At 42.4% G+C, this 144,179-nt stretch overlaps 1 protein-coding gene across 1 annotated transcript; it reads left to right on the top strand.

Annotated features, from left to right (window-relative positions):
* The first annotated feature begins 52,590 nt into the window (after positions 1-52,590).
* TACR3 (tachykinin receptor 3) lies at positions 52,591-125,755 on the top strand. Its single transcript, XM_054030171.1, has 5 exons — positions 52,591-53,081; positions 82,644-82,832; positions 83,735-83,885; positions 123,900-124,096; positions 125,440-125,755. Exons 1-5 carry the CDS (start codon positions 52,606-52,608, stop codon positions 125,753-125,755), a joined length of 1,329 nt encoding a protein of 442 aa, XP_053886146.1. The 5' UTR covers positions 52,591-52,605.
* The last annotated feature ends 18,424 nt before the right edge of the window (positions 125,756-144,179 follow it).

Here is a 144,179-nt window from a genome sequence, read left to right as displayed (position 1 = left end):
GAAATCTTCCCACCAAGGCGATGGAGTCGGAACAGAGTCATGCTGCATATCCACTGCTGCTCTGCACCCCACAGAGAGATAAATGTGACCAGTGGAGTCTCATAGTTGTCAGTCCTTCAGCCACAGCCCTGTCCTCCTCAAGCACAGCACACTGGACAACAGGAATACCTGCAGAGTATAGCTGTGTTACATGCAGTAAGAGCATACCCTCTGTATCAGCTCCCCACATTGTCTCAGTGCCAGAGCTCATTTTGGGGGGCTAACAAAGACTAAATCTGCTTCCCTACCCCCACCCAACATCCTGATTGTTGGGACCTTATAAATATAAAGGCTAACCTCAGTTATCATTTCAAGCAAAATAAAAACTTCTGCTTGTAGTGGTCAGAATCTTGACTGACCAATCAAGCTGTATTTGTGTTCTGAACTTTAATGAGCTTATTATATCAAAGAGCATCTCATATGCTGGGGATAGGTGTATTAGGGGAGGATGTTCGTTCAGATGTACCAAAGGAGGGGGAGGGTTGGAGGACCTTTGAAAATTTCCAAGGTGTCAAAGGTAACTGTCATGGATTCCTTAATTGGTTTGAGGGCAAAATTTGGGAATTCAATTTCAAAGACCCCCTACGCAATTCAAAGACTTCTTTGAAATGGACACACCGGGTAGGAAATGGACTGTTGAAGTTTTAGGAGGAAGCTACAAAGGGTTAGTGAATTTAAGAATAGTTTAATTTGGAAATGCTATGTAGTTGTGCGCTGCAGGTTGTACTAAAATCTGAAGGTAATTTACATTGTCATAATGAACACCTTTGCCTCAGCAGTCTCAGAGAACAGCTACCAGAATCTCCAACTGTGCAGGCAATGAGATATACCTGGGTCATGTCTTTCAGTATCCCACAGAGAGGATGAGACCTTGAACCATAAAAAGCATGGTGCTGTTAAAAGAGAAAATTGTTTAACCAATAAGCTGTAATTAAGAGCTCTGACCTAGCTCATTATGCTTTCCACAGTGTTAAACTAGCTATGTCTCATTCTGCTATATCATTTTGTGATTTTCCCTTTTATTGTCACTCCCATGCCAACTTAAGTAAATCAATGCTTACGTATCTGGAAGTATCGACAGGAACCATTTAAGGACAAGATTTGTAAGATGCTCCTGAAGAAAAAAAAAAAAACATGATCTGATCTCAATGGAGGTTAAGTCTCTCTCCACAAAGAGAGAAGTATCTCAGTGTAGGAAAGGCAGTGTTGTCTAGTAGAATAATTATGGAACAGGAAAGAAATCTTGGAGTCATCATAGATAGTTCTCTGAAGACATCCACGCAGTGTGCAGTGGCAGTCAAAAAAGCAAACAGAATGTTAGGAATCATTTAAAAAGGGATAGAGAATAAGACGGAGAATATCTTATTGCCCTTATATAAATCCATGGTACATCCACATCTTGAATACTGTGTACGGATGTGGTCTCCTCATCTCAAAAAAGATGTACTGGCATTAGAAAAGGTTCAGAGAAGGGCAACTAAAATGATTAGGGGTTTGGAACGGGTCCCATATGAGGAGAGATTAAAGAGGCTAGGACTTTTCAGCTTGGAAAAGAGGAGACTAAGGGGGGATATGATAGAGGTATATAAAATCATGAGTGGTGTGGAGAAAGTGGATAAGGAAAAGTTATTTACTTGTTCCCATAATATAAGAACTAGGGGCAGCAGGTTTAAAACAAATAAAAGGACGTTCTTCACACAGTGCACAGTTAACCTGTAGAACTCCTTGCTTGAGGAGGTTGTGAAGGCTAGGACTATAACAGGGTTTAAAAGAGAACTAGATAAATTCATGGAGGTTAAGTCCATTAATGGCTATTAGCCAGGATGGATAAGGAATGGTGTCCCTAGCCTCTATTTGTCAGAGGGTGGAGATGGATGGCAGGAGAGAGATCACTTGATCATTACTTGTTAGGTTCGCTCCCTCTGGGGCACCTGGCATTGGCCCCTGTTGGAAGACAGGATACTGGGCTGGATGGACCTTTGGTCAGACCCAGTATGGCCATTCTTATGTTCTTAACAAAGATCTCCTGCATTCTAATCCCAGCTCTGCCAACAACTCCCTCTGTGACCATGACCAACACACTTAAGATTTCCCCCCAGCCATAATATGGAGTTAATTATCCTATAGGAGTAATGTGATGAATAATTTGTAAAGAATTATACTGGGTAGTATAAATATATTAATGTTTGTGGGGCAGACACGCTACTGATGGAGGCCACGATCAGTATCCAAAGAGACAGGAATGCCTAGGAAGAAGCATTACATATTATTCTAGAGAGAAAGTGTGACCGGGGTCCCAGTGGGGGCCAGCTGTGGTCACTCAATTAGGATGAACTGTGAATAATGGGTCAGACAAACCCCAAAAAGCTGGTGGATATTCCAATACTTAGATTTACCAAGCCAGCATAAAACAGCTTCTTTATTACATTACTGGTTACTCAGAAGTCCAAACAATACAGTTCCCTTAAAGTGACCAGCCTCAGGCCTCCATCCAGGTACTTCAGTCAAATATGATGATTTCTGGAAATCTTATTTCATCATATAAAAGAAAAGGTTCTACCAATCCCAAAGGATTGGACACATTAACTCCCAGGTTAATGAATGTTTCAGATCTTACCCAAATACACGCTACAGCCAATTCTTATTAACTAAACTAAAATTTATTTAAAAACAAAAGAGAGAGTGTATGGTTAAAAGATCAATATACATTCAGACATGAATTCAATTTTTAAGATTAAGATTCATAGCAGAGATGGTGAGCTTTGTAGTTGCAAAGAGTTCTTTCAGAAATGATGATCCAGTTAGAAGTAGGATCTCAATCCTTGTGACCTAAGCTTCCCCTGTAGGAAGCCTCAAGCAGACCTAAGATGAGCAAGGATCTTTTATACAATTTTATGTCCTCTTTGACAAGCTAGAGTTCCTTGGGGAACAAAAAGGATGACTTTGAAGGAGGTCCATCACCAGAACTTAGCTATACGAATTAACATAAGACAATTGGCTTGTCCTCCACCATTCATAGATGATTTGCTATACATTTCAAAGAGAGATGAATACAGAGATATCCCGTGTTTACAATTCATTTAAATGCTAGGATGTTCTTTTGATCTTTGAATTATCAGAATACAGCGTAGACAGGGATTGTTGATTACGTTGTTGACCATTATCTATATACAAAAACTTGCAAAAACACAAACATTATCTCCCCACGCGTCTTCAAGGGTTGAATTTGAGCCATTTATTTTGAAGGATGCTTAACCCTTTTTATCCAAGCGTCACAGAAGAGTAGGTGGACTTTGCTCCCATCATTGTCTGTCCAAGGGGGGGCAAGATCTGAATTCAGAGAGGAAGGCAGCAGAGAACAAAAAAGTGGTGCAAATGGGAAGATAGGGAACAGCAAGGATGACAGAGGATGGAGTAATATGGACCCAATCCTGTCATATGCTGATCACCTCCAATTTGCAATGAAGTCAACAGCGGTTGAGGGTGCATCACACCATAAGAATCAGGTGTGAAAGAGAAAGAATAGAGAAAATGATGTTTTTTTCTTGGAAAAGCAGTGAGAAAGAAGGTCAACAAGTCATATAGAACAATTGACAAAAAAGTAAAAAGGAAATGGAATTTGGGATTTAGGAAGCAAGAGACCCAGAACTATCAGGTTCATGAATTTGACTTGTGCTCTTTTATTTTATTGTACTTCAAAGAGGTGCTCTGCCTCTCTAACTATGAGGGGAAAGAGTGGAATGGTGATTTGGAAAACTTACGTTATTTGAATATTCCTAGTTATTCTGGATCCCATAGCATAACCAGAGGAAAAGTCAGAAAATGAAATTTGCAAGCAAAGACAATTTATAACCCCCCCCCCCCCAAAATCAAAGCAAGACTCCTGGTTTTATATGTGTTACCACTGGCTATTTATGTTAGATTAATATTGCTGACTAATCTGGATTTTATAGTTAAATATTAACCTAAAATTCACCAGAATATAGGCAAAAACCTCTATCAAATGGCTATTTGATAAGTAATCTGAAATTAATCAGTAGTCCGGCCACTTCCAAAGACTGAATCCATCACCACAGCTGAGAACAGCACCTTGATGGTAGCCGAAGTAGAGAGGTCAAGGCAATAAGAAAAGCAAACAAATTTCCCTCTGACCACTAGAAGTGATTCTTGCAGGGTTGAACAATGGTGGTGGCACAAGATGGGGAAGTTTATGTGGTTACTTCCCATGCTGCACATATTCTGTGACTAGAAAGAAAACGTAGGTTCTTACTTTCAAGCTGGAACCTTTCAAAATAATTAACATTTTTAGATGTGTAGAAAATGAGAATTTTTTTTTTAATTTATTAACGGAAAGAATTTTCCCTGGGTTGTACAGGGAAGCCAAATCATAGTCCAACTCACAAGCCAAAAGGAATTTATCATGTACATATAGCCTAGTCCAACTCCTGTTGAAGACAATGGGAGCCTTTAATGAGAGCTGGATTAGTCCCATAGCTGAGATGGCTGCTACTTGATCCATAATGTTCCTAATAGAAGGATTTATGGGTAGTAATAGTAGTAATGAGCATTTGTACAGCTCTTATTTATATTTTCAAAGAGCTGTACAAACATTAGCTAATTAATCCTCACAACAGCCCTGCTAGGTAGGAAAGTTATTATTAAGTAATTGCCTATAGCATACAACGTAGAGGTTTTCCCTTTAACCTTATCTCATGCTTTCAGTTTCCACAGATTTCTAAATTGCCTCTCTGCTGGAAAACCATTTTGGTCATGACTGAATTATAGATTTATTTTACTTCACGTATAAAGATGTATTGAAATAGTTAATTAAAGTATTAATTAATAGAAATCAAAAATAGTCTGTCCTTTTATTCTTGTGTGTATAGGTACTCTGAGTTCCATTGTAAACCAAGGACATTGCATTCTCAATGCATTTGAGCTAATGAGCACTCTGGTGACCTTGTGAAAGTTAGTCACTCTTTTCACTTCTTGCTGCCGTTGCTGTCCTAGCAATGAAACTGGGATACATATTTCTTTCAGTACAGACAATGGAGCCAGAGTAGATTAGCAGCTACCTGAACTGTTGTTTTTCTATTTGACGTCTAGTATCTGTCATTGTATTTGTGTAAAGACAATTCAGTTACCTCCACAGACGTAACTGGTTTCTAATCCGGAAGGAGAATTTCAATGAATAATTGATTACCTCTAGCTTTCTCTGAGTAGGAGTCTCATGCCTATTATGTTTTAGGTGCTTGGAAACAATGGTGATGGGCACAGTACAAAAACCTTGAGCCAAGTTCTCTGCTGATATAAATTGTTGCAGCTCCAATGAACTTTGGTAGGCTAGAATTCAATGAATTGGCTTCAATGGAGCTGTGTCAGTTTGCACCTGCAGAGAATTTGGCCCTGACATAAAATAGAATTGACACCATTTACTAGCTTGTGCAATTATTCATATTACTTTAGTGTGTAGGAATCCCACTCATGGACAAAGACCCCTTTGTGCTAGGTGCTGTACAAACAGAACAACGTCCCAACTTCAACAGGAGCACAGGAACTTGACTTGAATGTCAGGTCAGCACCTAGAGTGATGGCAGGGCATCCCTCCTCATTTCTCTTTAGATTTCAAATCAAATTAGCGCACACCACTAAGATTATACTTAATTTAGCATACAGAGCTTCAGTGAGGAAACCTCCTATTGTTTTGTACTGAATATTTGCAACTCCCGCTGTAACTCATGTGGGCTGAAGATTCTGATGTTGTCTCATCTGAAATTTTCATTTTAACTGCACATTTCTTCACTTTTGTCACATAAATGAAAATTTAATACAAAAGGCTTCCTCTGCCCTGCAGCCTCAGAGGTAGGGACCTGGACCAGCAGGGGGGAAGTAAACCTGTGACCCGCTTTGAAAGATGACTACCCCCTGTTTTCTCCCCTCTATGTGGGCACTGAGCTGCCTCATAGGCTTGAGGAGAGAGGCTGATTGGCTGGAAAAAAGGGTGTAGTGGAAGCCTATCAGCTCCGATAGGCAGGGTTTGGGGCGTTTCCACTTTCCTCTCAGAAGTCCCAGGGACCTGCTTAGCAGGTTAGGTTGCAACAACACAAGTTTTACAGATATTACAGTGCCGGTAATTGTTCAATAGAGGAGAAATTTGAATAGGAAGCTGATTATGAGAATGTATCTCTAAAGAAGGTGAGGATGGTGGTTAGGGCTCCTAATGTTTGGTACAGTGAGAAGACAACCCTTTCTTCTCTCTATCTCAACCCTCATACAGTGGGAAGGCACTGGGGCCTGAGCAGTGGTGCTGGGACTGGTTAAAGGGGTGTGTGTATGTCAAAGAAGGGGCAAGAGAAGCCCTCCAAGTGGTATGGATGAGAGAAGAATGACCAGCACTGGACATTGCTGGAGAGTTCCCAGACATGTTACTTAATAAAGCTGTCATCCTGTTAAACTGTATTTATGGTCTCTTGTCTTCCTACCTGCTGTGTCCAGGAAAATGAAACAGCTTCAGATAAGTGCATTAACAGCAATATTAGCTAATACAAAGTGTGACAGACCCAGACCAGTGGGGTACAGGAGTCTGGTAGAGGGCAAATATACTGGTCACTGGATGAGTAGTTTTCTGTTCCCTGAGTGACCAGAGCAGGGGCTGCACTAGAGTAATCAGGAATCTGCTAGAACCAGTTAAGGCAGGCAGGCTAATTAGGACACCTGAAGCTTCTAGAATCAATTAAGGTAGGCTAATCGGGGCACCTGGGTTTTAAAAGGAGCTCACTTCAGTTTGTGGTGTGAGTGTGAGGAACTGGGAGCAAGAGGTGCAAGGAGCTGAGATGGTGTGCTGCTGGAGGACTGAGGAGCACAAGCATTATCAGACACTAGGAGGAAGGTCCTGTGATGAGAATAAGGAAGATGTTTGGAGGAGGCTATGGGGAAGTAGCCCAGGGAATTGTAGCTGTCATGCAGCTGTTACAGGAGGCACTATAGACAGCTGTAGTCCACAGGGCCCTGGGCTGGAACCTGGAGTAGAGGGCGGGCCTGGGTTCCCCTCCAAACCTCCCAATTGACCTGAACTGTGGGTTCTTCCGGAGGGAAAGGTCTCTAGGTTGTTCCCCTCAACCCACATGGTGAATCTCTGAGGCAAGAAAATCTGCCAATAAGTGCAGGACCTACCAAGATAGAGGAGGAACTTTGTCACAAAAGTTATTACTCAAAGGTTTTTGCTAAATAGCTGTTCACTGAAGGTCAAATCCTACAACTCTTACTGTGCTCTAATTCAGGTCAGACTCCCATGGAAGTTTGCATCAGGTTTGCCTGAGACACTACAGGATTTAGGGTTACCATACGTCCGGTTTTTCCCGGACATGTCTGGCTTTTCGGCAATCAAACCCCCATCCAGGGGGAATTGCCAAAAAGCCGAACGTGTCCGGGAAAATGCCGGCCGGGCACTTCCCCTCCCGCGGCTGCTCTGCTCCTCCCCTGACTCTTCGGCTCTGTTTAAGAGCTGAGCTGCCCGAGCGCTATGGGCTTCAGGCAGCCCCCTCGCCTCCAGACCCCAGCTGCCAGCCGGGCACTTCCCCTCCTGGGCTCCGGTGGCGCAGGGTCCGGAGGCATGGGGGCTGCCCGAAGCCGGTAGCGCTCGGGCAGCTCGGCTCTTAAACAGAGCCGAAGAGTCAGGGGAGGAGCAGAGCCTCCGGCCGCAGCGGCTCTGCCCCTCCCCGACTCTTCGGCTCTGTTTAAGAGCCGAGCACTATGGGCTTTGGGCAGCCCCCATGCCTCCGGACCCTGCGCCGCTGGAGCCCGGGAGGGGAAGTGCCCAGCTGGGGGCGCAGGGTCTGCCCGAAGCCCAAGCGCTACCGGCTTCACGGTTTGCTGGGCAGCCTCCAGACCCTGCGCCCCCAGCTGGGCGCTTCCCCTCCCGGGCTCCAGCTGCGCTGGGGAAGCACCTGCCGGGCGCAGGGTCTGGGAGCTGCCCGGCAAACCGTGAAGCCAGTAGCGCTCGGGCAGCCCTTTTCACGTGGCTGGGAGTGGGAGGGAGGAGGGGGCGGAGTTGGGGCAGGGAAGGGGTGGAGTTGGGGCAGGGCTGGGGGTGGGAAATGGGCAGGGTCAGGGCCCCATGGAGGGTCCTCTTTTTTTACTTGTTAAATATGGTAACCCTACAGGATTTGAACCTTAAGATTAAGTCCACATTCCCTGCACAAAGCTCAAATAAAGAAGCTTTGCATGGGGAAAATTAAACTTAGGTTTAGGGGAATCTTTGCTCCCAATACATGGACTGCAGGGTGAGCACTTGAGTAGCTGCATCACAGCATTAGCCCACTCTTCCAACCCCTTACATGAGGGTTAATCAGTTAGTTCTAGCAGTGTATGGCGCCACTGACCACGACCCTATTATTCCCCAGTCCATCCCTGTGATCCCAGGGAAAGAGCTGCCCTATAGCTGTTCCCTTTATGGCCTCTCCACTTCACTCTCATACTGAGGTTCTACTGTGCTTTGTCTCTGCAGCAGGAGGCAGGACCAGAGGATTGTCTTCTAGGAAGGCAGGTAATATAAACAAGAGGATGAACTGGATCACTTGTTTCCTTCTGAACACCATGAACATAGATTTGTGTCAAATCCCTTATGGAGAAGTCCCAAAAGGAGTTAGTGGGGAACAACAATCTTTCTATTGAATGTTTAGACTCTTTAAATGACCCAGACATTTCTACAATAGTGATATAGTTTTCCCTTAAAGGCTTAAAATTCTGCAGGATCTTCTTGGCCTCATAGCTGTTAAATTCTAGAGGATTTTTTCCACAAAGGTATATCTAATTGAAGAAATAGCATTGCTTCAAGCACCCGGTGTGCCATATGCCATAACTGACGTTGTATTGCTGAACTACTAAAAGGCTTTATTTCAAAAATTTAAAGAAAAGAAATAAAAGTAAATCAGCCTTCATTATTATTTTCTTACCTATTTAGTTGCACTATCTGTCCTATGCCAGATTGTGATACCCTTACCCACACATTAAATAGAACCTTACATTACAAGAAGTCCTACTGAAGTTAATGGAAAAGGCAACTTACTCATGTTTTAAGTTACACCGAGTAACACAGAATAACTACTTGGCATGATCACAGCACCAACAGTTTAATGAAATATAAGTACTGTTGAGACTGATTGCTGAGAAAGTGGGGAAGAATAATTAATTGGGTTTTATTTTAATTTCACAGGTAGTGCAATTACCTGGTATTTGCAAGTGCCCATTCTACTTCTTCACTTACCTTATTGTTTCCTTTTCAGACAGCAAATAGCGTGGTAATCAGAAATGAAAAGGAAGAGATATTGTTACCTGCTGAGCTATTCAATTTGAGGCTGTTACTGAACAAAATCATAACAACTATAATGGCTTTGATTAAAATGAGAAAGAGACACCTTCTGTTCTGTTTATACTAGTGGAAGAGAGCAGAGTTAGTTCAAAATCCTGTTGCACACATGTGGCTGAAGTGGGGGTCACACCCTCAATGCAGAGGTCCAAGAACTGAAGGGATGGCCTTATTTCCTAATATCTGGGGTTTTGCCTGGTTTGGGGGTCATGTCACAGCTCTTTCTTAAAGACAGTAGCTTCCCCCCCTCCCATCTGCCCCCAACCAACATAGTTCCAGACATCCATGACTTGAAAGCCATCCATTTTAGTTTAATTTTTTTTCCATGGGAGAATATCCTGGGGCCTGCTCTGTTTACTTTGAGCAATGAAGTTCCCATTAGAAAGACCAGTTAAGCTAGAGGCTATACAGCTTTATCATGGAAGTTACAATATTTCATAGCAAAGCTGCACATTCCTAAGGCACTGTACTCTGTCAATGAGCAAGTAATACTTTTCCTGACAATTTGTCAAATGAGAAGAGGACAGTTATTTCCCCCCCTCCTCTGCTTAATGGGACTGAAAGCAAACAGCACCATGTTTGTTATGTCAGATTTTGTACCACCCCTCTACAGAGTTTAAAGCTCAACTTTCAGCTCTGACTTGTGTGTTAGAAAGTGGAGAACTATACCTCAGGAATAATCTGAAGTGAATACAACCCTGAAAATGGGCTTTGTTAGTGCTGCCAAGCCATCAAAGGGAGCATATGCATTACGTTTGAGTGTAAACACATTGTCAGAGCGCTGGTTGAGCTCCCCTCTTGAACACTCCCTAGGGTGATGTGTTTGGACCATATTCTGGCCTGGCCTATCTACTTTTAAGGCTCCTCTTGGTCACAGTCTCTGGCTTCAGCCTCACTAGCCCACTTAATTTGCACAGACTCTCTGATAACCCTACCCCAAATTGGGACCCTGCAGCCCAGCTGCCCTAGTCCCCCAGGACCAATGCTAATCCAACGATGAGACACTTAAGCACATCCTTTCCCAGAGCTTCACCTTGTGGGCAGTCTGATTTAAAGTTTAATGCTTGACAGACCTGTGAAGGATTGGATCACAGAAACCCCCTTGGGAGCTGCCACCCGATGTGCAAAGACTACCTCTGCTCCTGTTTTCCCTGCCAGCTCAGGACTCCAGCACCCTGTCTTACTGAGCCAGACACTCCCGTCTGCTCCAACACAGACCCAGGGTCTGAATCACTTGCCCCAGAGCTGCAAGTTTACCTGAAAACAGCTCTCAGAAGTGTGCTTGTCTTCAGCATTCAGATGCCCAACTCCCAATGGGGTCTAAACCCAAATAAATCCGTTTTACCCTGCATAAAGCTTATGCAGGGCAAACTCATAAATTGTTCACCCTCTATAACACTGATAGAGAGATATGCACAGTTGTTTGCTCCCCCAGGTATTAATACATACTCTGAGTAAATTACTAAATAAAAAGTGATTTTATTAAATACAGACAGTAGGATTTAAGTGGTTCCAAGTAGTAACAGACAGAACAAAGTAAGTCACCAAGCAAAATAAAATAAAATGCGCAAATCTATGTCTAATCAAACTGAATACAGATAATCTCACCCTCAGAGAAGCTTCAGGAAGTTCTCTCAGGCTGGACACCTTCCAGGCCTGGGCACAATTCTTTCCCCTGGTACAGCTCTTGTTCCAGCTCAGGTGATAGCTAGGGGATTCTTCATGATGGCTCCTCTTTCCCCCCTTTATATATCTTTTGCATAAGGTGGGAACTCTTTGTCCCTCTGGGTTTCCAACCTCCCCCCACACACACTGGAAAAGCACCAGGTTAAAGATGGATTCCAGTTTAGGTGACATGATCACATGTCACTGCAAGACTTCATTGCCCACTTGCCAGCACACACATATACAGGAAGACTCACAGATAAACACAGCCATCTGCGGATAATGGTCCTTGTTAATGGGAGTCAAGATTCCAAACCATCCTTAATGGCCCACACTTTACATAATTACAATAAGCCCTCAGTTATATTTTATATTTCTAGTTTTAGATACTAGAGTGGTACATTTATACAAATCGGATGATCATACTCATGAGATTATAAGCTTTGTAATGATACCTTACAAGAGACCTTTTGCATGAAGCATATCCCAGTTACATTATATTCACTTATTATCATGTTTTTATAAAACCATATAGACTGCACAACATCACAAGACCCTTGGACAAAGGCTTTGCAGGAGAATTTCTAAATAGCATTCTTTAGACAGCACAAGAGAGACACAGATCCAGATAAAGTAATAAACACCTCATTTCCAGCCTCAGTTGCCTCACCACTCAAGCGGGCTTTGGAATTTAGGTCAGTGTCCTTTCAGGGGTGCATGACCTCTCTGCTGGACCACACTTCTCTAGCTTAGGGCTTTTCCTCCAAAATATATAGTCACTCTAACTTGGAAAGTCACCTTCGACCAGCTTTGGGTGGTCCTGAAATCATCAGTCCTTTCTCCCTCCTAAAATCTTCCCTTCTGTGCTTCTCTCGTCCTCTGTGAGCCCTGGTCTGCATTACAAACTTATGTCATAACTATGTTGCTCACCCTTGAGCAACGCACTTATGCCAACTGAACTCCTGGTGTAGACAGTGCTATGTCAATGGGAGGACTTCTTCCATTGCCATAGGTACTGCCTCTCTGGGAAGTGGAGTACCTACGCCAACAGGAGAGGCCTTCTTCACTAAGCACTACAGTGATATAGTGCACTACGATATGGGTAGACAAGCCCTGAGTCTTTCCCCAACTTCTCATCCTATGTGTTTTAGGCACCTCCGTTGACACCTGTCTTTGTTCCCTTCTGGGATTTTTCATTCCTTACAGCCCTAGCTCTCTGTAGAAAAGTTGGAGGAAACTGGTTTCACTTAGGACGCAGCCATCTCACTGTCATGTCTGGGCAAGATCTATTTAGGTGCTGGTCTTAGGTGCCCCTCTCCATCTTCTTATCACAAGAACTAAAAGCAAAGATACAGTAAAGATAATAGGGATTTAAACATACAGAGGTCAATCTCAAACAGAATTCATAAACTGAATCTAAAGAGATTTCACCAAGTCATCACATAGACATGGCATTCAAAAAAATAAATAAATAAACAAACAGAGCTTAGGTTTTTTTCGCTTGGGTTTGGTCTTATCAGATTTCCCAGACTAAGCATTACATCCCAGTTCTCCCTGTCCAGGAAGGAGAATCATTTTTCCATTCTGTTTCACCATAAACCCCTCAAAACAGTTTTTATTCAGTGGAGTTTGAAAGCATTTTTCTTCTCCAAAGATGTTTCTATTTAAAGAGTTCTAATATGCTGTCTAGTATCTTGACATAACTTGAATGGGAGACCCCTAAAATTAGTTTTGCTAAAGAAAAGATAAAGGAAGGCTTTGCAAAACCTATTTAAAAAACAACAATGTGAAAACACTATTTGTTCTCTTTTAAGCACTCAAGCAGTACTTTTGACAACTCTTGTGCTGTGTTCAAGAATCCCATTATAAATTAGAGCATAAACATAATGAAATTTGTTAGTTCATTCATTGGCCAAGCTGAGCAAAATGCACAAAGGAAACAGTGAAAAGAAATTTTAAACATTTATTTTAGTTTGAAATATAAAAGTGTTATTAGTAACATGGGTGAGAATTTTTTAAAGGTGAAATTTTAAAATATCATCCAAGTGTCTCTTTAGGGGACTATATCCTGCCAGCTTCTCAGCCCTGGACTCCCATTAAAATTAAAGGAGGCAGCATACGCTGGGATTGAATGAAGCTCCCCAAGTTTTCCCTCAGCTCTTGTTGCTATATATTGTACATATTCCACTGGACTCCTTTTAACTGTCTCCATACATTAGCCATATACGTTGCCATTCACTGATTCTGTGGGCTGTTTATGACTGCAAACATCCAATCGCTGATTTAGACACTGTACCCTGGAGCATGCCACAACATTTGCATTCCCAAGTGCCCAGCTCAGACTATGAATTTGATCAGATGGAAGGTACGGTATGAAAACTCACAAGCGATATCCTTATTCAGAGAATGCGCAACCATGTTTCAGGCATTGTTGTCTTGTCTTTCAGGTGATAATGTTAATAACTTGTGTCAGAAGACAAGGAATATAAAGTCACAAGAAGAAACTGTATAATTCAGAGAGCTCTTGGAATTCTAAAACTGTATTAGATACCTTGATAAATCTGATGGCATGTTATATGTTAATGAAAAGGAGAATGGAATAGATATAAGGCTAATAGAAACAGGGTGCTGGTTGCAGCCTACTTTTTCTAGTGATAATCTGTAAAGAAGACACAGAAAATGACCTTTCCCTTCTCAGACACTAGCCAAACGAGCAACATTTACAGGGCTAGATCCTCAGCTAGTGCAAGTTAGCATAGCTAGCTCCACTGACTTCAAAAGAGCTATACCAATTTACACCAGCTGAGGATTTGGCCCAGGGCTTTTCCACAGCCCGTAAGTGCTCGCCAAAGATTTCAGAATATTGACCAAGCTTGGAGTGCATGTCTACAGACTTGATATCTTTCTGCACAATCTAACTATTGAGGATAATATATGGTCCCAATTCATATGTCCAACTTTTGTTGACAGTCGAAATCTGTGTGCAGAGGACTGTATCCTCCTGCATATCAATTACACACCGAAAATTTTCCCCCTCTCTTCTCCCATAAGGAACTAGAAATGCTCATTCAGAATGTCTCAGAGATTCCCCCAAGTCTTTTCCTAACTCCTAGCTCCTGACAGTCTTCACCAGCCTACCCTTATACTAATCCAAGACCAAGAAAGTCTTCCTGATGGTTTCCCATGATTGAGCTAAAAGCACCCCTTTATCATCTTCAACAGATAGTCACTTGACTCAAGCACCTGGTGCCCATTCTTGATTTGGTCTGTTCAACCTTTGCAGAATTACCTTTCTTAAAGGGATCATGCCTTGGTACAGAGTTATCTGTCCCCAGGCCACACTGCCCATAAACGGGACAGACCACTGATGACATACACAGCTTCCATGAAGAACTGCCCCCAAGAGAAGAGTTAAACAGAATTCATAAGACAATTAGAAAGCAAATGAGTAAAAACACAAATATGAGCCATAAAGAGCTGGCATTAACACTAAACCAGGTGTACTGCTGCTCAGGAGATAGAAAATATCTCCAGACCTCAGTCAGGTCAGAAGCCTGTAAAAGAGTTGCAGATCACTAAGCAGACAGTGGCTGTGGTTCCAATCTCTCATTAAGAATAAAATTAAAATTACCACCCTCCCCCAAAATTAGAATATCACATGTCAAACAATTTATCAAAAGAGCACCCAAGCTCTAAAAATCCCACACACGCTGTCTTTCGCTACAGTAGGAACACAGATATCAATCAAAAAAGATATTGTGCAAAAGTAGCTCAAACCATCAATAAATGGCCTGGAACAGCTTCCTGTACAACCATTGAATCGGGCCTCACCCTGTATGCAAAGATGGCTACCCCTGTGCTTGTAGTGGAACCATGATTCAGAAAAACCTCCCCTCTCCAATCAGCAAGCCAGTCAGCTTGGTTGCCTGGATCTGTGTGCGTCTCTTACAAAAATGTTGACACTTCGTTTTTCTGGGACAGGTACTCAAAAAGAGCCATACATTTTTTAATGTCCCTACACCCATTCACATTCGTTCAGAGAACCACATATAAAATTATTCATTAGACCAGTACTCTCTTACTAAGGGGAAAAACCCCAAAGCCTCAAAAACACCAAATTCTCCTATATCCATTAATCCCCAACTTTGGTGGTTTTTTTTTTTTTCCAATCTGTGCTATTTCTGTTTGATAAATTTAGAGACATCTCATAGTATACTGAGCAGACTACAACAGGTTAAGGTCAGGAAACCCGTCTCCCATCTGTTGGTGGGGGAGTGGGGAGAGGGAACCTCAGAGAAACTGGAGGGAGGGGGCTGCTGGGACCAAGAGGGGCAGAACTACAACCAGAGAATTGTCCATGCCCCTGACAAAATAAAAAGGGGGAAAAAAAATAAAAGGACATCTTAAGCACCCCCAATAGTCTGCTTCCCAATTTTGCTGACCTAACTAGCCCTCTTCGCAGTGCCCTTGGCAACTGGAGCCCCTTCCTCTAATGGCCAGTTGCTGCTTTGGGGCTTTGCCAGCAACCCAGAATCCACAGCTAAGGCTGCAGATATCATAGCAACAGGCTCAGGCTGCGTTTTGCAGTCAGGCTCAGGCCAAGAGGCCTCTGAGTCAGGAGCCACAGAACCAGTCATACTGCCTCCCCCAGATTATAAAGGGGGTTGCCCAGAACCAACAACCCCAGAGACATCTGGGTCCTGTTGGGACACAGTCTCTGCCAGAGCCATCCCACTTAGGGCTTTTCTCTCAGAAACCTGCACATTCCTAGGAACAGGATCATCGTAGGGCACTGATTAACCAAGTGTGTCAGCCTCTCACAATGAAAAGAGTCCATGTCCTCAGCTGCCAGCAACTTAGTCACACTCCCCAATTCTATACTTCATGGAAATGTTTAGAACTTTGGAAGCATTGTTTAATATATAATCCTGCCTATGAAGGGACAAGATATGCAGGACCTCTGGTGCACTACAAGGACAAAAAAAAAAAAAAAAAAAACCCACACACCCCCACACAACAATCCCCTCCACAGCCACCTGTTCAACAAGGCTAAGTGGGGCAACACAAGAGCCTTGCTCATGGGGGAGGCATACCTCACCTTTTTACACCCAGTCATCTTCCCCACAGTCAGAACACATTCCTCCACAGAGGCAGAGTCTGCAGGCAAAATCTGCAACCCATGGCCATGGGTTAAACCCTCAGAATCCACAACCAACTGAGGTGTCTCCCCTTGACTGGCAGACAAAATCCTGCTAAAGTAAGAGAAATCCTGAAATTAATTCCACAATCACCAAACAGAGCCCCATTTCCCCAACAGAAAGAAACACAACCAAAGCGCACCCACTCTCAGTCTCACTCCCAAACATCCCCATAGTCCTCTTAGAGAGAGTTATGAACAGAGAAATGCTCACTAGATTTTCACGAATGTTTTGCCAGTTTTTTCTTGCTTGATGCTGTCTGCCAATTTCCACTCAATGTATTGCTCTAGTTGAAGGAAAACATTGACACATTGAGTGTGAGAAAACATACTTCAATGTCTTGGGGGTCAATGAAATGATTTTCCAATCTAGTATTTTCTAGAAAAGAAATTTGCCTGGGAATTAAACAGATTAGCACAAGCAGAAGTATCAGACTCTTGCACCCAGAGGCAAATATACCTTCTTTCCTGCCAGTAACATTTTCTTTAATTACAATACAATACTTTGATGAACCTTCTTTTTGTTTTGTTTGATCCTCAGAGAAATGGTATTCAATTATGCAGTCAAAGTGTTTTTGGCATTGAGTTTGTTTGTCAGACACAAGGCAACGTAGAAGATCAAATTAATCAACAAGCTCAGCTTGATTATGGTAATGATGAATTAAACGTGCTGTCAGAAGCTAATTTTGTCAGATACATTTATGATTTTACTAATTCATCATGCTACCTATTTCTTGTTTGCTTTATTCTAACCCCCTAAAAAGTGTGTTGATTATAATGGCTGTAGCTTCTAATACTTGTTTCCATCTTGCTGATCTTTCCATCATGACTTACATCCTTTTTGAAAAAGCCTAAAAAATTTAACACAGGCTAAGAATCGACCTATGTACATTTTTAAACCCACAAGTTTTATTCTAAAGCAGGGATGTAATTCTCTATTAAATTCTGTAGGATTATCATTTCCATAGAACCCTATTGCATTTCTGTAAAACACTAGTTTCAATCTACTACATTCTATAGGCATTTTCTATAATATATCATGATCTAAATTCCAGAAGACTTTTCCAGAAGGAAAAAGGGATGAACCCCCTAGATTTCTAAAAACCCACAGAATTTAATAGAGAATGATATTTTTCTATAGTTTTTTTTAAAAACTGTTCTATTAGAATTATACAGCAGAATATTCTCTACTATTGTTCTATATTAAATTTATAAAATTGGCAAGATCACTTTCTGTTATACTCTATAGGACTAAGCTGGTAGAGGCCCCTGCCGCATCATGTAAAAGCCACCCACTCATTATATAGAGTCAGAAGGACCCAGATCCTCAAGAAGCATTTAGGCAGCTAACTCCCATTGAAATCAATCGGAGTTGGTGCCCAAATATCAATGAATAGTAACTGCTCCTAGAGTCTGGTTCATTGACAAGAAGATAACTCCAAAACACCACATGAACCAACCCTTCAGCCTTTTCCCCAGATCAGGTAGCTCCTAGGGCTTCTTTACTCCAGCCTAAGCCTTCTCTGCAGGATTGGCTGCTGAGGGGCTGTTTGTTCCAGACTCTAGCTCTCTATTGTAGAAGGGTACCTGTCCCCTTCCCCCAGATGTTCAAAACTCACAAGCCAGATCTCAGAAAAAATAATGAGACTTTAAAAATATTATTTTAAATCAACAAGCCCACCCCCGTTTCTTATTTTTTTAAATTTGCCTTATGGTTTCCAGGTCCATATGCTATACTCAGATCATATTTTCCAGCTTTTCTCTGGAAGTATGAGGATTAGAAATTTTCTTTTTATAATGCAAGCTGAGATTCTCACATAATCACTTGATTTCAGGAGCTGGGATTTGAGTGCCACGTACATTGAGACTTGGGATAAAATCCTGAGAGTTGGCAACATTGCATTCTAAATATAGGTAATCTACCCCAAAGAGTCAGTAGTAATTAACCTGCATTCCAGATCCTGCTGTCTGGATAGGGAAATAGGAGAACCTTGCTACCCAGTTACAAGGACTTTCCCCGTACAGGAAAATCACAAATGTGTGAGAGACTGCAGGCTTTTTTGACATTGTAGGCCTGGCTTGACATGAGTAAGTGGATATGGAAGGGGCCTCATTTCTCCTCTAAGAACCACAAGCAGACTTCTTAAAAGGCTGCAAACTAAAAACAATTGTACATTCCTTTCTTTTGAAAAATGAATATACTTTAAAGACTTTTTGAATCAATAGACTTTTTGAATCTTTTCAGTCTGAAAATGCAACATAAGGGTGTCACTTGACTTCTAGATAACTGTGAAATTCTAAATTTAATTTGAAATTAAGAAAACCATTATTAATTCAAACAATTCTGGCTGAGAGAAACATAATTTTGTTGGAAGTTATAAGTAGGTGAAATTGTACTTGATCGGTAGGAAATTTGTAAATCAAGAGATGTATCAAATAATGCAACTGTAGCTTAAGTTTGTATTGTTAGGTACCTTCCTTAATATCAAAATCAATTATAATTTTCAAAGTGAGAAAAATCTAGGTTGGGATGAAATAAGATTGGATTCCTCTTTGCCTTATTGATTGTCTCACAGCAACTTAATAAAACATCTGTGACATACTGTGACTGAGCCAGGAATTTCACCCAAGCCTCTTGATACCCAGTCCACCAGACCATCTTTCCACTAGATATCGCGTCCCTTAGAGATGAAAGACCTACTGGTCTCTTGTCCATACCCCTGCTAACATCTTTATTCCATTGGACCTACATAGATGCAATAATGGCATTGAAATTAGGAGATAATTTCCCCATGATCTTCTCAAGAAGGGAAATTTTATGCACAGATTCCCACTTGCTAGTTCTAGGTGGTGGTGTGCTACTGCTTCCACTGAAACATCCCCTTCTACCCCAGGCTGAGGAGGACCCTCAGGAGTCTGCATTTGAGGATAAAGAGAGGGTAAGAAGGATCCATATTGTCCTCTTCTCCCACCCCTAATGCTTTAGAGACCTCTCTATGCCCCCATTGGTGAAAGGGTTCCAGGAGCAGGTGGTAGGTAGAGAAGGATGGGTAGTCTTGTGATCTAAAGCAGAAGGTCTGGCAGTCAGTGGAGAGGCTTCTCTGTTGGTGTCCTTGGCATTCAGAATATCCCTGAAGAACCTTTTCACTGGGATCAAGCCTGGCCCTCACTCCAAATAGAATGACTGAAAGGAAAACTCCATGAAGTTCTGGCACTTTTCTTCCTCCCTTTCCTTGGTAGCTACCCACCACTGACATTCTATTTGTCTCCTGTAAAATACACATTACTTAGAACTCCAATTAATTAAGTCAGAAAATATTAACATTTAAACAAAAGCCATGGTGGTGTGTGAAATCACTTGAGAAATAAAGTCTTTTAAAAGTGGCTAAATATGAGCCTCACTGAGATGACAAGGTAGGGCAATAAAAATGGAGAGCACTTATAAGCCCCTGGATCAAAGGGACCTGATTCATACAACACTGGAGAATGAAATGCTATATTGCTGGGCAAAAAACTTGCAATAAAATATAATCTATTGGTGCCTTCCAAGCTGTTGTGGGATCATTGACAATGCATCATAAGACAGACCATAATGTGTTAGACTCTAAGTAAGCCAAGAAGCCATTAGTGACCATAGAGTAGTTTACAATATTTTAAAAAGAAATCCAGCTATGCTATTGTCAATGCATTGAATAAATAAGGTGTTTTTCAAAGTAATTATAAGAGCCCAGGAGCTGTTATGGAACATTCATTAACTGCTTTATTTTTTAAATACCAAATGACATAATTAGAGATTGCTTTTGAGGTTTATGATGGATTATCAAAATATATGTAATTGAAAGTCCTTAAAAACCTCTTGGAAGTAGGGAAATCAAAACCAAAAATAAGTATTTTTAAAATATTCAGAGATTTCAAGTTCAGTGGACCATTATGATCATCTATTATGAGCTCCTGTACAGCACAGACTGTACAACTATTATATTACAGTTTTAACACTCAACAAGTGAAATAGGTGATGCACATCTCTTGAATAACCCCAGATAAGATCTTCAAAGAACTCCACCATTGCTCAGTGGAATAACCAGTCCTGCAAACGGAGGCGTTCCATATGGGGATGGGATACACCTCTGTTGCATTACAGATTCAGGGTGAGACGCATAGCATATAATTAGAAGTCCCAGGTGAGTGAGGGATATTGTGGCTTTAAGCTACCTCTGCAACCCCCCAATTCTGGGCTGCTTCAGGGATCACAGCCACCCACAGGGGCGGCTGTAGCTTTTTTGCCGTCCCAAGAACGGCAGGCAGGCACACCATTGGAGCGCTGGTGCCTGGAGCAGCCGCTGGCCACTCATAGTATAATTAATGCAGCACCAAAGGACTAAGTTACAACAGCCTGTTCCTGTCTTCGTATGGGCAACAGTAAAAGCCAGAACTCCATAATGCTATGAGCCCCCCCAACATGCCACTTCTGCCTCACCCACACTCCTTGCATGCTCCCTAGGCAAGGGCTTGATGTGGATCCTCTGAAGACAGCCTACTGCTGTCTGCCTTAGTTCCTGTGCTGAGAAATTTGCTCTGCTTGATCCAGGGCTTTTAGGGTATCTGCACTGCAGCTGGAAACATGCATCCCAGCACAGTTAGACAGATTTGCACTAGCTCCAATAGCTGTCTGGACATTGTAGCGGCTCTAACTAGCCACCTGAGGCCAAGCCCACCAGCCGATTGGATTGGAGCTTGACTGGCTAGCCCAAGCGTTGCTGTGCTGCAACATTCAGACCACTACTAGCAGCACAGGCAAAGGCTTAGTCACACAAGCTCCAACCCAGGGGATTGGGTAAGCTCAGAATTGGGCAGCTAGTCTGAACCACCACCAGGGCACAACATCTACCGCTAATGTTAACGTGCTAATTTGAATGGCGCTATCATGAGTTTTTGTACCTGGCCTGGGTGGCATGCCCCAAGCTGCATGTAGACACATTCTTAGGTCTCTCTTATACAATTCCAGCTCTTGCCTCACCCCCCTGCCCAGTGTAAAGGAATTGCAGTGGGGGTGATAATCTCCCCTGCAAAGTCCAGTCCTGATCCTACTGTAGTCAATGGGAGTTTTGCCATTGACTCTCCAGTTCCCAGTGTAGTGTCCCTTCAGTGAGAAAAATGTACTTGCCATAAATTTATCATTACAGGAGAGATTATGTCCTACAGAGCAGGGGCTCTCACCATGATGGGTCTGATACTATAGTTCAGAACGAGAGACTGATTTGTTCTCTAATCACCACCTGTTTTCAGATATTTATCTGACAGAAGATACTGTTTTTAGGTTATTCTTTGTTATAAAGAAAAAATGCTCTTCAAAAATAAAGACTGAAAGAAAATAAAAACAGTGTTAAAAGTCATTTAAAGAGGGTAAAAATCAAATTGGACAAGATAACCAAAAGTAGGGGAACAGCAAACATTTGTATTATAAAATAGGCATTGAAAATGCACCTTAAAAAAACCAAAACAATCTACTGCTGGTAAAGACTGAAAATCCATCGGCACTCTTACCTGAAACTATTGTTGTTTCATTCATGTGACCAAATGTAGCATTGTCTTCACTCTTTTTATGAAACAACAGATGCTCAAATAGAAACTATTTCACTGCAACAACAAGAAAACCATGATTGAGGGATTAATAAAGTTTAATTGGGTGGGGAGAGTATTTACTCCACATAACTTCACAGCATACATTCTTCTGCATCTTTGAAGAATGTCATCACAATTTTTTGTATTATACCTGTACCTGGAAAATAGCCTACGCATACTTCTGAGTTAACACTTTTGGAGCTATGTGTTTAAGGGTTGTTGTTACCATAGCGGATTGTTGTTTTTTTTTTAGCATTTCCATTGGCTTGATTTCTCAGTAAAGTCAGTGATAGATCTAGGTGGAGATTTTCAAAGGCACAAAGAGCAGCTTAATTGATTTTCAGTGGGAGTTGGACTAATAAGTTTGGGGAAAAAAACCTCCATAAACAAGATATAGATCAGAGAAAGCAAGCCACAGACAAAACTCTAAAATAGACCATTTCTTGGGGAGGGTACAGAGAATATTCAAGGATTAAATGATTCACTGCACATTTTTATACAAACTAGAAAAAAAACTGCAGGAAGAGGAACATTTTGGTTAATTCCATTTTACCTTTCATAATGACAACATTGACAAAATGAATCACTAAAGCCAAAATGAAACATCTTACCTTATTGAAACAACATGGTTTTGTCAAAATGGAATGATTCAAAGTTATCTAAACAATTTGTTTTGATAATCCCAAATCAGATTTTTTTTTGGAATTTTCACTTCATGGGAAATGTAAAGTTTCAGCTTTTTGTTCCAATTTAGAACAAACTTTTTTCCAGAATGTTGGAACGTCCCATGGAATGAAATTCTTATTCCCAATCCGCTCTAATAAATACATTTAAGATTGTGAGGTGCTCAAATACTATGGTACTGGGGACTAAATAAGTAACTCAGGGCTTGTCTACACTTTAAATGGTACAGTGGCACAGCTGCACTGCTGTAGAGCTTCAGCGTAGATACTACTTGTGCCAATGGGAGGGGTTGTCCCATCTGTCTAGGTAATCCACCTCCCCAAGCGGCTGTAGCTAGGTCAAAAGACGAATTCTTCTTGACCTAGCAGCTGTCTACACTGGAAGTTGTGTCAGTTTAACTATGCCGCTCAGAGGTGTGGATTTTTCACACCCCTGAGCAACACAGTTAAAGTGACAATTTTCTAGTGTAGACCAGGCCTTAGATACTCTAAGCACATGAGTAGTCCCATTGACTTTAAGGCCTATATAACTATCTGAAAAGGCCAGTAAAGGCTGGTGGATCTTTGAAGAGAAAAGGAATATTTGTCAGCATTTGAACAATAATGTATAAATAGGCAGAGTTGGAAAGAAAAATAGGAATGTCAGGTTAACATCTTTGAAATGCCTTAAAGTCAGATTATTTTTAGAGAATGATGTAATTGATCTATTTGCTTAAAAACAGGGATTGGCCTCACGGACAGTTGATGTATATTTAGAGGGGAAATGGATTATAAACCATCTGGAAATTTAAGAGATATCTATATGGACATTTTAAGTGTCTAAAAAGGGTGCACCAACAAAGCCATTTTGTACACTTTTGCATCATTGTAACTTTTCCTAGTTCTTTAAAATGAAATTTAGCAGACAATTCACAATATATACAGATCCCTTTTATATTTTTAAATGAGTAATAGTGGCACAAAATAGCTTTTTCATCTGCAGAATTCAAGGTGCTTTTTAAATGTGGTTGAGCACTAAAAGTCATAACGGAACCACTCTGCACTCACAGTAACTCCTGTCCATAGGAATTTTAACTATTCAGTCACAGTTATCGGCTGAGAACTATTAAGTGGAACAAAGGTTTAATTGTCCATATGTTCCGAGGGGAATTTTTCTAAGAGAAGACTGCCTAAGACCTATGGGGCAACAATTTCACCTTTGAAGTCAGGGGAGTTCTGTCATTGACTTCGATGGGGCCAGAATTTCACCCTAAGGCTACATCTACACTACGAGCTAAGAGTGTCATTTCCAGCTTGTGTATGCATACTCATGCTAGTCCTAGTATAAATAGCAGTGTAGGCACAGTAACATAGGACATGGCAGCAGAGGCATAGCAAAGCCAGAGACTGTACAAACCCACCTGAAACTGATGGATATGTATTTGGCATGTTATGGCACCTTTAAAGGGATGTTATGTCTTTTTAAACTTCGATATGTCCCCTCTTTTGCCAAGACAAGGTTTGGGAGGCAGGGGAAGACAAGCCTATATCCTACATTTGCAGTGGGATGCAGTTAATGGCATAGTAGGGTTTTCTCATCTCCAACATTTATGATCCAAGCCCCTACTGCCGTAGTTCCCCCAGTTAGCTGAGAAGAGCTAAAGCTCATACAGCAGGTTCCTGTGGAGTCTGGTGCTGTATTACAAATTGCCCAGAAGAAGTTTTCTATGTAACTATTCAGACCATGTATGACAGTGCCTGGTAGTTTTAGGTTAGGTAGGCTTTTATATAGACAGTGGAATTTTTTGGTATGGCTTCTGGGTAAATTCACAACCTGTAAAGAGTATTTCAGTTTCTTTGGATTACTAGCCTCTTAACAGGAAGATCAAATAACTCTCCTCAAAAGAGTTAGCCAGTATTCCCTCCTACCACCACCCCCAAGCAGTCTAGTTCAACTCAAATTAGACTTTATATATTTTCTCTGCTATGTCTAATATTAAGACTGTACAACAATGTACACATTTCAGACATCTTGCAGGAGAATTACACAAGGATTCTGTTGCCAGCTGTTCCATACACTTTTGCATGATTGCCATTAGTATTGGTCTAATTATTCATTGCCAATAATATTCAATTAACATTTAATTTTTTCTTTTATATTTGTTTGCGAGCAGATCCTGATTTCTGCAAGTATATTCATTATTTGCTAAATAGTTTGGATGAACAATTTTCAGATTATGATTGGGTTACAAGTAGAGCTGTCGATTAATCACAGTTAACTCACACGATTAACTAAAAAAATTAATCACAGTTTTAATCACACTGTTAAAGAAGAGAATACCAATTGAAATTTTTAAATATTTTGGATGTTTTTCTATATTGTATTCTGTGTTGTAACTAAAATCAAAATGTATATTATTTTTGATTAAATATTTGCACTGTAAAATTGATAAAAGAAATAGTATTTTTCAATTCACCTCATACAAGTACTGTAGTGCAATCTCTTTGTCGTGAAAGTGCAACTTACAAATGTAGATTTTTTTTTGCTACATAACTGCACTCAAAAACAAAACAATGTAAAACTTCAGAGCTTACATGACCCTTCAGTCTTCTTGTTCAGCCAATCGCTAAGACAAACAAGTTTGTTTACATTTACGGGAGATAATGCTGCCCTCTTATTTACAGTGTCACCAGAAAGTGAGAACAGGCATTTGCATGGCACTTTTGTAGCCAGCATTGAAGATATTTACATGCCAGATATGCTAAACATTCGTTTGCCCCTTTATACTTTGGCCACCATTCCAGAGGACATGCTTCCATGCTGATGACACTCATTAAAAAAATGTGTTAATTAAATTTGTGACTGAACTCCTTGGGCAAGAATTGTATGTCCCCTGCTCTGTTTTACCTGCATTCTGCCATATATTTCATGTTATAACAGTCTTGGATGATGACCCAGCACACGTTCATTTTAAGAACACTTTCACTGCAGATTTCACAAAACTCAAAGAAGGCACCAATGTGAGATTTCTAAAGATAGCTATAGCACTCACCCCAAGGTGTAAGAATCTGAAGGGCCTTCCACAATCTGAGAGGGACGAGGTGTGGAGCATGCTTTCAGAAGTCTTAAAAGAGCAACACTCCAATGCGGAAACTATAGAACCCGAACCACCAAAAAAGAAAAGAATCAACAATCGCTGGTGGAATCTGACTCAGGTAATGAAAATGAACGTGTGTCGGACCACACTGTTTTGGATTGTTATCGAGCAGAATCCATCATCAGCAAAGACACATGTCCCCTGGAATTGTGGTTGAAGCATGAAGGGACATATGAATCGTTAGCACATCTGGCACATAAAAAATATCTTGCGACGCCGGCTACAACAGTACCATGCGAACGCCTGTTCTCACTTTCAGGTGACATTGTAAATGAGAAGCAGGAAGCATTATCTCCTGCAAATGTAAACAAACTTGTTTGTCTGAACGATTGCCTGAACAAGAAGTAGGACAGAGTGGACTTGCAGTCTCTAAAATTTTACATTGTTTTATTTTTAATGCAGTTTTTTGTACATAATTCTATATTTGTAAGTTCAACTTTCATGATAAAGAGATTGCAATACAGTATTTGCATTAGGTGAATTGAAAAATACAATTTCTTCTGCTTTTTTACAGTGCAAATACTTATCAAAAATAAATATAAAGTGAGCACTGTACACTTTGTATTCTGTTTTGGAATTGAAATTAATATATTTGAAAATGTAGAAAACATCCAAAAATATTTAAATAAATGGTATTTTATTATTGTTTAACAGTGCAATTAATCTTGATTATTTTTTTTAATTGTGTGATTAATCGTGCTTAATTCTTTTTAATTGCTTGACATTCCTAGTTACAAGCTCTCTGCTTTGGGTATTCATTTGTGTGAATGGTTCTCTATGATAGGTTATTACTTTGGCTTCCTGATTGGAAGACTGAAATCTTTTAAAGAAAAATAATGACAAATAAATGAGTAATGAATAATCCACTTTGATACAAATCTTTGGAGGAATATTCATTTGTGGTAAAATTCTTTAAACTATCACAATTCAAATACATTTTCCACATACACACCTGTTTTCCAGTATCCACAAACTAATGATAGACACAAATAATATAAGCTTAAACAATAATGAAATTGTTTGTATTATGGCAGCACCCCCAGGCTCCAGACAGGATCAAAGCTCAATTCCTCATGTGCTGAATAAATACATTGTATGACACCATCCCTGACCCAGAAAGCTTACAATGTAATTTTAAAAAAGTCAAGTTATAAAGAGTGGATTTAAACAATGGGAGGGTGAAAGGGGAGAGGACTAGAATTACGGTGATGAAAACATGCGATTACACAGATTAGAGTACAACTTTATGAGTCCAATTCAGTTTTATTACTGCTGTTAGATATGCCCTCTGGCACTTCTATTTGTGACAGTGTTTGAAAACAAAACTTGTTTAACAGTTAGTATTTGGCCAATAGTGGCTGAAAGCTGCCTATGTCCCAATAGACAAAGCTATCCCTCTTTGACCACAAACCCACAGAGATATCATGGTATCATTCTTAGAGGGAATGGGTTTATTTTCCAAAGGTCTGCCCACAGTCAACCTATTGTGTGTGTGCACGCACACACACACACACACACACACCCAACAATACCATGATTCCTTAATCCTTAGTATTGTGTCAGAGGGTAAATCAACTTTTCATTAAAAAAAGCACCCTTCCATTTGAAGTTACAGAATGCCATCAACAGGGCCGGTGCAAGGAAGTTTCGCACCCTAGGCGAAACTTCCATTTTGCGTGCTCCCTCCCCCCAGCCTTGCGGCAGCTCCCTGCCCCACCTCCGCCCTGGGGCGCGCTCCCCCCCCCGCCCTGAGGCACCCCTCCGCGGCAGCTCCCCACCCCAGCTCACCTCTGCTCCGCCTCCTCCCCGAGCACACCGCCCCCCTCTAATTCTCCTCCCCTCCCAGGCTTGCAGTGCCAAACAGCTGATTGGCGCCGCAAGCCTGGGAGGCGGGAGAAGTGGAGCAGCGACGGCGTGCTCGGGGAGGGGGTGTAGCAGAGGCGAGCTGGGGTGGGGAGCCCTGCGGCAGCTCCCCCCCCTGCCCTGAGGCACCCCTGCGGCAACTTCCCCCCCCCCCCCGCCCTGAGGCACCCCCCCAGCCCAGGGAGCCGTGTGGCAGCTCCCCACCCCAGCTCACCTCTGCTCCGCCTCCTCCCCGAGCATGCCGCCCCCGCTCTAATTCTCCTCCCCTCCCAGGCTTGCGGCACCAAACAGCTGATTGGCGCTGCAAGCCTGGGAGACGGGAGAAGTGGAGTGGCTGCTGCGCTGAGAGAGGGAGTCTGAGCTGCACGTGTCAGCGCACCGCCGGCAGCTCAGCCCAGGAATGCTGTAAAAAAAAAAAAAAAAAAAAAAAAAAAAAATTGGGGGCATCACTTTTGGGCTCCCCCAAATCTTGGCGCCCTAGGCAACTGCCTAGTTTGCCTTAATGGTAGCACCGGCCCTGGCCATCAAACCACTTCCTACATCTTTAATTACATTAAAAGGTCTGTGTGAAGTCTTGTAACAAAATGAGTAATATTAGGGTGTATATGCATGGTAAACCAATGAGCAGTTTGAAAAGCTACTGCTTAGCACCAAGGAATGCTAGTTTGTCTTCTTGAAATAGTGTTGATTCATAGGGGCCTTGCTAGAATACATGCTAAGCACATATGCCAGCTCAGAATTTCCTTATTGTCACCAATAAAAGAAAGTGTGCATACTCATGCCAGAGAGATAAAAGGCTCTTTCTTCACCAGATTAATTTGGAAAGAATTCCTTAAATAACATTCTACATCCATGAAGACATGGAACAAGAAATGAGTTTCTCCAGTTCATAAGTGATGTCCCTGTATGTTATAGCCACCCAGAGTCCTACTTGACAAAATTAAGTTGTTAGAACAATTTTGTGAGACAAAAATACATTTTATCAATACATTACATCTGGGTCAACTTGGCAACAGTAAAAGATTAATAAGAGTTTTAATCCAGCGAATCTGCTACATCTAGAAAAAAATAAAGACCACTTTCAGAGAGCAACACAATGGGGATTTGAGAGATTTAATCAAAAGATCTAATATCTGATGCAGGAAAAAAGCCTATGGAAGCCTCACATTTTAATTAAAAATCCCAAACATCTAACACTCTTCTGTAAACTTGGTTAAAAGTATGTCTTTTATATAATCCATAAAACAACATAGTCATTCCCTCTGCTATATTACAGTAAGGTTTGGTTTGTTAAGTTCATAATGCTGTGTAACTCACTTTTATTTGTCACTAGTAATAGTGATGGTTCAACTCTCAGTTGCTTTCTAGAGCCCGGTTTTCATTTCCATTTGTGTGTTTTCCCATAAATCATAATCTACAGCAGGTTCTCAGTATAAGGATCAGCAGACTAAGCCATTTCTGATGAGGTTTTCAAAGAAGGAAATAGTTTTGTTCCCAGTTAAGCAGAATTCAACTGCAGGTAAAAGATGCCTCTGCTCTTGGAAGTGTTAAATGGAGCCAGTTATAAATTAATACGTGTCCCTTGGGAAAAAAGTTGGTGTTGCTGATTAGTGCATATGTCTTTGCAGGTTGGTGAGTTGTCCAGGAAATCCAACCGTCACTCATCTGAGTTTAGTACTAGATTATAAACTCAGAAAAATTTACCCCTCTGTGCTGGCTCTGGATCTGTGAAGCAGGAAAGAAGTGATGGTGCTTATCTTGGTGCTTATCTGGCATCATGGGATCAGAGCTGCATTAAATTAACAGGGTAAGTTATGGAGTTGTAGTAGCCACTTGATAAGGAAGGTTGCTACTGAGTTTTCATTATAATGCGGATTCCCTTCCCTCCTACCCTAAGACTCACTAGACAAAAAGATCCTGGCCATCATGTTGCCAGGTTAGGTATGAGACTTAGAATTTTTCTGCCAAATTTGAAGTTATTCAGACAAGGGGTTCTTGAATTATTACAACCTGCAACTACAGGAAAGGCTTGTGAAAGAGAAGCATCTTGCAGCCATTGATTGGGTGTTTTTCTAGAGATTTGTAGAAATGTTGCCCCTCACAAGTCAACTGAGCATAAAAAATTAAAAGGCATCTCTTCTCATTTTAGCACTAAAAAAGAAATTGTAATTGTGGTGCTTTTTGGGGTACCCAGGGCCGAGAGTCATATTGTTGCCCACATGCCTCCAGCGTGAGGGAATCTTGCCTGTGCCAACTGGGTGTTACTACCCAACACAACCAGCCTGTCAGCCACGTAAGCACTCTCCTTTGGGCTATACCAGCTCTCCTGGTTGACAGCAGATAAACCCCAGCCCCTCCAGGTCCCTTCAAAGTGTGATATCCAGCCACGATCACTGGATAACCACAGAAATCCAAGATCCTCAGTTCCCAAAGGAACAGTGTATTACAGTTTAGCAGTTTTACCTTAGACCACTTCTCCTGTATCACACACAGCACCTGAGTTCAATTATAAACAAAAGGAAGTTTACTTAAGAATAGAGACTGAAATAGAAACAAGTGAGCAATGGAGACAGACATAAAACAAAATCATAAGATATGAATTCAGGCCTACACTTAGTAGTTACCTTTCCCTAGCCAATAAAGAATATTCTCACTCCAAAGTTCAATCTTTTGCAGTGTTTGCTGGCCCCTAGGATCCAGAACCCAGTCTTCAAGGTGCTTTCTCAGTGAATGGATGCAGAGTGTCTTTCCCCACCCTATGATATACCATATCAGTCCTGTCTTCATATACAGACAGGGTGATCCCATGGCTGTCATATCATTCCTTTTCACTGCCATGTGGTTTCAATGTTTATAGCTTGTGTTTGGTGATTTTCCATTGACTTTTCTGGGTTGTTGCCACAGTGGACAATTGAGCAATATGTTCCATAATCAACTGGCCAGGGAGGGTGACAACTCCCCTACTGATTGAATGGAGCAGCACTGAGACATGATTCCCTGGTGACTTGCTTTCACACCAAGACCATAAGGCATAGTTTTCAGTATATTTACATTATTCCTTACATGTTATCCATGCATACAGCTCACAATGATTATGAGTATCAATAAGTTACAAATTTTCAGTAGAGAGCTCACATACTACCCTTTATGGATCAATACCATTTAAGTAGTGTAGGGGTGTAATGAGTTTGCCAGGTCTGAGACAGGAGTGGTTTGTGAAGAACAATGAACCTTTTGCCAACGAGCCTCCGTATCACAGTAATTGACAATGGGCCAGTTTGCCAGCTCCAAACTCTATGCTTTTGAAGACAGCATGAATTCAACCTTCTTCTTTCCACCTCTACCGCTCATTTGGAAGTGGCCTGCTGGAATGAGATGTGCAGTTTGTAGAGATAATATGGGATCTCTGTTGAAGAATTATATGCTTAGCTTTAGGGCAACTTGTACTTTATCCCCTGGAGTAAGATCAGCTCAACTGCTTATGGGTCAGATCAGAACATGTAAGTCTTTACCCTAAGAGGCCCTGCTTAAAGGATGTGAGGCTGAGAGATTCCAAATCTAAGAGGACACAGACTTTCTTCTTTAAATGTCATACTGCATCCCAAAGTTGCCCCAGTCCTAAAAAAAATTGGATAAAGAAAATATTGTACAACAGTAGCTGTTGTCTCCAGAAATTGCTGCACTATAAATTTGTACCTGTTTGAGCGTGCTCAAGTCATGCTATACAGAAGAGGTAAGTAGTTGGTTCCAATCCTAACTGAAGTGCCATGTGACCTTAGTTGCACTGGTACTCACACCACAGCCTTAGCAAAGATAAATCTGTTGGGAAGAGTCCTTAACCTGCTCTACAGGAGTCTATGCATTTAGAATTTGATAATCCAAGTAAATTCACATTAGTCTGTATCCACAAAAACAACAAGGAGTCCGGTGGCACCTTAAAGACTAAATCTGTTAGTCTTTAAGGTGCCACCGGACCTCTTGTTGTTCAAGTAAATTCACTTGGGCAGTCTTTCTCAGGGATGGAAGATGGCATGTTCTGAATGAGTGATAAACCAGTGCAGTACCTGGATTGATAACTGGTTGATAAATATTAATTCTGTTCAAAATTCTTTACACAGAAAAAGAGAAGAAGATGTCAGAATGTGTACTGCTGCATCAACTCTGTCACAGTAAGCCAGGCAAGAAGGGAGCTAGGGAAGGTTCCAGGCAGAAGCTATAAATGCAGTGATGGGAGGGGTGCTTGAGATCACAATATTTTCCTTATTCTAATAAAGTTTTGTTCAGAGTAAAAGAAAATGAGGCGACCTATTCTGGACACAGCACGGAGTTTTACATTGTTACAAGCCAAGTGACTCACCAGAGGCAAAAAATCTTGCAACAGCAGCATATGCAATTGATTGCACAGTCAGGAAAGCCTGACTGATACCTGAAATTCCAGAATTACCTTGTGTTCAGAAAGATATGCTGTAAGAAGCTTGACCTCAGCATGTCAAGAGGAGATTATTCCACCCCCCACATACACACACACCCTTTCTGATCTCAATGATTTTGAGAGAGAAAATTCCCCTAACCCCAAATTGAGCTCAACCAGAGCTCTTTAGATTCCTGATCAAAAGCCCTTTGAAGTCAATGGAAACATTCCTATAGGCTTCAGTGGGTCTTGGATAAGGCCCTAGGGGCTAGTTATTCAAAGGTATTTAGGTGCCCAGTGGAACTTTTATAAGTGCATAGGTATTGAAGTTAGGGGTTAGATCTACAATGGGATATGGACATTGCAACTTTTAACTTCTAAGCAACCTTCCACCTCGTGGAATCCTGAAAGCCTGAGCTGTTTTGTTTCTCCATGGCTGTTGAACAGAAGTATCCTGCTGCTGTGACTGCCAATTGGTAAAACTTTAGAATGTACATGGCATACACAACCCAGCATTTGAAACAAAGTATGCCTGGCTATCTGTTGTGTTTAGTGCACCTAGAGGGCATAAAAGAAAAGAAATTCTCTACTACTAAGAGATGGATTAGTATTCTATAATTGTTCCTGTTCACTGTCTGCCTTTCTAAATCTTGGCCATAACTGAGCATATGCATATATATATATATATATATATATTCTCTCTCTCTCTGTTTTGTTACAAGTCTCGATTGTAAAGGACAGATGCATGAGGATCCAGCTGCAATGATCAATCAGATGTTTGATCAAAAGTCATTTGTTATAACACTGTTGTACTTTAATTTTATATTTTATTTATTAATGGGATTCCTCTATAAGAAAGCAGCAGTATTTTGTAATGAAATGCAAACATACACCCATTTAAAATTCCACTATAATTTGACCCCAAAAAAAATCAGTTTTGAAAAAGGAAATTACGTAAAAAAAAAACATTTTACAAATCATGAATAGAGAACCAGTCTAACTTGTCATTCAAATTAAAGAAAACTGTTCACATAGTGCAAGTAAACAGTAGTGCCCTTGTAAATGCCAAGATACTCTTATTGAAAACTGAATCTTTCTTTGATCAAATATATTCATATGGATGAAAGTGTGGCTTTAACCTAGGTCAATGGCAAAACTCCCATTGACTTTAATGCAGCTAGGATCTCAGCCTGTGAGTAGAGGGCCAGATTCTCAAGTTGGGTAAATTGGAGATAGTTATGCTGATTTACTCCAGCTGAAGATCTGTCTCGTACTTTAACTTTATTCCACCCAAAGGCACCATATTCACTCTCTAGGCACTGCCATTCAGCCATCTCTGAGCCCCTTAATAAAAGGAAGCTAATAATATAATCTGCATTAAGTGGTCAATATGCCTGAATTAATTCCAGAGTGGGACTCAAGCCTAAAGCAAAGACATAAAAACACACAGCTCTCTAGACACATTAGAGTCTCTGGCAGGTGAGCAGGCAGCAAGAAGTTTGAGTGTTAGTCTCAAACCAACAGAAATGTAAATCCTTGGATCATGTGTCCTAATGGGGATAATCCTGTCCCCGCTCTGTCCTTCTGCCTACAGATTTCAAGTCCTCTGCTCTTCCAGTTTAAGAAGTAGTTGGTGATGATATCATTGGCTTTGACTGAATGGCTGACTGCTTTCGAGTCAGGCTAGTAGTCAACAGGGCCGGCTCCAGGAACCAGCCCACCAAGCTTGTGCTTGGGGCGGCACCTGGAGGGGGGCGGCGCGGCGCTCCGGCTCTGGCCGCTGGGGAGAGCGGGGCTGCGACTGGGCTCGCTGCCTTTCCCCCCGGCGCTCTGGCCGCCGGGGAGAGCGGAGCCCCGGCCGGGCTCGCCGTCCTCCTCCTGGGGCTCCAGCCACCAGCGGAGCTGCGGCGGGCTCGCCGCCCTCCCCACGGCGCTCCGGCTGGTTGGGGAGAGCGGGCCCACGGCCGAGCTCGGTGCCCTCCCCTGCTGTGCTGGGGGGGGGGGCACGGCGGGAGGCTTTTTTGCCTGGGGTGGCAAAAAAGCCAGAGCCGGCCCTGGTAGTCAAACCCCAACAAAGTCCTGAATTCACCCAGGGAAGCTGTGATGGTAAGCACCTCTGTATTCACACCCGGCCTACACACTACTGCAGTGGTGTTTGTACAAAATATGCCTTTTAAGGTATTTAAAAACTAACACCATACTGGTCACTAATATTGTAAAATGGATGTGCTAACCTCATATGTGAAGTTATAAATTCCCTCTGTATAATATTACTAGAACACATTTAAGACAAAGACAGCTTAACCTAGGTAAAGGCGATAAACAGGTTTCTCCACCTAGACAAAAGAATGTAGGTTTACTTCAATTTATATATTAGCCATAAAAACAAAGCTATCAAGTAAACAAGTGGGGGTTGTCTAGAGCCTCAACTCAAGAGACAGAATTAACATGGCTCCTGTACCCCAGGTCGTGATAACCCCTTACTGGTCTGGATTGTACCCCAAAGTTGACAGAAGGGCAGCAGCAAAAATAAAATAGGTAAAATATTCTAAACTATATTCTATAAACTGGTATGCATTATCTTTTCTATGAAAGAAATTGTATTTTTATGCATCTACTGGCTGTATATTTTATTCGAGCTTGAACAATCAGACGATAGAACGCACACACACTAATAACGGCAAAGTCAACACATCATTTGAAGGAAATGCAGCCTCATATTATTGCCATATAAAACTATGCATAGCAGGATCTGGGACATTTTGATATCCCACTTGTCTTGGATCTTGTTTTTGGCATAGCTAGACAAAACATCTGAGGGCCTGCATGGCATAACTTTACAAGCTTAAAAAAATAGTACAGTTCTTTTAGAAGCTCTAATTATTTTCTTATTAGCATATGCTCACAGTGTAATGTTTGATAACATTCTGAATTCCTTTGATTCCTTGGTGAAGAACATATTCTCAGGTACATTGAATTGCTCTTTTTATGGTGTGCCAGTTTTTTTTAAAGAGTGCTAGTATGTATTCTTAAAGAGTATCCTAAGAAAAGAAAATGTCTTTACTAAAAGTTTAATTGTATCATTTTTATTCAGATCAGACAATTTCAGTAAACAAAATTCAAAATAACTTGATCGCATAGGTGAAAAGAAAGCAGATCTTCAGCAAGAGTCACAATCTCAGTGGACCAGATTTTTAAGGTATTAGATGCCTAAAGATGCAGATAGGCACCTAGTGGAATTTTCACTAGTGCCTAGGGGCCAGAGCCTCAAAAGGTGTTTAGGGACAGAACTCCCAGAGAAATCTGAAAATTGGACTGTGGGATAGTTGTATGTGGGTCTGTCTCCCTTGCTGAAGTTGTTCAACTATAAATAATGGAATAATTAATATTAATTGGGTCAGACTAAGTGTAAGTGACTAGTCCAGAGATTAGGCACTCACCCAGGAGGTGAAGAGCCCCTGTTCAAATCCCTTCTCCTTATCAGGAAGAGGGGGGAAGTGAATCAATATCTCCTACATCCTGTTTGAGTATCCTAACCACTGGGCTAAAAGTTAAGGAAGGCTATCCCTTCCTTCCCCTCTCCCCCAAATCTCCTTGTGGATCCAGATCTAACATGTCTAAAATGCTCTGAAGGTTCAAACATTTCAAGGTCTCAGATGTAGCAGTGTCAGGTCCTATGACTATTTGACTACTAAGGACTTCAAGCTACAAATTTAACTCAGCCTCACTATGTTCTGGGAGGAATGTCCTCCAGATATTAAATAGTTGTCTCAGGATGAAAGATTCAGATCTTGATTAAAAACTTGATAAGCTTAGGGGTGTTTGGGTGCTGTGTTTTGGTTCAGGCTCATATCTAATTTTAAAGGGATGCACTTTCCACCAACAGAAGTAAGTCCAATAAAAGATACTATCTCACCTACCTTGTCTCTTGCATCTCCACTTAGAGCAAATGGAGGTATGCCAATTTATACCAGCCAAGGAAATAAACCAAAATATTTATTTTATTTTAAATACACTGGTTGTATTTCAAGGCTTGTTTTTTCAGTTGCCATTGGCTATATGCTATTTCTGTCACAAACCTCATTGCCACACTTGTGCTGAGAGGAGCAACAACTCCAATGATAAGAAAAAAGGGAGCTACATTGGGGGGAAAAGTTAGCTCATGCTCCCTAAAAAGAGGGGGAAGGGTGGGGAGAATGGAGGGGGCAGTAAGCTTCTATGCATCTATTACAAAGCAAAGGGTTAGAGTTAATAAATCGAACAAGTCCATAAAACTGCACTTGAGTGATGAAATGTTACTTAAAGACAATCTGCATGGATCTTTCTAGCTATGCCTTTTTATTAGCAAACAAACATGTCAGCAAATGGAACAAAAGACAGACTTTTGAAATTTTCAAAATCTCTCCTTCCAAAGTACTTTCTGAGTAGAGGAGTGTTGGAAGATTTGTCTTAGTTCAAAGCAAATGAAACTTTCCTTCGAAAGTAAATAGTCTCCAAACAACAACTCTTTGTCCTAAGAATAGCAGAGATTTATTTTTAAAGGTGATTCAAGAAAATTCCCATCTCTGTTCACCCGAGCATTTTTTACATATTACCCCTAACAGCACCATTTCTAAGATAGCTCAAACAATCAAAAAGCCGAAATAATCTACAGTTCAAAGCAAGGTTCACCCTACATATCAGAGAACTAAACTGTTTTGTAAATTGTTGGTTTATTTTGAAAATATACCAGAGTACTTAAGGGAGTTAGGAATCCAACTCATTTCAGGGTGCCTAAATCCCTTGGGCTCTTTTGAAATTCCTACCTTGTGTTACAAGTATCATTTGTCCTCTTAGGTCTTTAGCTTCTCTTCCTCTTCTTCTCTTGCCCTGGTCTTACATATATTTGCTGCTTTTTCTAGTTGCTTTGTACCTTTCTCCCACATTTTTGCTCATTTATTTTTTTATTAATTCCTTTTAAACAAATACTTGTACGAAGACAAGGAACAATACTTGTCCTGTGTGCACAGAATTCAAGATGAAGAATTAAGACATGCGCAATGTGGTGACAGCTACCTAGACCACTACAGGATGCTTTCTGATGGAAAGAAATTTCCATTTAAACACCCTGGGCAACTGTAGGAGCACACCCTTTCCTCTAGTCTAGAGTGCTGCATTTGGCATAGGACACTATCACAAAACAGGATACTGGGCTAGGTAGATCATTAGTCTGACCAAGTATGGCCATTCTTATGTTCTTAGTATATCCTCATTCAAAGTACACAGAAAAGTCCAAAAATAGGGAACTCACAGTTCAACAGCATCAGCCTCTGCCTAACACTCAGTCCTTTACCATTTTCCCTCTCCTTAATCTGGGGAAGAGGCAGCAGAACCCAGGTTCATCTGTCCACTGGGTTCCAGCTCAGGCCCCTGTTCAGAACAGCCAGAATTAGCCTCTCAATTCCCTTGCTGTTCCCTCAGCAGCTTACTACCTCTGTGGGCTTTCCAACTTCTTGTTGTCTCTCTCCTGTTGGCTTCTCTAGTAGTTCTCACCAGTTTCTTAGCAGAAGCTTCTTTCCAAAGTCCATCAGTCTCTCTGGACGCTACCTCCACCTACCTGCCTTACAGCCCTTTTATCCTCACACCTACTCTGGGGATGCCAATCAGCTCTGGTTGAGCAGATAGACAGGTTTTTGTGTTAACACTTTGGTTGTCAAGCCAGCATAGACTCTGACAGCAATACTGCAGCTTATGAACCAGGTTTATTGGTATGATTTGGCTTCTTTGTGCCACTCTGGTGAAGAAAACCAGCTGTAAACCTGCTTTAGCCAGCCACTAAAGCCAGCTTTATGGCTTCTTTATGTCACCAGAGTGGTACAATGTATCTTGAGCATGCCAGTTAATCTTGCCCTCTAGGCCCAATCCTACAATGCATTGAGTGGCCTCATCTTCCCGCACTTTGCACCTTGCAGGATTGTGTTGTATATTATCTCTTGCGATGTGTTAGTTCAATTAACCATGCAGTCTATACCAGAGAGGTGTCTGAATTCCTTGCTCACTGTTTATTCCTCTTTGTCACTCATTGTTAGAGAAACTACCAAGAGTTGGGCCAGATTCTGAATTCAGTTGTATTCATTGAAATCAGCAGGTTTCTATGACTGTAATTGAGGGCAGAATCTAGCACAGTATATCTGGGGAAGGAGTGCTGTGGAAAAGGAGAAAAATACACATTCAAAACTGCAGACAGATTTCTACAGTCGAGTATGTCAGACCAGAAAACTGTACTGCAGGATTCTCTGTGCAATAAACTGAGAAACACTCTGCCCAGTGTGGAGCACATCAGAAGCAGGCAAGCTCTGCATACCAACCTTCCAAGAGACTCAAGAAATGTGGGACACTGGGAGATGGGTCCTAGTGTAGGTGGGGATAGTGTTCTCCAAAAGTGCCCCTAAAGGACGGTGAAAATATAAAACTAAGACCTGGTTACAACCTCTCAAGAAACCAAGCATAACCACATGTGGCACTTCCCCTTCCCAAACAACAGTTATGGCTTTTAGAGCTATCCTTAGATAAAGGACCGCTCTTTACCAGCAGTGTGTTACTCCAGTTGTACACAAATGTAATTCTGTTGATTTCCAAGATATGGCACACTCTTTCAAGTGCAAAATAAATCACAGAAGCAATGCTAGAGACTGCCAGGTGAATTAGTACAACAGCAGAAAAAGCGGTGGATGCTCCATTGCTTTGAACATTTAAAACTAGACTGGGCAAAGCACCCTCCCAGGACACACCCTATAGACCTGCTAATACTGCCAGCAGCAGTAGTGGCTATCCCACCTTGGGGCCATTGCTAGTGTACGTAATTTACAGCACTGAAGCTGCCATAAACTATGACAGGGATAGCGTAGAACCAGCACAAGACTAGGGACAACCCCCCTTAACCCTCTCCTCCCCGAGATCGCTACTTTGCAGCTCCTCTTTCTCCTTACTGTGTGCAGCTGAGGACTGAGCCAATTATAACATTGTTAGAGGACCAGGTTTTAACCCTGGCAGATACATAGGCCAAACAGTTCCCTAACATGGTTCATATGTCATTCCATTGGGTTTATAACTGAACAAATCAGTCTAACACACTAAGATGTTATGACTATTCCTACTCTTGGAAAATTGCCAGAGGCCATAATTTAGGTGGCTAATTATACACAAGTGTCAAAATATTCCTAGCAGGTTGATTTCTATTCATTTACTCTGGTCATTTGAAAGTGATCAGACTTGACAGTACATAGTAGAAGATGGTTATCTTCTTTGGTTAAAGGAGACAATTAAAAGAGAAAGTTGGCAGTTTGGCATGATATGCTAAAACGATCAGCGGTGTCACCCCTGACACTTTCTCCAAAAAAAGGGCAGAAAAAGTGAAGTCTCACTAGTTCTTGAAATAGAGGTATTGATTGGTTTACTATCAGAATGAATGTTACAACTTATATTTGAGAATGTATGTTACAAGCACTATTAAGGATCCCTTTTACTTTTAAAGTGTCCTTTGCCAAATATGCCACTACACTGAAACTGTTCTACTTGGTTTTATGGAAGCTAAAAAGAAATCTGTGTTCTACAGCACTGCTGAATGCCACTGGACTCTTGCATGTCTGTTCAAGAAATACCAAATACTCTCACATTTGACTTGGTAGAATGATCTTTTAAGGGCAGTAAGGGAGACCTATAAGTACGGATTTGAGATTCTCCTTTTTCACCTGTTTCAAAACCAGAAGGGAAAATAGACCATAGGCAGGTGAATAAGAACTATCAGTGTGTTGTGAAAATATGTCAAAGTGTAGCCCTCTGGAGCAGAGATGGTCTATTCTATGTTCTTACAGCACCAAGCATAAAGGAGCCCCAACTCCAACATGGCCTTTGGGCACTAACAATAGTAAAAGATATTTACTACTATTAATAATGCACCCAGGAAGGGAGAGAGAGAAGTAACTTTTCCACTAATTGGTACTGTGATGCGGTGTATATACCCGGCCTCCCAATAAAGATAGGAAGGACTTACTGGCCTGCCATGGAGGAGAGGAAATATTGCTGGCTTCCTCCAAGGTTGGGATTAGAGCTCTCCCAAAAAGTGGATTCCCCAAAATGGGGAATATTCACTATTGCTCAAGTAAAGAAAGGGCTGATGCCCAATCCTCCTCATAGACTTTAATACCAGAAGGGACATCAAGATCATTTAGTCTGACCTCCTACATAGTGCAGGGCACAGAAGCTAGCCCAGCCACTCCTTTAATAGACCCCTAAACTCGGCAGAGTTACTGAATTCCTCACATCATGATGTAAAGACTTCAAACCCATATAGATAAGGCCTTAGCTAACAATGCAAACGCCTAGTGTAAACACAATGCACATTAGTGGAGAATAATTTGCACATGTGCAGATATTCCAGTGACTAAAATCCAAGCAGAGATAAGGCCTTTGTGTTTAGTCAACTTTGGACATACATAACCATTAGTCTGGTATCCTCTGATGAGCCAGGAGTGCTTGCGTCTATGTTAGAAAAAAAAATTTATTCCCACAAGAGTCTAGATTTGAATGATAGCTATAATCTCCCCACAAGGGAGCAACATCCTGTGGGAAATGTGGTGTTCTGCAGAGGAAAGAAAGCAAATAAACAGCAGGAAAAAGAAGAGACTTAGTTTGGAGAGATACAGCATTGTTACCCAATGAATTTTAAATAAGCATTCTCCTCTCACATCAGTACTGATCCAATGACTGTTGCTGCCAGCAGCAGGGAGCAGGATCCTTTTAATACATTCACTGGGGATTGATCTCTGTTGCTGGCTCTGCCTTTACTGGCTATCAGTGGTGTGGGGCTCCACATTAAAGTCAGGGGAAAGATTGCCACAGGGAAAGACTTCAACTGGCTTTGGATTAAGCTCATAATGCTGATCTATTTTTGAGACCTCTGAATGAAAATCCTAGTCATTTGAAATGTATTACGTTCAATAAATACTTAAGCTAGAAAAACAAAAACATTGTTCAAAGTCCACCTTTATCACTATGGATTTAGCAAAACATAGCCATTCCTAGTGTACGTCACGGTGCTTTCTCAAACTTTTTGCTGCATTTGTTCCTTTATCCGTGGCACCAATATTACCATATATATGATGAAGAGTTAGGGCAGAAGAATGCTACAGACAAGGCAATTACAAAAATTTATAGAGTATACAAAAGAATCTTATCACATATTCATATGAAAATCCCACTATATTAGGATTTCCTTCATCATATTAAGACTGTCAACTTTAGCCATATTTTGGTGGGCCTGGCAGCACACTGCCCCTTTGTGGCAGAGGTGGGATGGGGTGTTAGAACCTCGCCATTCTCAAGTTCACGTGCCCGTCTCTCTGTGGGCAGCCGGTTGCGACCTAATGGCCTCCTTCCACACAATCACTCCTTGGTCGGGGTAGTGGGCCTAGTGGCTAGAGTCCGGGTAACTCAGCCCAAATGTCTGGGCGGGGTGGCCCAATAGCCAGGGTCCATATAAATCACCTCCCATGTTGGAGCAGTGCAGCCTAATGGCCAGAGTCCATACAATCCCTGTGGTGTGTGTGGAGGGTGGTAGGGGGACCTGGGCAGGGCCAGTGCAACCACTAGGTGAACTAGGCAGTGGCCTAGGGTGGCAAATGGTTGGGGGCACCCAGGGCCGTCCTCAGGCATAGGCAGCTGGGGAGGGCACCTGAAAATTTGGGGCACCACTGGGGAGGGATAGCTCAGTGGTTTGAGCATTGGCCTGCTAAACCCAGGGTTGTGAGTTCAATCCTTGAGGGGGCCACTTGGGGATCTGGGGCAAAATCAAGACTGGGTCCTAGTGTCCACCCTACTTGTATTCCTATCCCTGTTCTGACCCTTCCTGCAGGCTCTGAGTCTTCCTGGGAAAGGGATCTAGTAGTTAAAAGAGAAACAGTCTCCAGCCTGCCAGACCTATTAGCACAACACTGAAACTGTTAAAGAACCATTCAAGGGGTAATGAAGACATTTAACAGGCATTTGCCAACCCCCAGGTATCTACTGTCAGTTTCTGAATGTACTGACAAAAACAGTTGTGCACTCTATATGCATCTAAAGAAGTGGGCTGTAGCCCATGAAAGCTTATGCTCTAATAAATTTGTTAGTCTCTAAGGTGCCACAAGTACTCCTGTTCTTTGTGCATGACTGTAATATTTACTCAGAACATGACAGTCTACAGGACCTTAGTTTAAAATTTGCTTTAAAAATATTTCATTAGTGAGTTGGTGAAGATTATAAAATCACATCTCTAAAAAATCGTTGCATAGATTTTTAGATGCACAATCATCTTTAGCCTTAAATGCTTGGATCTTCAGACATATGGTTTTTTAAATACATTCTTCAAAAGACCACCCTTATCTAAAATACACATTTTAATTACTATAGTAAAAAAAAAAAAAAAAAAAAAAAAAAACACCACTTACTTCTAAAGTCTTCCTGTCCTTTCTGTCCATCCATTTCTCCCTTCACCCCCTCCTCCTCCCCCCCCCCACCCCCAATTGAAGGAAGCAACAGCTCTTTGCTTCCAGATAGCTGGACAGAGTTTCCCTTTCTTTACTTCTGACTATCTGATGAACTAGTTTTAAGCAAAATCAGTACCTTAGTAAGATATAAAATCCTTTGTTATGCCTAAAATCTTTGGAAACATATTTTTTAAAGTTGGTGAAATTTCATAAACATGTGTATTGTTATGGAGATCACACACAGTAAATTAGTGTTCCCTTTTTCTAAAAGCAATGCACATTGTTATGAACACACTAAACCTCTGTAACTGATTAATTTAAAATAATGTCTCTTTTTCAGTGAGTTAAATATGTAGTAATCTAGAAATGATTACTTTATGAAGGCTTAAGAGTACATTTAAAATATAAAATCAGCTTAGAAATACTGATTAAGAAAATGTAAAACAGAGAAGAGCAGCATCATGTATTCCATAATATTTAATGTTGTCTTCAGCAGACAGCTGACTCACCCTTACTACAAAGTTTTAAATGTCTGACAAACTTCAGGGCATATCAAAAAACCTGTGACTGACATTTTTTATTCCCAAGTTTAGTGCTTTAATTAAGTACCTTCTGCATGTCCATTCTGCGTGAGGGAGAGGGTACAGGGGTCTCTGCGGGGAACTGTGACTCTCCGCCACCGTGAGGCAGGCTGGGCATCTTGTTGTTCTTTCTGCCTTGTCCCTCCTCCCCTGCCCCTGCTGGGCTGCAGGCTCAGGCTGCTGTAGGGCATAGGAGCACCCGTTTAATAATACTGCCTAGAGCTTGCGGGGGCAGTGAGCCCCAGCCATAGAGGAGCCGGCGCAGCGCAGGGGGGCAGGAGCCCTGCAAAGGCAGCGGCAGCGCTAGCAGGGAGCAGCTGCACCCCACGCCCATCCTGCCCAGGCTGTGGCCTGGCGCACCCAGACTGCAGCAGATGCATGCGGGCCCCATCCCCCGTACACCCCTCTAGGTCCCCCCTCGCCACATTCGGGCTCTGTGGCTCCCTGGCATGTGAGCCGCTGCCGGGGCGCAGGGCCCTGAGACTGCTCTGGGAGCGGGAGGGGCAGTGGTGGCTCACACTCCCGGGAGCCGCAGAGCCCGAGCGTGGCGAGAGGGGAGCCAGGAGCCCCCAGAAGGCAGCTCCTCCCTGCCGAGCTGCTCCAGCAGCCCAAGCCCGGCAAAGCCAGTGAGTGGACTCGGGGCGGGGGCCTCCAGAGTGGGGTAGGGAGGGTTCATGGGGGGGGAGGGGGAAGGGGCTGTGCACCGTCCAGGGGCATTCAGGGGGCAGGGAGGGGGGAACCTGGTCTGGGGAGCAGCCTCTGGGCACGGCTGGCCCCTAGGGTCTATAAAGGCTCATTGGGATTTGGCCCTCAATGAACCGATGTTACCGGGGGGAGGGGAAGGGCTCAAGGTGGAAGTTTCACCTAGGGTGCAAAATATCCTTGCCCCAGCCCTGGACCTGGGCCCCCCCCTCTCCACCAGGTCCTGACCCAGGGCCCTGGTAGTGGCAAGTTCCCCTTGCCACCAGCTCAGCGGGGATCCACCCCTAACACCCTGATCATCTGTGCAGCTCTAACACCGTTTGCCTCTAAAGTTCCCCTGGGTCACTTCCTACCATAAACTCCAGGTTCTCCACTTCAGGGGGTCCTCCAATCTGTTCCCCTCCTGTGATGTACTCCATCTGGGCATCAGGATGCATCCCAGCTTGGCTGGCCTCTGGATCCTGGTGCACAGGCTCTCCCTCTTCAGGAGCTGGCGGCATGCCTACTTCCCCTCTGGCAGTCCACCTAGACTGAGCAGCTCTGCAGGCTTTTATACCTGTTCTCCAGTTGGAGCATGCCCAGCAGAGCTTCCGGGGCGTGGCTTCCTCTGCTAGGAAGGAACGGTTAACCCCTGCGGTACTAGTACAGGGCCATTCTGCCCCGTCACACATATCCAAAAACTTTAACAACAGTTTTGATCTAATTTGTATAGAAATATTAGAAAACCAATAGAAATGGGTGTGGTTTCTAATAATTTTTACAGCGCTATACCCTTCCGTACTGGGCATTGAGCAAACATAACTGCTGTCTGACAGACAGTTTCTTTGATTCTGCAGTGAGGCACAAATCTTGTCTCCTCCTGTACCGGTGTGTGGGGACCCTTCCAGAACAGCCAGTGAGCTTCTGCTGCATAAGCTAGGAGGGAAATAGTAAGAGAGGGGGAGAGAGGGAGCACACAGGGAACCTGTACCCCCGTGAGACAAAGAAGTGGTGCTAGGGATAAGGTAGGGCTGGAACCAGATGATCGGTTGCTACATAGTCCCCTGGTCCACTCTCTACTGCGGAGCATGGGTACCAGGGCTGGTGAGGCTATTCTAGCCATTAGATAAAATATCATCTGCAGAGAAGCTCCGCAGTTGCTCTGTGGTTTAGACAGAATGTCACTTGTCACCTTCCCCTTCCCCCACCCCCACATGTACACATTCCCACACACTCCCTTGTGGAGTTCCCCCTGCATCCTGCCGACTTACTCAGGCTTGGCACAGAGAACAGGATTTTAACATATGTGAACAATATCCAGGAACAGATTTCCAGCTGTTTTATAAGAACAGCTCCATAAATAAAAGCAATAAAACTATTTGTTCATAACCCAGGTAGGCTGACAGGCTCGTGATAATAGTGTAGGGCAAACAAGCTGCCATAACAAATAGGACATTGCTAAGCATTTCTGAGTGATCGCAATTCTTCCACTGTAAAAATCTAAATGAAAGACTGATAAAGAGTGAATTTCAAAACAGTCAAGAAGAAACCCAACTGAGGAAGACTTTTGAAGTATCAAAGCATCTTCTGAAAAGTTAATTCCTTGAAGCCCTACCCCCTCCCTCATCCCACTCCACCCTACCGTACCCTGGAAGTTAGATGAAAGAGGCTGTGTCTACATTAGAGAATGGAATCACAGACAACTGATCAGGTGGGACAGCACCAATGTAAATAGCAATGGTGTAGTTTATCCACGGTACGTAGCAATGCTGTACTGGGTGCAGTTTTGCTATACATCCATACTGTTGCAGTCTAGGTATATAATCCCACATTTCCTCGTGCAGTTCCCTGAAGCAGTGACTTGGAAGAGATTTTGAAAAGACATTTGGTGCCTAGGGAATTGTGGAAGATGAAATCAAACTCCCAGAACTCCCAAAGAACCAGCATAATTTAGAAGACTTAAGCATTCATCCTGACTTCCATTTTGTGATAAAGTTTCCACTGCATGCTCAGTATAAAAGGTTTCTGCACTGGAACTTTTAAAAAGTAGCTCCAAGGTATATAGGGCAGCTATAATGAAATCCTGAAGGATGTTCCAGCAGCATATGCAGAGATTTAATCTTGATCCACCTGGTTTTTCTTTACCATTCACAAATACATAGGAATACTTGGGAATATGAAATGACAAATGGTTTTAATTTGGGGAAAACACAATAACCAAATGTTTGCATAAAATAAAAGTAACAAAATAAAGAGTGTATGAGGAGTACAGCTAACCCCAAACTCTTAGTTAAGGGCCAAGAACTCAGTCCTTACTCATTAACCTGATTAGATCTAGTGGTGGCTTAGTGGTGGCCAAGTGGCTCATAGGAGACAGCTTTACTCACCTGTCTGCTTCAGTCCATTGAAGGCAACAGCACTAGGTTCTGCTCCACTCCATTGCTAGTCCCATAGGGTCAAGTCCACTTCCTCAGTGTTCTAAATCTCTGGGTGTGGGAAACTCCAAACACAGAAGGATGCAACAAAGTACCCCTAGCATCTCAAGCAGACTCTCTCAGTAAATCTCCAAAGGGATCCTAAATCCCAAATCCATGCACACTTGATCTGGCTACCCAATCTCAGGCTGAAAGCACCACTGGACCTGTTGTCCAGATTAGAGTGGTCCAATTCCAGGGCCGGCCTTACCATGAGGCGAACTGAGGCTGCCGCCTCTGGTGCCAGACTGGGGTGAGGGGGCACTAGGACCCAGAGTGTAGAAAATTGTGTCTGCTGCAGGTGCATAAGTATTCTCTCTGCTCTAGATGCACAGAGATAGTGGAGTGAGTGCTGTGCGGGAGGAAGGAGGGCACAAGAGACATAGGCAGGCAGGCAGGCAGGAGAAAAGGTGAGAGGGAATAACAGAAAGCAGCAGAAGCTGCAGGGAAAGAGGAGGAGGAGCCTCTTATGTACCTCTCTAGCACCCCCAGGAGCCTGGACTGATTAACACCAGCTTCACAGGGAGCTTCCTGTTTCCTGCTACTTCCCTGAACCCACTTGAGGAGAAGAGGCCGTCAACTGAAGTAGTAGGAGCCAGTTAGTCCCTTAAGACACTGATATCGTCCCTCACTCAAGCCCTGCTACCAGTCTGCTTATTTGTCCCCTTCAATTGAGTGTTGAGAGCCAGTATAGCTGGCACAGAACAGCAGTCATGAGTGAAAAAAGAAAACACCCCTTTAGGGCACCATTCAGAAAAAAAAAGAAAGAAAAGGAAGCTTTTCTATCTAAGCAGGAAGGAGCTCTCCTGAGATACATAGATACAAATATTCACGGTGAGCCTTCCGGCCCCAGTGAGGATGTGAGTGGTGAGGAGATGCCTGATCTTCCAGTTAGTCAGAGTGCAGGTGACCTGGCAGCTACTGCAGCATCCATATCTCCATCTCAAATAGATGTAACCATGCACATTCCTGAAGAAAAGTGTAGATCAGAGAAGAGTGTGGTGGAGGCACAAGAAACAGCTGCTGCTGAGTTTAGTTCCTTAAGTCTAGATGATCCAGGACTGTGGACCCACTTGAGCAGTAGCCTGAGGGACTTCCTTCTACTTCATGGGCCACAGCAAGTGAAAAACTTCATGCTCCCCAAAGACAATGAAATAGAAGTTTCCATCCAACATATTACTGGCGTGAAATCTCCAATGGTGACAAAGTGGAGAAGCCATGGCTTATGTACTCAAAAACCCAGAATGCTGCATATTGTTTTTGTTGCAAACTCTTCCAGTCTAATGTTCCAGCCACATTGGGTTCTACAGGAACAAAGGACTGGAAAAATCTGGCTAGAAATCTGGGATGCCATGAGAAGGCAACAAATCACCAGAGAGCATTCCATAGGTGGAAAGAGCTTGAGATGAAACTAAGATTAAAGGCCACCATAGATGATCAGCATCAAGAGAAGATTGCATCAGAGTCTCTTTACTGGCAAAATCTGAAAAGGCTCATTGCCATTGTGAGAATGTTTGCTACTCAAAACCTAGCACTGTGTGGCACTTCACATCAGCTGCATGTGCCAAACAATGGAAACTTCCTAAAAATTGTGGAGCTGATGGCTGAGTTTGATGCTGTACTCCAGGAGCATCTAAGAAGAGTCACCACCCAAGAAATGTACACACACCACTACCTTGGAAAAACAATTCAAAATGAGATCATACAGTTACTGGCAACAAAAGTCAAACAGAAAATTGTGGCAGATCTGAAGTCAGCAAGATATTACTCTGTTATTCTGGATTGCACACCTGACATCAGCCAGACGGAACAAATGACTTTAATGGTGCGTTTTGTAACAACAACAGAACCTAGTGAAAATATCCCTGCTATGGTGACTGTCAGAGAGCATTTTCTAGAATTTATTGACATTGATACTACAGGAGCTGGTATGATAAATGTGCTTCTTAAAAAGCTGGAAGATACGGGAATTGCGATAGCTGACATGAGAAGTCAGGGCTATCATAATAGTGCCAACATGAGAGGAAAGTACAGAGGTGTGCAGACACGGATCCTAGAGTTAAACCCTCAATCTTTTTTTGTCCCATGCAGTTCTCATTCATTGAACTTGGTGGTCAGTGATGCAGCACCAGCTTCTAGTGAGGCTGCTGAATTTTTTAATGTAATTCAAAGCATCTACGTATTTTTCTCTGCATCAGCTCATCGATGGCAAATTTTGAAGCAACATCTGGGAACATCCTCTCTTACACTGAAACCACTGAGTGCCACACGATGGGAAAGTCAAGTGGAGGCAATAAAGTCTATCAAACATGAAATTGGGAAGATAGATGATGCCATAGTTGCCATTATGGAGGATAATCCTATGACAGGAACTGTTAGTGGGAGAACAGTGTCAGAGGGAAATGGAATCACCAGAAACATACATAACTTCATATTTCTGTGTGGCTTAGTGGTGGGGCATGACATACTGTTTGAAATAAATGTTGTAAGTAAGAAACTACAAGGTGTTGATCTTGATATATATATGGAGCAATGGAACAACTGGACAAAGTAAAGTCATATCTACAGTCTTACCAGTCAGATGAGGGATTTCAAAACGTTCTGAAGAGTGCACAGAAGTTGGCACAGGAACTTCACACTGAAGCTATTTTCCCACCCATTCAAGAATACAGAGTCACCGAAGAAGACATTTTGATTACGAGGCATGGGATAATCCCATAAGAGACCCCAAACAACAATTCAAAGTTGCATTCTTTAACCAAGTACTAGATTGTGCGTAATACACGTAAGTTGAAGAACATTTCATGCAGCTCAAGGAACATAGCAGTATATTTGGGATGTTGTATGATATTCCAAAACTCCTCACTATACCTGAAGAAGACCTACACCAGCAATGCAGGGCACTAGAGACAGTGTTGACACATGATGACATGCACGATATTGATGTGAGTGATTTAGGTGATGAACTGAAAGCCCTTTCAAGATACATTTCAGCAGGATCAACTCCAAAGGCTATTCTGGAATATATGTGCACAAATAAGATGACCACCCTCTTTCCAAAAGCTTTTGTTGCTCTGCGCATACATCTAACACTTCCTGTAACAGTTGCCAGTGGAGAACGCAGCTTCTCCAAACTGAAGTTAATAAAAACACATCTACGCTCCACAATGACACAGGAGAGGCTGGTGGGCCTTGCAACCATCTCAATAGAGCATGAGCTGGCTCAGACTGTGGACCTTCAGCAGGAAGCCGTTCAAATCTTTGCAACCAAGAAGGCACGGAAAGCACCACTTTGATCATTCAAACAGATAAAAATGCCAGTGCTTACTATGCAGACAAGAAAAAGTTACATTTGTTGTTCAGGCATTTGAAAGTTAAGTGTTACTTAAAATTTTTGAACAAGGCATTTTAAGTTGTTAGTTCTCCTTTATTAGGGTAGGTAGCAGAGCAGTACCATGAGAGGAGTAGAACAGGAAGAAGGCAGAATTGAGACTTTCAAAGCTTTGGCCCAAGCGAGGGGGTATGGGTGCGTCATTTGATCTCCCTGCCTCAGGTGCCAAAATGTTGTGGGCTGGCCCTGTCCAATTCCCTCAGTGGACAGGCATTCTCACACTCATCTCCCCTTTCAGGTATCTGCTGACACACAGCAAATATATCAGTTTTGGGATGTGGGGGTAAGAGGAAAGTCTATGGGTAGAAGCACGTTGAGGAGAGTAATATCCATAGGGCCACTACACTCCCTTCCACACTGGTGGCCAGGCAGCAAGCAGGCAGGAATGAAGGAGTGAATGGAGTCTGGCTCTGCCCCTGCCAAGCACCAGCACCAAGCACCTATATCTGCTCAGTATATAGGGATGGAGTTGATTGCTTCCCTACGAGAGCAAAGAGGGAACCAGGAACCAGATTGGTGCTCTGAGTCATAATCTGGTTCCTGATTTGCTCCTGAAACAGTGCCACTGCCCCTTAATTGGGGCTTGTAGCAAAGCCACCATTGAGTACTATTAGTATGTGTAAGGGTGACATAATTCGGTTATAAATAAGCGGAATGCAAGAGGCGTTGAAAAGGAAAGAATGAGTCTGTCCAAATTACAGATATACTATAGAATCACATAGACAGACTTAAAAAAATAAAGTCAGTGCACTTGAATTAGGCCTTTTTACCCAATCATTTGCACCATTATCTGTCAAAACAGTGAAGACTGCAATAATTGTTACAGCTGGCCAATCCTGCACTCCTTACTTGTTGAACTCAGCATTTCAACACTCCTGCAACAGACTCAGACTCTCACAGGGCTTGTCTTCACCGCAACATTATCTTGGACTTGCCTGGCTCCCATCCACAAACATAACTCTCCCCCATCAGTGCAGTGGTGCTTTCAACCGGAGATAGGCTTAAGTCTCTATGCAAGGATGGATGGACTGAGTAATAGTCACACACTGGCAATGTTCACACTCACAATGAGGACTCAGGCTGAATCGTTCCAGTGTTGATTGTCCTCCAATGCCTTCCCACAATTCCCACCAGGTGCCCAGAAGATCAAACAAGTTCTCCCCCATTTCACTGGCAAAGAATCAGAACAGCTCAATTAACTGCAGTGCTAAGAACCACTGGATATGACGCACACAAGTGAGTTCTGAATCAGTGTAGAAGTTACAACTCCAGTATGGCTTTGCAGTGTGGCTGCTTGCACCTAAATGCCAATCCCCCAAATTAACTCTACAGTGAAGGCATGCCCATAGTCAAGTATACACACCACATTCATTGAGTAAATACATCAGCCAAGAGAGAGCACAAAGTAATACTTCATCTCTGACATCCCAAAGAAAATATATTCTGATGCCAAGTATTAGTTCTAAATTGTTGAAGTATGGAGCAGAATGGCACTGAAATGCACTCATTGCTTGCACAGGGCAATGCCTCAGATAGTCGGTGTTTGACGGATTTGACAGTGCCTTCCAATCAACATCTGCACGAAGCAGAATCTCTATGCCAACTGCAGTTACAGAACTAAGAAATATGTGGCATTACATCAGGTTATAAACCCAGCCGCTTTACCTCGTCCCATTGAGAAATTGACATCAATCAATGAAGATAGCTATACTGGTTGCTCAAATTAAGAAAAGGTGCAAGAAGTTCAGGTAAACGAAGAATGTTTACAATTGCCCAATGAATTCAGAGCAGGTAGGGTTTGTACAATATAAACAATTATTATAAACCTGTACTACTGGATTTTTTTTTTTCAGTACAAAGAAAATAAAATCCTGCTGATTTCCCCAGGTTTAGGAAAATTTTATCTTACTGTCAATTCTACACAAAGGACTATATTATGCTATCAATTGAAATCAATAGTTGCTGAATAAACTAGTAGCTTTATAACATCCAAAGATTATTCTATGAGGAAAGATTCATTAATTTAAACTTTATAAATGTTTCCTGACAGAATTAACTATTACATGTAAAGAAGTGCAGTAGAAAGCAGCAAGATTTATCATTCATTTATCTCATGAAAAATGTCATTGCTTTAGATCTGTAACAGCAGGAATAAATAGCATGCGGTCAAATGAAAACTTGGTGAAGGAGGGGTGGGGGAAAAGATGAGCATCAAAAGAGGATCTTAATAAATTGTTCTCAAGAATGTGTTAATACAAATCAGGGATGTATCTGATGTCCACTAATACTGCCAGCCAGACTGGCTGCTGCCCTTAGCAGAATGCCCAGCATTTCTCAGAGAATGTTCTGACAGAATACAGAATGGAAGTGACAATATAGTGTGGTTTTATTAGCATCTGAGACTTGGAATGTTCAATTGATTCCAAAAACACAGAGCCCTACAAAGCTGGGGAAAGGAGTATAACAACAAAACAGGCATGAGCATGAAAGGGTAAAGAGGGAAGTGAAGGGGGAAGGGGGTGGGGAGAGAGGGAGAGGATTTATTCTCCTTGTTCCTTCCTTCACAGCTACTGAACGTGGATGCTGCTGACAGTGAATGAAAGCTGGGGAGAGGAGGAGGGAGAAGAGAGAGAAAAAAAGTGTCATCACCCCACTCCCTTTAGGACGCCGGGGAACACACAATCCTATAAAAGGTGCTTCAGCTCCTGATCCCCTTCTCCTTCAGCAAAGCAGAGAGAGAGCTGGCTGCACAGAGAGGGAAGGGGACAGACAGCGTGTACTACTCACAAGCAGCAGCTCTCCTGGTGTAGCATCCTTTTATAGTTTAAGCAGCATAACCACATGTGGTGTTGCTCAAGCTTGCTCTGATCCCTCTCTCACTTCCACTAAGCTGTTCTCATTTTGTTGATCAACTTTTTTGGGGGGTGGGGGGGTGGGAGGGGAAGTGGAGGAGACTTTCATATTGCTGGGACAAGGGAGGACATTCAAGATGACTTCTATACCTGCATCCAGCTGGAGTGCAAATGAGAGCAGCAGCTGGAACACGAGCTTTTCTGGGTCAGGAGGCAACTGGGGGCAGCCTCTGGGAGCTCAGGCTGGTAACATCTCCTCCCCTTTAGCACCCACAACAGCTAACTTCTCCAACCAATTTGTGCAGCCCTCCTGGCGCATTGCCCTGTGGTCTCTGGCTTATGGCGGGGTGGTGGCCGTGGCCGTCCTTGGCAACCTGATTGTCATCTGGATCATCTTGGCTCACAAGCGTATGAGGACAGTGACTAATTATTTCCTGGTGAATCTGGCCTTCTCGGATGCCTCCATGGCTGCTTTCAACACCCTCATCAACTTCATCTATGCCCTGCACAACGAGTGGTACTTTGGGGAGGCTTACTGCCGCTTCCACAACTTCTTCCCCATCACTGCAGTCTTTGCCAGCATCTACTCCATGACAGCGATTGCCGTGGACAGGTGAGAGAAGGGAGGGGACAGGTGGAGATGATGGGGTGGAGACAGAATCTCTCTGCTGAAAAATCCCTGAGGGAGAAAGCCAAATAGGTGAGGGGGTTGAGTGATGAACACTGCACCTAAAGTGCTCTGTGTGGAAATTCTGCTGCAGTCCTTGTGTCTGTCAGACAGATCAGCACGGACACTCCACTGTGCCTTTTCAAGATCCCTCCCTAATGCTCATTTTAACTTTTTCTTTCCTCCTCTGTCTGATTTACCTCTGTCTCTCTCTCTCCTCATCTTTTATTCCCTCTCCCTTAGTCTTGCTTTCACATTCTTTTCCTGCGTGAGGACTTCAGCAGCTGTCTGTGCTCCCATCCTTTCAATAATGATTGTGCTATGCCAGCGCCTGCTCTGGGTGTGCTCTTTACCCAGGGAGATGCTCCGTTCTTACGGTCCATGCCATTGTGCTACACCCTGCTGCTGGAGAGTCTATTCTAATGATGTGATTAGAGGAAGCATTTCAAATTTCCTTCTTTATTTCTGCAGCTGGCAGTCACTGAGGAGGACACATCCCAGAGAAGCATCTGCCTCTTCTTTGCTTCCTCAGTGGAGGGAAAGCAACCTCAGACTCTGTTGTCAGTAACTCCCCTAGCCGGAAGCTTCTTTCAGCTTTGCCCCTCCTGATCTTAGCTAATGAAATGATTTACATTGTCATTTGTGTATACCAGTAGGGGTGGCTACAGGAGGTATTATGTTTTTAATCAAGTGTATGATTTCCCCTCTCAATAATCAGAGCAAGGAAGCCTGTGATCCTGAGAGAAAATAGAACAGGGACAAAACTTCATCCTGGTGTTCTTGATGCTAATGGGATGAGATTGATACAGAAGTTCCTATTGACGAGAGATTTGACACCATCAAATCTCTCGCAAAAATGTTTCACTAGATTGTTCCCTGACTCTTGCAAGATCAGTCTGTGGCTCTCCCTTAGGAAGCGCTCCCTTCTTCCTGATCACTTTCACATACACTGTATTGAAAGGGAGACTCGGCACTTCCTTCATGAGCCTAAGCAATTTAGTTTACATTCAGAAAAACTGGTAGCTTAAGATTGCAGATCTGCAGCAATAGGTAGTGTAGTTATTTCTAAGACTCTTTACTACGTGTTTGTTATTGCAGTGCATTTATAACTTTTTAAATGCAAGAGAGTACATAAGCTATTAAAATCATGTTGTGTAGGTTTGCTCACTTAACTTGCTAGAAAATATGAAACTTTGGGGGTGACAATTTTTTTCAAAGGTTCAATCATATGAAGCTTTAAAAACAAGTGCAAAGACAGCAGCAGCATTCCTACAGAGCAGAAGGTCAGAATACTTCTTTGTGAGTTCTACTAAATTGTAAATCTGAAGGCTGAATTCTCAGCCACAAGAACTCATGCTAGGTACAGCTGACAGAAGAGTGGTTCTAAGCCACCTTTCCACTTCCTCTGCTCCTGGGGCCAGTGAGAGCCATTCTACCAGCCCCAAATTGTACGAGCACACTGTGCTCTGACTTCACTCCTGCTATCAACTCACTGTACCTCACCTCCAACACACACCCCTCTGCTGAAGGGGACGTAGAGTAGATGGAATAAAGACAGGTATGCCATCCTTATGACAGCCGAGGATTCCCCAACTGCCAATTTAGGGATAATTTAACGTCCTCGGTGCTCCAAAGAGTCTTTAGTGGGTACTGAGGATCTTGCCCTAAGCTTTTATTCATATCTATCCAGATGCCATGTCAGCATTTTTTGGTGAGAAAAAAAAATGAGATATTGCATTACACCAAATATTGCTAATTATTCTAGGAGATTGGAACCAAAGATGAAGTTGTCCTGTGTTACAAAGTCCTCAAGGAAGAAAGATTGGTGTATTTCTAGAATGAGTGAAAAACCACCTGCCCTGCTCCACACTGCCTAAAACTTAAGTGCTTGGCTTGGTTTTAACAGGTTGAAAGGCACACAAGTGTTTGAAATTCATTAGGTGCCATTCTTCCCTCTGACTTATTTCTGAGAACAAGTGACGGGGCTCAGAGATCAGAACAGGGGCTGTCACCAGAAGACATCTCCCTCCCCCACAGGCACCTGCACCCAGAAAACACACACACACACACACACACAATCTACGCTTGGTGTGTGGGCGGGGCTGGGGGGTGCAATCAAGTGTGAAATGAGTCCTTTTCTTGACAGAGTATAAACAAATATTCAGCTCTCTGCAGGGTTTATCAAAAGCCTTTTAAGACAAAAATCTCCCCTTCTGAGGCTCAAGCAGGAGAGCAGCAGCCACTACTGCCTTCTTTTACACCTAAACAGCTGGGCCAGACACCCAAATGCACATGCTCTGTATCTTTTAACCCTTCCCCACCTGCTTCTACAGCACATCCCTGCAGACTCATAAGGAAACAGTTTAGCTGTGAATCCCAAGGAGGATCCAAGGCCCAACCCCTCATGGGACCCAGCTAGGTAGCACATCCATCACAGGACATTGTTCTCAAAGAGGTCACTTCCTGGAGAAGAAATATAATGTTGGGTTTCTGCTTGCTTTCATGAAAGATCTCATGCCTTCTGCCAGAGTCAGGATGTTGCTTCTGGTATCCTGGTCAAGTTTTAACTCCAGCAATTAAATTCTGTCAATCTAAATACCTCCAACATTATCAATTGGATAGGTTATATTCTTCACTTCCTGTCTTAATCTGATGTGTAAATTCTGTTAAACAGTTGTCACATTCCACATCGGACACATATGCATTTCAGCAGTGGGTTAAGTGATCCGTTTTTCATTCCTACCTCACAGAGGTGCTACATGTCTTAGTTCATTACTGTCTGTTATATACTTGATTTCCCCACCTGAAAGGCACTATAGAAATGCAAAGGTTACTTTACAGCTATTTTATCTATAAATCACTTCCATGTAGTGTGCCAGGGCACTTAGGAAACAGCAGTGAAATAAAATACAATACAATTAGCATGTCAAGAAAACAATGTTAAGAAAAAATATTTAAGAACCATATGCCAAAGCATCAAATTTAAAACACCAGGGGGGAATGCTACACAAGGACTGACATTAAACAAACAGCTTCTTTTGCAGAGATGTATATGTCCCATATGACTAGAAGCTATTAAAATCAAGGTTCTGAGACTCAAAAATGCATACCTGTAACTGAGTTTTATTGATTGTGTGTATTAGTATTCACACAGTAGAGGTTATTCTTCACTGACCCAGGTGTCATTAACTATCAGGAAGGGTATTGATCAAAGTCTCAAGTGATGTGGATTTCCTTCAGTACTTCTAGAACTCTCTGTTGTGTGACTAAGTCAAGTTCTTGGATGGATGTGCTTTATCAATTGTGTGTTCAGTATGAAGTCACTGGAACCCACACAGGCCATCCCAAACTAAGGCAATCTCCTCTGTGAAGCTGATAGAGGTGCTGGGTTCAGAAGTGGAGGATGAAGATATTTTGGGTCAATGAAATTATTCACAGTCCAAATCAGTTCAATGTGTAAATTTAGCAGCCTCTAAGAGAGGAGAAGTAAAACATCTAGTTTTCTCCCACAGCCATCATCTAGGCTTGTAAGAAGGCCACGTTTTGAAGTCTGACTTTATTTGATGTTTCCCACTACCAATTTTCATTTCTACTTACCCTCTTTCAGATTGGTGAGGAAAAACTCTGAGGTTCCAAGGGTAAAGCAGTAAGGGGATGCTTTGGTACCAGACCCAGTGAATGATCATCATAATTCTACCCTTCTCCCCTTTCCACCAGCTACGCTGATCTCAGCATAGAGGAGAGGTGGTGTGGTCATGCTGGAAGAGTTGGGTAGTTTAATACTTGTTTTCTCTATACCCATTTCCAGTTAGAAAAATCAGGCTTACCCTATGAATTACTCTGTGTTTAAGCCTTGAAATTAACTTTGATAATACTGGTGAAAATGGATAGGTTTTGGAGCATTGCATCATAGGCATTGTCAGCATGGATGTTGAAGACTCCCAGGATAAAAATCTTTGGGAATTTTATGTGCATAATGAAAGGTAGCATCTCAGTTTTCATTTATTTATTTTCATGGATATTTATACTATTAACGCACACGGAAAAAAAAATCACTACAACTAATGTATTGTTAATGTTTCCATAATAATTCTCTCACCTTTTCCAAGGTTCATAAACACATTATTATGAAAGGAGTCACCAGATAGCAATGTTACACATATCTTAGAAGTCTGTTTTCCTAGTATGCAAAGAAGTTTTTGCTCCTTGAAGAAATGCCATATTGTTATTAGCTTTTTATATGCAGTAGTTCTTGGAGGAAGCAGTGGCTGATAGAGTTTGCTCTCTGGGTTTGGAGAAGCTTTCCAGGAACCAAGTGCTGGACTGTAGGCTAAGATTTCTGAAGAGTGATTTGCTTGTGTGCTATTTGTGATGCCTCTGTTCCAGGATGTGTGTGTATAGGATATAGCCGGACTCTGCCTCACTCATTTCTCCTTCACTCGAAAGCCAACCTGCAAGGCCCCCGAATTTGCTACTACTCAGCAGAGGGGCAACACTGCCATCAGAAGCAGTATTGGTATTGGTATTGGAAAGAGATGTGTGTATATATAACAACTGATTTTTCCCCACTTTATTCATATTTCTGATAAAGCAAAACAAGACTGCTAGAGAAATAAATGCACAAAGTTGGACATAAGTATCTTAACATACATTCTGGATTTCCTAGTCTGGAGATTCATGTTTCTACTTTGTATTTAAACTTGTACCATCGTGCCTACATATGAAGAGGTTCATGCACCACAAGCCCTTCCTCATGGGCAGGCGTGGCATAGCAGCTCTCTGCCCATATGGCATTCCCTGCGGACAGTTGCTCCTTTACTGTAGTGTTCTCTCTCCCCAAAACTCAGCCCTTCAGCCCAGGCATGATTTAATACACGCCTTTTTGGGTTACAAAATCCAATAGGACAACAGTCCAAATGCCATTTCCAGATAGCGTTCAATCCCAGCTCAAGGGTTGATTCCACTATATCAGTAGCTAGGAGAGGAGCCCAGCCCATCTGCTACTCTGGGTTCTAACCTAAGGAACCTATAACTAGCAATCAAGGTCCTCAGTATAGGCTCCTTCCTGCCAACCCTCCCTATCTCCTTTTGCTCTAGAAGCTTACTCTTCTCCCCATGGTTATTTTACCCCCTCCTAGCTTCTTAGCTGACTGCTTACTCCAGGATAGGCACTCAGGCCTCATGCTCCCCCTAGACTTCTTCTTGTCACTGAGTCACCCTCATCCCAGGAAGTGACTAGAGCCTCCTTCCATTGCAGCCCCCTCTGTTTTTCAGTTTCCTGGTTTTATACTATTGTCCCACCTCTTTCCCCACCTGGGTTTCATTCTCAATTAACTCTGGCCCTCCTTCTTTCAGTTGAGGCAGGATAACCTAATTGGCCTCTCAGAGCTGGTGTGGGGTGCACATCCCCTCACTCTAGGACTATACTATTTTATGTGAAAGCAGGCAATTATGACTAGAGCTGTGTGAAATACTTGTACTGAGCCTCAAACTAGCCAGAGCCTGTAACTACAAAAGTTAGAAGACAGTGAACCGCCCTCCCTGAATTACACTCCATTGCTACCATTCCCTCCTACAACCCCCATAACGTATTTCATTGGACCTTTAGATGGCTTAGGGCTTAATCAAAACAAAAAAAATGGGAATCTTTTGAAATCTTGATTTCAAGAAGTTTAGCTCAGGCCATTCAGGAGGCATTACAGGGCTTGTTGGGGAGTAGTAAGGGGTCCCTTTGGCACAAGGGTTCAGTCTAGGGTAGGAAGGGGCATTTTGTCAGAGCTTCAAATGAGCCTGCAAGGGTGATTTGTCTCCAACCCACAAGAACCAAACTGCAGGGTTCAGTAGTTGCCAGGAACCTCTTTGCAAAGCAACACATGTAAAGATTCCACTGCCCTAAGTACTACTCCTTTCTTAAACAAAGAGGAAATAATTAATCCAATACATTTTCTACAATATAAAATTACTGTTTTAAACAGAAAGAAAGTGACTAATGTGTTCTACCACTGAGCTACTCCATTCATTTTAACAAAAGAAACTCTTAAAAGTGCAGCTCTGTGCTCATGTCTTGTGTTCTTGTATTCTACTCAATATTTTTTTTTCCTCTGTTGCTTCACCCTTCCCTTGCTGAGCAAATGGAGCTAACACTCTATTTGAACATATTAATGTTCCATATATCACTGCTTTTGCTTGTGAACTAATTACATAGTGTTAGAGCTCTTTGTTTGCTCCATGTAAATAGTCTATGCTTGACGTTTCTCTTGGAAACTGAAAAGCTTGTTTCTTTCCAATAAATCCATACTCCTTTCATAATCAGGCCCTCTTTTAGACAAAACTGCTATTGCCTTCATTAGAGAGACAAGGTGTGTGAAGTAATATCTTCTATTGGATCAACTTCTGTTGGTGAGAGAGACAAGCTTTCGAGCCACGCAGAGCACTTCCTGACAGTATGATGGCATCCCAACAGGCCTGGTTTCTGAAAAATCTTCCTCCTAAACAGTGCTTCCAAGAGTACTGGTTGCTTTGGGGGGAAAAAACAAACAAAAAAAATCCTTGATTTCATAGTTTTTTATACTTTAAGATTAATCATCTTGATGGAAGTGAATACATGATTGATTTTATATGGAAGTTTGGTTCAATATATTTCTTTCTATGTGCAATAACTTGGACCCTCATTTCTTTTGCTAAAAAATACTGATATCTTAATTCTCATATCGTGGCCAGCGTAGCTAATACATCACATCCTGAAATGAGTCATTGACTCTAACGGTATCATAGAAATCAATGGACTAATCCTGGAGCTGCAGATGCTAAAATCTTCTCAGGCTCCAGACTTAAAAGTAGCGATGTACCTACTTCAACAAATTACCCTGCTGAAATTGGAATTCTTCATATCAGGAATATTTTGCATATGGTGAGGTGTGCGCTCCACAGATAGCAGTAATGTGTAAACGGTCTCTCAATTCCTTATTTTTATTTTCCTTATTGATAACATTGGATTCATACCATAGGCCCAACATGTCACATGGCTAGCCCATTGCCACATTAGCATTTTCAAAGCATTCTTTTCATGATTCACCTTTGTTTGATCTTAAGTCTAATCATAGCATATTAAACACACATATATTTCCATGTTTTACTAACCATCTTTATTTTTCATTTCATCTGCTTTGAAAAGTTCAGACCCAAAATGGAATCTACTCAACATAGTTATTTATTCTGAAACATACCAACCCTCCAAAACAACATTTATAGCATAGAGGTTTTTTTTCAGGAAGGCAATCTGCTAACAAATCTGGGATGCAAATTCTCTTTGTGATTGTTGGCAATGCCTTGCCCCATTCCTCCCACTACATGTGCATATGATTACCCTTTCTGTCATGTCTGTCTGTTTGATTTATTCCTTTGAGGAGCTAAAAAACTCTGTACTTTGACATCTGTATTCAGAGAATATCTGAGTATCCAGATAGTTAATTTCTTCAGCTACGTCAAAGTTAGGTCACTTGCTTTGAATATCACTTTAATATATTATTCTCCTAGGATTTTATCACAGCAACAAAAATATTCACTTAATAAAAATGTACTTGTATAGTGCCATTCTACCTGAATATCTCTAGCCACTTCACAAATAGTCACAGTTTATGGATTAGGCCTCCCAGCGTCCCAGTGAGATCAATTAGCGTTTCCCCCCATTTCACAGATGGATAGAGAAGTCAAGGATTTCTTTTTCAAACATGTCCTCTACTTTTGACTGTGCCAGTTTTTGAGTGCCCTATCTGAGACAAATAGGACTTGATTTTCAGCACTGCTGACTATCTACATCACCAATTGACTTCATGGCCTATTGTTGTCTTACATTATGTCTACACTAGCACTTTTGTCGGTAAAACTTCTGTTGGTCAGGGGTTTGAAAAAAATACATAGGTGACACCAGCAGCAGTGTGGACAGCACTATGTCGGCAGGAGATGCTCTCTTGCCAACATAGCTATGGCCGCTTGCTGGGGGTGGTTTAATTATTCCAATGGGAGAGCTATCTCCCATCGGCATAGAGCAGTTACATGAGAGACTTTACAGCGGCACAGCTGCATCAGTACAGTTGTGCCACTGTATGGTCTGTAGTGTAGACGTAGCCTATGAGTTTGAATACTCGAATGTAGCGACGTCCACAATTAGCAGACATTTTTGAAACTGAGACCTAAATGAACTGGCCAAGGTCACATAGGAAGTATGTGGCCTTGCAATGTTCTCTCTAATTTTTTCCATCCATGCAGAATGAATTTCGTTATGTGCACCAATAGCAAGGTAATGTGCGGCTGTGCGCCACCAGTAGAAACAAAATACCTAGATAGAATATATATTTTTTTCAAGTTACCATAGGGATAATTACTCCAGCCAGGACAGGTTAGGCATTTTATAATTCACTACTCAAAGAATTAAATTTAAGCATAAAAGAGAAATAAAATTATGAAATGCATAGACCAGTCAGAAAAAACTAAAATAACAGCACTTTGAAAGAATAGTATTACAGAGAATATATGTACATTGCAGGAAGTGCCAAGAAGTAACAGCAGCACCACCACCACCACCACATGTGTTGGGAGGTGAGTGAAAGACATAGTGTGTGTGTGTCAGAGACAATGGGTGTGGGGGTAAGACAGAGACAGTGTGTGTGTGGGTGTGTGTCAAAGACAGACAGTGTATGTGTGTGTGAGAGAGACACAGAGACAAAACATGTGTGTATATCTGTGTGAGAGACAGAGTGTGTATGTGTGAGAGACAGAGAAACAGTGTGTATGTGTGTGTGTGTGTGTGTGAGAGAGAGAGAAAGCGCGCTTGTGTGTGCTGGCTTCTGGAGAAGTCTCTGAGAGACCATGCGCTGTCCCTTTAAGGCACTCACACCAGAAGGCTCAGACCACAGCAGCTCTCCTGCTCCTGAGCCCTGGCCCCCTTCCCCCACTCTGCAGAGATGGGGTACACCCTGACATCAGCCCCCCCCTGCTCTGCAAAGCAAATGGGAGGGTCCCGGGAGCAGCTGGCCAGGGGCTCCAAGGTAGAGAGCAGGAGCAATGCAGCTGCAGAGCAGCAGTGGGAGTGGCACCTAAATACACGCGGTAGTGTGCCCCTCTGCTAATTAAGTGTGCGGCACTTGCTTCACTCCTGCGGCCACACAACAACACAGCTTAGAACAGAACACAGTGTGGCAGTGTCAGAAATAGAACATGGGGCTCATGGATCCCATTTTTCTGGTTTAGATAAAAAGACTCTCTTCCTTCTCTTTCCCAAGGCCTCTACACTCAGGTCCTCACTTTTTTTCCTTCTTCACTTTCCTACTTCATCCTCTGAATACATTGCACCAGATTGTTAGCTAGTATAAACTGGAATAACTTTACTGAAGCCAGTGGAGCTATACCAATTTACAACAGCTGAGGATCCATCTGCTTAGCTATTCAGCTCTCAGAATCATTTTCCTGTTAATTGTTCTACTTTTAGTTCCTGGTTTAGATTACTTGTGTTCTACTCTTAGATCTTATCATTTACAATTTAACACTTAATTTCTGAAGATCTATCAAATTAAAAACTCCATTAGCCTTCACCAACAAAATGTAGATAATTTGTTGGTAGATAATTAGGTTGTTTTTTGTCCTCAAAGTCTTCACTTGCTTTTGAAAGAGGATATAATTTACAGGTAGAATGGTTTAGTATCATTAGTAGATTAAATCTTGCATAACTGAAAATATAATTTCTTTTTTTATAAGCCAAGACTACAGTAGAAAAATATTCTCATATATACCCTAATATTTTGAAGGCCATTTAAGACAGCTGATTTTTCCCCAAAAATAATTTTTGTACATTCTAGCCTTGACCCTGCAGGGGTGAGGTGCTGATGAACACCTATAGCTATCAAATTTTTCACAATTTTATATAATTTAAATAAGATTTAAGTGGATTCAATATTTAAGGTTCTGGTCCAACTTCCAATGATGCCTTGGAATTATTAATAATATTTGAAAATATTAATATGGAAATCACCAAACACTAATTTAACCATAAATTATTTATTAAATCCAAAGGCCAAATGGTACTTATACAATTGCTCTAAGATGCCCAAAAAGCCTAAATAATAAGCAATTGACTACATCCAAACAGTAACAAAACATTTATAAGCATTTGACAAAGATACTTACCAACGGGTTAAACCCAGGGGTGCTTAGACCAATATCGGTCAGTTCCAGTGTGGTCAGGAAGGTATTAGCAATGAACCCTTTAAGAGTTTCCTTTTTATACCTTTTAATAAACAAGTGATGTAATTGCCAATTAACAACGTTAGCTAAAAAGCAACTTGAGGCAATTCACCCTTATTTCCAGTCTTAATCCAGATAAGATTTAAAACCTGATTTCTTCCCAAGGCCTTTTCTCCCCTCCTTCTTGCTGCCAACAATTTTTCCATTGCACCTGGGTTCACATAGGATTTAACACTGGTGTATGGGTTGGGAAGGGCTATGATAGCTCATTTTAAGACAAATTCTCTTTGTTTTATTTAAAACCATCTGCAGTTCTTCCTCTCAGTCAGAGGCTTTCCTTTTAGAATCTTCCTCTTACCTCATTAGTTATTCTTTGAACCAGACAGCCACCCTACTTCATTTCTTCTGGCCTTATAACTTATTATTTTCAAGGCCTTTCTTCTATTTGCTAATCAGGGCCTTTCTTCACAACACATATATTTCCTTAACCAAAGTTAAAATAACCCTAATTCTTTAATTTCATAATTATCCTACAGGTTGGGATGTAAATTACACAACGTTGGTATTCTGCTCTCAATAAAATTATTCACAACTACATGAGATTTGCATTTATGTGATGGGGCTGGAAATAAAAGATAGGATATAATAATTTTGCTGAAATAAGCTATTTATACTAGAAATTTGCCAGAGTAGCAAATTTTTATTGAATCCAGGTTCAGATTTTGCCTGCCCCCAAAGTTTAGGGGGTGATACTTTTATGCCCATCTCTAGCATACATACATAATGAAACATAATATATATATAGTGGAATCAGGCGAGTCAGAAGAAGAATGAGCTCTCCTCAGCCCTTCCAGAGCTGGGAAGGCTGATTCTACCAGACTTTCAACACCACCCTGCTGGGTAGTGTTCCTATTTTAAAAGGAATCTCTTTAATCTGAGGAATTAAATTAAGGCTAAGTAAATACATTACCAAGGACATATTGCAAATCAGAATAGCTTGGAATGAAAGATAAGATCACAGAGGAAACTGCAGCTCTTTAGTGAGGAAAATTGACACTTTTTCATAACTAGCTTCAATTTTCCCTCATCTTTGAGAACTGAGGGTGAGAGAAAGATCACCTTTAGTATCAGAGAGGAAATCTGCTTTATCTGCCAAGGTCTCTGAAAATCAGATTTTCAATCCAATATCAATTTTGCCTAAGATTGCATTATAAAGACTTTTTTGAACTTCTCTGCAATGATTGTCTGAGAAGCAAGGACAGTGTTCTTTGCTTTCACCATAGCATCCGCAAAGCCTCAATCAATTGATTTGTTTGAAGAGGTGAATAGCCTGATTATTCCAACCTTCCTTCATGGTGGGGACTGCGGAAATTTCTAGAAACTTTACAAACACAGAAACTGAAGCCAGGGGTGGGTGCGGTGAACTGCAGCAGCCTGTTTATTAAGTGATGTGTTTAAAACAGGCTTAGGATCAGCCTCTTTTAGACACTGCCTTACTCTCCTTGCCACATTACATTAGCTGTAACCCACAGAGGTACTCCAGCTGGAGCCCCCTCAGAACAAAAGAAAGAGCTGCCCATAGAATGTTTCATGAGGGGCCCTCAACTTAAATATTAACTATCCCACTTGGTCCAGAATAGCCAGGATTTAGTGATCGTCAGGGCAGGCCCATCTATTTACTCAGGCATTTGGGGAAGGAGAGACATGATAGGGGCTGGTGTGTGTGTGTAAGGAAGGAGAATATTATTGGGCTTTTTACTTTGTTTGTTTATTTTTGATTTGGGGGTGGGGAGTAGCTGCTGGCTTTACTTTTGATTGTCATTTTAAATTGGACAAAGAGACCAAGGGCCTGATCCACATCCCACTGAAGCAGTGGAAGAACTCCTGTTGACTCCAGTGGGCAGTAGCCTCACAATATGGGGCCAGATTTTCAGCTGATTTAAATGGAAGAGCTCCATTTACGTTAATGGAGCTGTCCCTACGTACATCAGCTGATGATCTGACCCACTGTTTTAGGTGAAATATTGAAAAAAACACTCCTTTAATGTGTTTTTAACACATCAATTTCATACGTTACAAACCTACAATAAAATGCCTTATAATTTTATGAGTTACATTAAGTAAATTAAATGTTTATATTAGAGAGCTCCTTAATGCCACTCACATGTGCCCAAATACAACTCTAAACAAGGGCTGCTATAAAAAACTGATAGTGTGACTCATTTTCACAGACAAAGAACCAGGTTGCCTTGTGACTGTAACTGGTTAGTATACTGTTCAGGCAACTACTTCTGGAGAGAATATGCAATTGAGAAATTAAAGGAGCCAATGATGAGTTTCAGTAAAAAAGTAAATCATGGACAAAATTCATCCCAGGTGTAACTCCACTCAAGTCAGTGGAGATACACAGAGAAAAATTTAGCCCAGAGTCTTTGGCCTGGGGTTGGAAAATTCAGAATCCATGTTACCAGGGTCCCACCTGCCCAAAGCTGCAACTGTAACTTTTCTTACATCAGGTGGTCTCTAGTGTGGTGGGGGCTCAATGGAAATGTTCACATAGTTTAAAACAGCATTATCCTTTCTTCTAATTTACCATTGGTGATAAAGGAAGATGGCCCTGCCCAGTTTCTGGCCTCTTCCTTCGCTGTGACAAACATCCCTACCATGTGTCCAGGGGAGACATGCATAGAGGAGAACTCACACACCAATCTAGAAGGCATATGGCCCATATGAACTGACAAATTGGAAGTGAGCATCCATATAATTAGGAACGTTTTCACTTCACCTACAAGTTATTGTTCATTTAGGATGGGATTTTCAAAGGCATCAAAAGGAATGACAAAATCCCACTGACTTTCAATGGGAGTTGGGGATCTAACTTAGAGCTGGTTGGGAGAAAACCTGCACCATGAAAAAAAAAATCTATTTTTTTTAATTATATAAAATAAAATTAAAAAATCCAGAGCATCTTCACTTTTCAGTTGCGAAGAAATGTAAAATATTCAGTTATACTCTGAAGTTATACATTGATTTTATGGGTTGAAATCAGACCCGTCAAGCTATTTAAACATATGGTGTTGAAACTTCAGTTGTTATAACAAATTATCACTTAATCCCTTTAAAAGGTATTAGTCATTAGAAATTCTGAAACAAGCAGTTTTGCATATAGAAGAGAGCTTTTCATTTTTAATAGACTCCATGTTGATATCTATCTCTGCCTGAATTCTACTCCTGACAAACCATTTGAGGCATGTATGTGCAAAGAACCCTTGCCCGCTGTTGCTGCCTCCTGCCAAACTCACCTCCAGAAGCTTTCCTGTACTATTACTTTACATGAAATTGGGAGCTACATTCTAGAGCATCACCTATTTCATATGGACACTTTGTCCTTTTATTTCACAGTGTGGAGATCTGAGGTCCAGGGAAGTGTCTATGGACCACAGCTATGTGCACATACCTAAAAATCCTCAGACATGTAGAGGTGCTAGAGCAGGGGTGGGCCACATCTGGGTATGGAAATTGTATAGCGGGCTATGAATGCTCACAAAATTGGGGGTTGGCATGTGGGAGGGGGTGAGGGTTCTGGCTGGGGGTATGGGCTCTGGGGTGGGCCTGGGGATGAGGGGTTGGGAGTGCAGAAAGATACTCCAGGCTGGGACTGAAGGGTTCAGAGGGTGGGAGGGGGGTCAGGGCTGGGGGAGGGGTGCAGGTTCCAGGTGGCGCTTATCTCAAGCAGCTCCCGGAAGCAGCGGCATGTCCCCCGCTCCGGCTCCTACACAGAGGCGCAGCCAGGCAGCTCTGCGCACTGCCCCGTCTGTAGACGCCACCCCCCGCAGCTCCTATTGGCCATGGTTCCTAGTCAATGGGAGCTGTGAGGGCAGCGCTTGGGGTGGGGGCAGCGTGCGGAGCCCCCTGGCTGCCCCATGTGTAGGTACCAGAGGGGGGGACATGCCGCTGCTTCCGGGAGCCACGCGGAGCCACAGCAAGACCCCAACCCCGCTCCCTGGCAGGAGCTTGAGGGCTGGATTAAAATGTCTTGGGGGGGTGGATTCGGCCCCCAGGCTGTAGTTTGCCCACCCTTGTGCTAGAGGTTATGGATGGTTGCAGAAGTAATGTGGTATGTGGTATGCAGGTACCATGAAGATATGCATTCATGTTCATCACCTGTATAGCCACTGCATCTGCTGGATCTGGAAGATATTGGGTCAGGGTGGTGCAGGACATGATGACATGGTCTAAGCATTGCTACCATTGGCAGGGGGAGCTTGAGAAATAGGCGATGGCTGTGGAGGAGCAGGTCAGGGCCATAAAAGATGTGATGCAGAGTTCCTCTTTCTGCACAAGCACAGATGGCTTCCAAAGTTGCAGAACCATCATGGTTCCATTGCACCAGTGTGCATCAGGGACAGTACATTTTATATAGCAACCAGGGAGGTTTGAGCAGGAGCAAGAAAAAAAAGCAAGGTGTGGCTAGTAGGTCTGCAACTATACAAATCTGTTGGCCAAGACCCCTGTGTAGGGTGAATATGGAGGTTGCAACAGCTCCTATGCTCCACAGCCTACCAACAAGGTGGAGAAGGAAGGATTCTTTCCTGTCCACCCTGGCATTAGTGCTCTGTGCCACTTATTTGAACTTGGTATGTGGAAATAGGATTTGGCCCTATTATAGCATTCTTTTAGGAAGACAGGGATATATCCCTAGGACCTGTTCCTGCCCCACTGACAAAATAGCACTGCCTATTGTTGCTTTAGACCAGTGGTTCTCAAACTGTGGGTTGGGAACCCCAAAGTGGGTCGCGACCCTGTTTTAATGGCGTTACCAGGGCTGCCGTTAGACTTGCTGGGGCCTGGGGCCAAAGCCCGAGCCCAAACCCCACCACCCAGGGCCAAAGCTGAAGCCCAAGGGCCTGGGTGGCAGGGCTCAGGTTACAGGCCCCTTGCCTGGGCCTGAAACCCTTGGGCTTTGGCCCTCCCGCCCATGGCAGTGGGGCTCAGGCTTCGGTTCCCCCTCCTGAGTTCATGTAGTAATTTTTGTTGTCTGAAGGGGCTCGCAGTGCAATGAAGTTTGAGAACCCTGCTTTAAACAATGCAAAGTGTATGTCTAAAGCAGCTGAAGAAAAATTAAATTGGGAGCCTAGGTCCCCTCTAAGGTTTGGAAGTAGCAAATGTTGTCACTGTTCAAAAAATTGTAAAAACACACTTTTTGTTTATTTTAAGCCAAATGTTATATGCTGTTTCTCCCATCTGCCCATGGGAAGTCAAAGTTTATGTATAGAAGGAATAGCCACATACAAAACTTTTACATCAATAAATGTGGATGGGGGTAGGAATCAAATTTTAGTTACCTTCCATCATAATTGTATTCATATATGAGTACATAGAAGTAGTACTGTGACTTACATTATCTCCTTTATTGAAATATGTTGTATGCAGAGGAGTTGTGGGGCTGGGACACTGTAGTCAGAGATATTTTGTTGTTAAACTGTAAGAAATATGATAATGGACTTATCTCTTCTGGGATTTTGCAAGAAGACATTTTATTTTAGAGTCTTCTAAAGTGATATTTCCAAAGAGATGGATGGGGAAAGCTGCTGTCTCCCAAACATGCTATTTTCAAGATATAGTTTTTGGGTAATTAATTTTATTTGCCCCTAGTGTAACACAGTTGTACAAAAATATGTAATTGCCTTGATCTCTACACTGATGAAACTAAACAACACAGTTGCTTTGCACTGACTGATGGAATTAATACTAATAATATTGTGCTAGCCCAGGTCACTGCATGCCAGAGACAGACATTGGTATAAAATGTTGTGCGGGGGGTTATAGTTTTTTCCCCTGATTTGCCAATTAGATCAGAGAGCTCAGATGAAAACCAGCTTCTCCCTGTCTGTGTAGCAATTTTATTGCGAGTCTCATGATATTTGGTGTTTTTCTTATAGCCTCTGTCTTGTGATTATATGAGTATCTCAGGTTTCATATAAAATTAAATTTCTAGCCCTAACAATTGCAGAGAAAAACAAATATGTGAGTCCAAATATCAAAAGGCAAAAAACACAAAAGAACATCAAATGTATTTTTTTTGTTGTAAAAATCTCGTGATTTTGGGGAGTGGGAAATAGTGTTCTCTCTCTGACAGCAAGTGGAATAAGCTTCTTCTGATCTTTCCCCTCACATGGTATTTGGGTCAGCCAATCTAAGACACAGGAGAAAGATTGTGTGTCTTACCCTGTGAGCTTTGTGAACTCAGAATGCGCCTGCAAACAGATTCATTGATAACTAGATAGATAGTTTGGGCACAAACAACATTCTTTGTTGTCTTCTTTGTTTTGCATTGAACGAGACTGTTTTGATATCTACTTTATCACATATTGCCAGGAAAGTGAGGCTGCCCCACCACTCTTTCCAGATATATAGACAATGTTTACAATAGTCTCTCCCCTCAAATTTCCCTATCTGAAGCAGGAAATATCTGACAAGTTCAAACCAAATGCTGACCTAAGAAATTCAAATCTGACAGTGTGTCTCAAATTTCATTTTCTCAGTGACTTCACTTACAGTATAATGGTAACAATTACGAGGCTTATTTTGGATTTTCCAAATATTTCACTCCAGGTTGATACATTTCTGTCTTCTTGGAACAAGGATGCAGAATCATGGGGCTTTTCTTCCTGAATACTTTTTTTTCCGGTTCAGTTATGTCCATGTGCTTCTCAAGGATCTGCCAGCCAGAACCTGACACTATGCCACTTTCTGACCATGCACATGTGTGTGATATTTTTGCCTAAAGAAAAGAATATGATTTCAAATGTGAACATTTCCAGTCCTCCTCCTGAAGAAGTAAAGTAACCCCCACACACTCCATGTTTATCTCCTGGTCTATGGTAGATGTTTTCTATTAAACTTGCTTCCACTTTTGGACAGAGATTGAGCCAATTGGTGTCAAAAGTTTGGGTCCTAAATCCATATTTAAGCACCAAAAGAGAAGTAGCCTATATTTCAAAGGTGCTGACCACCTACAGCTGGCATGGATCTCATTGGGATTTGTGGGTACTCTGGTGTAGCAGTAGAGTTCCTGGTCTTCCACAATTACCAGAGAGGACCAAGATATGGTGCATCAGGGAGTTTAAACATAGGAACTTCCGGTTAGGGAGTTCTCTAGGTGCTGCTTAAAGCATGGATCTTTGTGTCTATATCCTTAGACTACATGGTTTCAGAAATGAATGAATCTCTCTCTCTAAAGATGGAGTAAAGGAAAGATGAGACCACCACATTCCAGAGCAGTGAAAATGGAAAATCAAGGAAGAGACTTGTGAAAGCTGCAGCAGGAAGGAGGCAGAATCTTGTCTCAGCACAGCAATGGAGCCCAGAGTACAAATGGCCCTGTGGGAGAAGTCTGATTTTGGCAACTCAAGCAGCTGAGATCCATAGATTTGAACAATTCTAGATGACTTCTGTTTTAACAGAGAAAGCACTAAAATTCAATGTAATGCCCTGATATTTGCCATGGGTGATGCTGCTGCTGATATACTGTGCACGCTGCTCCTCATTGGAGGATCATAATGCCACTATATAAAGCCATGGTGTGCCCACACCTAGAAAACTGCATTCAGTTCTGGTTGCCCAATCTCTAAAAAGGTATATTAGAGTTGGAAAAAGTACAGAGAATGGCAACAAAAATTATTAGGAATAGGGAACAACTTGCATATGAGGAGAGATTAAAAAGACTGTAACTGTTCAGCTTAGAAAAGAGACAACTAAGGGTGGGATATGATAGAAGTCTATAAAATCATGAATGGCATGGAGAAAGTAAAGTAGGAAGGGTTATTTCCCCCTCCCATAACACAAGAACTAGGGGGTCACCTAATGAAATTAACAGGCAGCAGGTTTAACACAAACAAAAAAAAGTACTTCTTCACACAACGCACAATCAACCTGTGGAACTCATTGCCAAGGCACATTGTGAAGATCAAGATATAAGTTGGTTGACAGGGGATAGGTCCATCCTTCATGAACCCATGCTCTAGGTGTCCCTAAGCCTCTGACTGTCAGAAACTGGGACTGGACACTCAATAAAAAAGAATCTGACACATCAGAAAAGGGCAGACAAATAAACAGTGACAAGTTTTTAAAGTGCTTGTACACAAATGCTAGAAGTCTAAATAATAAGATGGGTGAACTAGAGTGCCTTGTGATAAAGGAGGATATTGATATAATAGGCATCACAGAAACCTGGTAGACTGAGAGCAATCAATGGGACACAATCATTCCGGGGTACAAAATATATCGGAAGGACAGAACAGGTCGTGCGGGGCGGGGAGTGGCACTATATGTGAAAGAAAATGTACAATCAAATGAAGTAAAAATCTTAAGCAAATCCACATGTTCCATAGAATCTCTATGGATAGAAAGATGATAAAGTCATTGCGGAGAAACTAAATGGATTCTTTGCTTCAGTCTTCACGGCTGAGGATGTTAGGGAGATTCCCAAACCTGAGCTGGCTTTTGTAGGTGACAAATCTGAGGAACTGTCACGGATTGAAGTGTCACAAGAGGAGGTTTTGGAATTAATTGATAAACTTAACATTAACAAGTCACCGGGACCAGATGGCATTCACCCAAGAGTTCTGAAAGAACTCAAATGTGAAGTTGCGGAACTGTTAACTAAGGTTTGTAACTTGTCCTTTAAATCAGCTTCTGTACCCAATGACTGGAAGTTAGCTAACGTAATGCCAATATTTAAAAAGGGCTCTAGAGATGATCCCGGCAATTACAGACCGGTAAGTCTAATGTCTGTACCAGGCAAATTAGTCGAAACAATAGAATAGAATAAATAGAACAAAAGAATAAAATTGTCCGACACATAGAAAAATATAAACTGTTGAGCATAGTCAACATGGTTTCTGTAAAGGGAAATTGTGTCTTACTAATCTATTAGAATTCTTTGAAGGGGTCAACAAACATGTGGACAAGGGGGAATCCAGTGGACATAGTGTACTTAGATTTCCAGAAAGCCTTTGACAAGGTCCCTCACCAAAGGCTCTTACGTAAATTAAGCTGCCATGGGATAAAAGGGAAGGTCCTTTCATGGATTGAGAACTGGTTAAAAGACAGGGAACAAATGGTAGAAATTAATGGTAAATTCTCAGAATGGAGAGGGGTAACTAGTGGTGTTCCCCAAGGGTCAGTCCTCAGACCGATCCTATTCAACTTATTCATAAATGATCTGGAGAAAGGGATAAACAGTGAGGTGGCAAAGTTTGCAGATGATACTAAACTGCTCAAAATAGTTAAGACCAAAGCAGACTGTGAAGAACTTCAAAAAGATCTCACAAAACTAAGTGATTGGGCAACAAAATGGCAAATGAAATTTAATGTGGATAAATGTAAATTAATTCACATCGGAAAAAATAACCCCAACTATACATACAATATGATGGGGGCTAATTTAGCTACAAGTCAGGAAAAAGATCTTGGAGTCATCGTGGATAGTTCTCTGAAAATGTCCACGCAGTGTGCAGAGGCGGTCAAAAAAGCAAACAGGATGTTAGGAATCATTAAAAAGGGGATAGAGAATAAGACTGAGAATATATTATTGCCCTTATATAAATCGATGGTATGCCCTCATCTCGAATACTGCGTACAGATGTGGTCTCCTCATCTCAAAAAAGATATACTGGCACTAGACAAGGTTAAGAAAAGGGCAACTAAAATTATTAGGGGTTTGGAACGGGTCCCATATGAGGAGAGATTAAAGAGGCTATGACTCTTCAGCTTGGAAAAGAGGAGACTAAGGAGGGGTATGATAGAGGTATATAAAATCATGAGTGATGTGGAGAAAGTGGATAAGGAAAAGTTATTTACTTATTCCCATAATACAAGAACTAGGGGTCATCAAATGAAATTAATAGGCAGCAGGTTTAAAACAAATAAAAAGAAGTTCTTCTTCACGCAGTGCACAGTCAACTTGTGGAACTCCTTACCTGAGGAAGTTGTGAAGGCTAGGGCTATAACAGAGTTTAAAAGAGAACTGGATAAATTCATCGTGGTTAAGTTCACTAATGGCTATTAGCCAGGACGGGTAAGGAATGGTGTCCCTAGCCTCTGTCTGTCAGAGGGTGAGAGGGATGGCAGGAGAGAGATCACTTGATCATTGCCTGTTAGGTTCACTCCCTCTGGGGCACTTGGCATTGGCCACTGTCAGTAGACAGGATACTGGGCTAGATGGACCTTTGGTCTGACCCGGTACGGCCATTCTGATGTTATCTTCTTATGAGGAAAAGATAAAATACTCCAAAGTGAAAGAGGCTTTTGATGCCCATTTCATAGGCAGACAGAATATTACATAGAAAGAGACAAATTTAGTAGGAGGTGCCAGCCACAAGGGAAAAGTCTCAGACTTTTATTACTGCCGTTCATAGTCTTGTTTAATGTTCAAAATATGGAATAAAAGAATTAATAAGAGATACCAGTTTATCAGTACAGCTTCAGTTAGACCCAGCTCTCACACTAGCAAAAGTAAGAATCCAAGAAGATGTAAAGAAACAGCTTTGTCACTTGCATACTAACAATATATGGGAAACTGCTTCAGACAAAAATTAACACAGTAATGAGAAAAAGACCCAAATGTAAAAGGAGCAGTCAGACCAAATTTATACCATAAGAACAGTGCACAACTGGAGAGTGGGAGACCGAAGAAACCTTAATAGGAGGGAAGCTTAGAAAAGCTATAGAAGATGTGGCAAGACACAGCTTGCAACTATGTCCATCTAACAAGGCGGAAGGTAGGAGATGCCACAAAATGGGACACTGTGCAATAGCATGCAGATCGCCAAGAGTAGTGGAAACAATCCAAGAGGGAGTGTTATCAGATAACAAGGAGTGCATACTTCTAGGGTCTATATTCCCAAAAGAACAGAGAACACTGGGTGCACAAGCATGAATATCAATGGTTGAGACTGTAAATTTAAAATGGATACAGGGGCAGCAGTAACTGCATTCCCAAAAAAGATAATACTTGATTCCAGGATGGAGCTCTGAAAAGACCAAATAAGATTCTATTTGGGGCTATGTAATAGGATGCGCTCTGCTCCTGTCTTCTAGCATCACATAAATGACTCTTAACTCCAGTGATTGTGTATCCACACCATGCTGTTTGTTTATGTTCCTTCCACTAACACCTTTATGGTCCTGTGCAGTAATGCTGTGTAGTGTCCCCTGTGTTTCCAGCCCTTTTCCTAGGGCCCGAGAGGACCAGAGATCTCCCTTTCCAGAGATGTCATTGAGACTGGGTTTAGCAAGCCTAGTTCTTCTCTCCCTCACTTCCTTCCTGTGCCCTTCTTATCAGTCTTGAGCTGATGGGCTAATTGGTTCTTTAACTCACCCAGCCTCCTCAATTAATTAGATAATTAGCTTCAATTACCCCAGTCAGCCTTCTCCAGAGGAACTAATTGGGGTCAGGGTGCAATCTCACTTGCTAACTGTCACCAGCTAGTAACATTATATTGAATGTTTGTGGCCAGTGCCGTGGGAAACTGGAGAAAGGACGGAAAGTTCTTCAACAAGTAATATGTAATATAAAGATAGACAACTCCTCTACTAGGATTACCAGCAGTACAAGGACTACACCTAGCAGAGAAACTGGAATGCATTAATGGCAGAAAGTAAGCTATGCAGGAGATGTATTCTCACATCTTCACAGGGCTCGGATAGCTGTCAAGGGAATACAAAATAAAACTGGTGCCATCAACAACTCCCTTTGCTCTTACAGCCCCATGGCACATTCCTATACCCTTGCTAGGGAAAGTCAAAGAAGAATTAAAGAGAATAGAAGACATGGGGGTTATTTCCCAGAAAGAAGAACCCACAGATTGGTGTGCAGGGGTGGTTATAGTATCAAAGCCCAATGGCAAAATCCAGATTTGTGTAGCCCTTACACAACCTAGTAAAAGCATGTGCAAAAAAAGATGCACACTTCCCACAGTGGATCAGATATTAGCTCAGTTATCAGAAGCCAAAGTCTTCTCAAAATTAGATGGTACCCCTAGCAAATCCCTCTTGCTAAAGAACCTATGCCATTAACTAGGCATTAACCTATGCCAGCACCTCCCTATTTGGAAGGTACTGTTTCAGTCATCTTCCATTTGGCATACCTTCAGGACAGAGGAAAAGCACTACCTGATCTGAGACCCAGGAACAGGGTTTGGCTCAAAAGCTCTCAAACATTTGGAACTATTCAGAACTTACCGGAAACTCCCAGATCCTACCTAGTGGAGACTCCAAAGAGGACTTCTCTGGCAAAATCAGGTTCATCTTCAATATTTTCCAACACAACAAAGAGAGGATCTGGGTCCTGTGAGTATTTGTCAGGAAGTGAGCCCCCTCCACAGAGAACACCGTGCTCAAACTCAACAGAAGTGAGAACACACTCTGGAAGACTGATCAAACCTCCTCAAAGACTTGATCCTTAGAATACTGCTCAGTACTATTTAAATACAATTGATAAGAGGACATAATTGTGTAAATAGTTTTAAGGAATTTGTAGTTTATTTTGAACTGTTGTGTGTATATACATGGCTTTATAATTATATTTTAATATTTTATTATAAATAAATGGAGATGAATGTTTATAGAGTTTCTGGTCCTCCAGAGTTACCAGAGAGGATCAGGATGCATTGGCAGCAGGGAGCTTAATAAATGTAGGAATTCCAGGCTAGGACATCCTCTAGTTGCTGTTTAAAACATGGCTCTTTGTGTTTATGTCCTCCCACTACAGGTGCTCATCATCTTTGAAAGTCAGGCTGCTTATAATTTGTACTTTGTTACTTGTCTGGTACAGTCATCCTACTCTAGGACATCAAGCAGAACTACATAAATGTGTGCACTTACAGACATTAACAATCATTTGAATCATTCTGAGAACGCCACTGTCATGGAGAGAGGCTCCTTTTTTTGTTTACATTTCATGGTCTCACTTTATACTAAGGGTACATCTGTAAATAATTTTAAAGGGTTAATAGAAATTCATAGATGTTTGCTCAGTTGTTATAGAATATTGAGTCTAACCAGTAACTAAACAGCTTATGACCAGATAAAATACTTTCGACTGACTTTCTGTAATTTATCAGTTAAATGATTCAGTAATGTTTTAAGCATGTATTAACCCTTTATAAATGATCACTTAACATAAAGTGTGACCCTTTTATACTAGCTCATTCATATGATGAAAGATTTTGAAGTGTATTTCAAAGCCGTTTTAGAGTCTTTTAAGTTGGGCTCCCAAAATCATCAGATACTTTTGATAATTTTGGCCATAAAAACCAGGCAGCGACAGTAGTTCAACATCCAAGGGCAAAGTCCTGGAAACCCTTATTCATGTGGGTAGTCCTTGCTCACTAGAGTAGTCCCATGAAATCAATTATGCTAAATTGCTTGAGTATGGATTACTCTCATGAGCAAAGGTTTGCAGGGCAAGGGTTGCATGTGTCTGTTGTAGGTGGACATAAAAGAACGCAAAGGTTAAGGAGTTATTTTGGTCATTTAGAAAATGTCTTAGAAACCTCCAGGTTGCTAGCTTGTGTTGCTATTCCCAGGCATCCCATGGAGGATTCTTTACTGCAGTGTTTTTAATTAGGTCCATCCACAATTAGGATTCTTGCCCTTCTATCCTTGAATTTCTTAATTACCAGTCAATCCAAATACCATACCAATGCAGTAGACAATATTGGGTAACCAATCACAGCTTTGAGGAAAGGAGTCTGTGCACTGTGAAGAACTGTAGGGTCTCTGCTGCAGATGAACCTCTTTTTATGCAAACTTCATAATTTTCTTCTAATCTCTTTCCTCTATCAGCATCCCAGTTACCTGATCCAATTTATGCTGAGTAGGTTAATTTCCCCACACACACATACATCAGTTTACAAGCAAACTGTAAGTAAGCTAGACAAATCATTTAGCACTTTTAATGGATTCCAACTGTGACTGCAGATGGGTGTTTGTAAAATTCAATTTGGAACTTGGCATTGCTTTTACATGTATGTATTTTTACTGCAATTGTCCAAATAATGTGTTAAATGCAGGAAAATTGCTCTCTATTTACTAACTCACAGTTTGCAGTCCCCCATGCATCTTAGCTGCCTTTTTTCCCCCCTTCCTCTGAAGGGTCTATTACTCTTAACTGGACTGAATTATGCTTTTTCTGTGATGTGGGATGGCATTTAGCTTGTTTTAGACATACACATTTCCTGGTTCTCTGACATTGTGGGATATAAGAAAAAAAGTATTTACTCAATTGTTTCACAATTTTAAAAATATGTGCTAAGGAGACTTAGCACTAGTCATTTGAAAGCAAACTGATTTTTCCTTTTCACACAAGTGAAATCAAAATAAGGCTGAGCTATTGAGAGCCTACTATGTGAACATAACACCTGCAGATCTGGGACTGAATTGTTGGTCCTATAGTTCCAGACATACTATACAGGCAGGGCCGGCTCTAGGCACCAGCAAAACAAGTTGGTGCTTGGGGCGGCACATTTTTAGGGGCGGCATGGCCGGTGCCAGAATGCCGCCCCTGCCGCCCCTAAAAATGTGCCCCGGCCGCCCTAGCTCACCTCTGCTGCTGACGGTACGCGAAACAGCTGATTTGCACGCCGCTGCTCGCCCTCCCTCCCAGGCTCTCAAACCTGGAAGGGAGGGGGAGATCCTGAGCAGCCGCAGCGCGCGAAACAGCTGATTCGCGCGCCGCTGCTCACCCTCCCTCCCAGGCTCTCAAACTTGGAAGGGAGGGGGAGACTCCGAGTAGCCGCGGCGTGCACGCCGCTTCTCCCCCTCCCTCCTAGGCTTGAGAGCCTGGGGGGAGGAGGCAGGGCTGGGGATTTGGGGAAGGGGCGGAGTTGAGGCGGAGCCGGGGGGTGGGGTAAGAAAAAAATGGGGGGGGGCGCCAAAATTGATTTTGCTTGGGGCGGCAAAAATCCTAGAGCCGGCCCTGTATACAGGACTTTAAACACATGAGTCAATGGAAAATGTACATTATGGATCATCTATAGAAGGATTTTATATTATTTGTGAGCAGTAACAAGCCAATAAAGTGCAACACTCACACAACTACAGAGTGTATCTGATTTTGCTCCCACTGAAGTCAATGACTAAAACCTCTCATTAATGTTATTTGAGTCAGGACTGGACCTTTAATGATTCCTGAGGAGTGAGACAGATTTTCCTGATTTAGGGGACTAAAAAGCAAGTACCATACAGTAAATCCTGGAGCTTGGCCAGACAAACTGAGCAAACCTGAAGGAAACAAGATTTGTCTCTCTTTTGAGCACAGCAGATAAGATCAGTCCTGAAGGAGAAGGAGTCCAGTGACTTTGAAAACCATTACACATCAGGTATTGTGATGCCTGTTCCAGCTCCGATTAAATCAGTGGAAAGACTACCATTAACTTTAATAGGAGTTGGGTCAGTCTAAACTGATACCTAGAAAAATTTTCAGTAGGCATATGATTGCTCTAATATGGTCACAACAACCCAAATAGCAAAGTTTAATGATGAAAGTTAAGAATTAACTGCCACCTAAAGATTCTTAAAATCAGAAATCTAAATTCAGAACTCAATGCAGAGGATGAATAATTCACAAGACATTCTTGCAGGTGATGACTTAATTGAATTTTTTTTTTTGAATACACATATTTACTTGTCATCAGTTCTTAGCTGTATTTACATATATCCATTTCTAGATATGTATATCCTATCTTGTAATTACTTTCCAAGTGTTGATTTGGTGTTTATGCTGGATGGGATAATAACAGTTTTCAACTGGCTGTTATGATGAACAAGCATAGAGTTAATTTTTTTGCACTAAATCTTTTCTGTTGATTTGCATTTCTGATTCACAAACACACACATCCCATTTATTTTTGTTGAATTAGTCATTTGCGGCATGACTTTTCAGAAGCACAGAATATCTGCTTGTTGCCACTGGTGCCAAAAGTCTTTTGAGGTCCAATCTGGAACCAAATGACGTCAGTGAGAATTTTTTGCCCTTGACTTCAGCAGGAGCAAGATTGGACATTCTATGGCTCCAATTCTATATTCACTGCATATCAACAGGCCTGTTGCTTGGAGCCCTGCTGAAGTAAATTGGCCTCTGCATGGACACAGCAGTCCCCCCCGCACAGCCAATTGAAGAATCAAGGCTTATACTTGCGTGACTACATTGCACTCCGTTGGCTGGTTGCAGCTTAGTGTATATCTAAGAATCCTTCTGTTGCTGATAGCTAACATAGATTTTCCCTTAAGTCAAAATGTCAGAGCTCTTTACAGGTTTCACCCCCGGCTCTGCATGTGTGTAGTTCATGTAATTTGTAGTGCTAGAAACTACTGCAAAATTATTAGTGGCCTCATTCTGAGAGGTACTGAGCACCTGTTACTCTCACTGACTTCAGTGGGATTTGCTAGTACTCGGTACATCTGAAAATTAGGTTGGGACAGTACATAGGGTAGAAAGAGAAAGAACGAACAAACTGATGAGTAGGCAGATGCTAGGGGTGTTCACTGGAGGAGAGAGAGGAGAACACCATAATAAATCCCTAGCCATAAATTTGCTGCTGACTTAGTATTTAACTTTGTGACTGGTAAACCAGTGAAACCTGAACAGACATGTCTTCTTCTTAAGAGTTCAAAAACAGCTAATGATGAATGATCCATATTCCTCTGGGTTTTCTTTTCCCCTTAAGAGGCTATGCTTAATATTTTCATAACAGATAAATACTATGTGGAAGTGAGCATAACCTTTAGTGTTGTTAGTCTACTTGTGATTTGCAATTTACACAACAACTGCAGTTGTTGGTGGGGGAAAAGCAATAGTTTACAAAACCCAATAGAAAACATCAGTAATTAGGGATCAGAGAGCTGGCCAAAACTACAAATTTCCAGTTCCAGGGAAATTTGGAAGCTTGGTTTTGTTCTGATTTGGACTGAAACAAAAAAAAATAATAATTTCCCATGAACCCAAAAAAGTTTCATTTCAGGAACACTGACACATGGTAGTTCTAAAACAAAATATGCTCCTTGGGATCATAGGAGCTGCTGACTCGAATAGATAAGAATGTCAATTTTAAGCAGCAGCTGCTGGGGTTCTGAGGGTTTGCAGCTCTGGGGCAGCCCTACTATGCAGACTGCCCTGTGCCAGGGACTCCAGGGCTTCCAAAATCCCAGGGCTGCCTGTTTAAGAGTCAGGCAACACAGGGAACCAGCTGGTCCAGGAGCCTCATAGCCCTGGGGTTTCCAGAACCAGGGCAGGGTTGCCCCACAGCCACAGATCTGGATGCTCATCCCAGCGTTCCCAGGCTCACAGCTCCATGGCAGGGAGTTTAGAAGCTCTGATAGCCTCCATGGTTCCAGGCTTCCCATTTCAAGGCTTTGAAAACTTTAGAGTGTCAGATCAAATAAACGTACTCAGTAAGTCTATTCACAAAAAAGAAATACTTCTTTAAAAGACAGTGTTGGCCCATGCCTTGCAACATACTAATTAATAATGAAAACCAACCTTTGTGAATCAGTCTTTTAATTTACCAGTGTTGGTAAATGAAATGGGGGGAGGATGATCAGGGAATTTAGTGAAGAAGGTGTTCATTTGGAACTCAATTTAGAGATCAAAGCAGAGTTATGCAGTGATATGTAAAAGCACATTAAATATACAATTATGGACAGGAGGTTCTGGTTCTGCATTTGCTTTTTCCATCAAGACAGAGATCAAAAGACAGAAAGATTAAGTTAATTTTCACTTTTTAAAATCACACCTCTCTCCAGACCCCCTGCGCCTTCCATCATGTTCTTTATTTTGTGTCCTCCTGAAGAGACTGGAATTACTGAAGGGCTGTCTTTTCCTATTTTTTGATAGTTTTCTATGAGGTACCACCTTAAACGTATAGCCAACACAGTTACAGGAGAGCCAGATAGATGCTATTCTGCCTCAAGCATCACTATCAAAATCGCAAGCGGTTGCAATCATCTTAGCCACACATTTCTACTAGTGCCTTCATCTTTTGTGTTGTTTGGGGAGGGGTGCAACAAGGAGATAAAGTTCCTCTCACCATCCTCCCACCTTGCAGGGACCAGTCACAGTCTGGCCTTGTTTGTATTGCTGATTGCGTGAATCTGAAGGAAATGTATGCCTACTTAATAAAATGCATGGGTATGTATCAGTTTCTCTAGATACAGGGCAACTCTTAAAGTAGACTTTAGCCATATGCTAGTCTGGGACACCAATGTAACTTTTACAATGTGATTGTTAACTTTAAATTTAACAACAAATCTGTTGTTTGCAGCAAACAATTACTGAAGCATCCTATCTTGATCACCAGCCAAATGTGGTTTGTTATATTACTACAGGTATTTGTGTGAGACCACTGTTGTATTAATGTAGATGGAATATACAGGCCAAAGTGTTAACATAACCCAATCACTGTCCAACATTAAACAATATAAAATAAGGTTTAGGGTTTGGTATAAAAAGTCCTCAACCTTCGTACCATGGTAGGCACACTGTTAAAACTCCTTTAACCTTTTACTAGATACAGAAAAGTAGGGAAAACTGTTAAAGTATTTGGAACATAAAATGTTCATTTTAACAACTTTCCTTATTCCCTTTAGCTGGAGATTAAAAAAACAAAAACAAAAAACCATCTTCTTTGCCATGGTTTTAGCTTAGTGGTTCTCCCCCAACCTCATTCTTAGTTACAGAACGTGTGTTCTTGTAGTGTATGTCTATGCTGCAATTAGACACGCATGACTGGCCCATGCCAGCTGATTCAGGCTACATGGCTATTTAACTGCAGTGTCGACTTTTGGGCTCGGGCTGCAGCCCAAGCTCTGGGACCCTCCTACCACACAGGGTCCTAGAGCCTGGGCTCCAGCCCTAGCCCAAATGTCTACACTGCAATTAAATAACCCCTTAGCCCAAGCCCTATGAGCCTGAGTCCGCAGGCACAGGCCAGCCAGGGGGGATTAATTGCAGTGTAGACATACAGTAAGACCCTGAACCAACTTCCATTCAAGCAAATGGAGGGGGGGGGGAAACACCTCCCACTGACTTTAATGGGAACTGGGTCAGGTCACTGATCATTTGAAGAATATAATGCCATTGGGCCTTCCCAAGACAAGAAAATAACTATCTTCTTTTCACTCCTTTGCACAAGCTGGTTTGCTACAGGAACACAGTCATCACTGAAGATTTCTCACATGAAGGATTTTTGTTTGTTTTTTATACAGATACATGGCCATTATCGATCCCCTGAAGCCCAGACTGTCTGCAACTGTAACGAAGGTGGTCATTGGCGGTATATGGATTTTGGCTTTCCTTCTTGCATTTCCCCAGTGCCTCTACTCCATAACCAAAGTGATGCCTGGAAGAACTCTTTGCTATGTAGCATGGCCAGGTGGTCCAAAACAGCACTTTACGTAAGCTTTTCTGCTTTTAAACTCAGGCATGGCTAGATCTAAACTGCAGGCTTATTTTAATTTTGCAGAGGGACGGCAAGAATAACTTGCAGGCCAAGAAACCAAGCCCTGTACCTATCCCATACTCACAGTGTGGGTCACAGAGACTTTCAGCCATATCCTCATCCGGTGTAAATTAACATAGTGCTACAGAAGACAATGGAGTTACACTGATTTACACCACCTAAGGACCTAGCCGTTAATCTGCATGAGTTTGGGATGGTGCATTACTTATGAGTGACAAATTTATACGGAAGTAGATCTTCTTTCCATTTATCTGTCAAGACCAAAGTTAAAATTCTGTGTTTGCTCTTCGATAGCAGTTCACTACACTGCCACAAAAACTAGGACTTACGTTATATAGGTTTTGGAGGCCTCCCCATGCACTGCAGGATGAATGACAAAGTCTGTACTTTGATATCAATAGTTGAAGATGCCAGTTTTTCAAATATTTTGATTTTAAAAGTTGTTTATGGGTACAGTACTTTATTGTGCAATATTTGGCTACCCAGAAAACTGGGTCTCAGTAACACTGTTTTACAGTGTTGTAACGTCACTGATTTCAATGAGTAACTCCTGATTAATAGCAGTATGCGTTCAGAATCAGAACTATAGGTTTTAATAATGAATTCAGATCTTAAACAGTTTTCTGTCTGCTTTTAATGCAGTTTACTTAAGACTTTCATGACTGACAGTAAAAAAAAAATACTTTGCCAAATCCCCAGCTGGTGTAAATAGGCACCATCTGAGACGCTGATCCTTTAGGTAGAGAAAATGTCTTGTTTATTTCTCAAACATTCAGAAAATTCTATCTGAATAGTCCCTCTCAAAGCATTTATCAGTTCAATGCTCTTTTATTGCAGGTATCATGTCATTGTGATTGTATTAGTGTACTGCTTTCCACTGCTTGTCATGGGTATCACTTATACCATAGTTGGAATTACCCTTTGGGGAGGAGAGATTCCAGGTGACACATCTGACAAATACCACGAGCAGCTCAAAGCTAAGAGAAAGGTACTGTTCCATTAAACCTTGCTAAGTACATTTATATTGATTTTTTTCCTGCTGAAATCACTAGCAATTATGTTGTAAAGTATTGGAAGTGTTTTATTTCAGACAGAATGGCATTTGAGACAGTTATAAAAGAACTCTCAATTAAAATCGCAATTGATTTTGACAAGGGTTTTTTTTTTCCGGTGTGGTGGTTGTTCAAACAAATGATGTAAATGTTTGGATTTTAACTCTACTCCAATTCTAGGGGGCTCTGAGTAACATTTAGTCAGGCATACAATTGTGTGCTTGAGATGTGAAACAGAAGGACTGCCTTATTAACAGAACTAAAGTGATGATCCTGGAACTTTGGGTTCAGCTTTGTCTGTTCTCTGAACAGTAGCTCTTTATTGACCTGATCCAAATCCAGCGGAAGTCAATGAGAATCTTTCTATGACTTAATAGGTTTTCGATCTGGCCTATTTCAATACACAGATAAGAGCTGCTTTACCTATTCATCTAATGAAGGCTATACATTAGAAATTAGCACCTTTTATAGTGAGAATCAACAAACTGATACTTTCAATTATTTTTTCAATGTATTTCATTAGTTGTAATTACACCTCTACCTTGATATAACGCTGTCCTCGGGAGCCAAAAAATCTTACCACGTTATAGGTGAAACTGCGTTATATCGAACTTGCTTTGATCCGCTGGAGTGCACGTGCCTCCCCCGCCCCCCCAGAGCACTGCTTTACCACATTAAATCAGAATTCGTGTTATATCGGATCGCATTATATCAGGGTATAGGTGTATTTGTATAATCAATATTTCAGCTTATATGTTGTTAGTGAACCATTTACTTTGACAATTTGCTCAGTAGTTGTGCAATTGGTCACATGGATCAGGTTGTATTGTTTCTGCTTCTTAAATGGACGACAGAACATTCTAAGTAGGATAGTAACCGAATAAATAAGCCCTTCTGTTATTCATTTTCAGATAAAGAATTATTTGTGCTAAAATTCTTTAAAATGGATTTGTAAACATTGGGCCCAATGCTGGAACCCTAACTTGCTTTGGTGAGCACATACTCAATTAGTCTGACTGGTCATCCCAAAGTTATCCCAACATTCGTGAATAATGAACATAATCCCATGAGTCATAACAAACTGAACAGAATACTAATGTGGTTCCTATTTTCAAGAAAGGGAAAAAAAGTGATCCGGGTAACTACAGGCCTGTTAGTTTAACATCTGTAGTGTGCAAGGTGCTGGAGAAAATTCTGAAAGAGAAAGTAGTTAAGGACCTCGAGGTTAATGGCAAGTGCGATAAATTACAACATGGTTTTACGAAGGGCAGATCGTGCCAAACGAATCTGATCTCCTTCTTCGAGAAAGTAACGGACTTATTAGATAAGGGAAATGTGGTGGACCTAATATACCTACATTTCAGTAAAGCGTTTGATACTGTACCCCATGAGGAATTATTGGTTAAACTGGAAAAGATGGGGATCCATATGAAAATTCAGAGGTGGATAAGGAATTGGTTAATGGGGAGAATGCAGCGGGTAGTATTGAAGGGTGAACTGTCAAGTTGGAGGGAGGTTACCAGTGGAGTTCCTCAGGGTTCGGTTTTGGGACCCATTTTATTTAATCTATTTATAACTGACCTCGGAACCGATTGCAGGAGTGGACTGATAAAGTTTGCGGATGATACAAAGGTGGAAGGCGTTGCCAATTCGGAGGAGGATAGGGATATTCTGCAGGGAGACTTGAATGAGCTTGTGAATTGGAGTATCAGAAATAGGATGAAATTTAATAGTGAAAAGTGTAAGGTGATGCATTTAGGGATGACTAACAACAATTTTAGCTACAAGCTGGGGACGCATTGGTTAGAAGTAACGGAAGAGGAGAAGGACCTAGGGGTTCTTGTAGACCGCAGGATGACTATGAGTCGACAATGTGACGTGGCGGTGAAAAAAGCCAATGCGGTCTTGGGATGCATTAGGTGAGGTATATCTAGTAGGGATAAGGAGGTGCTGCTCCCGTTGTATAAGGCGTTGGTGAGACCTCATTTAGAGTACTGTGTGCAGTTCTGGTCTCCCATGTTTAAAAAAGATGAACTTAAATTGGAACGGGTGCAGAGAAGGGCCACTAGGATGATCAGAGGAATGGAAAACCTGTCGTATGAAAGGAGACTGGAGGAGCTCGGGTTGTTTAGTCTGACAAAACGAAGGTTGAGGGGGGATATGATTGCTCTCTTTAAATATATCAGAGGGATAAATACAAGGGAGGGAGAGGAATTATTCCAGCTTAGTACTAATGTGGACACGAGAACGAATGGATATAAACTGGCCGTGGGGAAGTTTAGGCTTGAAATTAGACGAAGGTTTCTGACCGTCAGAGGGGTGAAATATTGGAACGACCTTCCGAGGGAAACGGTGGGGGCGAGGGACCTGTCTGGTTTTAAGATTAAGTTAGACAAGTTTATGGAGGGAATGGTTTAATGGTAAAACATATTAGCTGAGGAATACCAAGCAATGGTAGGTAAACAGTATAATGGCTAACAAGGGTCAGGCTGGAGACTCTTGCCTACATGCTCGGGGTCTTACTGATCGCCATATTTGGGGTCGGGAAGGAATTTTCCTCCAGGGTAGATTGGCTGGGGCCCTGGAGGTTTTTCGCCTTCCTCCGCAGCATGGGGCAGGGATCTCTAGCAGGAGGGTTCTCTGCCAATTGAAGTCACTAAGACACAGGATTTGGGGACTTCATCAGCAGAGTCAAGGAAAGGGTAGGGACAGTTTTGTGGCCTGCAGCATGCAGGGGGTCAGACCAGATGATCATAGTGGTCCCTTCTGACCTTAAAGTCTATGAGTCTATGAAATACTCATGAATCAGTTATTCCAACTCTCCCACCAGCTCTCCATTACAATTAAAATTCATGTAGGAGGACATCACCAAATTCTGCTTGCTACTAGTGTTACAGTGTTGTGTCTTACGGTACGTCTATACTTACCTTCAGGTTCGGCGGTAAGCAATCGATCTTCTGGGATCGATTTATCGCGTCTTATCTAGACGCGATAAATCGAGCCCAGAAGTGCTCACCGTCGACATTGGTACTCCTGCTCCGCAAGAGGAGTGCACGGAGTCGATGGGGGAGTCTGCCTGCCGCGTGTGGACCTTGTAGTTCGAACTAAGATACTTCGACTTCAGCTACGTTATTCACGTAGCTGAAGTTGCGTAGCTTAGTTCGAACTGGGGGGTTAGTGTGGACCAGCCCTTAGACAGCCGTGACCTTGGAATACAAAAATCATGTTAATGTAAATCACTATCAGCCTTAATTAAACCCATCCATACTGGCTGGCCATCTACATATAAAACTCTGGCTTGCTACCACTCCACAATAGTGGGGGGGGGAAACTCCCAAAGTCCAATGCAATATGCATTAAATCATAGGATGGATTCTTTGGTGCTTCAGTTGTTTCAAAAACATATAAAGGAACATAGAAGGAGGTTCTCCCAGACAATACAAGTGATCACAGTCTTAGAATAGAGGACCTAGGAAGGAAGAGATCAAGGCTCCCAAGGGTGTTTCTGAGCCCAGGATACATCATATAGCCCTGAGTTCCTCTTTAAATTCATGTATTGGTAGCACAGCTGTGTCTCAGGGGATAGGGTGACCATACACCTCTTTTTGGCCAGGACAGTCCCTTTTTTAAGCCCTATCCCGGCCCTCCCAACCTTTTTGATAAAACTGGGCATTTGTCCTGTTTGCTCTTGTCAGCTTGATCAACTGGCAAGAGCAAATGGGACAAATTCACACTTTTGTCAAAAAGTGGGGTGCAGAGGAACATGCTGGGGGGCGAGAGACAATGCCAGGCCCAACACCACTCAGGGCAGGAGGTGGGAAGGGCCCCAGGTGAGTGACTTGGGCCAGCCCCACCTGGGGGGATGGGGGAAGGCTCAGGCTAGCAATATGTGGTGTCCTGTTTTCCCTTTGGGAAATATAGTCACCCTACAGATGGACTAACGCAATGTCTTCTTTGTATAGGTTGCAACAACCAGTTTCATTCACCCAAGTCCTGGATGCTTAAGGAAGTTTAGGCTACCACCTGCAAGTTGGACCCATGTCCTTAATAACTAGTAAAATCCAGTGTGGAGAACATTGGAAAGGACTTTGAACAGCTCCTTTCTGGAGGGCAAAGTGCCAGCATCTCTTAAAAAGCAATTGTTAGGCCCTGCTCAAGCAACCATCTTTTAACAGACTCTTATACCAGTTATTACCTTAACTCTATTCTTGTGGGTGGGAGGGGGGGGGGGCGCGCGGGAGGTGTGGTAATTTTAAACTAAGTGAAAACTGACATGCAATTATCAAGGAAATCTGGAAAATGTACTTAATTATATTTTCCCCCAAGAAGCAAATGCTTTAGATTTATTTCAAGGAATATAAAAAGCATTTCCATAGTGCTCTATTTAGATCTTTAACGGGGTCCTTATCTCCCATAGGATCGGGAATAAATCTGCCATTCATAATATCACCCATCCAAAAACAGGTTTCCTATGTTTACAAAATGAACTTTATTACAAAACCCTAGCAGCGGAAACTCTTTGGTGGGCAATTATCGGGCTTATTACCTATACCTCCTCATTAGGTCAGAAAAAGAAACCATGAATGGTGCCAAGGGTTTGACAGTGAAGATAAACTGAGAAATGACTCTGTGTAACGAATGCAGTTTGCAAAAGGGAGTTTGATAAAGTGGGAAGGCTTGGTTCCCCTAGTTCAGGAGCTTGTTTCCTGAATGTTTCCTTCCAAAGAAATTCAGCACATTTGATAGTAGTGGCTAAATGAAATGAACAGTTTATGTTGAACACTAGAAGGCTTTGAAGAGAGTAGTTACCATTTACTTTGTGTTGCTAATAGTCCAACTAAATCCCTTCAATCCTTTAAAACAATGGCCATTTAGGACTTTAAATATACACAAGAGACAAGAAATGCCTCATTAATTAAAGGCTTTTTAACATGCTGGCAAGCCCCTGTTTTCATTATGCCTCTCCATATTATCTCTCTGCCTACAATGGGCATGTACTGGAATTCATGCTTTGGAAATGTACAATAAGAGGATTAATAGTGCATGGGACGTAAAGTAACTGCATCAGCAGTGTTATTAGTGGAACCCTTAGACAGCTCTTCAGTTACACTTTTGAGGTCTTAAGTATGATTTGTGAGGCAACTGGTATTTGGAAAGATGAATTTGTAATTGTCACTCAAAAAGGCAAATTAATAGATCAGGCTCCAAATTAGGTTCTTATTTGTTCTTCCTGCAAAACTCAATATAAAAAAGCTACAGCTCTGCCTTTATTCAAATGAAGAGAGACTTGGCTAGTTACCTAAACACATGGAGGGCCTGCGCTGATTGCATTTTATTATGAAGGGTAAATATACAACAACACTAGGGGAGTTTGACATTATGCAGTGAGGTATAGATTATTGGGAATGGTGGTCAAAGCATATAAAATGCTAACAGTTAATGAACATCACATGTAAGACTTCTAAAGAAGTCATTAGAAGTTTGCAAAGACAGTGGTTAACACCTAAACAACATATCAAGTTATCAACAGCTTTGAAGACATTCCCATTTTCTGTATATATGCAGCACTGCAACACACCCACATTCTTCTCAAAGTAACTTCCAAATTATATGGAATTCAAGGAAGATCGCCTTACATCTAAAGATGAGTAAAACCATTCCTGGTATTTTGGAGGGCCCCAGCTTTGCAGCATTTCAAAAGTTCAGGACAATATGGGTGAATTTTAGAGAGTATCAGTTTCCAAGAGAGATAGAAGAAGATCCACCACCCACATGATGCTCCAGATTAACCTGTAGACCCCCCCCCCACACACACACACTCCCCCAGCTGCAGCAGTACCTGCCCCAGTATATGCTCAAAACTTGAACTAAGCCCTGCCCTGATATTAGGAACTGATTTTTGTCTTGGATTCCCCACACTCTCCATTTGTGAATCTCTCAGCTTCCTGTTTCAGCCAGGGCTAGGAGGAAAGGACAGAAATATCCCAACAGAAGCTATTGTTGCATTATTTCTGGTCAAGCCAAGACCAGAAATTAATGGAAATCGGGTGAGAGATTTTTTTGCTAACATATACAGGTCTGCAGGATACCGCTACATATACATTTGAACTTTTGGATGCTTCCCTGAATCTAATTCAGTGGCCAACCTCTTTGAGGTTTACCCAACACCAATCTGAACTTTAGAACAAGAACAAGACTGAGACTTGGGAGATATTTTTCCTTCTTATTAAAATCTTTGCCATGAGAATTGACTCATGTTTCTCAGCTGTGCTCTCATTCTATAATCATTTTCACGAGGAAACAATTTCCATGCCCAATTGCCTGTAGATGAGAAACTTTGAATAAGTGTATAAATATGGGGAACTATTAAGTGTTAGAATCACCCTAGCATTAAAATGCACATTCATCCCTAGCTTTTCAACCACTACAGTGTTCTTTATTTTATTTGTTCATCAATTCCAATTCCCCTTCTAACTTTACAGAGACTGTAAAAAGGGAATAGCCAACATATACTGTAAAGGTCAAAGTAATAGCTTGCTTCTATCTGTTCTGTGAGAGATGATCGTAATACAATTCTGGTACAACATTTTTGTGACAAAGATTGTTTTGATAAGATGAAGTAAGAGTCTTGGGCCAATGACTAGACCAAGAATAGGAAATTCTATTCTTTAACCCTCTGCATTTTTCATCTTTTCTCTAACTTTATCTTTACCTATTAATTTTATGCTAACGATACTCCACTGTGTGTGTGTTTTTTGACAATTTTCATGACTCCAACACTTGACTCTGTCCACATTCGGTCTTCTCTTGACGCTGTCAACATGCAGCCTCAACTCAACTTCCTTCTTCATTGCAATATAAATAAAAGCCAGATGTGGCCTGTGCCCAAAATGTTTAAGTGTTTGTGGTCCTATGAGCCTGGAAGTACATATAACGTCTCCCACTGTGTCATAGTATCCCAGGAAGTAAATTGGTAAGCACACAGGCGCAGTAGTGTCAATTATGTGAACAAATTTGGAAAGCTAGATATTGAAATAGTGGTTAAAAGAGGAAAGATGCCATAAGCACTAAGATAAGACCCCTCTATTTGATGGATTAACATACTATGCGTGAGATAAGGAATACAAGAATATAGATATCTAAGATTGCCGTCTAAAGACAAAAAGATACTCCAAATAGTTTGTTGAATGTTTGGATTTAATAAAGTCAAGATTCTGATCTTTGATGTGAATTTGAGAAGCCACACACTGTGGGAAGCCAAATATAAAAAGAAGACAGAATTACTTGTTTCTGAGGCAGGGTTAGAATACTGAGGTGAAAATTGGAAAACTCACCCAGAATAAAAGAGTGACAAGTTGTTATACCAATAGAATAAAAACCAGCAGGATCTTATTAAGAGGGATAAGGCAAAGATGCCACATTTATTGTAAATATACTGATAAAGCAAAAGATAAAAGTAAACAACGTTGTTTGACTACTTATTTTTTATACATACACACATACATATATATATATATATAGAGAGAGAGAGATTCATTTACACAATCATTCATTTAAGTTCTGTATAGGTGTTATAGTTACCAGCCTAGAAGTTGCTCATGCCAAGTTACTGGCCAGGTATCTTGGTCATGAGGATGGAGCCGAGTCTGTGTCAGGTGCACCTGATGCTCCTGGAGGCTGGCAGCAGAACCAGAGACTCAAAGTCATCAGTCTTTAGAGTCCATTCTTATAGGAGATATCCCATCTCCTATAACTGGAAGGGACCTTGAAAGGTCATCGAGTCCAGCCCCCTGCCTTCACTAGCAGGACCAAGTACTGATTTTGCCCCAGATCCCCAAGTGGCCCCCTCAAGGATTGAACTCACAACCCTGGGTTTAGCAGGCCAATGCTCAAACCACTCCTATGTTAGTTTATGGGAGCTGTTTCATCCTGCTGTTGCTGACTCAATCAGCAGATGGCACATTCCTGTCCAAAGTGGCACATTCCTGGTGGCTCCACACTGTTTAAAGTTTGTGTTTCTCATCCTTTCAGGTGATGGGGTGGGTCCCAATTTACCCTCCGGGGGTTTCTGGTCATCCACTTGACACATTATTCGGCCGATGGATACTCCTTTTCTAGGCTGGCACCTCCCTAACCATTCATGTATATCAAGCATTTATTAGCATACATTCCATCCCTTAACCATATTTTAATTTACTGTCTCCACCACTTTCAGAGTGTGTGCTAATTTATTTGAGACTCCCGGCCCTTTAATCACAGAGGGTGGGGGTCTGTCCTAGGAGCAGTTGAATGAAGTGAAAGACACTTAACAGCTTATAGTGTTTGTTTACATTGTATAACAAAGTCAGTTAACTTGTTTGTAAGTTTTACATAGTAGTTACAGGATAGATATAATCAATGGTTTCTACAGACAGTAGCTTACAAGTTTTAACAGAAGACCCAAGAGATTTTTGTACTTGGTGAAACTGTTGGATTTTAAAGTGTGGGGGCCAAATTATGAGGGGGTCACTGTCACTTGGGGGAATCACTGTTAGTACCTTCTTTAATATCCCTACAAAGTTATGATAGGTAAACAAGACATTTTAAATATTTTTTTCAAGTGACTCTCTAGAGGTTCAACACAACCTTACCTTAAGACACCCCTAAGCAAACACTTTACAGTAGTGTGCTCAATACAATATTGAGTATAAATTTTTAAAATGTCAATAAAGCACACTAAGAAATAGCCACTCTCCAAATGTAACCAGACAGAATTCTGCTAGACTCACCTTACATATAGAATTAAGCCCTCTTTCCATCACAACTAGAATATTAAGATTGTGATCCTTAACAAATTCATGAATGAGAAGCTATTTATGAATATAGCTCAACAAATGAATCCTCAGGAAATATTCTTGGGTTTTCTCTTACATTCCACACAACCCATACAGGAAGAGCAGGTTGTCCAAGTTATCAGCACACACAGACTAATGACACGATGCCACGTCCAGACACGGTGTCAAGGTCACAGGCTTGTTTATACAGCATTATACAATGCTATTGTACAGCACTGCAGAGAATCCATTGGTAATACACATTCACTTTATCCTGTATGAAATACACAAAATACTAAAGAGAAGTGGGGTGCTACTGTCTGACATTAGACAGTAGTCTAAAAAGGAGACAAATTGGACAAATTGGAGAAATGGTCTGAGTTAAACAGGATGAAGTTTAACAAAGACAAATGCAAAGTGCTCCACTTAGGAAGAAAAAATCAGTTTCACACATACAGAATGGGAAGAGACTGTCTAGGAAGGAGTATGGCAGAAAGAGATCTAGGGGTTATAGTGGACCACAAGCTAAATATGAGTCAACAGTGTGATGCTGTTGCAAAAAAAGCAAACATGATTCTGGGATGTATTAACAGGTGTGTTGTGAGCAAGATACGAGAAGTCATTCTTCCGCTCTACTCTGCTCTGGTTAGGCCTCAGCTGGAGTATTGTGTCCAGTTCTGGGCACCTCATTTCAAGAAAGATGTAGAGAAATTGGAAAGGATCCAGAGAAGAGCAACAAGAATGATTAAAGCTCTTGAGAACATGACCTATGAAGGAAGGCTGAAAGAATTGGGTTTGTTTAGTTTGGAAAAGAGAAGACTGAGCGGGGACATGATAGCAGTTTTCAGGTATTTAAAAGGGTGTCATAAGGAGGAGGGAGAAAACTTGTTCACCTTAGCCTCTAAGGATAGAACAAGAAGCAATGGGTTTAAACTGCAGCAAGGGAGGTCTAGGTTGGACATTAGGAAAAAGTTCCTAACTGTCAGGGTGGTTAAACACTGGAATAAATTGCCTAGGGAGGTTGTGGAATCTCCATCTCTGGAGATATTTAAGAGTAGGTTAGATAAATGTCTATCAGGGATGGTCTAGACAGTATTTGGTCCTGCCGTGTGGGCAGGGGACTGGACTCGATGATCTCTCGAGGTCCCTTTCAGTCCTAGAATCTATGAATCTATGAAAGAGTTTTCACATGCTTAAATTCTCATACTTTTTACTTCAGTGTTAGAATTCTCATCACTGGCAACCTTAAATAACATTTTTTATTTTGTGCTCTCACAATTTTTGATCAGAGGAGGACCTTTTCCCTTCATTAAGCTACTGTTTCTGTTTTCAGAATAATTTACATACTATTTAAAGTAGGTGGCAGGCATTCTTAGTATTTTTTTTTCCTCTGAAAGCTTTAGATCCTGCCTCCAGTTAAGAGCCATTCCATATGCCATTCAAGTTTTCTAAGTAGACTGGGGACAGAAATTATTTCCTTCTTGGAAGTACATTAAATTAGGTGTTTCCAGCACATCATTACAAAGTTTCGTGGCCAAGTGACTGTCACCTGCCTTGATCTGTGCTATTCCTGTTTTATCTGCTACTACCATACCCAGAATTTATTTCTGGAACTGCCAACCTCAAAAGTTGTATGCAGTGTTGTTGTAGCCATGTTGGTCCTGTTAGGTAAAAAAGCAAGTCCTCACTCACCTCTCCAGCACCCGAGTTCGTGCGGAGTTGGTATGGGGCTCACAATCTGTCAGAGACCAGACACCAATTCGTTGATCAACGGGCTCACACTATCCTTAGCTTGAAAGGCTTCAGAGTAAATGTGGCAAGTTTATTAGGGGTGAGCATCAATATTTATACACAGAAGTAAACAAAGTGATTAACAGATCATAATGGTCATGCATAATCAATCAAGATTCTACAGGATAAAACAGGTTAAAAATGTAAATTAAGAAAGAGAAAAGGGGAGATGGCTACTTAAGGGGAGGGGGGTGTCATGAGTAGTTCGCAGGTCAGAGCTTTGATTAAAAGTTCAGACAGAGACATCAAGTCTGGGTTAAGTTTAAGCTCATCAAAAGTTCAGACTCAACATTCCTCCATTTGTAGCTTTGGGATAACTATTTACCAAAAGCTACACCCCATTTTAAGGAGCCAAGGGCCGCTTGGCAATTTCAGCCTGGGCCAACTCGAAGAGAGTAAGGCCCTTGGCTGAAGTAGGAAAAGAATAAACTGACCCACATGAGTCTATGAGGGAGGGGACACACTGAATACAGCAACACAGTATTATAAGGATTACTATGGCCCCAACAATACCCACCAAGAGTTTTTTAACCCACCCAAATCCAGGCAGCCAATTCCATAAGGCTCCCCACCAATCATAAGGTGGCTGGCCAGAGGAGTAGTTCTTAGCCATTTCCCTTAGATGTTTGGTACATTGAAAAGTGTCAGAGTAGGTGTCATTTACAAAAACACAGCATTCTTCATTTATGAGGGCACAAGTTCCTCCCTGGGCTGCTAACATTATGTCTAAAGCCATTCGGTTTTGCAAAGCTAACTGGTGCAGCTGGGACATTTCCCCGGCCTGATTCTCAAATAGGGTCGCAGTTTCATTGGTTAAAGATTCTAGTAGTCCCTGTAGACGGATGACACCACCCCTCAAGCTAATGAGACCAGCCCACCGCTGCCACGACAAACCATCACGGATATTAATATCTCTGAAGGTTTCACGGATGTTACGAACGTGGGGAAAATGAGGGGGAGTGAGGGAGATGCGAGAAGGCGGTGTTAGCCACGCTAAATAACATGACCCTGCCCAATCAGGGGAGAGAAAGTAATAAGCTTTGGGCCCGCACACCCACTATGTTCCATACAATGCGTTTCGGGTATTCCATTTCTCAAAGTAGGAGGTAACCCACCACCCGTTGGACCACTGTTCCCCTGGTAACGCAGAGGGGTCGTTGTGCGAACTGCAGAGGCACAATTTGGTAGTGGTGTTTTCAAAGGGCAGTGTAGTACTGCTTGAGCAGTTGTAGAAGGCAATCGTATGTCCCTTAGCAATTAGTTGGACACCCTCGTGATCTGAGCAGGGCTTCTTAAAAGCTGACTCTGAAGGCTTGCCTACCCATGAAAAAGTTGGATCGGGGTGAGGGATGCACATATGGGATAAGTGGGATGCGCAAGGCTTGAAGCCAAGATTTTTACTAAAGGCGGTGCCATTAAAATACATGTTGCATTTACTTGTTCCCACAAAAGTTGACCCCTTTTCTTTAACAAAACACAGTGATCCTGTCTGATTGGTTACCCTGAGATATCTGTTAATTGGCACTCCTGTTTTGTTCCATGTAAGATTGTGTTGGACTGGATCTTTTACTCTAGCCGGTGGCATCCAAGTCATATTAGCAGTGGTCAGGGGAATGGGTGTGAAGGGGAGTCTCTGTTCTGCATTTACTGGAAATTGAGTACATACCCAGCAATTACTTCTATTTCCTAAAATACGAGTTTTAACCTCGTGGGAATATCTAATAAAAGCATTATCTTCATAAGCAGAAAATAAACTAAAAAGGCATAATAAAAAACATACAGTTGTCAGAATAAAAGGTCCTCTCATTTTTTCCGAGTCAATTTAAGTCTGATGTCTGAAAGAGGTAAGCTGGTCCACTGGTCGGAGGCAGTGTCCTCAGTGGTGGCAAGAGCTGCTGGTCCGTCACTGTGGTCCACTACAGCTGGCTTGACGTGGGAGTGGTGAATCCAGGATTTGCGTCCTTCCAGGAACACTGCAGTCTGGGTTGTTAAAAGAACCTGGTGGGGTCCAGTAAACCTTGGCTGGAGGGTGTCGCCACGAACAAACTTTTTGGCCCAGACGAAGTCCCCTGGTTGGAACGGGTGGATCTGTTCTTCCAGCGGCACGGTCTGGGAAAACTGCGAGGCTTTCCAAAGGGTACGGAGGCGAGCCTGTAGGGAGAGAAACTGGCACGCGGTCATATGATCCCCTCCCAATAGTGAAACATCAGCACATGGTAGCGCCCTGCCTTTGAAAGGGGGGTGTCCATAGAGCAGTTTAAAGGGGGATAATCCCAATACACGGGTTGGGCGAGTACGAAGGTGAAACAGGACCAAGGGAAGTACCTGAGGCCACTTTAAGCCTGTTTCCTGACAGTATTTAGCCAATGTAAACTTAAGCTTCCTATTCATACGCTTAACTTTCCCGCTAGACTGGGGGTGGTAGGGTGTATGAAAGGAGTGTGAAATGCCCAGTCCTTGTTCTAAACGGCCAAGGACATGACCAGTAAAGTGAGGTCCACGATCTGAGTCAAGCACGAGAGGGATGCCAAAACGGGGTACAATGTCTCTAAGGAGAATCTTCGCCACTGTGGCAGCAGTACAATTAGCAGTAGGAAAAGCTTCGACCCAGGAAGTCAGAGGGCAAACCAAAACAAGGAGGTGCTTTTTCCCAAAAGCCTTTGGCATATCTGCAAAGTCAATTTGAAGATGTTGAAATGGAGCAGCAGGCGGAGGTCTTCCACCCTTAATTTTGTTAAGAGGCGGAGCAGGTCCATTACGCTGACATGTGCTGCATGCTTTCACTATTGACAGGCAGTAGGGTTGAATGCCTGGAGCATACCAAAAGCGAGCGATGGTGTCCACAAGGGCATGCGTGCCGTAGTGACCCCCCTTATTATGGTGCCAGCAAACTGCCACGGGGTATGTGGAGCAAGGGAGGCAGGCTCGGCCATCCGGCATAAGCCAGGTCCCTTTGACCAGAGTGGCTCCGAGGCTTTCCCATGACTGTAGTTCAGTAGCGGGTACTGGTACGGGGTGCGGTGGAGTAAAGGAGGAGGCTGCAATAGCCAATGTGGGCATGGCTAAGGGTAAGACGGCAGCCGTCTTTGCGGAGGCGTCAGCCAGGGCATTCCCACGGGTGACGGGGCTATCATCTTTAGTATGGGCCCGGCAGTGAACTACAGCCAGGACCGAGGGTTCTTGGAGGGCGTCCAAAAGCTTGTGGATGAGGGGGAGGTGCTGAATGGGTTTACCGGCAGCTGTCTGGAAACCACATCCAGAGGTGGATGTGACAATGCACAACTCCAAAAGCATGCTTGCTATCAGTAAAAATGGTAACGGTCTTACCAGCGGCCAACTGGCAAGCTCGGGCCAGGGCATAGAGTTCGGCGGCTTGGGCTCCCCAGTTGCCTGGCAGTGAGGCGGCCTCTTGAATGTCCCATTCAGAGGTGACTGCATAACCGGTGAAACGCTTGCCATCAACATAGAAGGAGCTTCCGTCCGAGAAGAGGATGCAATCAGGGTTGTCCAGTGGCACGTCAAACAGGTTGTCCCTTATCTGTAAGATGCTATAAACTACTTCCACACAGTCGTGCTGATCCTGGAGGACTGGCAGGTCAGGAAGCAAGGTAGCTGGATTAGGGGGCCCACACCTTTCAAAAATTAGGTTAGTGTCTTCTAAGAGTTCGGCCTCTAGCTGTTGCTGACGATGGGCCGAAAAGACTTGGGTTGTGCCCCTACGCAGAAGGGCTGACAAGGCATGAGAGGTCCAAACCGTGGTAAAATGACCCAGGGTCAGGCTCTTTGCCTTTGTGATCAGCAGGGCAGCTGCTGCCAGAGTCCGGGTGCAGGATGGGGTTCCCTGAGCGACAGGGTCGATCTGCTGAGAGTAAAAAGCAAGCGGGAAATGGTGGGGCCCGCTCAGCTGGGTAAGGACGCCACTAGCAATTCCGCCCATCTCGTGGACAAAAAGGTGAAAGGGTTTGCTGTAATTGGGGGGGCGGAGAGACATGGAGGAGGCCACACTGTCCTTGAGTAACTGAAAGGCTTGGATTGTGTCCGGGACCACTGCAAAGGGTCAGGAGCAAGGTTAGCAGTGAGTCGGTGGAGCGGTTTGCTTAACTCCCCGCAGGACAGCAACCAGGGGTGACAGAAGCCAATTAATCCTAAGAAACCTCGAAGTTGTTTCTTGGTGTTTGGCAGAGGGCAGTTTTGGATAGTCTTTATGTGGACTGGGTCCATTTGTCTCCCCTCTGGGGTTAACAGGAAGCCCAGATATCGGACCTTCTGTGAGACCCACTGAATCTTGTTAGGGTCTACCTTGTGGCCTCTGGTGTGTAGGTATAATAAAAGTGCCTTACCATCGATGCGGAGGGCAGCTTCTTCGCGGTTACCTAATAGGATGTCATCTACGTATAGGACTAACATGGATCCCTGCGGACTGGTGAAGCCTTCCAAGTCGTGGCGGAGGCATTGGCTGAAAATCGTGGGGCTGTCTCTGTAGCCTTGAGGAAGTCGTTGCCAGACATAACTTTGTCCCTCCCAGGTGAAGCCAAAGAGATACTTAGAGTCTGGGTGCACAGGAATGCTGAAAAAGGCTGATTTTAAGTCAATAACAGTGAACCACTCAGCATCTCAGGGGATTTGGCTGATGATAGTAGCTGGATCAGGAACTACTGCATGAAGAGGGACCACATACTGATTAACAACCCGTAGATCCTGTACAAAGCGCCAACGAATAGGGTCTCCGTCCTTTTTAGGAGGCTTTTTGACAGGCAGTATAGGGGTGTTACAGGGAGTGCGCTGAGGGCGGACTAGCTTTTGTGCAATGAATCCCTCGATAATAGGGCGGATGCCCTCCCGGGCTTCCAGCGACAGGGGGTATTGAGGGACTGACGGCGGGGTTAAGGAGGGCTTCACTTGAATCCTTACTGGCTCTGCTGAAAGGAGCAGGCCAACATCAGTGTCAGAAATTCCCCAGAGGGTTAAAGGCAAGTCAGTGAGGTCAGGGGAGAGAGAGGGGGGGTTTCCCAATTACCCTGAGTTGGGGCCAAATCTCCTAACACTGTCATCAATAATCCTACCCCTTCAGGAGTGCAGGTTAAAGTAGCCTCAAGCTTATAGAGTAAATCCCGGCCCATCAAAGGGATCGGACAAGCTGGGGAAAAAAGAAAACGGCGAGAAAAACATTTATCAGCATAAATAACATTTAGAGGCAAAGTGAGTCCCAGAGACTGTGGGTTGCCCTCCACCCCAGTTGCAGTTTTAACCTCAGAGGATAGCCAGGGAGAGGGGGCATGATTTAAAAGAGATAAAGTAGCTCCAGTATCAATGAGGAAGGAGACAGGCAGTCCTTGGACTGAAAGGGTTAGACGAGGCTCTTTGCTGGGAGGGGAGAAAGTGAGGAAGGAGCCGGCTAAAGACATTAAGGAAATAAGACCATCACATTGTTTGCCTTCGCCCCCGGGGTACCGTCATTGAGGAGGCTGAGTTTGGTGCAGCTGCTGCTGTTGCCCGTAGTTGATCCAGGCCTGGGGAACGGGCTGAGCTGGTGGTGCAGGGGTGTATTTGTTCCTGGTGTAAGTATCTGCGGATGCGACCGGACCCTCTGGGCATCTCCAGGGGAGGGGTATGCAACCTGCTGCATCTGCTTGATTTTTTGCCTAGTAATTACTTCTTCCGAGGTGTGCCCTTCCATTTCCCCCTTATCTCTCTGCAGAGATTCCAATCTGGAGTCCTGCAGATTCCCCTCTGCGCCCTGGAGAGAGTCCCCCTGCGGAGGAATAGGGGCAGGTGCAGTGGGGACCAACTGATGAGTCAAAACACGCCGTGGTTTACACCCTTCATCGAAATAACATGGAGGGGTTTCACTCTCGGGAGAATACCTGACTGCCATAATTTTTAAAGATTTCCACAGCTCTGCTGCTGTGTCCCAACAAAACCAGTAACATAACTGTCCCGGATGGTCTTTTTCGATCTGGCTCCTTACTCCTCTTAAGGCAGCCTGTTCGAAAGAGCCATACGAAGGCCACCTCATCTCCGGGTCGGCCAATACCGCAGTATACCCAGTCCAATTCCTTACACACAGTGTGTACAACTTCCTCCTAGACATTCTTGTCTGTACTGGGAGTTTCCCTTCGTTCCATAACTTATTTACAATCCCCAACGGACTCTCAAGAGGCACGCTAGTCCCTTGACCCATGGTGTCTGACAGGAGCCCTCCAACTGGCGTTTACCCTGCTGTCCAGTACACGACCCCTCAATATTGAATTGGCTGGGAGAAATCTCCCGTGGCGCCTGCCAATTCGTATATGAGTGGTCTGACCACTGGACAGAGGCACCGCACCAGAAGGAAATCCCGGACGAGCCCCCAAATTGTTAGGTAAAAAAGCAAGTCCTCACTCACCTCTACAGCACCCGAGTTCGTGCGGAGTTGGTATGGGGCTCACAATCTGTCAGAGACCAGACACCAATTCGTTGATCAACGGGCTCACACTATCCTTAGCTTGAAAGGCTTCAGAGTAAGTGTGGCAAGTTTATTAGGGGTGAGCATCAATATTTATACACAGAAGTAAACAAAGTGATTAACAGATCATAATGGTCATGCATAATCAATCAAGATTCTACAGGATAAAACAGGTTAAAAATGTAAATTAAGAAAGAGAAAAGGGGAGATGGCTACTTAAGGGGAGGGGGGTGTCATGAGTAGTTCGCAGGTCAGAGCTTTGATTAAAAGTTCAGACAGAGACATCAAGTCTGGGTTAAGTTTAAACTCATCAAAAGTTCAGACTCAACATCCAGAATATTAGAGACAGAAGGTGGGTGAGATTATACCTTTCATTGGACCAACTCCTGTTGGTGAGCGAGACAAGCCTCAAAGCCATACACATGCCATGATCTTATGCATTTGCCACTCTCTCTTTAAATCTAAAGTAAGATACTGCTTGGAAAGCAATGCTTCAGGTCAAATCACTTTTGGCGCTTTTGGCACCTTAGAGACTAACAAATTTAAATTTGTTAGTCTCTAAGGTGCCACAAGTACTCCTGTTCTTCTTTTTGCGGATACAGACTAACACGGCTGTTACTCTGAAACCTGTCATTTTGGTGCTTTGTCCTCCTATGCTGCATCTCAGACAGACGTCATTGACACAAGCCCTTTCTTATTCTGAAAAGGACGTTAAAAATGTTTTCTCTAAATAAAAGCTTCTTTATCTGTAAGGTAACACCTAATCTTTCCATGAAAAGATAATCTTCCCATCTGTAGAAAAGATGATAAATAGATGTGCCTGCTATTAAAATGTGTCAGGGAAAGATAATGGTATTCATTATGTGAACAGCTTCCTATAGAGTGTGAAAAGGAAAAAGTCAAAGGGTTAAAGCTGCAATTAATGAGACAATATTATTATCCCGATCAGGATTTGCCAGACTCATTCTCAAACCTTCTCACCATCTAAGTCAAATAAAGCAATGGTATTACATCGTAGATGTGCAACATGCTGGAAAGCAGGGTTAGTGACTATATATTAAAACTTGTTAAGAATAGAGTTGGTAAGAACAGAAGACATTGCTACAAGACAAGAAACTACAAAATGGACATACCATAAAGTGGACAATAGAATTTGTTCAGATGTGTTGACAGAAAGCATATCTCAAAACCTGAGGCTGTTATGGCAGTTCACACTGCCACCTATTACATCCATCAAAATTAATTATGGGATTAGTTAGGCCATTAAACTTCAATGCCTCGTTCACTAAATGTGAACAAGCGGGACAGGTGGCTTGGGTAATGAAGCTAGATGAATGAACTTTGGACTTAATGAAAATTAATTTCAGACTTATGGTATGTGAAATTAGTGTCAAGGATGGATGAGCACAGAAGCCATGGAGTAAGTAAACAAATTCAATCCTCTTGAACTGTCCTTTTAAAGCATTGTCTACACTAGAGAGGCATAGGTAATTAAATTGGTGGGATAGCACCATGGTAGGTGGCAATGATGTAACGTATTCACAGTAACCAAGCTATTTCAAGTGAAGATTGGTTGCAGTTTTGCCCTGTATCTGTATGTCACTGCAGTGGCACTGCGAACTGGGTGTTCCTTCCAGGAACAATTTAGTAAGTACACTCTTTTCATCCAAGGATGAATTTCAGCCTTTTTTTGATTAAAGCAATTTTATAATCCATGGCTAAAATAATTTACACCTCACTAACTGCAGTACATTATCTATGAAAGAGCCCAAACTACTGTAAATTTTCTTCTATTGGATCCATAATTAATAATTACAAACATTTTGTCAATTTCTGATTTAATATTAGAAAATGTTACTTGGAATGAACACATGAAGTTTAAGTAGAAAAACATTTTAGATTATTGTAGGCCTGTAAAAATTATACTGTTCAGTGCAACATCCATAAATCCTTTATAGTGATTAGACGAGTAATGAAAGTGCTTCCACAAATGTCCTGAATCCATAAGTGTCAAATGGGATGTGAGTCTGGAAAAGCAGCTGCTTTTACAACCCCTCCCAGGAGCACGTGGGAAATTATTAGCCCCTTATTTTTCAGACCCAGGGGAATGCTTCTGAATCCTGTCACAAATCTCTTGTTTCCCATGCTTTCATGTAAGTCTGTTCTACTCTATCAAAATTAAAAAAAAAAAAAATCTTTCCAATAGAAAGTATCTCATCTGTGTTTCCATTATTCAGTCCAGACTTACAAACACCCCATTAATTTCCATGGCATTTCTCATGCAGGTTAGGAGGCTCATATGAATAAAAGTTTGCAGGACAGGGACTTTTGAAGAGTGTACTCACTACTGGCTTGCCTCGTCGTGGCATAGCAGGCTCTCCGCATTTGGCTCTCCCTGCCAACAAACACTTTGAAAGAGAAGACGACGATTAGTGCAGGGCCAAAGTGTTACTGGCTTGTGGATAAGGGGGAAGAAATAGATGTGATATACCTGGATTTTAGTAAGGCTTTTAACACAATCCCACATGATATTCTCATAAGCAAACCAGAGAAATGTAGTCTAGATGAAATTACTGTAAGGTGGCTGCATAACTAAGTGAAAGACTGTACTCAAAGAGTATTGTAAATGGTTCACTGTCAAACTGGGAGGGCATGTCTAGTGGGGTCCCACAGGGTCAGTGCTGGGTCCAGTATTATTCAATATCTTCATTAGTGACTTGGATTATGGAACGGAGAGTATGTTTGCAGGTGACACCAAGCTGGGAGTGCTTCCAAGTGCTTTGGAGGACAGGATTATAATTCAAAATAACCTCTACAAGCTGGAGAATTGGTCTGAATTCTACAAGATGAAATCCAAAGGTAAGTGAAAGTATTTCACTTACAAAGGAAAAGTCAAATACACAACTACAAAATGGTGAATAACTGGCTAGATGGGAGTACTGCTGGAAAGCTGTTGGGGTTTATAGCAGATCACAAATTGAATCTGAGTCAGTATGATGCCATTGTGAAAAAGACTAATGGTCTGGCATGTATTAATGACAGAGTTATATGTAAGACCAGGTTGGTAATTGTCCTGTTCTGCTCAGCACTGGTGAGACTCAGCTGGAGAACTGTTTATGATTTTAGGCTCCAAACTTTAGGACAGATGTGAACACATTGGAGAGAGAGAACAAAAATTATAAAAGTTTAGAAAACTTGGCATAAGGAAAGGTTAAACAAATAGGCTTGTTTAATCTTGAGCAAAGAAGACTGAGGGGGGACCGCATCAGTCATCAAATATTGTAACAGCTGTTATAAAGAGGATGGTGATCAATTGTTTTCCATTTCCATCGAAAAGAGCAGAAGTAATGGCCTTCATCAGTAGAAAGGGAAATTTAAGTTAGAAACTTTTTCCTAATATATAAACTATAAGGGTATTTAAGTTCTGGAATAGGCTTCCAAGTGGGGGTTGTGAAATCCCCATCATTGCAGGATTTTTAAGAATGCGTTAGACAAATACCTGTCAGGGATAGTCTAAGTTTACTTAGTCCTGCCTCAGCACAGAAGGTTGGACTTGATGCCTTCTTGACGTCCCTTCCAGCCCTACATTTCTATAAATCTGTGACTCATCCTTCCAGCCAGGTCATTTATAGTCACTCCCCCAGGTAACAGAGTTCACCAGCCTCACGCCAAGTCCAATTCCAAACTTACTAGTCCTTTTGCCCCGGTGTCTTCACACCACCTTTCTGAATGGGCCTGTAGGAGAACCTAGGCCCTCCCTTTCCACTGGGTTCCAGCCCAGGGAATCTATAATAAGCAAGCAATGTCATCTACTCAGACCCATCCTGCCTCTTCGTTGGGCTTCTTCCTACCTTAGCCAGTCTATAGGCTTTTCACACAGCCCCATCCTAGGCCCAGTGTATACTTGTATTCTCCTCATGCTCCACAGCCTCTCAGGGTTTACCCTACTTTCAGGGCAGGGGCTCCCAATGGCTTCTCTGTTTGCCTCCTGGCCTCTTGCCAGAGATCTCTACTCAGGAGAGGATCCCAAGGCTAACTCTTCCCCTGGGCTTCCTTTTCAACCCTGCAGGACTGCCAAGAGAGGGACTGCAGAGGTCTTTCCCTCCCCTGCACTCTCTTTCTCTCCCCGCAGCTCCCACTTGACTTCACCCCCTTCAACTCTGGGCTTCTTTTCTTTATAACAACCAGCTGGGACTCATCTTTCATTGGGCAGAGCCCACCCTCCAGTTACAACCTGGTGGCCTCATTGAATGTTCCAGCTCCAATTAACTATTTCAGTGCCAGTGTGTGGTATACACTGCAGCCCAGGGAACTTTGTGTTTATTTTTATTTATGTTCATCACAAGCTTTTTTAATGGCTGAGGGCCAAAATACCATGAGCACAATTCCCAGATGGTGAAGATATGATAAAAAACAGATATCCTGTTATTTTTGCCCAACAATTGGCTCCCTTCGGCATTAAAAAACATGAGAACTGTAAATACAAATACAGTATCAAGATATACAACTCTATTCAGGTGTTCTTGAATTCCATTAACTTGAACTTTATTGAGGTTCCATGAATAACCTTACTATTCATAACGATAACATGGCCCCAAGCCTACAATGACATGAGGCAGTATGGTTCCTACTCTGAGATAATCCTTTAAAGTGTTTCAAATAAGTTATTAAATCCTTTCCATCATATTGTATTTGAAGTTTAAATGGATCTAATACCCACTGTAAAAGCAGTTCATTGTTATGCGTCATACTTTTGGTTTTACTGTTTTGCTCTTTGTGCACTCAGTAATTTCCCAGGGAAAAAAATAAGTCATGAAAATTTGTTAAAAGAAACCAAAATTAATATACCCATACCAAAATGTTTTAGGATGATTGAACAGGTTTAGATTTTTCAAAGGATGAAATTAATCCTCTCGTTTTCATAGTCGATCAGACATCATTTGCTTTCTCCCAATATATCTGTCCCTTGCACCTGATAGACCTTTTTGTCATTAATTTTAGAATGTATCCATAATTATTGCCTTCCTGCAGCAGAAATAAATGAAGTCACACTTGGTTGATTCTTTCTATATCAATGTGAATTTTCGGCTTCTAAAATATACCACTTGACACTTCTGGAAACCTGGAGCCTGCTGTTTATCCACAGAACAGGTACAGCACAGTAAGAAGCAGTACACGCTTCCCCACATAGCCCTCCATGTTTTCCTAAGCAGAAAGGACCACCATGAGTAAGAGGGGAGCTACGTACTCCTGTGCTGCAAAAGGTTTGAGCAGGCTCGGCAGGATGTGACTGTCACCTTTAGCCTGTGCAGTATTGTTGTAGCCACATTGGCCTCAGGATATTAGAGAGACAAGGTGGGTGAGATCATATCTTTCATTGGACCAATTTCTGTTGGTGAGAGAGAGACACACGCTTTCAAGCCACACAGAACTCTACTTCAGGTTTTCTTCAGGGCCTTTAACCTATCTACTGAGACTGCTAAATTAGCAGTAGTACCGGTATGGCAGCATCTAGGATACCTTGTCATGGACTAGTATCCCATCATGCTAGATGCTGTAAAAACACAGAACAAAATGATAGTCCCTGCTCCAAAGCACTTACAGTCCAAGACGAGGGACAACACAGATGAGGGAGTACAAGGAAACAATGAAACAAAACTGGTCAGCATGACAGGTAGGGGTCCCAGCACAGCAGAAGCCTAACCACTGTCAAGTTTTTTGTACACATCATGGCACTGGAGAGTTTTAAGGAGGATAATGAATTAATTTTGCAGATGTTTAGGTGGCGCTTCTCCCAAGCGTGAGGGGCAGCATGGGAGGAAAAAACATGGAAGTGCTTGTTTAATTTAACAAGTGAGCAATGGCGATGGTCTTATTGGCGACAGGAGTCACACTCTTGATACAGAATCAGAGATGACAAGTCAAGTGGTGATAGGTCCTGAAGGGCCTTGTAAGTGAAGACAAGTAGTCTATGTTTGATGCAATAGAGAAGAGGGAGGGATGACATGGTCAAACCAACGGGCTAAGAAAATGATCTTTGCAAGCAGCATTCTGAATGGATACAAGCAGGGCAAGACTACATATGACCTGGCCAGAGAAAAGGATGTTGCAGTATCTGAGAATCTGGACAAGAGTTTAGCTGTTTGGATGGATAGGAAAGGTCATATCTTAGATGTTAATACAGAAAGAATCTGTAAGACTTTAACATAGCTTGGATGTGGGATCTTGGAGAGAGAGTCCAACTTATAAGATGATACACAAATTATGGGCCCAGGTGATGCCTGAAACAGGCAGGTTTCAATTAGACAAGAGTTCTAACTCAAGCCTGATGATATCCAGTGGGAAATAGACTGAGATCATTAGCTCATTTCATATAGAACACCAAACAGCCACCAGGTGGCAACAACTTTTGGTCAGTACCTGAAGTCAGACTCTCTAACAAAGGGTATGTCTACACTACGGGATTAATCCAAATTTATATAATTCGAATTTTGGAAACAGATTGTATAAAGTCGAATGTATGCGGCCACACTAAGCACATTAATTCGGTGGTGTGTGTCCATGTACCGGGGCTAGCGTCGATTTCCGGAGCATTGCACTGTGGGTAGCTATCCAATAGCTATCCCATAGTTCCTGCAGTCTCCTCTGCCCATTGGAATTCTGGGTTGAGATCCCAATGCCTGATGGGGCCAAAAACATTGTTGCGGGTGGTTCTGGGTATATCCTCCCCCCTCTCTAGGGAAGCAATGGCAGACAACCGTTTCGCGCCTTTTTCCTGGGTGAACAGTGCAGACGCCATACCATGGCAAGCATGGGGCCCGCTCAGCTCAAGACAGCAGTCATGAACATTGTAAATACCTCGCGCATTATCGTGCAGTTTATGCTGAACCAGAACCTGCAAAACCAGGCGGCGAGGAGTAGGCTACGGCAGCGCGGTGGCGAGAGTGATGAGGATATAGACATGGAATTCTATCAAACCGCGGGACCTGGTGCTTTGGAGATCATGCTGTTAATGGGGCAGGTTATAGCCGTGGAATGCCGATTCTGGACCCGGGAAACAAGCACAGAATGCTTGCTTTTAAAACAAGTTTTATATTTTAAAAGGTAAACTCACCTGAGGTCCCTTCCATTGGGTCATGGTCTTGGATACTGGCTTGGGAGGGTACTTCAGTCAAGCTGAGAAAAAGATCCTGGCTGTTGGGGAGAACAGAGTGCTGTGTGCTCTCCGCAAGCTCGTCCTCCTCCTCCTCCTCCTCTTCCCCGTCCTCAGAATCCTCAGGTGTAGCTGATGAGATTACCCCCGCCTTGGAATCCACGGTCAGAGGTGGGGTAGTGGTGGCGGCCCCCCCTAGAACTGCATGCAGCTCGGCATAGAAATGGCATGTCCGCAGCTCTGACCCGGAGTGACCGTTTGCCTCCTTTGTTTTTTGATAGGCTTGTCTGAATTCCTTGACTTTCATGCGGCACTGATCTGAGTCCCTATTGTGGCCTCTCCCCATCATGCCCTTGGAGATTTTTTCAAAAGTTTTGGCATTTCGTCTTTTCGAACGAAGTTCTGCTAGCACTGAATCCTCTCTCCATATAGCAATCAGATCCAGTACCTCCCGTACGGTCCATGCTGATGCTCTTTTTCGATTATCGACCTGCATGGTTACCTGTGCTGATGAGCTATCTGTGGTCACCCGTGCTCTCCACGCTGGGCAAACAGGAAATGAAATTCAAATGTTCGCGGGGCTTTTCCTGTCTATCTGGCCAGTGCATCCGAGTTCAGATTGCTGTCCAGAGCGGTCACAATGGTGCACTGTGGGATAGCTCCCGGAGGCCAATACCATCAAATTGCGGCCACACTAACCCTAATTCAAAATGACAATATCGATTTTGGCGCTACTCCGCTCGTCGGGGTGGAGTACAGAAATCGATTTTAAGAGCCCTTTATTTCGAAATAAATGGCTTCGTTGTGTGGACGGGTGCAGGATTAATTCAATTTAATGCTGCTAAATCCGAATTAAAGTCATATTGTAGATCAGGCCACTGACATTGAATTAAGCGTTATAGAATCACTTTAATCCCAGATTTTTAAGCATGTATTAGAGAAAACCAGAATAATTGATCCCTTCTCAACATATGAATCCTAAATCAATTGTGTTTAGTCACATAGGCCTCAATTCAGTAAAGCACTTTAACTTTAAGCACAGGCTTAAGTGATTGCCCTATAAGAATAGGACTTTAGCATGTGCTTAAGTGTTTTGCTGAATTGAGTCAGACATTTCTTAACAATAGAGTCAAAATTCTTACACAAAAACCAATGATACCTACTCGTCAATATTTGGGTATTTATTACACTAAGAAATAAACTGAAAAGTGTAGCACAAAACTGGCCCAAGTCTGTGATTGATAAGCCATGTGTGAAAATGGAACTGCTGATTGAAATGAAGTGAAATTCAGTATGGGCTAGATCAAGGGTCTCAAACACATGGCCCACGTGCCACATGCAGCCCGCGGAGTTATTTCCTGCTGCCACCAAGCTCTCTTCACCCACCGCCCCCCAGTGTGCCACATCCCCTCTCCTCTTCCTATCTCCAGGCACTTCCTGCCACCAAACAGCTGTTTGGCAGCGCTTAGCGCTTTCCAGGAGGGAAGGGAGAGGAGCGGGAAGCCGCATGTTCAGGGGAGGAGGCAGAGAAGAGGCGTGGCAGGGGCAGGGATTTGGGGAAGGGCTTCATAGAAGGGATGGAGTGGGGATGAGTGCAGGAGTGGGGGGTTGTACCTTTATATGAAAAGGTGTTAGTGATGCAGCCCTCAGGCCAATGTATTAGTCCTCATGTGGCCCTCATGGTGATTTGAGTTTGAGATCCCTGGGCTAGATTATGCTCATACATGGCCCTGCACAGGTGGGGAGAGATTACAAGCAGACTTTCTCCTTTGTGCCCAGCACAGAACCCAGGCACAATTCCAGTCCTTGCATAATCCTTGTCTGATCCCTCAACTGAGTTTGTTGCACTTTCTGCACCCATCCAAGGCTTTCTGGGACAAATCCAATACCCACTGAAATCAATGAAAGGACTCTCACTGACTTCAATAGGCTTTGGATCACGCCCTCTTAGAGGTAGATCCTACCACCCTTCTTCAAGTTGGTTTGTACCGTACTCCACTGCCATATGGGAGTAAGGCACTAATCAGTCTAACTAAAATTGGCAAGTTGGCAAAATCTGGCCATTAGTGGGCAAGGATTTGGGGACTCCTGCACCAGTGTGATACAGTACTCTAATTACCACTAGGATAGTGACACCTCCTGGCTGTTCTGGGGATTAGCTTCATGAGATTAACACCCCTTCCCACAGTTGCACGCCATCATTCTGCCTCTCTCTTTGGATCTGCAGCCCTTCTTTCACTTCACAAGCTGCTGCTGCCTGTTTGTGACTCTCAGGTCCAGCCAGGGTTTCCCTTCTGGAGGTAATATCAAAGTCTCTTCTAGCCATGCGTCTCAGGCAGCCTTCCCAGTCAGTAGCTGATAGGAGAACCCAGGCCCACCATCTACTCTGGATTTCAATTCAGGGACCCTCTATTCAGCAGCCATGATCTGTTCCTTCCTGAACCTTGCTCCTTTTCCCTGAGCATCTTCCATACCTTCCAACTCTCGGCACTTCTCTGGGTTTCCCAGCCCAAACTCCCTCCTCCCCCCCTGCAGCGAGCAACCATTGGTTACCTGGCTCTGTAGCCCTACACCTTCCTTGTCCCAGAGAGTGACAAACTTTCCCAGCAGCCCTTCCCCCCTCCTTCCAAATTCCTGCCTTTATAACCCCAGCCCAGCGTGGTCTTCTTCAGCTGGGCTCCCTCATCCCATCAGGGGATTACCTAACCACCAGAGTCCCCCCCACCTGTGGCCCATAGGGTTAACTAGCCCCATTCTCACTCCACATTAACCCTTTCCAGGCAAGTGTGGGGTGAACACCCCATCACAGCCAGCAGTGACTCTAGAAACTCCTTTGGCAAAGGGAAACACCGGGTGCTGAAAGGACTATTATGCTATTGCCAAACTAGCCAGCAAAGCTGGGCAGGCACGATTGAAACACGTGATGTATCCTGTTAAAGGTTGTGGCAATGGTCATTCCCAGTGCTCTCAGAGGTGCTGTTCCACACTTTGGGTGCAAATCTACTATATCTAACAAATTGATACTATTGTACAGTCCCTTACTGAATAAGAATAAGAAGACGAGCACTTCAATACAATAAGTAAAACTCCAACATCATTGACATTAATTTGCTTCTAACTCAATTTAAATGCAATACCGAACACATGCTTTATGGGAGTGTTTTTGTTTTGTTTTTGTCTCTGCAGTAATAAACCCCTTTGCTTCAACCTTCTGAAGAAAAAATGTTACTATCTTTGCAAATGCACAATTATGGTGGAAATAAAAGAATAGGTCTAACTGCTTTGCAAGCTGCATCAAGCCATGTATTTTGAAAAAGTGCTGTTAGAAGCAAGTGCTGCCTTTATCTTCAGGCAACACAGTTTTGTTCACATCAGAAGAATAGGGGGGGAAAGTAGCTCTTTTATTAAATGTTTAGCACTTTTTTTCCATGACATTTTCATATAATAAATGATAAAGAAACACGGTAATTATCTTAAGTGGTTTGTGACTGTATAACTTTACCAGGAAAAGGGCTTACTTCTAAAAGCAAGCACTTAATTCAATTTAGTGAATAAATTAAGAAGACCTTTGTGGCCACTCCCCAGCCATAGTGCCTGCAGGTCTCCAGGGGTACCAAGCTATGCAGGCTACTTTTAATTCTAAGGGAGTACTTCCCATTGTTAGAGGTCGCATGATGAGATTCCCATTTCTAGAGCTAAAATGTGCTTACTGCTTATCTGCATGCCCTAGATTGATTGATTTACCTATCTCTTCACATTTATTTCCATTTGTGCCAATCAGTGTTCTCTAGAGGTGTCAGGGTTCCCTCCCCACTCTGAACTCTGGGGTACAGATGTGGGGACCCACATGAAAGACCCCCTGAGCTTATTTCTACCAGCTTAAGTTAAAAACTTCCCCAAGGCACAAATCCTTCTTTGTCCTTGGATGCGTACTGCTGCCACCACCAACTGAGTTAGACAAAGATTCAGGAAAAGAACCACTTGGAGTTCCTGTTTCCCCAAAATATGCCCCCAAGTCCCTTCACCCCCTTTCCTGGGAAGGCTTGAGAGTGACCAAGGTGAGCACAGACCAGACCCTTGGGTTTTTAGGACACTAAAAACCCAATCAGATTCTTAAAAAACAGAACTTTATTATAAAGAAAAAGTAAAAGAAGCACCTCTATAAAATCAGGATGGAAGGCAATTTACAGGGTAATCAGATTCAAAACACAGAGGATTTCCCCTCTAGGCAAAACTTTAAAGTTACAAAAACAGGGATGAACCTCCCTCTTAGCACAGGGAAAATTCACAAGCTAAAACAAAAGATAATCTAATGCATTTCCTTGCTATTACTTACTAGTTCCGTAATTCTAGATGCTTAGTTCAGATATGGCTTAGGGAGATGTATTTTCCCTGCCCTGGTGCCTTGCTGACCCAGAGAGAACACAAAGGAACACAAAACAAAAACCTTCCCCCACAGATTTGAAAGTATCTTCTCCCCTTATTGGTCCTTTTGGTCAGGTGCCAACCAGGTTATTTAAGCTTCTTAACCCTTTACAGGTAAAGGCGGGATTAACCCTTTACAGGGTAAGGAGGAATTTTATGCTACCCTTAGCTGTATGTTTATGACAAGAGGTGAAATTTCTGACTGTGCCAAGGGCCAGCCCAAGGCTCATGCACCATTTTTAAGTCCCACTGAAGTCCTATCCGGAGAGCTTAAGTGGAGAACAGGCCCTGTGGTGGGGAATGAATTTCAACCTAGGTAGAGTACAACATTTAGAATCACAACAACAAATCAAAAACGTAAAAAAAAAGAAAAGAAAAGACGTGTGATCAAGGTCATTTTAACAGTGTAGACCAAAATGATGGCTTTTATAGCTAGGGAACATTGCAGGAAGTATAGCACCTCATGCTCCCTCCTGATGGCAGGAGGGGGTATTATGAGCCTACAATGGACACTGTGGGAGTTGACCGAAGAGTGAATAAGCTGTTCTCCCCCTCCCTTTTTTGCCAGGGCTTGGTAATGGGATTGCAGGTCATGTAGACACACCCGAGCTAACTTTAATCTAGCTGGCTCAGGTACTGAAGTAGTGAAGCTGTGGCAGCACAGAATTATGTGTGGCCTGTATAAGCCTCTCTGGTGGCTAGCCCAGAGGTGGCCAACCTATGGCTCCGGAACCACATGCGGGTCTTCAGAAGTTTATATGCGGTTCCTCGTATAGGCACTGACTCCAGGCCTGGAGCTTCAGGCGTCAACTTTCCAATGTGCCGGGGGATGCTCACTGCTCAACCCCTGGCTCTGCCACAGGCCTGCCCTCACTCCACCCCTTCCCACCCCCTCCCCTGAGGCTGCCATGCCCTCGCTCCTACCCCTACCCCTCCCAGAGCCTCCTGCATGCCATGAAACAGCTGATCGGGAAGTGCAGGGAGGGAGTGGGAGGCGCTGACTGGTGGGGCTGCTGGTGGGTGTGAGGCGCTGGAAGCAGGGGGCGGGGAGCTGATGGGGGGCTGCTGATGTATTACTGTGGCTCTTTGGCAATGTACATTGGTAAATTCTGTCTCCTTCTCAGGCTCAGGTTGGCAACCCCTGAGCTAGCCTGTGCTGAAGCCCATGCTGTCACGGCTTCATTGCCCTAGTTTAAATCTAGCTTGGGTATGTCTACAAGAGCTGTGATCACAGGCTGTGACTGCAGTGTAGACATACCCTTAGACATGATCCTTGTGACTTGATTAGCACGATCAGCAATGATAGAGTTCACCTTCTAGTTCTCCTCTGTTCTAGTAGCAAAATTATGGATGATGCCTACATGGGTGCACTGGGAAAAAATTGACGTGTTGTGCCTTCTCCCCTCCCCTATCTCCCCAGCACACAACTCTGTTGAGCCATTCAAAACTTGGCACTTAGGTATGATTAGATAAACGCTATAAGGCAGGGGTCAGAAACCTTTCAGAAGTGGTATGCCAAGTATTCATTTATTCACTCTAATTTAAGGTTTCGTGTGCCAGTAATAAATTTTAATGTTTTTAGAAGGTCTTTTTCTATAGGTCTATAATATATAACTATTGTTGTATGTAAAGTAAATAAGGTTTTTAAAATGTTTAAGAAGCTTCATTTAAAGTTAAATTAAAATGCGGAGTCCCCTGGACTGGTGGCCAGGACCTGGGCAGTGTTAGTGCCACTTTAAATCAGCTCACGTGCCGCCTTCGGCGTGCATGCCATAGGTTGCCTACCCCTGCTATAGGGTCTTCTCCCTCTATTTTCTCTGGTAACTCATAAAAATGGAGGATGTTCCCTCCTCTTTGAGCTCCTTGATCTTCTAAATCTGTGCAATTTTGTTGAATTAAGTCCATCTTCCAGGTCACAAACCCTGCACTCTCCTCTAAAATGGCTACACTGAAAGCCTCTGCATTTCTTCCACTGCTCTAATGATTTCTGATTTAATTTCAGCCAAGGAGTGAAATACTATTCAAGTCTAACTTTTTTTTCCTCAGGAACAGTAACCTTTTGCTATCTGTGAAATAGCAAGTATAAATTCTGTGAACTGGGTAAACGTGATTTCCTCTTCGGTGACGTAGAAGAATGTTTTGGCCTCTTGCTTCCAGTTAACTTATCTGTTGAACTTTCTAATTCAAGTACTTGAAGGAGGACAAAATGATCCAAGGCCAAATCCTACATTCACTTTCACACAATGCACCCTCATTGACTTAGAGAGACTCATCTGGCCCATAATCAAGGGTTAAATATGAAGTTTAGTGATAGAAAGATTACTATTTAATTTTTAATTTAAAAGGTAGCCAAGTCTAATGGATCTAAATCAAGAAGCAGCCACCTTAGTTGAGCATCACACAGTTCCCACTTAAGTCATTTAAAAACAGGAAAAGCTCTGAATACACTACAATCCTGCATTGGCAGGGGATGGACTAGATTTCCTAATAGACATTTCACATCTCTAATTTCTGATTCCTTCTGCTTTTTTCTTACTCACTGCCACTCCAGAAGGCCCATTTTGAGTTCCCCCATCCCCCTCTTTATATTGTGGATTAATCCAAGTTTGTGACATTTAAGCAAAATCCAACAGCAAATTATCAAGACTGGAGGAAATTCTATGTGCATTTTCTATGTGATAGAACTTCATAAAGAGTCAGACTGGATACTTTTCTTTTGGCAAAACTCAGAGATGTCACTAGCTTTAATAAAAGTCCAGAGGACCAGACAACATCAGTGAAGTGCAGTATAACAATGCCAGGGAGCCAAATCTGTTTCTAAAAATGTCAGAATGGCTTTTATTTTGTAAAAAAGACCACAATTTGTAAGAGATTATTGCAAATTTATGAAGTTAAGAAACAGAAGTGTTGCATAGCTGATGCTGAAACCAGTCTACATGAAAATCCTATCTTTTTTAACTTTCCTATTTAAATAACAAAAAAATTGATCACGAACTTTTATTTTTGGGTTATTCAAATGGAATGTAGAGGTAGATATTTAAAAAACTGGCAGAAAGTGGCTTATAAATCAGAAGAACAAAACAATTTATGAAGTGCCGAAATTGGCACCTGTCTTATCTGATTGAAAGACTATCTATGCTTTCAAACCCTGTGATTCTTTACTGTTCCCATCCTGCGTACATTACTATTATCATGAAAGCATTGTTGATATAGACTAAAAAGTTAACTAAATCACTAAGTTTGTGAAAATTATGTGAAAAGTCTCAGTGTTTATAGGAATATAGGCGCACACTACCTCTGAGTGAATTATACATTTTAAACTGAGTTTGGATTCTGACATGACTGATTAGCCCAAACTATGTGACCAAAAGAATGAGATCATGAGACAGAGGGATTGTTTGTGTTAAACTTTTAGTGGTCCTGGAAATACCAGTGTTATTTAAAGTTTGGGCTGAGCAATAGAAATACAGAAAACATGGTATATTAGGTACTAGGGTCGGTAAAATAATTAGGTACATAAGTTTGTTTTGAAAAGAAATGCTCAGTCCAGTACTGGGTAAAAATAGGCTATGTGTGATAAGGTAAAAAACCTTGAAGAAAGCAGAATGCAGCCCTAAACTGCTTCAGCTAACTTTAGCGTAGGTCCAATAACCAGAAATGCTATCACTTGTTTGTTACAGTGTATAAAAAGAAAAGTTTTCTAGGGGGTTTTCAGCAGAGCTTTTCCTTACCCCTCTGGAGTACACCATGATATGATGGTGTCACCCAGGCCTGAACCTGTTGTAGGTATTTCAGCCAATACTTATAACTGTATTGTTGCTAGGGTACAGAATATAAGGACGTATAGGCTTGTATTGATATTTTGGATGTAACCAACACTAAGTGGCCAGTGGACTAATAAAGGAATGATTGTGAGGGAAGTAAGTCATGGTAAACCTTATTATGTCCAACAGTGTTTGACTTCTCAAGCACCATCTCATTTGTGGCATAAGTCTATTGACATCAGTAGAGTAATGATTATGGCCTCAAATGCTAATTATCTAAAAAGGGTCAGATTGTGGTCCATCCTACATGCACAGTGCATGGCAGAAAGGGGTGTAACGACACCCCCTTTTTTCTTTGGCTTGCTACCCAGAGCATAGCATGTGGTAGCCAGGGGCGGAGGATGGGCAGAGCCTTGGCTTCACCCTCTCAAACATGCCTGACAAGGCAGCTCAGCCAGCATGTGAGTGGAAGTAATCTATTTCCCCCTAAAGAGGGGGAAGGGAGGAAGGAACCAGGAACCAGACTGTGACTCTCTGAATAACTATCTGACTTCCAGTCTGCCCTGGAGCAATGCAACTAACTGCCGCCCCTTTCTGAGGGCCTGTGGCAAAGTCACAATCTAGCTTTAGTGAGGAGAAGGGAAGGTTCAAGCCAAGGGTTAGGAGTATGAAGAGGCAAGTGTTAGCAAGCAATGGGGGAAATGGGAGAAGAGACACCAATCACTGGGAGTTGGTCACTGATGGTAATGACTTGGGGATTGGGGGAAGGAAGTAGCAATGGAAGGAGAGGAAGGGATAGTGAAAAGAGGAAATGAGAATAACAGTAGGAGGACAGAGAAAAGAATCTGCATTTGCTGCTGTATTTTCCCTTCTCCTTATCCCTAAAAAGAGATAGGCAGAAGGATGGAACGAGACAGATTTAAGGGAAGAAACACATACTTACTGGTGCCTTGAAAACACTCCAAGAACTTAATATAGTCATCGGTACCAACCAGCTGTCACTAAAAGTATTATACTCCCGTGTGTGTGTGTGTGTGTGTGTGTGTGTGTGTGTGTGTGTAAGAGAGAGAGAGAGAAATATTAAAGAATGCAAGCTATTGTATACAGTTAGCAATTTGTCTTTGGCTAGTTTTAGCAATGGTTAAATAAATTAAAATGACAAAATCAAGGAAAATTAAACACGTGGCACAACACTTCTAGAGTGGATTAATTTCTTCCCTTCAAGGAGAGTTGATCTGATGATCTAGTAGGTGTTTTCCATCTAAGTACTATGATTCTTTGATTTAGGAAGCATGCAGGATACATATATTTTGGTTTTCATAACCAAAGACAAAAGTCTCATCACTTTGTAACATAGGGGTTCCTTTTAACCTTCTCTGGGTATGAGAAATCTCATTAATAATACACCTTATCAGATTACAAAAGAATTTTCCTTCTGGGTTGTTAAGTGTAAAGATGAAACAAAAGAAAGGTATAGTATAGTACTTCAAGAGAGAAAATTGTCTATTAAATAGGGAGATAGGACATCAAAATTTTATGTCTCTTAATACCTTAAATGGCACAGGTTTTATCTTTTAGAAAATCATTGTGGTAAAAATCTCATCAGTAACAATGAGAAGGTTCTACTATATAGCTATAACAAGGCAAAAATCAAAAGCAAAGCTACACTTGATTTAGTTTTACTTTTAAGTATCCATTTACTTACAAACCTTAAGATACATGTTGCAAATTTTATCACTTTATTCTAGCTAAACAATCCATGAATGGATAAATAAAGACATACTTACAGAGATATGTTCTTTAATAACTGGACCTGATTCTTACTTACATCTTTGTAACTCCACTGAAGATGAAGAAGTTACACAGTATGGTGCAAATGAAATCAGAATCCAATCCCATTCACCTCGTAGAAATAACAGAATCAGGTTTGCAACAGAAAGCCAATAAAATGATGTAGTGCAGTTTGGAAAGGAGGCTTTTGACCTGCCTAAGAATCTTGTTCTAAGTATACTGAGTAGCTCAGCAAAGTGCAGGGAGCTGAGAAGCCCAGGGTGACAGCCCAGGGGAGGGGGGCAAGTGGGGCAATTTGCCCCAAGCCCCGGGTCCCACAGGGGCCCCCACGAGAATATAGTATTCTACAGGTATTGCAACTTTTTTTTAATGGAAGGGGCCCCCAAAATTGCTTTGCACCAGGCCCCCTGAATCCTCTGGGTGGCCCTGCCGGGGGCCAGCTGGGCTCCCAGCAGGGAGCTGAATGCAGAACTGAGAGCAGCCCCTCACACTGTCCCTCTTAAGTTGGTGGAAGCGCTCCCTGGTGAGGATGCGCACCACTGACAGAAGGGCAGTGTGGACATGAACCACCACATAATTCCTGCACTGGCTATAAGTCGACCTAACGTAGGTCGACTTGAGTTTATAGTATAGACATGCCGTATGTTACATCTGAATCAGCCAGACTAATTTATCTAGCCATTCCTGGGCTAACCCTTCCCATGTGTGCAAATAAAATAATAATAAAACAACAAACCAAACATCATTGCTGCTCTTTGTGAATTTAGCAGAATCCTTTCGTTCCCATTCATTTTGGAAATAGCATCAAATATTTCACAAGGCAGGGGATCCTACAAAGTCTCACTCCCATAAGTACCCTGGCTCACACTAGATAAGCATGTTTTATTCTTTTTGATACACTACATTTCAGCTGACTCTTTCCTTTGCTGTGTTGCACACTGTTGATTGATGAGAAATTGCAACTTGTGCGAGGAAAAGATTTAAGAAGTAAGCAAGGCTGCTAAGTACACAGTCTAACTCATTTTTATATAATCTCCATGTTGAGTGAGAAATCTGTATAAATAGTCCAGGATTGCCCTTAAATAAAATCCTTATTTGATTCCTCAGACAGGGCCGGTCCTGTAAGGCTGCACTCATGAGAGTAATCCAATGGGACTCCTTGCATGAGTAAGGATTACTCTCCTGACTGAGGATCTGCAAGATCAGCCCTAAGTAATATAACAAATGTGGATTTTCTTTATAGGAAATCCTGCATTATTCACATTGTCTTTATGCAGATGTCTCATAAGAGTTAGAGTTAGATACTCAGGTGTGGTGGAGATACAGTCAGAGCAGCTGAGGGAGGTAAAGCAAACATGGTCCCAGCGAAGGCTGGTTGAACTGTTTTTCAATGGAAGACTGGGTTTTCAACTAAACAGAATTTTTCACTGAAAGTTCCTGTTTTCTGTAGACAAATTGGAAAATTCATCAAAAAAAAATAAACACCTCAAAATTGAAAAGTTTTCAGGTTTTGATATTTCACCAAAATTTTTGACAAAAATGGAAAAAAATAATTTTCATCAACATTTTTCATGAGGAAAAAAATTTCCTACCAGCTCTGCTCACAACCTCAGGATTGCTCAAAGCATACCCAACTACCCTCCAGCACAGGGGACTGTTCAACAGCTAGGAGTCTACACTGGTGGAAACCACTGGTAGCTGGACCCACCGGTTTCTGAGTGATTTGTGGTGGCAGGACAGCACATAGCAGCTAGAATAGGGTTGAGGGTCTGGCCAAGAGATTATGTAGAAGTGAGAAGTCATGTACTTTCCTGGCTTGCTTGCTTCATGAAAATCCTTTCCATCTGCACAAATGGCAATTGGTCATTAATGAATGTAACACAATATGGAACAAAGGAAAAAGGCAGCTGAAATGGCAGTTTATCAAAAAAGAGCAAAACACACATATTAAAAAGAAAGAAAATAAACTGAATTCTGTATTGCCAGATGCACTCTATACAATTCAAATAACAAAATTATTAACATGCTTTCTTCTCCTCTGGAGCTGAATAAGTAATAGCACCAGAGGGATTTTTTGATAAAATTTCTAGTGTAGGTATAATCTGGAGATTGGGGAAAATTAGGTACAAGTACTGTTTCACTCTTCTTCTTGTGCTCTAGCTTAACTCTTTGCTGGAGTTCATGCCAGAGTTTCTTCTTTTCAGGACTTTTCATTAAACTGAGTCAAACTAAGAGGCATTGTATTTATAAACCATGAATGTAGATCCTATTCATTAGCTACCAGTCACCGTCAAGGAGAGAAACACCTACATCTAATGGTATTTGGATAGAGCAAGAGGACTGAATGGATTCACACAACGAGTTATAGTGGATTACATTTTGTTTTTTATATATACAGTTAATACTGAATGAAGAGAATCTAACATTGCTATTCAAATCATGGAGTATGCACCCCGAGTTTGAGCACCTGCATTCCTGACAATACAATATTTCAATGTATCTATCTTAATATGCATGTTTTGCTCTTAGCTGCTTTTTTCCTTTGTTGTATCATTCATTAATGAGAGATTACCATGTTTGCAAAGGGAGAGGGTTTGAAAAGCAAGCAAATCTTGTTCATACCATTACTTGAATGTAACCTATATTTTGTGAGAAATGTTTCACTTTGTCTTTTCACTGTAATCCTCTCTCTTCCTGCTCCTTTCCAAATTAGCTTTCATCTCCGTTTCCCCCATGTCTTCCCCTTCTGTCCCAATATATCCACATTCCCCTCCCTTCCATTTCAACTCCCTTTGATCCTTTCTCCCTTTGATACTCCTGCCTTTCCCAATAGCGATGTGATGATGTGTTTCACCAGGTAAGGAGGTAGGAGTATATTTGCAGGTGAACTGACATGCCTGATTCCCTATAGAATTATAACCTCCTCCATTTTACAGAGCAGGGCAGATTTCTGAGTGTAAACTTTTTCACGCTTTCATTTCATGAAGTCTTGGAACACCTCCCACTCCCCAGTTTTCACTTTACGCAAAATGTCAATGAAATGTCTGTTTTTCATATTGTAAATATGCAAAAAAATGCAAAATTATGCTCAATTTTAAAAGCAAAGATTTTTTTCCTTGGAAAATGGGGCCTTTTTTGCTTGAGTATTATGTGACATAGGTGAGATTTTTTTCTCTCTTAAAATGCCCCTTTTACCAGTTTCTGGCAACATCCCAAAACCCAGCGTACATCTTCTGTAGACAATACACAACATACATTTCCATTGACTTTAGAGAAACTACTCATGATATACTCTAGTGTGAGAGAAATATCAGATCTTCTCACTTTCAAGTAGAACATAAGAATGGGCATACTGGGTCAGACCAAAGGTGCATCGAGCCCAGTATCCTGTCTTCTGACAGTGACCAATGCCAGATGCCCCAGAGGGAATGAACAGAACAGGTAATCATCAAGTGATCCACCCCCTGTCACCCATTCCCAGCTTCTGGCAAACAGAGATTAAGAACACCATCCCTGCCCATCCTGGCTAATAGCTATTGATGGACCTAACCTCCATGAATTTAGCTAGTTTCTTTTTTGAACCCTGTTATAGTCTTGGCCTTCACAACATCCTCTGGCAAGGAGTTCCACAGATTGACTGTGTGTTATGTGAAAAAATACTTCCTTTTATTTGTTTTAAACCTGCTGCCTATTAATTTCATTTGGTGGCCCCTAGTTCTTGTGTTATGAGAAGGAGCAAATAACACTTCCTTATTTACTTTCTCAATACCAGTCATGATTTTATAGACCTGTCTCATAGTAGTTCTGTCTTTCATTAAGAACAAATTTGTGCATCTGGAATCATTACCAAAATTCAAGGCAGAGACAGCAACAGGTTTTTAAGCTGGCCCTGCATTCACTGGCTTATTTGTGTTTTTTCAGGAGACCTTCCGACAATCTTTTAAAGCGGCAACTCCCGTAGAGAGGCTTGACTTGCCCTTTAAGTGTCTACACATTAACCTGCTTTTGTAACAGCTTAGGTGTTAGAAACAGAAAGGCTACTTTCTCTGGAAATTGTGGAGCTAACACATTTTAGTGATGCCAGAATTGGTAACCTGTAATGTTACTGTTGTAGCAATTCCTGCAGCTCCAGGGTATGAGAATCACAGTGTGCAGCCAGTTTAAACCAAATACATTACAGTACTGAAAGGCTCTGCTGCTTCAGTTTCTCAAGCATTGTGTAGATGGATTGTTTGCATACATATTGAGTTGACTTTTTAGACTGTAAAGAATTGAGGTCTGATTTTCATTAGTAGCCTCCCATTTTCCACCTATTTTGATCCACTAGTAAATATTTTCATGGGTAATTTTATGGGCACATTTTATTAAAATATTCATTGTATCAGGTTTTTAGCTGATTAATTTTGGTTGCAAATAATTAGACATTTAAGTGCTATGAAATATACCTGCAAATTCAAATAACAATAGTTTCATACAGGCATAAAAATGTGGATGCAAAACTGGAGGCCCTTCTTAAAATCAGGGGATCTGATGCTAATATGTGGTGAAAGTATGCACCAAGTCTTCTAACAATACAATTTATAGTTGCAGAAGTAATTTCATCACGGATGAACAGCTGGAAAGTATGTCCAAAAAAGAATGAAATATAACCCAATCTGAACTACGATTGTTTCAACACAATATTTCTGTGGTAGCCTGCTGAATCTGGTAGCAGAAATTTAATGAAAAGTAATTTGTGTGTGAAAAACATGAGCATGTATTCATGTAATTACAATCTGTACCATCGTGCATGTACCACAGGGCTGGATTAAGGTTGAAGCTTAGCTGAAGCTTTCAAAAAAAAAAAAAAAAAAAAAAAAGAGGAAAAATCAGCATGAGAGAGACACTTGACCTGAAAAATTTCAACTCTAGTGCCTAAAGTTTGGCAAAGTTGAAAGCAACTGGAAACAGGGTCTTTATAATGGGAAGTGACAGGCAACCTAAAGTACAGGTGGCAATTTCTATAGCTGAAGAGGGCAAGATGGCAGCTAGAAACACTTTTGTTTAATGCTTACTTCCTCTGTCTTGCATGATTTTCTCTCCTTGCCTTTCACACTGACCAAAGCTTCTCTTCATTTATCTTTTATTGTGATTTGGGGGCTGCAATGCCACACAAAACCAGGGAAGATGATGAAGATCACCAACCTGTCATACTTCTGGATGTACGCCATCTGAAACTAAATTAAGAATGCAGATTACTGCTGGTGGGCATTCCCTGCTGGTCACTGCTCACTCAAGTCCCATTTACTAGCAAGGGCCTAGGGATACAGTTATTTAGCAGTTAGAGAGGAATCTCTTCTCTACAACAGACTTTGGGGCAATAAAGGCCATGCAGGGGTGGCTAAATGGAAAATAGGATAACCTTATTCTATGGCTAATGACCTAGGAAAATGATAATATTGAACAAGTCCAAGCTTCAGTCACTAAGTGTCAATTTTTTGGTACAAAGTTCAATGTGGATAATGCTATAAAAGTCTCTCATACTATTATTGAGAAGGATGCTGTTCTCCAGAGAAAAATGGAAACACAAGTAATTCAGAGTAAAAACAAAAATGCTGTTAAAAAATGTTAATCCCTGCTTCAACTTCACTAACTTTAATAGGGAGACTATCAAGAAGAGATCCAATTGGTGCTAGCTTTAGTGGTGCTTGTGATATGGACACCTTTGTGCTAGGTACAAAGCAAGATAACATATATAATAAAATGGCCTTATTGCTTCCTTCTTTCAGGTGGTAAAAATGATGATTGTCGTTGTGTTGACATTTGCAATCTGCTGGTTGCCCTACCACATTTACTTCATAGTTACTGGGATCTACCAACACTTAAATCGGTGGAAATATATTCAGCAAATCTACCTAGCCAGCTTTTGGCTGGCCATGAGCTCCACCATGTACAATCCCATTATCTACTGCTGCCTTAATAAGAGGTAAGAGAGAATTATGAACCTATTAGGGGGCGGGGGTGAGCTTAGCCAGAATATAAATGATTTGAATGTGAAAAAGGCAGAATAATTTTCACTTCAATAGTAAAGATTCCCAATGAGAGAAAAAAATATATATCATGTGAGGTGAAAGCCTCCTTCAGGTTTCTGTTCAATGCTAATACTATTCTTCCAATGAACACTTGTGGCATTGACAAATGTAAGAGCAAAATTTAGCCTTGGGGGGCTTAGTCCGCCTGCCACATTCCACATGCAGAACGGCTGATAAAATCAATAGAAGTTCCACTTGTAAGGGCTTGCAGAACCAGGCCCTAATTGTTTAAAATACACCAAATGTAAATTAAGGTTGCTTTGCTGTTAGCAAACATATATAAATTGTGGCATACACCACTAACTAATCATTACTCCAAAGATACTTATAGTATGACTTTACGAGGTGGGTGGTCAGAATGCAATTTAAAATAAAGCTTTTATTGAGGTATTATTGATCACATCACAATATTTCTATTATACATTGCAGTCTAAATCGGATGATAAAATGAATGTTCATAGCTTTATTACTCAGTACTGAAGCATATGTAGTTGGAGATGCTGGGGGAAAAAAGTCACACATACTCCTAGGTTTTTATTTTCAAGGGGGCTGCATTTGCAGTTAACTTCACTGGGATTTGTGGATGCTTACCCTTTTAAAAATCAGGCCACGATTGTTTAAGGGACTCTTTATGGGCATAAGTCACTTTGCCTGGATCAGACTGCAGGATCAGGGTCTAAATAAGTACTATTCAGAATGTGTGCCATTACACCTCTTCACATATGATACTGCCTCTACTTTTACATATCTGCTAATTTTTCAGTGTTTTCATTAGTATTACTGAATTAAAACCATCAAGAGCTTGAGAGAGAACCTGCCTGGGGAGGCGGCGGCCCACCCCCTCCACTCCCCGCCTGGGTCAGGCTGCCAGGGCCAAGGTCCGAGCAAGCCAGAAACGTGTTAGGCCCTGGCGGGTAGCAGAGGGGGCAGGTAGCTGCCACCTACCCAGACAGGCTGTCTCTCAGGCAGCAGCTGTGCGGCACAGAGGCAACGATCCGGAGCGGCCACACTCAGCCAGCCTGAGAAGTGACTCTGTCCCACCCCTTATGCTCCCCGCCCAGACCCGGCTGCCAGGGACAGGGGCCAAATGTGCCAAGGGGCAGGTGCAGTAGAAGTACAGAGCCCCTCTCTCTCCCCCCGGAAGGCTGAGCAGAAATATGGGGGGGCTGCACTTCACCGTGCATGCCCCCCCTACGTGTTGCCTATGAATGCTTTCACCAAGTATCTTTCTTCTCAGATTCCGAGCTGGTTTCAAGAGAGCATTCCGTTGGTGCCCGTTTATCGAAGTGTCTAGCTATGATGAGCTGGAGCTCAAGGCAGCCAGGTTTCATCCCACCAGACAAAGTAGCTTGTACACTGTGTCCAGAATGGAGTCTAGCACAACAGTAGTGTTTGACCCCAATGATGGAGATCATTCCAAGTCCACCCGTAAGAAAAGAGCTGCTTCGCGGGACACAAGCTTCAATGGCTGTTCACGCAGGAATTCCAAAACCACCTCTACAACCTCGAGTTTTATCAGCTCACCCTATACATCAGTGGATGAGTATTCTTAAGGCTCTGGGTAAATTTGTGATGGGTGTGAAAAGAGCAGTATTGTACATGAAAAGAGACAATACTATTCTACTTTAGAACCAATATCCAAGATACAGGATGGCAGTCAAGATTCAGTCGATGAACCCTTGTTGTAAATACCATATGACTTACTGGCCCGGCTTACGTTTGTGCTTTGGAAAAAAAGAGGAACTATAAGACGTCTGTTTACATGAGTATGAAAACAGAGTGGCATCTTGTACATGGAAATGTTTGTAAGAATTATTTAAAACATTACAACATAAAACTCTTGCTCGTTCATTAGGATCAAATGCTGACCTACAGCTGACTTGCTGATATTTAAGTTTCACTGACCGAAATGTAACCAGACAACTTCAAAATAACTACAGTTCAAACTTTACTGAATTTTTATATTATTTGTGAATTTTACAGGAGGAAAGTTACATAAGATTGGGTTAAAAATTCCTTTTGTATCAAGTCCTGATAAGTTCCAAATCCAGTCTGCTGTTGTATAAACTCATGTGAGTGATCCTATTGAAGTCAATGTGGATGGGATTCAGCTCTGTGCAGAGGTCAAACTGTGCACCACTTTAATCCCATTTAAGACTAACTCAAACCCCAAAATAGGGTTTAAGTAGTTCATAGGCCTTGTTCTGGCCCCTGTACATGAAGGAATACCACCTTGTGTGCCAGAGGGTCCTGTGGCACCTTTAAGACTAACAGAAGTATTGGAGCTAAGCTTTCCTGGGTGAATGCCCACGTCTTGCGTCTGATGAAGTGGGCATTCACCCAGGAAAGCTTATGCTCCAATACTTCTGTTAGTCTTAGGCCTGGTCCACACTAACCCCCCACTTCGAAATAAGGTATGCAAATTCAGCTATGTTAATAACGTAGCTGAATTTGAAGTACCTTAGTTCGAACTTACCGCGGGTCCAGACGCGGCAGGCAGGCTCCCCCATCGAATCCGCGTACTCCTCTCGCCGAGCTGGAGTACCGGCGTCGACGGCGAGAATTTCTGGGATCGATCCGGGATCGATTTATTGCGTCTAGACAAGACGCGATAAATCGATCCCAGAAGATCGATTGCTTGCCGCCAGACCCGGAGGTAAGTGTAGACCTACCCTTAAAGGTGCCACAGGACCCTCTGTTGCTTTTTAAAGATTCAGACTAACACGGCTACCCCTCTGATACTTGACACCTTGTGTGAGGCCAGTAGGACTTATTTGACCCACCATTGAAGTGTCTTTCAGTAGGTACACCAGACTACAACCTCAAAGTGAAGATCAGAAAACACAGTCTGTATCAAGAGATCTTTGTTAAACATGGATCAATGCTCTCCCGCTGAAGTATGAAGAGCCACTTCCTCAGTAAGACATTGCAAATTAATGCCTTACTAGACAGACATAAAAATACATAACGGCATTTGTATTCATTTTGACAGTCAGCCAACTTGTATACATAATTAAATTCAGACAAGTGAAGCTTATGGTCAGATATCTGTTTTCCTGCAAAAGCAAAACAGTGATTGTAATAAATATAGTTTGCTTGCTCTGTCCCCAGGTACAAACTCAGTTTTGGTTTGGGTTGAATCCCAAACCATAAAGGGTGTATTCTTCAGTGCAGGTTAAGATATGACTAATCTCTCACACAAGCAGCTTTTCCTTGCAAGATTTTGTCCCAACGTATTATGATATTTTGATTCAAGATAAAAAGAGAGAACTCTTTTGAGATCACGTCATCTTGCCGGTTTTTCCATCGTTTTGTGCTAAAACCAGTTCGCAGGATTTTGGCACAATTGACTCCAAACCCAAAACTTGAACTCCAGATTAAAGCCTGTGTCAGGGATGAATGGTAGCCTAATCCTAATACACTTGGGTATGGCTCTTACACTGGAAACATGATTCCAACAATCATTTGAGAAATGTGCGTGAGGTTTATGGCGTATGAAAAAATATCCATCATGAAGGTCTCCATAGTGCTTCAGAGAATTGCAGTGCTGTTCATTGAACTCTAAGGGCTTACTTTGGAATGCAGCCTTTACTGTGGCTCTGTTTCTGCACCCACAAAATAGACATTTAAATGATTGATTTATTCTAACTACCTGATAGCTCCCATTAGTACAAAATTTGTGGGTACAATCTATCTACAGGGAGCCTGCAGCTACTTGCACCTGCAAATTATAGAGCAAAAAACAGATCGAGTGTTTAGAAATTTGTCCTCATAGACAATAGTTTTCCAAATATACATTTCCTTCAATAATGTGCATTCTTATGGGTGCACGTAGAAATCTTGTGATCACATTTTTGGAAGCTCGTTTGTAAATATGAAACAAATCTAACCATACTATCTTTTTATATTAGATTAAAAAGTATTCTTTTTAAAATTATCTACTGTGGTAAAAGCCCAAGGAGCTGAGTACCTCTTGAGAGCTGCACACCCACATTTTCCACTGAAATCACTGGGCCAAATCTTGAAATCTGTATCCAGTTTTTAACCTGTCCTTATTCAGGTAAACTGCCACTGAAGACTGCAAAGTCTAATTGCTTGAATAAGAACTGAGTAAAAGGTTCAGGATTGGCGCTCAACACTGTTTAAGAGACATTCTGAACCTTGGAGATCAGACCATAAATTTGCCAATCCTGAATCTTTAACATCTCAGTCCTATTGTTACTGGACAGCAAGAGAAATTTCTAAGACATCTGATACTTAGACAAGGTGGATGAGACAACAGCACATTAGGAAGTCATTAGAGAATCCAATATTATCACTGTTCAGGCTGGCCATTACCAACACACTTAACCATGAACATAACCCCTTATTGGCTTTAATATCAGAATTTTCCCATTTTTCTTTAACAAGAACTATCGTATAGTCCAGAAGTATTAGTGTGTGACAGAATTTAGATCCCTATCCACTTAATACACATCTGTAGTGATCTGGAACAAATACAATTCTTTTTTATAATATACAGAATCTTTTCTATAATATCCATAGTATCTACTTTTAATCATACAGTACTTCTATCACACAAAACCAAAAGTTTATTAATATGCATAAAGACTAAAGAGTTGAGTGTGTGATAGAAGTATGATTAAGAATAAATACTATCTTATATTGAAGCAGAATACAGTAATTCAGAGCAAGGACACAATGGATATTACACTTCAGGAAAATTTGAAGTTTGTTAAAAACATTAGTATGTGTACTTTATATATATTTTATTTGTACAAGTATGTTTGGTAACTTTAAAAAAATACTATTGTTTTCAATTGTGTAATTGTACAAGATAAAATGTAAATGTCAGGAAAAGTCTACAGTTAATGTCTTTTTAAAAAACAAATTAAATTTAATGGAACCATCAGCTTCTTAATAAAATACATTATATGATATTTAATTAAAATTAAAATATTGCTACTTAGTTTAAGCAGAATCATCAACTAAGGCTTGGCAGTAACAACAAAGATCTTTTTGAGGTGTATTTTTTGTATTAGCTTAGGTGAATGTACTGTAGCCCACTGTTCTGGTAGCTAAGGGAGAAGTCCTGGCTCCACTGAAGTCAATGGAAGCTTTGGCATTGATTTCAATGGGGCCAGGATTTCTCCTAAGGATTTTGAACTGAGATACACAAATAAAGAAGAAAAAATTCAAAGCAGAAAGGTCAGTATGCCATGTTGTAATGTTTGCTTTTACCTAAAACAGATAAAACTATCTTCCTGAACAAAACAATGAAAAAGATATTTGTGCCATTTTTCCTAGGATAAAAAGGAGACAATTTCCCCAGTGAAAGAAAACCATCCCCAAACTATCCCTAAAGAATAGAAGGCCAAATTCTGATCTCAGTTACTCCAGGTCTAAGGTAACTACACTGACTGCAGTGGCGTTATTCAGGATTTAAATTGGAATATTTGAGATAAGAATCTGGCTCAGAGGTTCTTTAGGAGCAAAACATACTCCTAAGAGATGTTAGGTGTGTGCTTGACTTCTGCCAGGTATTCATATACACTAGAAATTCAGGATTTAACTAAACGAGTCAACAATGAGCCTTGACTTTGTGTCACAGAAAACAAGCCAACTCAGAGCTGTAGTGTGCGGGGAGAAATGTGTACAAAATGGAGAAATTTTGCATTATTGTGATCCCCTATTAAGACATCTTTTACATTAACCCCAACAACTTAATTCCAAAGGTGAATACAGAAGTCATTTAAAGAAACCGTTACTCTTTTATATTAGAAAATTATAAAAAATATAGTAACTTGCAGTTCCAGTGTCACATATGCCCTTCCCTGCAAGGACCAGATCCAAAGCCCATTGACATCAAAGGAAAAACTCCCATTAATTTCTGGACCAGACCTTAAGTCACTGCTCATACATGCCAAGTGCCTGTATTTATGAACAGGCCCTGTTTTTCAGCAAAATATTTATAATTTAAAAAAAAAACCTCTCCTAGTTCAGTATATGTAATGTGATGCATACAAAAACGTCCATTTTCATTTTTTGCCGTAAATGTCCTGATTTAAAGGTTTTAAATGCACACAAGTATGAAGATATACTAACACAACTCAGCTGGGAGAGTTCCGACTGGCTACAAAAAGCTAAGCATAGTAACTTTGTGCTTGTATATTATGTGTGTGTATTGTAAAGTCTTTCTGGTTGTTCATGTACAATTTCTGTCTAGAAGGAAGTTATGTACAGAAAATGAAAATTCTTTTTAAAATTGTGGCTATTACAAAAAAGGCATTGTATTAATAAAAATCAGTATATGAATATATGTTATACACTTTAAACCGTGTGACTGTGGTGAGCTTATTTTGTTTTTCTTCTCTCTCTTATTTTAAGCTTAAAAAAGACAGATGTAGAATTTTAGAAGTAGCTTGTGACAATCCAATGTCAGAAATGTGCCAGGTTTCCTCCTACTCCATATACTTCTAAAATGCTGATGATAGCAAGAACAATGCAAATGCTCCAGAAGACAAAGAATGTGGTAAATAAGCCTTGGGGATGGGGGGAGCAGTAGATGTGGTATATCTTGACTTTAGTAAAGGTTTTGATACTGTCTCATATGATCTTCTCATAAACAAACTAGAGAAATACAGCCCAGTTGAACCAACTACGAGGGGAGTGCACAACTAGTTGGAAAACCATACTGAGAGTAGTTCTTAATGGTTCACAATCAAGCTGGAAGGGCATATTGAGTGGGGTCCCACAGGGACCTGTCCTGGGTCTAGTTCGATTCAATATTTTCATAAATGGGTTGGATAATGGCATAGAAAAGTACACATAAATTTTGTGGGTGATACCAAGCTGGGAGGGGTTGCAAGTGCTTAGGAGGACAGGATTAGAATTTAAAATGATCATGACAAACCAGAGACATGGTCTGAAATAAATAGGATAAAATAAATAGGATAAAATTCAATAAATGACAAATGCAAAGTACTCCACTTAGGAAGGAATAATCAATTGCTCAAGTACAAAATGGGAAATGGCTGCCTAGGAAGGAATACTGCAGAAAAATAATTTGGGAATTATAGTGGATCACAAACTAAATGAGTCAACAATGTAAAACTGTTGCAAAAAAAAAGAAAGAAAGAAAGAAAGAAAGAAAGAAAGAAAAAGCTAACATTTTGGGATGTATTAGCAAGACACAAATAGTAATTCTTCCACTCTACTTGGCACTGATAAAGCCTCAACTGGAGCACTGTATACAGGTCTGGGCACCACACTTTGGAAAAGAAGTGGACATATTGGACAAAGTCCAGAGGAGAGCAACAAAAAATGATTAGAGGTCTAGAAAACATGACCCACAGGAAAAGTTGAAAAAAAAATGGGTTTGTTAAGTCTGGAGCAGAGAACACTGAGAGGGGACATGATAACACTCTTAAGTACGTAAACATTTGTTATAAAGAGTAGGACAATAAATGTGTCTCCTTGCCCCCTGAGGACAGGACAAGCAGTAATGGGCTTAAATTGAAGCAAGGGAGTTTGAGGTTAGACATTAGGAAAAACTTCCTAACTGTCAGGGTAGTTAAACACTGGAACAAATTACCTAGGGAGGTTATGGAATCTCCGTCATTGGAGGTTTTTAAGAGCAGGTTAGACAATCACCTGTCAGGGTTGGTCTAGATAATACTTAGTCCTGCCTCAGTGCAGGGGACTGGACTAGATGACCACTGAGGTCCCTTCCAGTTCTACATTTTTGTGATTCTATGAATGGAGACAATGGTAGGTAAATAGTTAATATAGGGGCAGACTGTAGTATCCTCATTCATGCCAAGAAAAGGTTTGGACTGAAGACCATATTGCTGCTCTGCGGATGTCCATGCTAGGGATATTACCCACATATGCTACAGAGGCTGAGTGTGCTCTTGTTGAATACCCTTGATTATGTAGTACATAACAATACATCTGGTGATCTAGTTGGAACGTTATTATGTTGTTACAGAATGTCCTCTCATTTGTTCCATGCAGGAGATGAACAGCTGGGCTTTGTTATTTCCAGATAAAAAACTAATGCTCAGTGACCATCCAAAGCATGGAGCTTTTGGATATGTTAGTGATCATGTGGTTTTGGAAAGAAGACCGGTACATAGATAGATTGGCTGAGGTAGAAATCAGATACTACTTTGAAGAGAAACTTAGGTGCTGCCTAACCTGCACCCGGTCCTTGTATAAATAAAAAAATTTAAAAAAAAAAAGTGTATGGAGGATCGCTAACTAGAGCATGTAGTTCCCCTACTCTTTTTGCTGAAGTGGTGGCTATTAGAAAGCCACCTTTGCTGAAAGGTGAAGCAACCAACAGGTGGCTAATGGTTTGAAAGGGAATCCATAAAGGCCGATAAAACTAAGTTCAAATCCCACTGTGGAGTAGGATCTCTGATAGATGTGAACAGTCTTTCTAGGCCTTCAAGGAACCTGGTGGTCATAGGGTTAGAGAATACCATCCTACCCATAACATGAGACTAAAACACTAAAATTGCAGCCAGGTGCACTTTGATAGAACTGATAACCAGACCTGATTATTTTAAGTGTAATAATCCAAAATCTTTTTAATCATAGATTGCATAGGACATATACTGTAGCTAGCTGCTCAGATAGAGAAATGCTTCCACTTACTAAGGTAAGTAGCCCTTGTGGATTTGTTCCCTACTATTATTCCCTACTATTATGTCTTCCTCCCTGGCTTGCCAGCCCCAGATTGAGGGTTATTATTAAGGGTTAAAAGCGAGAGAAAGTTTGGGGGCGGGGGAGGGAGACTAAACTACATTTTTGGAAATGAAATGAAAATTTTCATAGAAAAATATTCATAACTGTATATGTGCTAAGAGTTGGCGTCTGATCCCTCCAGCTAGGTAGCATTAATAAGAGCATATGATTATTCCAAATCCTACATAGACTCATAGACTCATAGACATTAAGGTCAGAAGGGACCATTATGATCATCTGGTCTGACCCCCTGCATGCTGCAGGCCGCAAGACCCTTCCCTGGACTCTACCGTTGAAGTCCCCAATCCTGTGTTTTAGTGACTTCAATCGGCTGAGACCCTCCTGCTAGTGATCCCTGCCCCATGCTGCGGAGGAAGGCGAAAAACCTCCAGAGGCTCAGCCAATCTACCCTGGAGGAAAATTCCTTCCCGACCCCAAATATGGCGATCAGTAATACCCCGAGCATATAGGCAAGAGTCTCTAGCCTGACCCTTGTTGGCCATTATGCTGTTCATGTACCATTGCTTGGTTTTCCTTGGCTACTATGTTGTATCATTAAACCATTCCCTCCATAAACTTATCCAACTTAATCTTAAAACCAGACAGGTCCGTCGCCCCCACCGTTTCCCTCGGAAGGCCGTTCCAATATTTCACCCCTCTGATGGTCAGAAACCTTCGTCTAATTTCAAGCCTAAACTTCCCCCCGGCCAGTTTGTATCCATTCGTTCTCGTGTCCACATTAGTACTAAACTGGAATAATTCCTCTCCCTCCCTTGTATTAACCCCTCTGATATATTTAAAGATAGCAATCATATCCCCCCTCAGCCTTCGCTTTGTCAGACTAAACAACCCAAGCTCCTCTAATCTCTTTTCATACGACAGGTTTTCCATTCCTCTGATCATCTTAGTCGCCCTTCTCTGCACCCGTTCCAGTTTGAGTTCATCTTTTTTAAACATTGGAGACCAGAACTGCACACAGTACTCCAAATGAGGTCTCACCAGCGCCTTATACAACGGAAGCAGGACCTCCCTATCTCTACTAGATATACCTCGCCTAATACATCCCAAGACCGCATTGGCTTTTTTCACCGCCACGTCACATTGCCGACTCATAGTCATCCTGCGGTCCACAAGGACCCCTAGGTCCTTCTCCTCTTCCGTTACTTCTAACCAATGCGTCCCCATCTTGTAACTAAAATTGTTATTATTCGTCCCCAAGTGCATCACCTTACACTTTTTACTATTAAATTTCATCCTATTTCTGATACTCCAATTCACAAGCTCATTCAAGTCTCCCTGCAGAGTATCCCTATCCTCCTCCGAGTTTGCAACTCCTCCCACCTTCGTATCATCCGCAAACTTTATCAGCCCACTCTTGCAATCGGTCCCGAGGTCAGTTATAAATAGATTAAATAAGATGGGTCCCAAAACCGAACCTTGAGGCACTCCACTAGTAACCTCCCTCCAACCCGACAATTCACCCTTTAATACGACCCGCTGCATTCTCCCCATTAACCAATTCCCTATCCACCTCTGGATTTTCAAGGTAATCTTGGATGAGTGTAAAGGAGAATGAGTCTGGGGCTGAGAGGCCAGAAGGAGAAATCAAAAGGGGAAAAGGGAGTGGAGGGAAAGAAGCAAGAGAAAGAACCATGAAAGAAATGAAGAAAGAAGCACAGAAGCTAGAGGGGCAGGGCAGGATTTAAGGGGGGATTCAATGCCCTATTCCATAGGAACACCCTGTACAGCAGCAGGATACAGGTGTGGTAGGAGGATCTGCTGCTACATTGATGCTCCCATCCATTTCTGGGGTGAGCATTTTGCCACAATTTCAAAATGAAAAATTTCAAAAATACCAAACATTGCTGGGTTTTTCCCAAAAGGTTTTGATTTTTTTTAATGTAATTGAAAATTATTTTTCACTGTTTTTATTAGACCCCTTTTTCATTAAACAAATAAGAATATCTGTGATGCTTTGCCATTGTCACATAACATGGAGGACTCCTCTCTATGTCCCCAGTACACGTATACCTAGCACTTCACCTGGCTACTTAGCAAGGGTGCTGGACTCAGGATTTGGTTCCATGTTATCACCCAGCCAACCCTCAAACAGGACTGGCAGGGATCAAATATCTGCCTGACGCTCTGCCTCACTACTGAGTCTGAGCCCCAACCAAATGTGGGGCCCATGTGTCAAGAATCCGGACAATGAGCCATCTAGCCTACCATTACATCTCCCTTCAGAGAGTGAAGGAGAGAACCAGCATTTGGAACGGATTGTGTTGACTTGCCTGATATGTGTGACACTGTGTGACAAAAATCGCTGGTGTAATTCAGCTGAAGCATTTGCCCCATTGTCTCAATGGAGTGATAAAAAGCGATCACCTCCATAGAGTGTCTTGTTTGAATGACAGAAACATTAAAATCCCAGCAAGTGGTTTTTTAGTAATGCGGTTAAGTCTCTCTTTCTTCTAAGAAGATGTTTTACAAGAAAAGAGAGTGAAAACCAATAAATCAAAGGAAAGGAAAGTATTTTTTGGACATGAGCTGATGGAAAGCAACCTGTACTTAAATTTAATCATAATAGTGATAAGGTATATTAAGAAAAGGGGATCAGGGAGGAGTGTTGCATCATTCCCAAAGGTTTTTCCCCCAAAGTTACTGTTACAAATGAGGTTTCTTTATTCAGCAAATTAAACACATTTTCAAGGCTATTTTTTTGGGTTGATGTTAGTCGGCCCACGCAGTAACTAGAAGCAATCACTGATTAGGTGAAATGTCACAATAATAGTTGTGTGGCCCATGCTTTGAAATGAAGTCCCTTGACTCTGTCAAGCTACAGAGGGAGTGATGGATTACACAGCTAAACTTGTAGAAAACAAAAGCTCTGGTTGGCACGGGCCTGAGTTTTCATTAGCAGTTTTTGAACAAATATTTTCAACAACAATGAAATAACGTCTCTGCTAAGTTATATGCCAACTGCTACCCAACACCTCTCACTTAAAGTTTGTACACAGCTTATCCCAGTACAAATACACAAGTAAGGCCCCTGCCTCCCACCACTTGTGCAGCCATGTAGGACTATCTCAGATTCTGTGTTCAGCCTGTGTTCCAAATACTCTCTTTCCCCCATAACCAAGTGGGTGCAGAGGGAACAGGGAAAGGCAGAGCTGGCCTGCACTAAGAGACAAAATAGCCACATCCTGAAAAGTGGTGTCACCTCTTATCTTCTCCTATAGCACAAAGGAAAGAGGGGAGGAATCCTGGTTCTCAGAGGCGTAATTCCTTCTCAGAGGTAGTGTAGCTATTCATCACCCCATATTCAGGGCTGAATCTAAAAGCTCAACCTAACCATTAGTGAAGAGTCTTTGTTGAAAGCCTTAGTTGAATTTACTCACCGATCTTTCCCATAGTGGACAAATTATCTCAGTGTAGTTCAGGTGGCTTTAGCTTTCATATCCACTGGGACAACCAGACTTCCTGATCACTTGATCCTGAACATCAGCTTTCCCAGCCATGCCCGTGGCAGTCTTTGATGGCAAAGGAACCAGTATAACAAGAAGATAAGCCTAACTGGTGCTCAACCCTGAGTTAACAAATAAAGATCTATATCTTCTTTGTAATAAATTGAACAAGTGTGAGAAGCTGGGATTTCTGCATATTAAAAGCTAATTAATGGAGTAAAGGAAGTAACAGCTTTAAGAAGAAAAAAAATAGTTTTAACTCAGAACAAACTAACCAGAATTCCTTGTTAAGATGAAAGGGTGGTTACACTAACAAGAAACTGCATTATTACAGGATATAGTTAGTAAATTGCAGCCTGCTGACGGGTAATCCCTTGATGGCTATTGTCAAGATTAAGGCACAGTCTCAGAGCTGTGTTGCATCTGCCTACACTGTGTCTGTCTGGAGTTACCCTGACTTAATTAGTTGCTAATAATGCTCAAATCTATTTACTCTGGGTCAGACCAGTCCCTGAGTGAATGTGTAACCCACTAGTGACTATCTGATGATTCACAGAGGATATGAGTTGTTACAGCCCCTAGCTATGAAGCCTTGTGTAACGGTTCACTCACCACTCTGGCACCTCATGCCAGCTGTCATGGGAATTAGCTCTGCATGTTAGTGCGTGCTGTTCGGGTGGTGCCTCACTGCTGTCACTACTGCTCGAGGACCCACATCGCTCCAAGGACCATTGTCATAACTATAAAGGGAAGGGTAATAGCTGTCCTGTGTACAGTACTATAAATCCCTCCTGGCCAGAGACTCCAAAATCCTTTTCCCTGTAAAGGGTTAAGAAGCTCAGGTAACCTGGCTGGCATCTGACCTAAAGGACCAATAAGGGGACAAGATACTTTCAAATCTTGGGGGGGGGGAAGGCTTTTGTTTGTGTTCTTTGTTTGGGAGTGTGTTCGTTCTCGGGGACTGAGAGGAACCAAACATCAATCCAGGTTCTCCACATCTTTCTAAACAAGCCTCTCCTATTTCAAACTTGTAAGTAAATAGCCAGGCAAGGCGTGTTAGTTTTCCTTTGTTTTTCTCAACTTGTAAATGTACCTTTTACTAGAGTGTTTATCTTTGTTTGCTGTACTTTGAACCTGAGACTAGAGGGGAGTCCTCTGAGCTCTTTAAGTTTGATTACCCTGTAAGGTTAATTTCCATACTAATTTTACAAAGATGATTTTTACCTTTTTCTTTAATTAAAAACCTTCTTTTTAAGAACCTGATTAATTTTTCCTTGTTTTAGATCCAAAGGGGTTTTGGATCTTGATTCACCAGGAGTTGGTGGGAGGAAGGAGGGGGGATGGTTAATTTCTCCCTGTTGTAGATCCCAGGGGGGGGTTGGAACTGATTCACCAGGAGTTGGTGGGAGGAAGGAGGGGAATGGTTAATTTCTCCTTGGTTTAAGATCCAAGGGGTTTTGGATTTGTTTTCACCAGGGATTTGGTGAGGGTTTTTCAAGGCTTCCCAGGGAGGGAATCCATTGATGGTGGCAGCCAAACCAGAGCTAAGCTGGTAGTTAAGCTTAGAAGTTTTTCACGCAGGCCCCTACATTTGTACCCTAAAGTTCAAAGTGGGGATCTCAGTCCTGACATGGTGAATAGCGGTGGGATCATTTTAAACCCAAAAGCCAGTGAGATTTTTTTTTCCTTCTAGCTGCTTGGAAAGCCGAGCTGGAAGTAGATAGATGCATATCTTATCTCTCCTTGCCTGAAGGCAGAGGTGTTAAGTTTTTTTTACAGGTCCTTTGTTAAGAGAAGGGTTCAATTAGCAAATGACTGGTAAAAGGTATTTACAAGCTGAATTGTTTTTTTTTTTCTTTTTACATCCTCGGGAGTAGCTAGTTAGAAAGTTACTGTTAACTCTGCAGCAGCCAGAGCTGAGAGCTTCCCAGTTTGTCAACTGCAAAGGGGGTTACCCAGCACAAAAAAACAGGAAAATGACTACCAAAGAAGTAGCTAACAAAATAGAACTGGCCAAACTAGAAGCAGAAGAAAATGAAAGAAAACATCAGAGACTGCTTCAATTAACAAAACTCGAGACAGAGCAGAGAGAAAGAGAAGAAAAAGCCAAAGAGGAGGCCCACAAGAAAGAGATGGAGCTGAAAGAAAAAGAGATGAAAATGAAAAAAAAAGAGATGGAGCTGAAAGAAAAAGAGATGGAGGAGAAAGAAAAAGAAAGGAAGCATAAACTGAAAGTAGCAAAGGCTAAGCAGGATGCACCAGCCAATGCTAACAACCCCCCTCCAGGTACCACTTCCCATCCCAGAAAATTCCCCATCTACAAGGCAGGCGATGATACTGAGGCCTTCTTAGAAAATTTTGAAAGGGCCTGCCTTGGATACAGCATCACTGCAGACCAGTACATGGTAGAGCTGAGGCCGCAGCTCAGTGGACCCTTAGCAGAGGTGGCGGCTGAAATGCCTAAGGAACACATGAACAGTTATGAACTTTTTAAAAACAAGGCCAGACTCAGAATGGGGCTAACACCCGAGCATGCCCGTCGGCGGTTCAGAGCCCTAAAGTGGAAACCGGATGTGTCATTTACCCGTCATGCCTACCACATTGACAAAAATTGTGATGCCTGGGTATCAGGAGCAAATGTTAAATCTCTGGAAGATCTACTTTCCCTAGTAAAAATGGAGCAGTTTTTAGAGGGTGTTCCTGAGGAAATAGAAAGGTACATCCTAGATAGGAAGCCCAAAACTGTAACTGAGGCGGGGGAGATTGGAGCCCAATGGGTGGAGGTGGCAGAAAAAAAAAAAACTAGTAGCAGTTGAAGCGAATATCAGAAGGGGCAAGCCGAAACAAAACCTTACCACCGGGGACAACCCAAGGCCCCACCCACATCCCAAGGGAAACCCCAGACGCCTTCTCACCCCACCACACCAGTCTCCACCAACCAACCTCGTCCCGGTGATACCTTAGCAGGGCGATGTTTTAAATGTAATGGACTGGGACATATAAAGGCTCACTGCCCCAAGAACCCCAACCGATTACAGTTCATTACACCCCAATCACACCAAAGATCCCCAAACCCAGATGCCTCTCTCATACCCTCGGAGCGAAGGGAAACCTTGAGAGTGGGCGGAAGGAAGGTTACCGCTTGGAGGGACACTGGGGCTCAAGTGTCAACTATCCACCAATCCCTAGTGGACCCCAAACTCATCAACCCAGAGGCTACAGTGACAATTCAACCCTTCGTGTCACAATCTGTAACCTTGCCTACAGCCACGTTGCATGTCCAGTACAAGGGCTGGTCAGGAATGTGGACTTTTGCAGTCTATGACAATTATCCCATTCCCATGCTGCTGGGGGAAGATTTGGCCAACCATGTGAAGGTAGCCAAGAGGGTGGGAATAGTCACCCGCAGCCAGGCTAAGCAAGCTTTCACCCCCATCCCTGTTCCTGAGCCGTCCACCAGGGCCCCGTCTGTGTTACCGGAGACCCAGACAAAGGTGGTGAAACTGGATCCTCTGCCAACGACTGCAACAGCCGTAGTGGATCCAATCCCAGAGACCCAGCCAAAGCCAGTCCCAGAACCGGAACTGGCAACGCAACCAGCACCAGAACCATTGCCAGCCCTGAGTCCAGCGCTTGCAAACCCGCCTACAACTCCAATGCCAGAGGGCACCAGCGAGCCTGAACTGGCAGAAGCAGCAGATAACCCTACCCAAGAGGCTCAGCCAGAGCCTGAGTTACCACATAGTGCACCAGCGGACAGCGGTTCACAGTCAATGGAAACAGCCCCAGCACCTGCATCACTTCCAGAGGGACCAAGCCCCAGTCCACAGTCCAAGGAGGAACTGATGTCTCCAGCATCAAGGGAACAGTTCCAGGCCGAGCAGGAAGCAGATGACAGCCTTCAGAAAGCTTGGGCGGCAGCGCGGAGCACCCCACCGCCTCTCAGCTCTTCTAACCGATCCCGGTTTGTTGTAAAACAAGGACTTTTATCCAAGGAGACTCTTTCTGGTGGGCACCAGGAAGACTGGCATCCTCAAAGGCAGTTGGTAGTTCCCACTAAGTATCGGGTAAAGCTCTTGAGCTTAGCCCATGATCATCCCAGTGGCCATTCTGGGGTGAACAGAACCAAAGACCGGTTGGGGAAGTCCTTCCACTGGGAGGGAATGGGCAAGGACGTTGCTAATTATGTCCGGTCTTGTGAGGTGTGCCAACGAGTGGGAAAACCCCAAGACCAGGTTAAAGCCCCTCTCCAGCCACTACCCATTATTGAGGTCCCATTTCAGCGCGTAGCTGTGAATATTCTGGGTCCTTTCCCAAAGAAGACACCCAGAGGAAAGCAGTACGTACTGACTTTCATGGATTTTGCTACCCGATGGCCGGAAGCAGTACCCTTAAGCAACACCAGGGCTAAAGGTGTGTGCCAGGCATTAACAGACATTTTTGCCAGGGTAGGTTGGCCCTCCGACATCCTTACAGATTTGGGAACTAACTTCCTGGCAGGAACCATGGAAAACCTGTGGGAAGCTCATGGGGTGAATCACTTGGTTGCCACCCCTTACCACCATAAAACCAATGGCCTGGTGGAAAGGTTTAATGGAACTTTGGGGGCCATGATACGTAAATTTGTAAATGAACACTCCAATGATTGGGACCTAGTGTTGCAGCAGTTGCTTTTTGCCTACAGGGCTGTACCACATCCCAGTTTAGGGTTTTCATGCCAGCTGTCATGGGAATTAGCTCTGCATGTTAGTGCGTGCTGTTCGGGTGGTGCCTCACTGCTGTCACTACTGCTCGAGGACCCACATCGCTCCAAGGACCATGCATCCTCTTCAGCGACACTGCCCTCCAGCCGTGCCACACACTTTGCTCCTCCCTTCCGGGGGACCTGCAGTCCGCTGTTCAGCCAATTCCCTTAGTGGTTACTGCCAGCAAATTGTCTGGCCACTTCCTCGTGGCCCCAGCATCCTCTTTGCCCTTGCCTAAGGGCCTCAGCCTGCAAACCCCAGCAGCCAACCAGGAGCTGTCTCTCGCTCCCCCAGTCCCTGCTAGAAGCACTGCTCTGTCCAGGGTGCTGGCAGTTCTCATAGTCCTCCAGAGACACAGTCCTTCCTCCCAGGGCTCCCAGCAGAGACTGCCTTCCTCTGCCCTGCAGCTCCTTTTTTATATGGGCCTGCTTGGCCCTGATTGGCTTCAACCGTTCTCTGATTGGCTGCCTCCTTCACAGCCTCCTAGGGCTCTATTAACCCCATAGAGCCCAGTGTGGGGCAGGTGCCCCATCACACTTGACTCTCTAGCTTAAGCTGTAGTAACTTGTGATTTTACGTCTGGAGGTCCCTGGTGTTTCAACCAAGAGAGCAGCCATCACAAATGTGCATGGGAAATTAAGTATCATTATCTCTCCTTCTGTACATCCTCTAGGCATATGGGTTGTATCCAGTTGCAGGTACTGAAGATAGAGACTGCTCCCTGACAACATCCTCATAGGCACTAGCAACCCCAAATGGGGCAAGGAGGTAGGGGCTATGTCCTTGTCCCACTCTGCACCAGCCAACATAATTGGCTGAATGCGACGGAAGTAGCATGATATGCAATCCTAAGGGGTGTAACTGTGGGTGTAATCCATGGGAAGGTGCTGTTCTGCACCAGCCCCAGTGCAGACCAGTGCCTAATAGTCACAATCTGTCCCAGTATCCCTCTCATAAAGTAACAAGGATAGTTTGTCCCTTGCCCAAATGGAGTAGAAAGGAGTAAGGGCCAGCCCCTCCCACCCCAATCAGTGGCAGCATTCAGGGTTGCAGACTTCACCTCTGAGCGTTCTGGAGAGAGCAGGAATTCTATGCCTGATGCTCCCCCCTCTACCCATAAGCAAGTGGAGGGGAAATGGAGGACAGAGCCATGGCTGAAGATCTAGGCCACAATACATACATTTGAATACTAGAGATTTGTTTCCTCTTTCTTAGCTGCCAGGGCCTGAATCCAAGGACTGAAAAAGAGAACTCTGACCTCAGGTTTTTGCAGGTAAAAAAAGAAACATCAGTTTGCTTTTTAAAATATATTTATTTGTAATTGTGACAGGGTGCGACTCACCACGCTAGCACCTCCTGCTGGTCCTCTTGTGAATCAGCTCCACAGGTCAGTTTGCCAACTCCCGGTAGTGTCTCACCTGCCGTCACTGGCACAGTACCACAGTCTGACAGTCCAGCCACTTCCTCAGTGGTGAGTGGAGGTGGGGACCCAGGCCCACTCACTACTCTGGGTCCTGGCCCAGGGACCCTGTAGATGGCATCCATATGCTTCATCCCCTCCAACCTCTCAGTCTACTTCCCTCGGCCACTTCCCTGCAGCACCAGCACCTTCTCTGCCCTTATCTCTGGGCCTCAACATGCCAGTCTTAGCTGTCAGCCTGGAGTATGCACTCACTTCTCTGATCCTGCCCAGCACTGCTCTGTCCAAAGTGCTGGCTTTCTTCCTCCGCAAGGCAGCCAGTGTTCCATCCTCCAGCTCCAGAGAGCAACCGAAGCTGCTCTGCCCTACAGTCCTTCTTATATAGGCCTCTCTGGCCCTGATTGGCTGCTCCTGACAGCCCCTCCCTAATTGGCTGCCTCCTGTGAGGGCAGTGTGGGGCAGACACCTCTCACAGTAATATGTATACATTTATTGGTCTTTAAAGCCAATGGGACCATTTTGGTAATCTAACCTGACCTCCTGTATAACACAGGCCATAGAATTTCACCCAACTGATTTCAAGATCGGGCCCAATATCTTGCTTTGAACTAGACCACGTTTTTTAGAAAGATACCCAATCTTGCTTTACAAACCTCCAAGGCACAGAGAATTTAGCACATCTCTTCCTATGCTGTTTAATGGTTAATTATAGTCACTTTTGAAAATGCATGTTTTATTTCTACTTTGAATTTTTCTATTTTGAATTTGTCTACACCACACAGTTTTGTCAACAAAAGGCAGCTTTCTTCGACAAAACAGTGAAGGTGTACGCACTGCAGTGCTCCTCCCACCGATGTAACTCCCCTGCTATGCCGACATAATAAAACCACCTCGACGAGAGGTGCTACAACTTATGTCTGTGTAGCTAGGGCAACGCAGTGTCTGTGTAGACACTGTGTTTCTTACATTGGCTGTTGGCGGTCATTCTTGCCAACAAGAAAGCCAGCTACAGGCTCCCCAGCCAGACTATTGCCAGGTCTCCGCTCCAAGCCGGGCTGCCACCCAAGCTCCTGGCTTGGGCTGCTGCCCGGGATCCCAGCTCCCTGCTGGGAGCACAACAGCTGACCAGACTCCGGGGCGTGGATCTCCCTGCCAGAGACAAGAAGTCCCGGGTGGCTTCCCTCCCCCAGTCCCAGCTGGGAGCATGGAGGCAAGAAGCCCTGTGGAGCAGCTGAGCTCCCAGTGAGGAGCTGCATGGAACTGAGAACCAGGGCTCTCAGTCCCCCACACTGCCCCTCTTCAGTCAGTGGAAGTGCTCCTAGTGAGAACACACACCACCAATAGACAGAGGGTAGTGTGGACATCAGCCACCACGGTAATTAATGTAGTGGCTGTAAGTCAACCTAACATAGGTTGATTTAAGATTATAGTGTAGACATAGCCTAAGTTCAACATCCAGCCATTGGATCTTGTTATGCCTTTGTCTGCTAGATTAAAAAGCTCTCTAGTATCAGATATAAATAATTGTAAAGGCACACATTCAGTTACAGCAAAATCCTGCCACCTTTCTTCAGTCTTTACTCAAGCAAAACTCCCA

This window comes from Malaclemys terrapin, chromosome 5, assembly GCF_027887155.1.
Source record: "Malaclemys terrapin pileata isolate rMalTer1 chromosome 5, rMalTer1.hap1, whole genome shotgun sequence".
NCBI lineage: Eukaryota > Metazoa > Chordata > Testudines > Emydidae > Malaclemys > Malaclemys terrapin.
The sequence above is the reverse complement of the archived record's forward strand: the minus strand, read 5'-3'. Positions and strand labels throughout refer to the sequence as shown.

What these genes read in the sequence shown, in the direction of transcription:
- TACR3 (XM_054030171.1), top strand. Translation starts at nt 52,606, where the DNA reads ATGACTTCTATACCTGCATCCAGCTGGAGTGCAAATGAGAGCAGCAGC. An exon ending in ACAGCGATTGCCGTGGACAG is followed by an intron (nt 53,082 to 82,643) that starts GTGAGAGAAGGG and finishes TTTTTTATACAG; the next exon opens with ATACATGGCCATTATCGATC. An exon ending in AGCTCAAAGCTAAGAGAAAG is followed by an intron (nt 83,886 to 123,899) that starts GTACTGTTCCAT and finishes TCCTTCTTTCAG; the next exon opens with GTGGTAAAAATGATGATTGT.